This window comes from Papilio machaon, chromosome 6, assembly GCF_912999745.1.
Source record: "Papilio machaon chromosome 6, ilPapMach1.1, whole genome shotgun sequence".
NCBI lineage: Eukaryota > Metazoa > Arthropoda > Insecta > Lepidoptera > Papilionidae > Papilio > Papilio machaon.
Genome location: NC_059991.1, coordinates 2,645,218 through 2,789,396, shown reverse-complemented (window position 1 = coordinate 2,789,396; position 144,179 = coordinate 2,645,218). Strand labels below are relative to the sequence as shown.

At 35.4% G+C, this 144,179-nt stretch overlaps 4 protein-coding genes across 4 annotated transcripts; 2 read left to right on the top strand and 2 right to left on the bottom strand.

Annotated features, from left to right (window-relative positions):
* Positions 1-29,438: 29,438 nt before the first annotated feature.
* LOC106716697 (ubiquitin carboxyl-terminal hydrolase) lies at positions 29,439-30,154 on the bottom strand. Its single transcript, XM_014510263.2, has one exon. The coding sequence runs from the start codon at positions 30,152-30,154 to the stop codon at positions 29,468-29,470; it is 687 nt and encodes a 228-aa protein (XP_014365749.1). The 3' UTR covers positions 29,439-29,467.
* A 6,490-nt stretch (positions 30,155-36,644) lies between these two features.
* On the bottom strand, positions 36,645-81,801 carry LOC106716535 (dedicator of cytokinesis protein 3). The gene is made up of 36 exons (XM_045678465.1): positions 81,633-81,801; positions 80,517-80,600; positions 80,198-80,391; positions 77,741-77,889; positions 55,747-55,861; positions 53,833-54,111; positions 52,562-52,759; positions 52,389-52,488; positions 52,073-52,308; positions 51,447-51,606; positions 50,918-51,041; positions 50,274-50,428; positions 49,824-49,992; positions 49,440-49,574; positions 48,614-48,860; positions 47,887-48,073; positions 47,144-47,385; positions 46,816-46,977; positions 46,503-46,631; positions 46,163-46,307; positions 45,549-45,777; positions 45,138-45,155; positions 44,616-44,772; positions 43,975-44,088; positions 43,310-43,438; positions 42,572-42,763; positions 41,923-42,064; positions 41,208-41,365; positions 40,407-40,514; positions 39,645-39,958; positions 39,101-39,190; positions 38,924-39,023; positions 38,550-38,725; positions 38,363-38,457; positions 38,096-38,236; positions 36,645-37,310 (listed from the first exon to the last, which is right to left on the bottom strand). The coding sequence occupies exons 1-36, from the start codon at positions 81,667-81,669 to the stop codon at positions 37,141-37,143; spliced, it is 5,580 nt and encodes a 1,859-aa protein (XP_045534421.1). The 5' UTR covers positions 81,670-81,801; the 3' UTR covers positions 36,645-37,140.
* LOC106716756 (innexin inx3) lies at positions 61,449-76,483 on the top strand. The gene is made up of 9 exons (XM_014510341.2): positions 61,449-61,687; positions 66,518-66,703; positions 73,677-73,873; positions 74,210-74,332; positions 74,718-74,813; positions 74,890-75,000; positions 75,105-75,241; positions 75,490-75,637; positions 75,845-76,483. Exons 2-9 carry the CDS (start codon positions 66,541-66,543, stop codon positions 76,028-76,030), a joined length of 1,161 nt encoding a protein of 386 aa, XP_014365827.1. The 5' UTR covers positions 61,449-61,687; positions 66,518-66,540; the 3' UTR covers positions 76,031-76,483.
* Positions 81,802-94,575: 12,774 nt separating the features above from the next.
* Positions 94,576-123,283, top strand: LOC106716536 (rho GTPase-activating protein 100F). Its single transcript, XM_045678392.1, has 22 exons — positions 94,576-94,647; positions 110,372-110,491; positions 110,857-110,940; positions 111,466-111,564; positions 113,594-113,870; positions 114,235-114,364; positions 114,654-114,818; positions 115,002-115,142; positions 115,309-115,439; positions 115,532-116,000; positions 116,076-116,161; positions 116,327-116,478; positions 117,146-117,380; positions 117,603-117,865; positions 117,949-118,137; positions 118,309-118,531; positions 118,721-118,921; positions 119,158-119,268; positions 119,729-119,899; positions 120,684-120,764; positions 120,949-121,061; positions 121,140-123,283. Exons 1-22 carry the CDS (start codon positions 94,576-94,578, stop codon positions 121,773-121,775), a joined length of 4,149 nt encoding a protein of 1,382 aa, XP_045534348.1. The 3' UTR covers positions 121,776-123,283.
* Positions 123,284-144,179: the final 20,896 nt, after the last annotated feature.

The window sequence follows — 144,179 nt, the reverse complement described above, 5'->3', positions numbered from 1 at the left end:
ATAAATACACTTCGAGACCTTTAATTAATGTCTTCATTAATAAGTGATCCAGGTGTCAGCTAATTCTATGAAGTATTTTATCGCTTTATTGGCGAATAATCATTCGACCAGTATCAGTTGCAGCGTAAGTTAAAATATGTGTAATTTATTGTCATGAAAGACTAACACTTAAGTGACGTATTCATGTGATAAATGTCGTGCCAATAAATATTATAGAATTGAGTAGCGTCCTTCGTACGCAAAGTAACATACTACGAGAACTGACGATTTTAGTTGCTAAGCGACTTAAGCAATACGATGTTACAGGTTCGGACACAGAGCTCATCGACGACATTTCTATATGTCATCGACAAAGACTTGTTTGCAACCTCCTTTGTCAAGATCGTCGTGAAAGAAGTCGCTGCAATTTTCAAGAAAGCGAAACAAATCTATACAATTGACATATAGACGCTATGCCTGTACTAACCGAATAAACGACTCGCGTCGACGATTTAACGTTGTGTGTACGAAGCGCGCGTATCTCGATTCTCGCGACTCAACCATACGTGTACGAAGGGTCTAAGCTCTTGGCTCAGTATACACTTTGATGCGTATATCAATGGTGTATAATATAGAATTAAATTTATAAACGTTGCATATTTATACAAATAACATAAATGAATTGATAAACGATTAACATGTGTTGATAGCCAAATTGCTATAATTACATATTAAAACATTTGTACAGTAGGAATCGATTTAATTCTAGCAGCTAAATTACTGCGGCTGTCGACAACTTGATTGCTTAACCAATTGTCTCCGAACACAAAGAAAGTTCGCGTGACTAACACTTCTGCGGTTTTTAAAACGTACGTCCAACCTGCCTGATGTTTAAAGCAATTTATCATTCTGATAGGTGAATTTCTTTGCCTGTTATTAAACTTACGTCCACGAAGATCGCTCATTGTTTTACAATAGCTAATTTATAAATATATTAATTATATTTATAGAAATAATCACAGCGTTTACTCGTATCTTAACACTTAACTTTAAAAATGGACACTTGTCTGTCACCTTGTAGTACAAAAACATTTTACAAATTTAATTGTTCTTAGAATCAATGTTCCACCAGGTTATTAACACAGAATTTATTAAAAAGTTAGGCTTTATTTTTGTACAAAGACAGTAATTTATAGCTATCTAGTTAGACTCTGATAAACTCATGTCTATTAGAGTTAGATTTGTTAGAAAAACAATAAAAAATTTGAAGATAACAGAAGTGAAAATTAGTTAACAAGTTGTTAGTCAGTTTAATGGCCAGTAAACCGTATGATTTTATTACAGTTGTCATGTTGTAAGATAAGACGAGATAAGCTCGCTACATAGACTTTCAACTTTAATCATGATGTCCTGGTGCTGTGATGAATGATGAATAAGGAGAAAAGTTATCCAATGATAATGTCAACCTTTGTCTATTTATTATGCCCTGGTACATGACTTTAAATATATTCCTTATAAAAATATTGTATGTATGATTATTTAGTAATTTCTAGTAAATCCTAAAGAAAAATTTAGTCTAATTTTAGTCCTCTTTCCCTTTCCACCCTTTTCTTATAAGGAATGGATGAAAAGAGGAAGTAGATTTTTGGAGTAGGCGATGCATAGGAATGGGAATAATTCTCATTTCGTGCGTCCCTCCGTTGATTAGAGGTAGGCAACGCATCTGCAATTGCGGATGACTATGGCCGGCGGTCGCTTCGATATTCCAGCAAATTCAAGTGACCGTTTGCTATCTTATGATATAAAAAAGAAGGATTGAAAGCTACATGAATATCAAAAGTTTTTTCGCGGTAGCAAAGGAAAATTAAATAAATAAAAGGTAGACGTATGTTTAAGTTAAAATGTATTTGACACAGTGTAAGTTTTTTGGTGGAAAGGGCCGTAGTCTTTAATAACTAAACATGTAACAAAACAATTACGAAACACGTAGTTCATTCTTTCCCTCGTAAATAAACTGGAAGAGTATTTCGATAACAGTGTAAATTAAAATTTATGGTCGCGGAATGCATTTCAAGCGTGTGAAGGCAGGTTCGGAATAAAAAACACGCCGTACAGGCGCGCCTAATCTCACGTCATCTTTCTTGTTCTACCACCAAACATATGGTGCTGAAAGACTACTTATGAATAACAGGTGGCATTAGTCTCTTTAAAGACCATCTTATTCGTGGTTTTCCTCGCTCTTCTGCTGAAGCTGAAGAAGGTGACAAACGAGGAAGGGCCCACCTGGATTCCCCGAAATATCGAAGCGACTGCTGCTCATAGACATCGGCGATTGAAGATGCTTTACGTACCTTTAATCGACGGAGGAGGAGAAGCACACAAAGAGAATTAAGCTTATGCGTCACCTCCTTCGTTAAACCTATTTCCTCTTCCCATCCTATCCTTATAAGAAGGGAAAGAGGACTTGAATTAGGTCTCCGGCACGCAAATTTTCTACGATAGTTGTGATTTTAATGTAGAATTAAATAACGAAGGTGAATGAACTATATAATAATAGGTGTGCTCGTCTCTTGCTTCCAACTCTCCCAATTCATTATCATTGCGATTCAAATCGCTCCGCGCGGCGATGACGAACGTTGGACAAATATGATGCATTGGCCCGATGCGCGATAACCAGCCCCGACTACGAAAAGAAACTCTATTGCTGTCCAATAAAACAATGCTATTCGAAAATTAACCTTGTGACTAATGGCTTAAGGTTTCAAAATTATAAATCCAGTAGCAAATGCTTTTAGTCGCTAACTATTGCAATTAACAGAAGGGAAATCAATGAGGCCTCATTTTGTAGATTACTGAATACTCTCGTATAATGAAAGCTTTCATCTTTTACTGCGGATTGGTTGTATTTGATGACTGTCTCTTTACTGATTCATCGCTCTATCAATTACATGAATTAACCGTTTGGTTCATTTAACACGAAATAGATTCCAAAGTACTTATGGATACTTTTTATTTAAATTCATATTATCGGCAAAATTTAACTAGTTAAAATATTCAAATAATACAGAACCTTAATGGAACACAAAAAAGGCTTTGGATGCACCATATCCTGGACCGGTCTTAAGATTAATTAAAAAATAGACGTAGATCCGTGATGAAGCATTCGGAACACAGTTTGCATTGTAAAGTTGTGGCGATGGGCGATAAGGGTGCGTCACACGCGCAGCGACGTCCAGGGCCGCACACGGCGCCTGCGCGCTTTGCATAACAAAGGGCGCAATTTGGAGGAAAAATGGGCGCAATCTGGTAACATCTCGGACATTTCTCGCTCCTTATCGGACGCTGCGCCCGCGCCTACTAATGGACGGATTCCACGAGGCCATTGATCTTAATGCTTCCTAGAAGCTGTTTCCGTTTACGTTTGGTATAATTACAGACAAATTGTTACTGTCGTATTGTTTATCTGTTTGATATGACATTTAGAAAACTTTGCTTATTGCGTATTCACTGCAATACTTTTACTTTTATTTCTTACATTATATCATCATCATCAGCTCACTAAACGTCCCCACAGAGAGGCTCGGAGCCTACCCTGAGTTATGGGTGACCAAACCATAGTCAAACGCTGACCAAGTGCGGGTTGGTTGACTTCACACAAAATTTCTTCTCAGATATGTGCAAGTAGCATCTCAAATTTTCCTTCACGGTAAGAACGTCAGATAAATGTACATAATATGTATAATTGAAAACACATTAGTACATGGCGCGATTCGAACTCAGTACCTGCAGATTGCAAGTCAAGTGCTTAACCCCTGAGCCACATTATATCATGTGTCAAATTAAATATATTTAGTGCTAGTAACAGTTGCCCGCGACTTCGTCCGCGCGCAATTAAGAAACATCTAGTCTATCTAAAAAAGCTCTGTTATGAAGTGTGCCATTTATTACTATATTATAAAATTATGTTCTTTCTTTTGACACAAATAAAACCCTTTGAACAATTAGCCTAAGTGATAAACTAAACATCTTTAAAGTAATTTTCAAAAATCTAATGCAATGCACGTTTCCACTGCTACAGATTAAAAATGACGATTAACTTGAAATTTATTATTCACCTCGACAACTGCACGACTTGCATTTCATCTAACGAATATTTTAAGATCATAAATAAAACCAGATAAGTGATTTTTAGTGAACACGAAGTAAAGCTATCTTAAACTAATTTAGCCATTCGTAAGCTAACATTTAAATCAGTTTAGTTATGGTATTTAGCGATGAAAATTCAGCTGAAATATGTCGTTGACTTTAGCGTTTCAACCGGCGCGGCGTAGGTATGCCGAACTGACCCCCGGTTCTCCCTCTTTCGCCCAACACGACTAATTTATGTAAGCATTGTCATGCAATGCTCAAATTGCACATATTACTTAAGTTAATGTAAGCTGGTTGTGTGGAATTTTGTTGCTGTTTAAACTTTGTTTTTATTACATTTCTGTCAACTAGACTTTTAAATTTCATACTGAATATATTAAATGAAAAGTGGAGACTCCTTAAAAAGATAACTGATTTTTTTTCCCTGACGGGATCCTGTGGGAAAACACTGTGAAGTGATAGGCAGCAAAAAATTTATTTCTCATCGTCGATAATGGCTATTGTCAAACAGCATTGCCAAGTATGTTGTGTAAATTAACAATGAGTGAATTCGCCACAACCTCTCCTACAAGATTTGCAAGTCGACAACGCAGCACAGCGCGTGTTTTCACAACAATCGTTAGTTTTTAGCGTATTCGCATGCGCCGCGCTGCACCCGCCTCGCCCGCCGCGCCGGCGACAGAACAATACGTGGAAGAGTCCTTGTTAATATCGCTGGGAATTAACCGGGAGCGAATTGTCGCGCACTCGAATACAATAAACAATACAAAACGGAGCCGAGCAAAAACGGGCTATAGAAACATTGCGCCAACAAGAAGAATAGGAAAATTGCTTTTGTTTAAAAAAAATCTATTCGTGGCGTCTCCGAGATGAACGCGGTCGCCGCGCGCGCGGCCAATGGCGCGCCGCCGCTGCCCGCCCCCGGCGCGCTGGCCAATGGCAGACGACGCGCCGACGCAACGCCACTTTCCTTTTTTAAAAGTTTCGCCCTCGACTTCCATCCGATTTCCCGCCTTAACTTACGACCGTTGAAAAAATCTACCGATTTATTTATTAAGACACGACTTTTTGTGTTCTTAAATTATGATGTCGGCCGAAGGGCAAGCGAGAGTTCCCCGACGCGGTGGGCGCTTTTTTGACAGTCCGTCGTATTGCGAAAGGCGTCGGAGATATTATGATTTGATTGTATTTTAATTGAAAGCGACGTGATGGCACTGAGCAAGTGGTGAAGTGGCACGCCTCGGGTGTGACTTCGCCACTCGAGCCGCGTTCCCACGTCGCCGCTCTTCATCTGCAGTCAGCGCGCACGCCGAAACGTCGCACCGGACATTCATACCACTCTTTTAAGTAATATATAAATAAAATACGAAAATGCCAATACTTAATGCTGTACGAAACTTCGATCAAAATTAAATTTACTTTCACCTTTGCTCTGATTTTACTATAAAATACAAACATCTTCATTAAGTTGTCATTACAAAGAGAAAACTCTATGTCTAATTATGAATATGACAGGCAGGGAAAATATATCTTACTAACCGTCTCCTCACAAGCCACTGAATCCAAAACACATACAATTATGGTCAATCATCACAATAAAATATTTACTCTAATAAAAAGCAAACCATAAACAATAGGCATATAAATTTAACTCGACTAAAGTGTAATAGATGAGAAATAAGTTGATTGTATCTGAACTTAACCGGTTCTGAATAAAATTCCTTAATAGGCTATATAGAGCCTAGACTAGACTATAACTAGTGTGAGATTTGAGTACTAATTTACATGAACACGATCATTAGTATATAAGTACCTATAGCATTGCTATCAGATAAAATTCACTGAAATAAACGAGGCAATAAAAAGAATTTGGTGAGAAATCTATGCGTATAATTCTGAAAATAAAACAGTAAGTAAATGTAGAATTGAATACTAAGTACTAACGTATACTTACTACGATTAGACCACCACCATTCAACGATTCTTTTTTAATTTCAGCATTTATCCTAGATCGCTAAGGGACACACTAAAACAACTCTGAATTTGGCAGTAAGTGTGGAAGTAAATATTTAAAACAAAACGTCTAACCAGTTCAAAATAAGACAAACCAACACTTTTCATGTATACGATGGAATGATTACTAGAATTTTACTAATATTATAAATAGTAATGTTTGGATGTTTGGATAAATGTATCTCCAGAACGGCGAAACGGATCTTGATGAAATTTGGTAAAGATGTAGAATCCAGTCCAGAACACATTAGCTACCTATGGTTCCGGAAATGCATACGGTTTCCTTAGGATACATTTGATTAACATATTTACTCGATAACTCTGGAACGGTTCGACGTATTTTATTGGAATTTGGCACAAGTATAGAATTTAGACACATAATACATTGTACGATTTTTCATTCTGATTTTTTTATTCCTCGTAGCAGAAGTCGTAGGAATAAGCTAGTACTTTATAAAAGTAGTAGAAATACCGGAATATATTATCCTGAAAAATATTTATTTGCCTATGTCTTATTATTAAAAAGCTAGTGAGAAGTAATAAACGTGTTGGCTTTTTATTTCTATATTAATTCTGTTAAGCTAGTATCAATGACAATAAGTCAGTAGATAGAGGCATTTAATTATCTCTTTAATCTTGCAATACAAACATTAATCATTTTCACACTTTATAGTACGGCATACACGACTAAAATAAAACGAGTTAAAACTAATTAAAAATAACATAAATATCTATTTTACACGCTGTTCCCAACAAATTTTGCAATGTAGAAATATTGTCGAAAGTCTAAGTAATAAAAAAATGACAACAACATACCTTACGCCCCGTTCTTCTATAAAATAATACTAAAAAAATCATGTGTTTTATTTTTCATATCAACAACCTTCTGTGACGTGCTAAAATAGGTCGTACTCAATCAAAATCATCAAAAGTTGGTTTAGTGATAAAAAGATGGAGTTAAAAGTGCAAGCATACATTTTTATTTATTTTATAAAAACAATTAAAAATAATAAAATAAATAAAAAGGAATTGCAACGTAAAATCTTTGTTTTCTATATTAAGTAAAATAAATTACAAGTCCAGGCTTTGACATATTGTAAAAAGATTTAAATAAGGTTGAATGTATAAAATTATAATTCTGGCCTCATTCGTTAATTTTTTTTTTAATATTTGAAAACGTTGAATTAAAGGACTATAAACTTTGTTGGAGGTATAAAATTAATAAAGAAGTAATTAATAAGAACCTAGAATAATTCGTTTTTTTATTGAAAACTAAATAATACAACCCTGTAATATAATTGTATAGTGGTAAGTAAAAGAGACCTAATCTGATGAAAATCTTCCTGAAATTCAAAGAAATTCACTTAAGGCAATCCATTGGATATAGGATGTTCTGATTTTAATTAAATATCGTATATTTAAAATCTAAAAGAGTAATCTAAAGATGTAAAGGAAAATGTACCACTTATGTGATTAGTAAAAAAAAATAACATATGGATCAAAAGTATATAAATAAGGTATAAAATTAATCCATTGCTCACGTATGCAGTTAAAAATAGATAATGGATCAGTAACGCTCCATTAGAAATAAATCAATTAATAGAGCGAAACCAAGAAAAAATCCATCTTTGGCAGAAAACACATATCATTTGCCTAATTAGATTGGGCGTTAAATCGCCAAACAACCATTTATAATCTGTTCATTTAAAAATAATGCCGCATAAAAAACTCGTCAAAGATATTGTCAGGAGATACCGGCCGCAGTCTGTTCGCAGGCTTCGGTCGAAAAGTAAAAAAAAACCCACTCGAGGCGATCCGTGACTCCTATTTTTTTGTTTTATTATTTTTAATTCATATTATCGTACGGCTATCCCCTTTAATTTTGTTTTTAAGTATGGCCCATGGTATGCTGGCAGCTATGTTTATGGATATTCAGAATTCCGTGGCGTATCGTTCACGGGGCGATTTCGTTTTATGTAAATGCGCGGAGCACGACTGCAGGTGTGTTTTAATAATTGTGACAGATGTACCCGCTTTTTTCCTAACTACCAATTCCCGGTAACTACCCTTTGCGGATGTATCAGGAAATTCGAAGTTTTTACGATCGTTTCTTTGAGGTCGTTGACTTACGAAATTTTAACCGACGTGAATTTTTAATAATACGAATGAATACCGTGTTTTTTTTTTACAAGTTGTTAAATTACTTATTCCATTATACACAATTTATTTTCTGCATTCAATGAAATGGGGCTTTAATTATAAGAATTTTGGCGTTCATTTCACTTTGCGTTTTTGTAAAATTATACATAAAAGATTACATGTTTTACTTGTATGATGTATAGTAAATTTTTCTATAAATTCTCACGATCACGTATTGGTAATAATACCACTTTCGTTATATTGTTACATCATTTCATTGACAAGAACTAAATTCAAAAGTGAAGTGATCAACTATATATAACCTTCACTACCAACCAATAAGTAACAGTTGATACTAAAAAATGCAATTAGTATTATGCGACAATAATACCACACAAGAACTACGTATTAAAGTTTTTTTTTTAAAGTTGCGGCCAACATCTAATGATACATAGGAGGTACCAATTAAATACATCATGTTATTGCGGTTGGATAAAAAAACTAACAATTAGATATTGAACATAACATAAATAGATTCAATTAAATGAAACTAATAGAGTAACTAAGAAAGAAAAAGCTTGTTATGTTTGTTGTACGAGTTCTGTCGCAGCGGTCCAAGCTGAGAATCTTTTTGTACAATTATTGTAAGAAAATTTGAACGAGAAATTTATTAGGCGGATATTTTTTTTTTTAATTTGAAATCTTATATTATTTATAATCATTGAATATTTCACAAAACATGTAGATTCTGTAATATCATATTTAACAATCGCTAATCTCCTTATTGATATGTTTAAATAATTTTAAATCAAAGCGATCACATCCAGATTCATCACAAACGTACCTAGAGTTAGTAGAGTAGTCAACACGTGAACATGGCGCATGCAACTGTGCCGAAATATTGGGAGCTCAAACAGCCTAATCGTAGTAAAAATCCCGTTACTTACAAACAGTATACTACCTAGAGTTATTTAACATTCATAGTCAATAGATTTGCTTCACTTGGGCCATTGCCAGTACTTTGACTCCGCCATTGCTCAGTATATCGACTCCTGTCGGCCTGAAGCCTGCCAACATCCTTGTTGATAATAAAATACATCGTGCAAACATTTGTAAGTCAGAGTTCTGTTGGTTTGTATATTTCTAATTCAATTCAAACAACAGAACCAAATGTACACATCATCGACCTGCCCTTGTCCTTAAGGATGGTCGGCGCATTATTACTCTTAAATACATTTCTATCACCCGTCATATCTGAATATATATCACACAATTACCTATAAAAAAAGCTAATTCCAATACAAGATCCGTTAAGAAAAACGCAGGAGAAAGAGCATTTAAAAGCGGAATGATAAAAACAACAAAAGCAATAACCTTATAAAATATTGGTAATGCAATGTTAACGAGATCTGCTTATGTAAAGATGTAATATTTTGCATTTAATAAGGGGCTGTACATAGCGTGAGGCGCGTGGCCGTCGGCGGAGATGACGACCGATACGGCCCTTCCATCGGCCCAGGCTGAGCCGAGCCCACTATGAAATTATTGGAAAACTGGGCTTCGTGCCCGATACATCTGCCTGAGACGGCCCGATGTTGCTTGCAAACGACCCGAGAAATCCGAGTAGGTTTTAAGAGATAAATCTGAGAGATAGTGTGAGCATACTTTAACTTTGAGCCAGCTTTTGCGTACTGTTACAATTTGCGAGGAACTTGCGCTATCTGGAATGATAATGTGAGCCTTAATGTTCGAATTAGAGACTATTCTGAAGCCGTGTCGGACTTGTAATACAGTTTTTGTTTGTAAATGAATTTTGAATTAGTCCTCGTAAGTGTTTAGATGCTTTTAAGTAACCAGTTATTTACAAAAAAAAACATGAAAAATCCTTTAAGTAAGGAGGTATGGAATTGAGTATTAATTGTAAAAAAAGGTATGAAGTTGAGTAAAAATTTTATCAACTATTTAAATATGCCAAATTGAATGATACCAAAGGATTGCAGCTTAGTTCATAAGTAATAATAATATAATTTGATGGCAAATAACTAAAAAGTGTAAATTATACACAATAAAATGTCTAAAACAATTTCCTTAACATTTGAAACCCAGTTAACTTTACAAATAATATTTTTAATTCGGACTGTGTTCTGTACGTATCGAAAACATTCGTGCAAGTCCAGACGAGGGTTATAACTGACATTCGATTAATAATACATATTAAAGATAAATTTATGAGAGTGTATTGAACATTGCACTTTAGAAGTGTAGGGGCCCGAGGGCGGGGCGGGGCCCGCCACCTGTGCCGTACGCCGCCGTACGTTTGAATATTCTTCCAAATCGATATTTTATGCGATCGTGTGTGTAATTAAGTATCGATTGGACATCGCTTTTTACAATCGAATCCAATGTTCACGCCTAGGCGTTGCCATCGACACTTTTGTGTTTTCGGTTCATGCTTTTTCTTTTCTTTATTGTTTTGCAAATGCATTTAAACTCATCATATAGATTTGAGCACAGTTTCTCGTGATCTGAAGTAAAAAGAAGTTTCGATAGCCTTTCTATTCTCTAATTTCTTCCGCAGAGATAATTTAATTGTAATTGACTTCGACATCGTCACTCACTAGAAGATGTATCTAAAGATTACAATTCAACCATGATTTACTAAGTCGATGCATTGTAATGCATCATAAAATTTGCAATAGAATTAGGTATCATGGAACTTCTGAATGCAACATCTAGACAAAAGGTAACGTCCAATATGACTTAAGTCATTTCAAACTAAACAGCCTTTACCCTGGCTTAAACTTACATTTTAGAAAGAAAGCTAACTTCGAGGCATATTTTTTCTCAGAAAGTTATATATCGTTCTAAAAACCGCATGAGTCCGTAAATAAATAAGATCGAACTTAATAACAAGGTAGAGGTTAAGTAATGGGCGCCAGGAGGCAATGTTACATTTATTACGGGCGCTCAAACTTTACACGCATGCAGAGCATATTGAAAAAATTTTGAACACTATAATTTTTGAGAATCAAAGACTTTTTAAAAATATATCAATGTTCTCAAGTTGAATTCGATACATCGATCTTGAAACGAATATTTTTACTGAATAACCGTAAGTAATGTCATATATTAAAATACCACGAAACAAATTACATCACCGTAGCCAAACAGTCTGTATTTTGTGATTATTTTAGGAGTCACTAGAGTACCATATCTTTATCTTCTATTTCTTCTTTTCAATACTCGCTCACGTGCAAAAATATAATCCTGGAACTCATTTACTGAAACAGTTCGATAGTCGTGCAACATTGTAGCTAAACCTATCATTGCTGCATTAATTCTTTACTTCTTTCGTCATTTTCTTTTAAATTTTTAATCATCTAATAACTGCGTGAACTCATCAAAAGCGATTTTAAAACAAAAATGTATTAATTATCCGGCGTGAAGAGATTGTATCGGGCGCATTCACACGAGTATCGGTTGCACAAGAGACAGACGCGCATTAAGACCGTAATACGCATCGCGATAATTATTGTTGTGCCTCGCGAAAGACTAATGTGCGTTCGACCGAGTTAATTATTGCAGAAAAAGCAAAGAATCCGCATTATTGTTATGTAAGGTGGGCAGCGACGCCGCATGTGGCGAATCCGACGCCGCCGGTGACGAAACTCACGGCGCATAAAAACATCTTAATAGCATTCCGATAAAACAAATTGGCTTTATTTATTCTTTCGTCGTACACGTTGTGACAGATTTTCGACAGCCAATGGTCCGGCCGGCGATCGGATGCTTTGCTAGTTTTTGCGGTGCGCGCGGGAGGCGCTCGAAAAAGTATCGTCTTCGGGAATCTAATTAGGTAACCATTTTTCATCATTAAAGTCAATACGAATGTGACGAGCGAAAAACGCAACCTAATGAATCGAAGCACCCGCCATTCATTGTGGGAAAAGGGTACAGGTAAGCGTCGCATAGTAATGACCGTTTCAGTTTACAATTGCAAAAAAAAGGTGCGTCGCGGAGAGCGTAGATTTCTTGTTGCAGTTTCTAGGATGCCTTCACGAGTGTCGGCGCTCGCGGATAGAGTTTTTCAAAGGCATACCTCGTGCGGGTGCGCATGTCGCCGGCGAAGACTTTATCCATCGAGGGCATGTCTTTGGTGCGCGGCGCCGCGATCTAGATGGGGCGGGCGGCGCGATGCTATCGCAAGGCGCGGCCGCGCGACAATTGCTAACAGCGGCGCCGGACCGCGCAGAGAATTATTCAAAGCGCAACGAGGCATCCGACCCTTTTCCCCGCAATTTCACACCGATTTCTAGACTAGGTATTAAATTAACCTCGCCCTCTTCTCCGGACGTCGTCTGTCACGTAGCAGAGCGCGATTCTCGGTTAGGCAAAGGAAGCTGGAATCTAGGCAAGATAACCGAGCAGGGTATCTCCGAAACGACTCACGCGTGTCCCATTCGGAGCCGGCGTTGGCTGGCGTGCGGCCGACAGACGTGGAGACACGCGGCCCGCTTGAAGAGATGCTGTCCGTTTCTGGGAAGGTAGTGTGTGTTGAGGGGCGGGGGAGCGGCGCGGGGCGGGGCGGGATGCCGTCACGTGCGTCGCGGATCTGATAACGGCGACGCCGACGCCGCCGTCAGGGAATGCAGCGCTCGCCGACTCACTTCGACACGCAAACGAGCTGCTCACGTAAGAACTTAATGCTCGGAATAGCCGCTGGAGTCGTTCGCACATCGCGCGGTCTTCAACTGACAGACTGATAAATTTATTGATGTTGCTAGTACAGGATTGACTGGATCGTTTTAATTAATGTACGCAGTATAAAGACGGTTCCCAGTCAGGAACTTATTAACTAAACAACGGCAACTCGAAACTCAAAGTGTCCTTAATACAAATAATAAGAAATCCAAACTGAAAATACGAATACAAATAAATTTGCTTGCAGCTTTGCATTCGAGTACATTTTAACGAGTCAAAATATCGATATTAAATTATGTTTCGAATAAAGAAAAAGCGTCACGACACGAATACGCATGCGCGGCGGAGACCGCCGGGCGCGCCGAATCGCGCGCATTCCCGCCTTTTTGCCTGTCACCGGGACGTATTTATTGCGCGCTGACGTGATGGCCGCCGCCCGATGGCCGACGTCCACGACACAGATACCACAGACAAGATTTGACAATGATTCTCCGCCGATATCGATGCCCCTATTGTATCGGACCACCTTTTTAGGATTACATCTTTGATATTCGCTAGAGTGAGATTTTAATGCTTTGCTTAAAGGGGTGTTCTCGTTGGGCCGATCGACCTACCGAACACTCGGCCCGATGGGATTTTTTTCAGCCCAACGGGAAATAACCGCTTAGAAATTCACTGTCGATAACGAAAAGAGTTCAACTTTTGGATACATGCGTTTCACATACTCTGTTCTGTTAATTATACTTTTTGCTATTTTTACAATGTATGTTCACTTGATATTTACAGATTTCACCACTTCGGTTCTATGTGATTTTGTCAACAATATCGAAGTTAAACATTGTTAAATGAACAACAACTAACGCAAACTTACAAGTAATGTAATCGATGTGAATTGGATTAATACAATTTTCCTAGCCGTAGTACTTCGCAGATTTTTCGCCAAGGTAGCTGTGTTCTTCGTGCTGCAGCTAAGCTTTGTGCAAAGATATGAATAAATTGTATAAATATTTATCAGCACGCATAATGGCACCAACCACCGGCGTCTAGAGCGGACAAAGCCGACGCAAAGACAAGATTCTGGTCGACATAATTGTTTTTGCCGATACCCGGGAATGTTATCGGCCGGGGCACACCGCTAGTGCCAGTTATGAGAGGCACATCATTTATGCAGCCACAGATTTTGTCCACCCTTTTTATAACTATTAAACTCATTTTGATTTCAAATTAATGCGCAAACAAAAGCAGTTCTTGGAATATTTGTGATCTGTAGCTAACCTCTACTTGCAATCCTATTTTGCAATTAGAATATTGTACGGTTTTAATCGAAAATTCATCGTTCAAGTCCATCGAAAAGCATAACCATTGCAAAATGTTTCGATGTTGTTAGTTTAACTTAGATCGTTCGAAATATCCGCTATAACAATGCTAAAAAAATTAATGTGGTTTCATTCCGATGTATCAGTCGTTCAGGACTTTCTTAACACTGGTACCCGCTTTGTCCACGTCCAGGAACACGGCCGATCGACGAGAGCTCCGTCTCTGCAATTGATACCGAATGCAAATACGTGAGGCATTGTCATCGTTGGACGGCGATAAATCAAAGCAATACTCTATCCGTCGCCGTCCGCCGCGCCGCGGTGAGGGCGAGGGTATCCCGCTGTTAAACCGCACAAATTTACGACCGCCCCCGAACGTTCCCGAGCGCTCGCCAGATGCCGATCTTATTCCCGAGTTATTTTAAACAAAATATCGTGATTTATACAAAAGTTTCGCGGGCACTACGTACTCTGTACCTCTCGAGGCTAATATCTCTTAAAGCGAATGCAATAAATTATATAATGCCGTATTCACTTTGCATCGAGATAGAACGCGCTGTTACGACTACGGAGCGATCTTATTAGATTCGAAAGGCAAGGACCAGGCTTAACTATTGCTGAGGATATGTATAAACCAAAATGAATATTTTTTATTCCAGAAAAGAGAAACATATTTAATCCCGGCATATTACAGACTGTTGTCTTCATTTTATTTGGAGGTAATCATACTGCTGTAGAATTGCAGATCAGTTAGAAAGTAATCACAACATATGGGGCATCCACAGAGCGAGAACACAGCTTCATGCAGCACGCTGTTGCGCCATAACTGATACACCCCGAGCGGGCACTTCACGACCTCAACACGAATAAATATTCCTTTTATTCCAATTTGTCAGTTGAGCCACTCTCAGAGCGACCCATCTCTCGGAACGGTAAGCTCTCGCCAAAAACAATACGGCAGTATCGTTAAAAAACGTGCTCGGATGCGGCATTTATCATCGCTGATTAAATACCATTGTTTCGTATCGGCGGAGACTTGGCGGCGTCTTGCTCCTTTTGGCCGAGCCTCGCAGCGAGCTCGCATTATGGCCGCACGGAGACAATAAGTCTGTTAAATTGGCCTCCTCCGCCCGCCGCCGTACGACTGTTCGTGTTTGTTTGCGTGGACGCTTGTTCCTACGTCTGCTCACAGTCGCCTTGTAAATTCTTGGCGGGGACGAATGAAATTTGTTTTGCGATGTTCGCGAGTTATTGTCTACGGATGCGAGCATCGATTTTGTTATTTGGAATGCGCATTGGATATTTTGTTAGTTGTATGCTTAAATGTAGGCTTAACCTAACGCGCTCTACATAAAATTGATATGCAATATGAAAAACAATTTAATGAACATGTTAATTATGTAACCATATTTTGTCATAAAAAATCTACAGTCGTGACTCTAAATATTAAAACAATCTCTTAAAAATCCAAAAGCCGTATTTCCAGCTATTCAAACTTACAAAAAAATAACGGAATTTAATTTTATTCTAAATATGACTTAACTGGATTTTCAAAAGCTTAAAAAGTAGCAACACTCGGAAATTTAACCGCGCAAGATAAAAGATAACAGACGTAAAACGAGATCTTTAGGAAGACACGCGATTCCTATATCTAGATCTTGAGCTAAGTGGACACCGCGTTTTTAAATAAGTACTTTTTGGAAAGACACGCGTCCAAGTGCCTACGTGACGACATAAACTGCGCCGGCGCTGCTCCGCTGTCCATGAATACAAGTCTCTATCTTCGTTCCGTTGGAACCAAAAAAGATAACATCTATTATTAAATTCTTTCTATTTCTTAAAGTAGCTAAAAATCTAGATTTTAACTTGCTAGCGTGTGATTCCAATAATATCACCATAAGAACTGCGCTTTTTAATGTTTCTCACATTGTACGCAATTTAAGAGATCCTAACGGATTGTTTTTCAATTTAATGTCATTTATTGTACATATTATACTAGTCCTTGGACATTCTACTTCACTTTTGTTGAGAACCATACCAGTTACATGATGAAAGATTGTAGTGGTCACTAGTAAACGCTATCAACTTTAAAATTCACCGACTTATATATGTTCAATATTTATAAAATTTTATTAACAGTACTTTAACATCATCGCCATAAGGATTCTATTTCTGATCCAATCGCGAAAATCGTCAATGACTCAAATAACACCCGGCAATCTTTCCGAGCAAGAAGAGCGGTTAAAAATTATTATTTTCTTAGTTACATAACGATCATTATCGCATGCACTTGAAATCACTCATGAAACATACATAAATTTTCCGAAACTGATTGGATAATCTCTTACTCCAATAAGGAACGGCATCCTTGGAGCATAAGAAGCGGTCCTTGCATCGCTTATCGCAAACGCACCGAAAAAAACCTCATTCAAAACGTACCTTCCATTAATAAATTACAACGAAAATATGACAATAATAATAACCACTGTGATTCAATCTCTTCGACTTGAATGAGCGGCATAACGGAGTTATAATTATCGAGACAAGGCGTCCATCGAAGTTTGATTTTAGTCGCAAAATATGAAATGGTCCGTCGAACAAAACGGCATTCCCAGTTTACGAAACAAAAACTAACAATGCCGCTGTGATAAAAATGTAGTTCCGACATATACGTACGTGCCAAGAAAAACTGTAGCCGCCCAAGCGTAGTATTAACATGGTTAATTAATTTATTAATTAGCATCAATTAATCGTAATACACCACTCCGGTGGAACAACCCGGTGGATACGGACGGATAGTTTTTCCAACGTCGTCCCAAAGGCAACGTCTCACTTGACTATTACAAACTACAAGGACGCCGATAGATTCTAATGTAAATATATCAATGTTTGATGGAAATGAAGAGGAAAAAACGAGGATTGCGGAACGCAAAGAGCTACCGATGTTTAATTATACTAGCATAGATGCGTTTGTAAGTCGATAGAAAGCGGAAAATAAACACGATTTATTCTAAAGAAGTCAACTATAGTGAATATTCATTTGTTTTTTATGGATAGTTTTACACAAGCTCATTTCTTGAATGTGGTTTTTTGGATGGTATTTATCAATGCATTGTTTTAATATTAATTAAGTATATAATATTAGTTTAATTTAATATTTCTGTTTAGGTCTATTAAATAACAGTATCATTTATAATTTAATAAGATATGTGTATAATATAATACTATAGCTACCTACAACTTACGTCTAAAAATAGTAAAAATGTATTACTTACATGAACTGGATCCAGTTTGCTGTTTAACTACGGCGAATTGACAAAAATCATGCTCGATGTGTCATTGACCTAAAATTGACAGGAATTAATGGCGTTTCGTTTCACGTTCGATTTGGGTTCGAATTACGAATACAAATAACATTTCGAGGGTATAACATGATTTTCTTGTAATGTAACACATTTTAAAGATAACTTTCGTATTATTAAAATTGTAACAAACGATCAATATAAACATTTTAGAGGTATGCAATTAATTTTTATTATTTTTTTTGTAAGTTAAGGTGCAAGGAAGTGCGTTGTTTGTACGGATATCGCCAAGATCATTAAGGCCCGTTGCCGGCGTTTTGCGGATCTTTTATGGATCGTATTCTTGGTTTAGAGCTGTCGTTGTAGATAACGGTATATTGATGTGTTTTAGATTAGACTCAGCGCATCGTTTTAAGGCGTTTAAGCATTCGTAAAATTTACACTAGCCGACTAATTGAATGGAGAAATTATTGCAGTTAATTTTTATTTTATAGTCCTAAATAAAATAGAATGCTGTTTTATTATTTGTGAAAATATTTTTTTTTTTATCGTAATTTTGCTGGGAATATGTGTCTAACTCTTAAAGCTTAGTCAGATGTGAAAGGTTCCGCAGATCTCATTTTCCTTTATTCCTCTTCAGTGGTAGACGCCAGCATCTACATCTACAGCACATCTGATGCACGAATGGGTCGGCTCGACCGATGCAATATGATGACCACACAGGAGACAGGCAGTAACTCCGCGTTTCGTTTGACGAGTGGGCATTCCGGAGGCTTATTTTAGTCTTCCTCGTTTCTTTTAAGGAAAGTATAGGAGAAGTGGATTTGATGGAGGAGGGGACGCAAGGAAGGGAAAACATAGAAAATATTTCTGTGCGTCTCCTCCTCCGTCAATGAAAGGTAGGCAACGCTTTTCCATTTGCGGATGTCTATGGGCCGCACTTGCTCCGGTATTCCAGCGAATTCAGGTGGCCGCTTGCTAGCTTGCCACCTTATAATATAAAAAAAAAACTTGAGTCATCGAACTGTAATTAATTTAATTAACCTTAAACATACTACTTATTATGAACTAAAAAGGTACGAAATTAAAAATCGACTCCCGAAAACTTTTCGAATCAAACAGGAAATATCGAATGACATATAGGTACTGGGGGCTTATTACATTGGTATTCAGTAAACAGTCGGACTTATAGTGAAGTGTCGTTAGAGCGTCGACTATCAGATACAGTAGCGTTCTATGACGACCATTACTTTATCATATTTTATCGACTGAGCTGTCCCCGATACCTGTCGATACTTCAAAATAGATAGTTGAGATTTTTATGGCCCGACGCCAAAACTCGACTATCGTACGATCTGTTTGGCTGCTGTGTTTAGTATTCAAAATCTTTGAATAAAAAAGCATAACTGATCGTTTAAATGAGTACTATAGTTGTTTATGTTTGTTTAAAATGAGATAGTAACATGTCCAGAACAAGAATCAATAAATCGGGCTGACGCTATTTGTATATTAAAAAAAAACCTACATTGACTTTAGTAAATTATAAATACACAGTTACTATGTATTTCTAATTATTTTATTGTTCTTTGGTACTCGTAGTTATTTAAAAAAAAAAAAAAGGCTTCGATGTCTCAAACTTGAATATTGATATTTTTTAATGAAGTATTTAGATAGATGGAACGGAGATACTTTTGAGAAATTCAAAATGACATTTTTGTGTGTTTAATGTTAGAATATATTAATACTTGTGGGATTTATGGGTAGTGGGTAGGTAGGATCCCGGGGGCTGCGCCGCGGGGCTCGGGGCGGGGGGTCCCGGTAGCGACCGCCACCCGCAGGCCCCGTGTCACTTGCTATTATCCTATTAGAGGTCCCACTTATATAACTACCTAATTAACGAATGCTTTTCAATGTATTTAATTAAAACTAATATCTCAACCTCATTTGGAATATTATTATAGTCTATAAACGAAACTTTGTAGATTAAAAAATTATCAGTAGCGTTTTGATTTTTTTTTCATGTAGTAATCATCTTTTTTTGTTTTCCATAGCTATTGTATTAGGAAAAAACAGTTATGATTTTACATATGTATGATGAAATATATTTGAAATGAGATGTTGTAGTATATAGGTATAATAGTTAACGTAGGTATTCATAATATATACATATATTTGTATGTAAAACTAGTTCTATAGTATTTACTTATTATTATAAAATAGAAACATTGCTAGGCTTAGTCACTATAGGTTCTCTTTTTCCGTATCTGTGGCAAATTAAGACCTTATTATTGTGATTTGATTAATTCGCACCAAACATTTTGAATGGTTATTCTTTTACGATTACGTAAAATAGAAGAAGAAATCTAAAGATGTAATGCCTACAATCTTCAGCCTACGAATGGCTTCTGAGAAGCAGCTAATCCTTCTATCTGCTGCAGCCCAGCGCTGCATCATCACTCACATTATATTTATAATGATGTCACACGTTACCTAACATCGGTTCTTGTCCACCCATTGTACTGCTCAGTGCACCAACAAAAAAACATTCCCATTTAAAAAATGACTTCCAATTTATTTGAGCCACAAAGAGGTAACATTTCCCATGGCACAGTTCGGTTCGCTCGCGCCCGAGCGCCATCCTTCTTTATTATTTCTTGCTCGTTTTTTATTTGAATGGCTTTGACATTTTGGAAGTCAGGCCACTTATTAAATTAGCCTTTGTATTTAAATGTACAAATGTAATTATATCTACTGGTTAAGCTTTTTCTGTTGATATCTGCGTGAAAGATTTGACAACAGTAACAGTATAATATTACTAGAGATAGTTTGGCGTTAGGATCCCATTGTAAGGTGTACGTTTTTGACGAAAGTATAGTACTTACATTTGTAGTAATATCAAGAACATAGTTCAGTGTTTGCTTAATTAATTAAAATACAAATACAAATAGTCTGGGTTGAGTACAGGGAGATGATGAAATAGAGCTAATGTCACCTGAGAGCCTCTGAGCAGCATTGTACGCATAAAATTAACGTCAAGTGTCAACTCTTTGTTTATATATGATTATTAATCAAATGGTGATCAATGATTTAGTAATACCCGGTAGCATCGGATACCGCGCATCTCCACGACATCCATCAAACCGCGTATCTCCACAACGCATCTAATTAGGAATGTAACCAACAAGTAGCATGTGGAACTACCTTCAAAAATTGTCAATGGAATTTAAGATAATCTGGCATTTTAATTTTTTTTTGAAGGATAATTTTAAATGGTTGGTAAATTTGAAGTGTAGTGTGTAGACAAGTAGATAACATAGACGGACACCCTATATATGGTAAGTTCCATCTCCTATTAATAAATATATTAAAAGAAGGGACAAACGCGCTGTCTCCCCTAAGTACCTCAGTACTTTAGTAGAACGATATCAAACTAAACCACAAATGTTGTAGATAGACAAGTACAAATCAACAGAGGTAGCAGTACCATAATGATAGTATTCCGGTAGCATCGGATAGCGCTATGAGAGCGGCCGTCTATCACGCGAACGATATATCAATCGATCTCAGTCCCGGACGCGGCTGAACCGCATTCGGATCGTTGTCGGACCGCGGCCGGATTCCCGAAACGAGCCGATCAGTGGCATTCCGATAATATACAGTAATGAACTGAGTGATGAACGATTTCACTATCAAGAATGCACCTCGGCATCGTTTACCAGTATTGTTTCAACCATATCATTTAACAGTACCTGCGATATGTTGCGGGATTCTGAGACCAAAATCACTGAATAAAACATATTCTTATCTTGGATTTGTCAAATATAATGACTGGAATAAGGCCCTTTGTACACAAGGCAACGTCAAATCTTCAAAACTAATATTGTATGAGACGATGATATGATACTGATGAGATGTCTATTCGGACAGGCATAGCAAAAACATGAAAACTGTATTGCTCCGCCATCTTGAAAGTTACAGCGAATTTTCTTACGACGATTTTGGAAAATAGGTTGCGAGCGACTGTTGGCGATGACAGAAATAAATCTCGGCGAAACGCGCTGTGTAGGAACGTCTATGACATCGCATTGAGTAAGTCGCTCAGCTACTAAAATCACCAAGTTTCGAAAATTTACATTGCCTTGTGTACCAAGGGCCTAACGATATGTTTTATCCAGAGACTTTGTTTTATGTATTTTTGTTTTAGAAACCCACGTATAGAGAATCTCTCTCTTGTCCTTCCGAAGTTTATCTACAAACATTTGACTATCGCAGTCAAATACAATTAAAGGCAGGTCGTTCGTTCGACAAATTTTAAGTACAATGGCTAAGCTTAATATAAATATATGTGTGTGTTCTAGGTCTCGCAATTTTTTTTTCATTGACTTAAGTCACATTAAACGATACTTAACGCATTACTAAGAAACATTTTGTAAATAAATATAAAATTTAGTTACTATTGCTATTAATAATTTGTTCATTGTTACTATAAAAATAAAATATAACTTTTCCGTATACTGAGATACCACTGGTACCTTTATTAAAATAAATGATAACATGTATTAATTTAGTAAAACACACAATCATTGATACATATTTTATAAGATATCTAATACATAAAGCATCCTAATACGATCCCACAAAATATCAGATGTCGATTTAAGAATTCGACGCAACGACAGGTCGGAGGGGGCGGGGCGGGACACGCGGCTAAATGATGTCCAACATTAATCCTAATGTACCAGCCTACTGACTAAACGTCGTTTAATCTAAACACAAATATTTCAATGCGTCCAATAAAACTATGGAGCGGAGAAAAAAGCCCGGTCAAATGGTGCACGCCGCCCGTAAGGTATTCGATGAGTATGACTTCTGGGAAGCTGTGCCTTCCACTGTCATATCACGACTGATAGTGATGCCCCGCGCTATGTCAGGAATTTCCATATCGATATTTACAAATCAAAACGTTTACTTAGCAAATTACAATATGATCATGATGTTAATTCATCGCGTACTTACGCTCATTTTACAGTCACATAAACCTTGTACCATAACATACTTGTTATATGTGTAAAGGGCAATCCTACTAATTTATACGAACTTTGAAAAGACAGCAGATAAACTAATTAACTTAATAAAAATTCGTATTATTTTAGGTCATGTTAATAATGAACATAAAAATCAAATTTGTTAATTAACATTTCTATCGATAGCTTTTTGTATTTGCAGCTCTATAGCTAGCATGCGCAGGCGCAGGCGCACGACAGATGATCAGTCATGCGCCAGATGCAGCGCGATAAGCCCGCGGTAGCCGCTCATTAATCTGCCCACTCCCCTCTACCCGCTACCCGCTACCTACCACTTCAATAATTACGCGGACATAAAGATACATAGCCATGGATTCTATGAATATATACTGAAGTATTCAGAAATAATATAAACATAATCTACACCGTTAGAAATGTTTATATTTGTCACGAAGATAAACTGTTTTAACAAATAGAACCTGTAACACAAAATGATTTCGAAATAAGTAAAGAATTAAGCAAACATGTTTATTATATAATACGTGCCATTGATGATATAACAGTATGTGTGGTCAAGTCAATTATTCATTATAGTGAACAAGTATTAGAAAAAGTACCCCGTCCTCATTTCGATACCTATTTTCCACATTTGGAGATCGGCTTCTCGACCACTTAGTAGTTTTTAATCAAACACGAAAAGGTCTATGCACTTTTTTCTCTTAATAAACTTGTTCCAAGTTTGTCATTTGTTCAAATACGGACATTTTACAACTTGTTGGTTTGTTTAAATTTTTTCTCCTTTAAAATAAATTTAGATTAATTTAGATTTAGATTAAGATTATATATATATATATATATATATATATATATATATCATTATATTGAAGTCCTTTATTAATATTTTTTATAAAACTAATTTTGGCAAACTTATAACAAGGTGTACGCTTATGGAAGAAAATGGCGAAGTGAATGGTGGATTAGCTCGTGTCTTTTTATTTTTGTACTCTTAATATTATTGTGTTTATTGGTATAAATTATTAGACTCTTGTTGTTAAGTCGGAATTTTAAATTGTAATTAACGATTTAATTACTAACTACTTCAACGCCAATTAAATTTAAAAATGTGGCCAAACACGAAGAAGTGTTTTTTTTTTGTTATCTGAATGCTTCTCTTAGTGTGATGTCATTAAGAAAGATTGATTAAATAGGGATGATAAGAAAATTAAATCTCCGATGAAAACCTAAATCGAAAACACCCACATTAAAAATACAACTAGTTATTTGTGCAAACAAACAGTGTGACACCAAATACGTTCGTGAAAACTTATATAAAAAATTTTAGTTCAAAATCTTGTTTGAAGTCAACTATTTTTAACAGTGAACTTTTCAGATCTCTCTTTTTAAATAAAAAATGAAACACTGTAACTAAGATAAAATGAATTAAAAATTTAAACCACATTAAATACAATCTATACTATTATAACCGTCGCGTCGTTGGCTTACCAAAGAATTTCAAATATGTATGCAAATCAACAAAATAAAGTTGCATATTTTCTTTGTGGCGGAGCACTGTTGTTACTTACAACGTTAAAATGAGCTGACAACAATCGACAACAGGTTCCGTCCAACATAATATTCCCAACTTACTGATATTGCCAAACCTTAACTGTCTCACTTCGTAACTCCTGCATAAAATTACAAAAATTTGAGCTTTTAGATGCTTTCGGTAGCGAAATTAAATGTGTTTACCAAGCGTCGAAATTTTCTCGGGACTTCAAGTAACAAAAATAACTTATGCCTAATTTTAGTATTCTTTTTCTTCCCACAATTTGCTTATAAGGAAAGGACGGCAAGGGGAAGTGGATTTGGTGGCAGAGGAGAACCGTAGAAAGGAGAAATATTCTATTTTTCCGTCGAAAAAAGGTAGACACAACGCATGTGCAATTGTGGATGTCTATAGGCAGCGGTCGCTTCGCTATTTTGGCGAATCCAGGTAACCGCTTGCTGGTTAGCCACCTAATTTATTAGCATTTTAAACTGCTAGTTAACAAGAAATCAAACACTTGAAAAGTAATAATTATGAATCTTATTAAACAAAAAATATATCTACGCTACTTTACGATAGAAATTTAACAAGATTTTAGCAAAGATGGTAAGACTGTTTTTTCAAACAAGTCAGCAACCACTTTAATATGAACCAGCACTTCTTACACGTTGATGATCTGTAACGTAGCAATACCATTAATAAGCCTAAATTATTAAGATTATCTTTTAATCCCGTTACCAATACAAGAACCATGGTCATCATATTTATAAAGAGCGTCGTACCGGTCAGTAGCGGTAGTTGTGTTGCGGACACGGGTTTATCAATCAAAAGACGAGTTTATGAGTGCAATCAGGACACTGGCGGCATTATATTTCCTCTGTTAACTCACCATTTGTTTTAATGGCCGCCATCGTATGGCTAATTGAAGGAACACAAAGCTCCACGGGCGGCCGCTGCCGACTTCGATCGAGTTTTACGGTAATATTTGAATTATTAGCATACGCTTCTAAGCTTTATTTAGTATCGCAGTCGATCGAATTTCATCCGCGCAGAATTAAAAACATCTAGTAATAAATAAAGCAAATAGAGCCTGTCCATCGCTAGTGTAGCTTCCCAATAGTAAAAGAAATCAAATCGGTTCAGTAGTTTCGGAGCATATTCAATGCAAATAAGCAATCAAATCATTCCGCTTTAAAATGTTAGTATGGACTAACGATATCTTCCAGTAGTTATTACTTAATACCTAGAATCTGATAACACGTTTGGAGTTAAATTATAAGCTTCTTTCTTAGATTATTAGAAAAAACTTTACAATCGTTTTTTTAATAACTTTTTCGGTGATGTATGCGAGCTAATAAAATTTTAAATATTTAGTAGAAAGCTGGTTCTGTAATCGTAGCACTTCTATGAGAGCACCTCGGCCGTTACAGACGGAAAAAATTGTTTAACCTTCGACCTCCAGATCGCACGATAAACGACTTTAGATTAAAACGAGCTGCTCTTGATGAAAACGTGATTTTAAGAATGCAAGAAATATGCGCGTTGTGTATTTTTTTCTTTAAATTACGCAGAACGCTAAAAATGACCATCTCGCAAGTTTTACGACCTATAAAGATTTTAAAAACAAAATCTCCCCGATGACATCAATTCCGGGCCCGAGCGGTCACATCCACCTAATTTAATTTAGACAATTTACCGTTTTTAGAAGATCGCTGCATCGTGCCTTACCGTGGCTTTTCTCGGAAATCGTAAAGGACTCGCGGCCGAGCTGCGCGGGCGCATCGTTTGTCCACATCAGCCCACTTTCTACATTAGGACGTGAATATACGTTACGGCGTGTGTTATATGCATCTCTACAATTTACTCTCGTCACCAACACATTATTTTTAATACTTTTTTATCCTACCGCAATTTATGTAATTGCTTGACCAGAGTGAATTTTAACATTCCACAGATAAGTAATTTTTATAAATATCTCTTTTAGGATTAATTCGTTAATATTTGAATCTTTGTATTAGAATATAATTGTAACAGTTTAATCAAAGAAAAAGTTTCTGCTTACTGACTAATATCGTGATATCTAAGATTAAAAATGAAACTTGTAAAACTAGTTCGATCATAAAAGCTATTCCTAAACGAATTCAGAATACCGCCTAACTGCAATCGGTATCGAAAACAATGATGATGTTTTATTCATAAGCAACATCTATTCATTGACGTACTTACTTCTGATCTCATTTCACAATGTAGCGTACCTATTATTGGTAATAATAAAATTTAATTAAATAATAATAAAAAACATTATCTTATCTAATGATTAGAGTAAAATTTGAAAACTTCTTAAGATAAGTAATACCATTAAATTCATAAGCAGACATGACTCTCGTTTATGTAACACTAGCTGTCACCCGCGACTCCCTCCGCGCGGAATTTAAAAAAAAACTTGACAAAAGCCTATGTGTTCTTCCAGACTATGTTCCATGTATGTGCCAAATTTCATCGAAATCCATTCAGCCGTTCCGAAGATACCTTTAAACAAACATCCATCCATCCATCCATCTAAATTTTCGTATTTATAAATATTATTATGATAGTAATTTCAACCATTCAGATTCGAAGTTATCAAATAAATCAATTGTATCGCACAAAAAAAGGACATCAGTTTAAGATCATATGGTTTTATTGTCACTTTAAGAAACAGGACACGTTTTCAATCTACAAATAAACGGGGTCCATTGAGGTTCATAAATCAACTGGCGAGAGCGACGGCCGTTCAAGAGCAGCCTATTTCCATGTCATTAGGCGCGCGGTCCGCAGTGTTGAATGGACAGCTTATTAATATCGTGCAGCGGTCAAAAGTTAATCGGGTTTAAGTCGCTCGTATCGCCCACGAAGATTCATCACAATCGTCATTATTCACACACAAATTATGTAATTTCAATAAATGGAACTTATTGAATAGTGATGAGCGTCGGTAGGCCGGTGCGGAACCCCCGCCGGCAGCCGCGCGCACTCCAATATTATTAATGTTCTTTATTGTACTCGGTTCTACTTACAACACATAATACATTACTATTTCCAATACATAGTTACGGACTAGGTCGCTTTGCGAGCCAGCAATGTATTTCAAGTTTATGTAAAAAACAGAATTTTGCTCGTTACGCGGAAATTTTACCATTAACTTAAAGGGTTTACATTGTTTTTTAGACCAATACCATTACAAGGTCAGCCTCCGAACTTAGTAAAACAGTTTAACGTTGCTTTCCTACTGTGATGATTTCGAAACTTGTGAAGTGATAAAACTATATAAAAACTGAATGAATACGACTTTCCACATCGATGTCCCGCTCACCATTTGTAGATTCTTGGTCAATCCGTCAAGTGGCAATAATTTTTTATTATAATAAAAAAATCTTAACGTGTAATCAGTCAAAAGTTCGTTAAGGATGAGTTCAAAGTGTACGTCTTCTTACATATTGCATTATTTATCATCACCAATAAAGAAAGGAGGTGTATAATAGATCGAACGTAACATCCGACACGTTTGTAATTGATTTATAGGCAAATATTAAATCTGTTCTCGCCGGGACTCCGGCTGAGTAATGGCCGTGTAAAACGTTGTTTGTGCTTTTGTTAGAAACACTACGCCAATCAATACAATGATTGGATCTTTGTGCTTTTAAATGTATTGTTTTTTAAATATGAAGGTAGCAAAACACAATGTTTACATGATGCTTATAAACTACTAGATCCAATACAATTTACTAAGAAAAATAGAATACAAGAAGATGCTTTGTATAAATTTTCTGAGACATTAACTTGTACATAAAATTGACTCCAGGAAAAGTTCAGTAGCAAATTCTTCGGTTCACATAATATTGGGCAGTATTTGACAATTGACTTAAATATTGTTTATAGAAAAATATTTAGATTAAATTATAAGGACGTATGATGCAGTTTTGTCAATAAGTTTTACCGTTGTGACATTTCACTCTTTTTATGCAAAAGGTGGGAACGGCTTGTTCGGTGGCAATCACTCGGTCCAGGTGAACAGGGCTTATCAATCAAACGTGTAAGTTGTTGACAGGGCGCTCAGGTATGTACATCGAGTGGAGGGTTTGTTAAGCAGGACAGGAGGGGGAGGCGCAGGTTATCAAAACAATACAAAACGCGGTATGTTGTCGATAGTGATCGGGACCGCGACGAGTATCTAACTCCATTTTTTTGTCGCTTGACATCGCGCTAATAATACTTATGAGAAAAATGCGCGCCGGACCCCCGTCATCCTCCTTTTGTTTTTAATTTCTACCTCAGTGGCACCGATTTAATTGGGCTCGCCTCGCGCCGGCGCACCTTCGTATTTCACCCCGGCTCGCTTCATTTGAATATTTAAAGCGTTTCGGGTCCCCGTCGCATTATTTTGTTTATTTACACAAATACAATATTTATATATATTTATTTCAGGGTCGGTGTCATTTATTCGGTGACGTGACTTACTGATGTCGCGTCCTTCTCAGTATCGGCATAGTTAACGCGGTGAATTCTCTCGCGTTCCATTTTAAAAGTTTTAGGTGGTTCGTCGCTTTTGTCTTTTTGTCGCAGCCGCGTGTGGCGGCCGACGGCGGCGGCGGAGGCGGGCTGCGCTCTTCGTTGTTTTCTCACCGGCCCTTATCTCCGACAAGATTGCTCGTTTTTAAATGAAGTTATATCGTCCCGATTGAACACCGACCACGGAGGCGAGGCGAATTTTTAATTAGTTTCCGAAGATAGGGAATTTTAAGGAGGAATGCGGGGTCCCTGTTGCGAGTGTGAGCGGATTTCTTAATCGAGTCGCGTCGACGCGGGACGATTTGTTAAATGCGTACCGATTAATTATGAATTAAGCTGGAATCGAAGAGTTCGCGCGACGGCCGCCGGCTCGCTAACTGCTCGCTAACGAAGGCAGGTAATGAAGACAGGTCCGCGCAGCGCGCCGCAACCTGCAGCTCGCGTGATGCCGCGATACCGCGCAGCCACCTCGTCACACTGCTACTTCATTTATATAAAGGTGAATGTGCAAACATCTACAGGACTCTCCTAGATAAAACAATCGTATTAATTATAATGAAAAAGTAGACTATGTTATATTTATTTTAATTTCAGGTGGGACATATTTGGTAATATAGTTTTTATAATTTATGTAAATTAAGATAATTACCTAATCGTACTTTAAAAATATAAAATAAATTAACCCTTACCTAAAGGTGAAAAGAACATGTAATTTGTGCAATTCTAAGTATAGAAAAACTAATAATGAATTCACTGCTCCGGAACGAGTGCCATAACGTTGAAACAAATATTATCAGGTTCGCGCGCAATGAAGCTCCGCACTATCTTCGCTGCGTCCTCCAAAAATCGGTCTTCATTTGTGGATCCGTGCTCTATAGGGAAGGATTTTCTGCCATCCAGTTCATATAATGTACCGTCTTTATGAACGAAGGTAACAAAGTGATGGTTCACAGTGTCCGGCGCGGTGACCTCCTCGTTGCTGCTGGCCGCTACTATATCTTTATAGGCCTCCATCATGGCCGCGGAATTTTCCAGCAGCGCCCCTTTTGCCGCTGCGTCTAAACCTTTGGCGTTCTTTAAATAAGTCTTCAAAATACCTTCTTCTAGTTCAATTTGATTAGTGTTGTTCGCCACACTGTGAACTAAAGCAATAGTTCCGCAAACGTTGCTTAACACTTGTCTCAAATGGAACACATCTTTGGGAGCCTGGTGGCCTTTGCTGAGCAAATCCTCCTCTTGTTTATTCCTTAAATCTTCGTAAGTTTTAGACAGAGGGAAAAGGAGAGTCAAAGCGAGTACGGGTCGCGGTACCCAGTGCAGTGCATCCTCGTCTAAGCTGATGACATCAACCATCCGCCACTTATCAGAAACGCCCAGTCTCTTCAAATACTTGTTCATTGTCTCAGGATTTGATTCCATTGCTAGCGCTGCAGACATTTTTATTATTCAAAAGATTTTAGTAACAGTATCTAGAAAATTATTATAATGACAACTTTTAAGACTTTTTTGCTTTTAAATTTTAATGACAGAATTAACAAAGAGGTCCAAATTATCCTGCAAATGTTGCAATAACTTTTATTTTTGAAACTATAGACTGTATAGGTACAGTGGGTTACAGAGGTCAGTGGGAAACTATACACTTTGTTAATAATTTTTTTAAAGTGGTGTACAATCTTACTAATATTATAAACGCAAATACTTGGATTAATGAATGGATGGATGGATGGTTGTTTGTTAGAAGGTACGGCTATATGGATCTCGCTTAAATTTGGCGTAGATGTAGGACATAGTTTGGAAGGACACATAAGCTACTAATTAAGTTTTTTTTATTTTCGTACGGACGGAGTCGCATGCGACAGCTGGTACACAATAATTGCGGGTGGTAAATTCACTACAAAGTAATGAAAAATAAACATTGAAAGTGAACACTATAAGAACAATTATGACGTTTGTTGATACCCTAGTTCACGTGGTCAACAAGACAGGGTCGATCGTATCAACAAACAATTGCCGTGTAAAATTAAATTGATATTAATTGCGATGAGCAAGTGGCTAATACGAGCTTGTTATAAAAACCTTCAGCTGTATTTTTTATGGAAATTTCCATTTAACAAATAGTTTTATATTATTTGATATGTCGGACGAGGCTTCTACAATAATGTCAAATTGTTGTTTTGAGTATATCTGGGAATAAGTAAACAATTAAACAGAATATGAAATGAAGGATTAATGCCGGAATGGATAATAGCGAGGCCTCGTGCATCCTGATATAAATAAAAGTCATAGAATTCCTTGCCTTGTACATAAAAACGAGGGATTTACCTTTAGCAGTGATAGGAACAGTCAACTAACCCGCACTAGGCCAGCGTGGTTGATTATGACCTATTCCCCCTATCTTAGGGAAGGCTCCGAGCACCGAGGAACGTATAGTGAGCTGATGATTGTCAGGATCTTTGAATCCAACTCCAATGTTCTAATAACCTTAGTAAATCCATAACCGAAAACAGTCACTATTCAACCACTTTCAATTTCAGTTCTAATGTAAATTTTATTTTAATTCTTATAAGGAATTGTATTAAAGTTGAACATTGATTACTAAGAGTTGCCTTTCAAAGTAACACATCTTCAATTGGCCTTTAAATAACCAAGGCGCAGTGTTACCGTGTTTTGTGATGTAACACTCTCAAAGACCTCTTCCCTTTCATTAAGGTGTCAAATATTGTCAAACATTCTCGCCGTCCATTAAGTATAGCGGAGGCGGGGCCACTGTTAAGTTAGTGATCGATACACAAGAGATACGGATCAGACGATCGATTGCGCGATCTCCGGATCTTATGGATTAATCTTTAACTAGTTTAACTAATAAAGTTACATAAAGAATTAAACAAATTAAATCATTAAAAAAAAGTTTACTAAAGAGCACCAAATCAAATTTCAAATTAAAAAAAAATACCAATCTTACTAATATTAATAATATATCAATGCGGAAGGATGTTTTGAGGCGGTATCTCCAGAACGGTGTAAGGGATCTTGGTGAAATTTAACAAATAAACAATTATTATTTTTTTACTTCTATGCGAAAATATATATTAACTAACGAAATCTACTCGTGTTTTTAAACGAGTAGAGTTTTTACTCTTATTATAAAACAAATCAATATATATCTTCGGACATATCCTCAGATAGACGTGCATAGACTCGGGGAGTATTGCTGACTATCGATTGTCCGCTGATCTTCAATTACGACCTAAGAGCGCTCATTATTACGAAATTCGCTCTATAGAAAGAATCGGTTCGCATGAAAATACGTCGCCTCAAGCCCAACTAACTATTATAGCAACACGTCACACAAATAACATATTATTATTACATAAAAGTTGTAACCTTTTGTTTCTATTGAAAGCCATAAATTAAGTAAACTTACATTCATGACGGCCATATTGATATTTGACCTTTTTAGTCATGAAAATTACACGATAAAATGAAGTAGTAATATAAAATAAAGTTAGCTAATGTAATATAGTTACGTGAGAAAGTGTTTCAGAAGAAATCTTTTGGAATATACAAGTCGGAGTGTATTACAGTTAAGGATTTTGATTGAAATCCGGCATATGTTTCCGGTATATGTACAATTAATGTGAAACAAATTAAATCACATTAGCAAACTTAGTCTAGACCTAATTATTACAAAACCTATTTCAAATTACTACTTCAATTCTGTACTTTCAAAGTCGTGACGAATATATTTTTTTTTAATTTATAATTGCAGGAATACTAAATTACTTAGTAATATAATTCGTTTCAATTTTACGATATAAAATATAAATAAAACAAAAATGTTCATCTAAATATTTATTCCGCTCGTATGCGTACAAGTAATGATTAAAAACGATTACAAATTTGCGACAATTATTTCCCTACATCCCTACACTTTGTACTGGACAATTTCAAACGATGGCCTCTTTTTAAATCTAAAGAGATATGTCAATAAAATAATACATAAAACCCAAATATACACGTACATAGGTGTACATAAAAATAATACATAGGCTAAAATATGCCTTGTCATTGTTCCTAAATTATAAACTAAAATTTGTCGAGTCCAACTATATACTAGAAAACTCATGCCACATAACAATTACAAGTGGGAGGAGAGGGGGGAATACCTAACACCAGCTAGTAGTGATACTATACTTTCAACCTACAAAAGGTAACTGTATTTTAGGTGAACAAATTTAATAGGTCACATTTGACATTTCATCAAAATCCAACAATGTAACTTTGTAACAGCGAACATATTATCATTTTTTTTTTTAAATTAGAACTGTACAATTACATATTTTTTAAATTTCTGTTACATAATAACCTATGAACGTCGCGTCGTTTCAATGTTGCGTCAGTGAAACCTTTCCCTTATTAAATACTAAGGATGTTACAAAAAAATCAAATTATTCGTAACAACTGACTCCGATTCACATATTTTTGAAATCCGTATCGATTTATTCACTTTAATTGATGTTTTTAAGCAGGTCACCTTACTATGAAACTTTAAACTCATTTTGATGTGACCTATTAAATTGGTCCACCTATAGTTGTAAACATCTGACTCTACACAATAGCTAACAAAGAAATTAAATAAGCAAAACTACCAACCTTTTTTTAAAATATGTTCAGAAGTATGTAAAAATTGTTATAACACATTTTGGGTAAAAAAAAATTACTGCTTTTCCTTCTAAATGTCTTATAAGAAATCTACGACATTACAAAAAATAAACACATTTTCTTATTTAAGATTATTTGTTTATATAAAAATATTTATTACTACTTTTGGGAACATCGCAAAAGGAAGATTATTTTTTGTATAAAATTTAAATCTCAAATCGATTTTAATCAGAAGATGGTTTGACGGCATTTAGTTTTCATGGAAACAAGTCATTTAAGCCAAGTAACTTTAGTAAATAGTAAAATATCAAGATGGTCAAGAGAAAAACAACAATCAAGTTACTTTAGGTAACATTTAAACTTACCTGAGTAAACTTTAAGCTTGCCTTAGTTAAACTTTGAACTTGCCTTATGAAAACTTTGCAGTTGTTTAGAGTAAACTTTGTCATTAATTACCTTTGCATTACGTCAATAGAATATAAACTTTGGGATTATCCTATAATAGAACAAAATTGTTTACTAATCTACTTACTAAATAGTGTATCAAAAACAACTACCAACATACTAAAGTAACTACAACATACAAAAAATATTAACAGTAGAGTTTCACTGCTGTTACAAATGAAATGATACTTTCGTCTCTTTCACTCCCTTTGATAAAAAAGAGACTACAATATATATAATTACAATAGTAACGGCAATGGAATTCTACGGTTAGATTAATATAAACAAGCAGTATATTTATTCGCATACAGAGAAATATGAGATAACGCATCACTTACAAAATACCAAGTTTACATATATTTTATGAAATTGTTCGTTGGAAAATCGACTTAAACACTAAATACTTAAGAGCTACAATTATAAAAGCTACTGTATTGTATATTATTTGAAAATATCACTCGGTTATTGGAAAGACTTGAAACTGTCGACTGATCATTGTGCTTTTGTGCATTTAACGTATTTAAAACAGTCAAAATTAAAAAAAACCTTGAAAACACATGTCTTATGTTCACAATTACATAGTATATTGTGAGGCTCAAATCACGTAATAAATTATTTTTTTCTTAAAAGAAACTTCTTGTAGTCTTTCAAATATCTTGACGGTTTAAGGTCATCTGCGCTGCGCAGCTAAACATAAAATTGCGTTCTGCGCAGCAACTCGCCTGAACTTAAGAGCCATCAAGACAACTGAAAACTACTAACACTAAGACCAAACTCTAGTTTTTGCCAATTTATAAATAATAATGGGCTATTGGTTGAATTTTCCACCAAAAGAACCAAAAATTCATAATCAAAGAATTTTTTTCAAATAAAATTTCAATAAAGAACATAAAAAGTTACTTAAATTAAATATAAATTAATAATTTCATAATAAGAGATCTCAAAATATCAAAACTGTGATAGATTTAATCGTTGCTGATTTCTGTCGATTCTATTTCCGTATATTTTAAAAACAAACCTGTCTGTTAATATGTAAAATTACGTTAAGAAAAGCTTAAAATTTGTCAAAATGTATTTTATATAACTTAAGCTAAGATTGCACTGTCCATGGAAGATACTACACGCGTCATAACAACATCGCTTTCATACAGTTAGAATAAAAACTGTAATAAACGAAAAAAAAAATAGTTTTTAATTATTCAGAATTTGCATCGCAGTTAAATATTGGTTATAGATTTTTAGCCACGAATTATTGGCAAAATACTTGTATTAAAAAAATTTATTTGTCCAATAATATTATGAAATAATACTTTCAAAGTATTTGCAATAGTAAAATTTTTTTGGATATTTCTTTTAATATTAAATTAATAAAAGTATATATCAAGAAATTATATTGAGCAAGAAATTCGTAAAATTTTAATTAATACTAAATATCAAAATAAAAAGCTATAAAATATTTTGGATAAAATAAACTAATAAAATAACCTATAAAAATAAATTTCATTAGTAATTTAAAAAAAAAATTGGAATTTAAGAATTAATCTTATAAAAAGAAAATTGAAAATGCTAATACTTTAAAAAGGAATGATTGCATGATATTCAAATATATAAAATTTTAATGAATGTCGCTTTAAAAAAACTCATACAAAATATTAAAAACTATAGTCAATTTAGCAGCCAAATTAGTTTTGTTGGAAATAATTAAATAGCAATTTCTCATATGAATTATCACAATGTTTAAATCCAAAGTTGTAGTATAATACTGATACGATAGGGTTGTTTCCCGTTGGGCCGATCGCTCTACCTATCATCGGCCCAATCGCTCCACCGATCATCGGCCCAATCGATCCACCGATCATCGGCCCAATCGATCCACCGATCATCGGCCCAATCGATCCACCGATCATCGGCCCAATCGCTCCACCGATCATCGGCGCAATCACTCTACCAATCATCGGCCCAATCGCTCTACCAATCATCGGCCCAATGATCAAATAAATTACCATTGGACCGAATATTATGATTATTATAGTTACTCCAAATAATGTCAAACGTCATGCTTGTTTTAAAAAGTGTTACATCGACTTAAAATTGCGACCTCTGCTTAACTACATATTTGGTAATGACATTACGAGTACTTAGATAAAAAAAATAAAATTACGTTCATTACCTTTAATGACATAAACGAGACCTAAATATATCAGCGTACCAAAAAAAAAATCACAAATTATTACAAGCCTAAATAGGGCTGCCACTAAAATATAAAAATACATGTAATATTAAAAATAAATTCATTGTATTTTTATGGCATGAATATTATTTAAATGCAATTTCATTTTTTAAATTTTAAAAATAACGTAAAATAATATTTATTATACGCCTTTCAAAATGCAAAACGTAGGCAAAATTAATAAAGGATTTTTGTAAGCAGATATGAAAAAATTGGATCGTGTTTCTTAATTACTTATCAATTCACATATCTTTGGCATCCTCAAATGATATTAAAATTATTGCTTAAATGTTATTTAATATTATATTATCATTTATAAAAAAAAAGATATTTTGTGCGTGTATTTCAAAATAAATTCATTGTCAATATTTTTACTATAAAAATAATAGTTTTTATCGTCATAAGAGAAAAAAATAAGTTTTTTTTTAATATTTCTGGAAAAAAGCGAGTCCTTACTAAAATATAAAATATATATATATATATATTAGTTTAAATTAAGGAATTACTAAACGTCTAAGCTGAGATTTGGTTGAGTTTTATCGTAGCATATAATATTTTGTTATATTAATTTAAGTTACAATTTACCAATCTTTCTTTGAACCATTTACTACAAAAACACGTGAAACTAAATTTTACATTAACCTCTATTCTGATTTTATGTCTTTTGGAGCATAAAACCATAAAAGCATAGTGATATTATGTCTAGTTTACATTAAACCAGTACAATAAGCCAGTAGCGCTCAAAATCAACAATGGCATACAACTGGCATAATGTAAACTGGCACTGTTGAACCTATACAGTACATGCAAGGCCAGTACTACTGTCTTACTGTACTGGTATCATGTAAACTAAGTATTACTGACAGATTGACTGCTCTGTCAGTAATATCCGTGACGTGGACTAGTTTTGAAGTGTCCTGTGTATAAAAAGTGCGTGTGAACGCTGTGATCATATTTGAAAAAATCATAGAAACTTTTATATGGCGTTTGATATATTTTTGTTGCAACTTTATTATGGAGAAGATATTAATTCATTAATCTTGTAGTATTGAGTAGGTATAAGAAAGATTGTGTAACTGTGTGTTAGTTAGCAGTGTGACTCGCCGTTCTCGTGATGTCCGGAGTCGAAGCTGCTGAGATGGCCGAGCCCCTTTGGTGGTATGGGGGGCGGAGTCTCCTCCTCCTCCACGCGCAGCGGCTCCGACATCATTGAGATTATCTCCTCGTAACGTAACGATTCCACTGTTAAGTCCAGATCTGTAAAGTTATACACTGTCGTTAGTTACGTAATCTTACTAATATTATAAATACGAATGTTTAGATGGATGTTTGTTTGAAGGTATCTCCGGAACGACTCAACGGATCTTGATGAAATTTGGCACAGATTTAGAACATAGTTTGGAAGAACACATAAGCAACTTATTAGTTTTTTTAAAAACGCGCGGAAGTCGCAGGCGACAGCTAGTCACAAATAGATTTGAGAATCTCTTTTTATATTATAAGATTAGCACACTAGCCAGCGTCCAAATGAATTTGCCAAAATAGCGAACCGACCGCTGCCCATAGACATCCGTAATTGCAGATGCGTCGACCTTCACAAAAAGAGGATATTTCCCCTTCTTTCCTCCGTCAAAACCAATCCGCTTTCCTTTACTTATAAGAAAAATTAAGCTCCTAGCACGTATACACATCAGGTGAAATGTGGAATTGCTTCTATTTCACGTGTGTCTACAATGTACTTGTGTTATTTCACTGGTTAAGTCGCCCACATTACATTGTTGCTGTCGTCTGCTATGTTTAGATGCTTGTACTATACGTGTGCATGTGCATACAGGTGAACGTACGTGTTCGTGTACTTGTTGGAGTGCGTGCACGTGAGCTTGTTTTTTATCGAGGAGGAAATCATCAAAAAGATACCTTGCCTTTTCGGGGCAAAGATAAGGTTATGTGAGATTTCTACTCACTAAAACGCCCTTGGTGGCTATCCTCAAGTGTGAGGGACCCGGGATCTCCAATGGAACGTATCGTCCAGTTGTTCGTACCGTTATGGTGTGCGCGGTGGTCATCCGCGTTGGTATACGCGTGCGCGTCAATGCTGACTCCAGAGTCGCGCTCATCCCCCGCCTCACTGCGCGCCGCACGACGCGGCACCGCCGGCGCTTCACCCCACGACCGCTTATCACCTATACACGTAATATACAGTGTACGTAAATTACCAAATCAGAGGACATATTCCATTTGTCACATGACTGGGAAAAATTCCCTGAGTTTACATCAATAAGACACAGATTACTAGAATTAATACTAACCGGACACTCTGGGCGGCAACGGCGGCGCGTCACCGGGCTCGCTCCACGACGCTCGACTGTACCGTCGGGTTTCTACTTCTTCATCCATTGAATCCCTTCAACATTTATATAAATTTAAGTACCATAAATTCATATCAACAGCTTTCATACGAAAGAGCTGAAATATAAATATGAAATAAGTCCACACCGGTAGTTATCTAGTGGTGGTCTGGTAGGGCTCCTGGGGTCGCCGGACTTGGGGCGAGAGGGTAGCGGGGGTGCGGAGTGCGCCATGGCCCCGCTGTCCACACTCTCGCGGTTGTCTTGCGCCGGCAGACTGCTCGACATCACACCGCTCTGCTGCTCGCAGTCATCCAACGTGTACTGGAATTAATCAACATGGATATTACTGTATTGTTACTTTTAACTACTGTATAGGTAATCTTACTAATATTATAAATGCGAAAATTTAGAAGACTGGATGGATGTTTGTTAGATGTATGTATGATATGTATGTTTCGGGTATTTCTTTTAGTAAACATATACATATATATCACTATGTTTAAAAATAATAATACTTACAATTGGTTTATTATAGAGATGTCCATCCTCATAATAATTATCACTCTGTTGTATACTTTGAGATCGTTTATCCAGGGCAGGTACTGGTGGCAGGGGAGTGCTGTAATATACATGTATTTTTTAACTTATCTAATAAAATACATTTATACACGTATAATGTATAATTAAGCAACTTACTTGACAATACTTTCTGAAAGTTGTCGTCTAGCTCGCGCCAATCCAGGCCCCAAATTCTGTCTTAACTGATTAAATCTTTCCACCAATCGCCTGTAAGTAGAATTAATGTAAAATTTACAAAATACTAGGTTTTGTCCGCGACTTTTTGCGAGATCTGTTTATGTAGTAACAAGCATTCATTCAAACACTCGCATTTATTATATTAGTAAGAATAGAATAGTTCCAGGTGCCTAATTTTAGCCCTCTTTCCCTTCTCACCCATTTCTTATAAGTAAAGGATGGGAAGGGGATGGGGATTTAATGGAGAAAGGGTCACATAGGAAGGGAAAATATCCTCTTTCTGTGCGTTCCTCTGTTGATTAAATAGGTAACGAATCTATATTTACGGATGTCTATGGGCAGCGGTCGCTTCGCCATTTTGGCGAATTTGGTGGCCGTATACTCGTTTGCCAACAAACATATTAACTAATCCATTCTGTATGTATAGTACCAATTCTACCTCAAAGTGAATATTAAAGATTAGAAACGAGGAAAAATGACTCACCGATGCAAAGGTTTAACTTCCTCTGGTGCCAATCTTCCATGCAGCGTCAATCCAGCATCAACTACAGCTAACTGAGAAGCTATCAACCTCCTCAGTTTAGCTGCAGCAGCCAGTTCTCTGGGCGAGGCTGTTCTCGCGAACTCCGCGGTTAAGAACGCCTGTTCGTATTTACTGATGCCACCTTGTACGTTGGCATCTATGGTACCTTGTAATCTCATTGAAAATGGATTGATATTTTGTGTAGGATCTGCTGTGTATTGAGATATAAGACTACGTAATTCCCGTTCTGTCGCCTCCATTGTTTCGCATGCGTACTGAAAATTATAAATAAAATTTAGCATGTGATAAGTTTTATCACCATATTTCATGGCTTTAATATGAAAACATATTAAATACCACGACCACACAGAATACAGGCGTGAAGTGGAAGCAATTCCGCGTTTCGTCTGATGAGTGTGGTACCGGAGGTCTAATTTTAGTCCTCTTTCCCTTCCCACCCTTTTCTTATAAGGAAAGGATGGGAAGAGGATGGGGATTTGATGGAGGAGATGCATAGGACAGTTAAATATTCTCTTTTTGTGCGTCTCCTCCTTCGACGATTGAGTGTAGGTAACGGATATGGCAGTGGTCGCTTCGCCATTTCGGCGAATTCATGTGGACGCTTGGTCGTTTGCCACCTTGTGATATATATAAAAAAAAACTACATTAAAGGTTCCTTGTTACTTTATAATACTTAATTATCTATTAAAGAAGGATTTTTACCTCAACAGGTGGTATTTCTTCAACGGATCTAGATATAACTTCCGACCATCTTAATATTCCAGGCAATGTGTTTTCAGTCACCAACGTTGTTCGTTCAATCCAAAGGCTCTAAAATAATTTAACGTATTTAAAAAATACCTTCACAATTTTATCAAGATTATTGTTTCATTTGTAACAAGTATTCTTAAATTTTTTTCCCCCTTTCCAAATTATACTTTATTTTTTTCTCAAACTAATCAAAATCCATAATTAAACATTTTTTTAGAATCACTTTATTTCACTTGTACATGTATGAAAATTAACAATTATTTACAAGAAACAGTCGCACTGATGCAAAGGCTTTTGCAGAATATCAGCGATTATTTCTGATAAGTAATAAGCACAATGTTGCGTAAAGGCTTTCTCCATTCAACATTGAAAATCTAGTTGGAATTTTGATTTTTTATACTTGTTAATATGTATGTATGTATGTATGTGTTGTTGCTTTTTTATATTTTTTGTTTTTTTCCTTCCTTTCAGCACGTTTGTTTTTTACATTATTATTGTTTGCTTTGTGAATGGATTAAATTAGTTTATTATTATTATAAACTAGCTTTTACCCGCGACTCCGTCCGTGCGGAATGAAAAATAGAAAACGGGGTAAAAATTATCCTATGTCCTTTTCTTGGTTCTAAGCTACCTGCCCACCAATTTTCAGTCAAATCGATTCAGCCGTTCTTGAGTTATAAATAGTGTAACTAACACAACTTTCTTTTATATATATAGATGTTACAGTAGTGTAAACCTACGGTTATGATATACCTTAAACTCGTTATCCTTGTCGATGGGTGGTTTGTGAAGTGGTCTATCACAAAGGAAGGTGTCGACATCATTACAGGCGTAGTATCGACGTACCGCCTCTGCAGCACCTGCAGCTACCACCTTCCCACACACCGGCTTCACATTGCAGATCTGGATATCTGGATAATACATACATCATACATTCATAATTTATTAGCTGTCTCTCGAGACTCCGTTCGCGTGGAATTAAAAAAAAAACTTAATAGTCTATATGTTCTTCCAGACGATGTTCTACATTTGTACCAAAATTTCATCAAGATCAGTTCAGCCGTTCCCGAGATACTTTTAAATAAACATCCATCCATCTAAACATTCGCATTTATATTAGTAAGATAGATATCCCATCTAGAATACCTCTGGAGGCCTCTGGAGGCCTCTGGAGGCCCTTTGCTAGGGTAAATTTTAATAGTGTCATCTACAATACAAAATGACATTTATAAAATCTCACCATCTATATGTTTTCTATTTATGACATACGTATTTTTGACATAGTATACGTCTCTTTATGATATATATAAAGGGGGAGACCTTTAATGTGTTTTAGCATTACCAATCTGGTTCTACCACTCTAGGATCCACTGACTCAGAGGTTATACGATGATTTACAGAAGGGCGTGTGCGGTTCGACGCCGTATCCAATTTTTTTTGACTCCAAATCAATATTTTGTTCCCTTACACTGTCCATCAGCGGCTATAATGGAGTCATCAGGCGGCGTGTTCCTCATGAGGATATGAGCAGCAACGTACTCCGCCTGCAGCCGCTGTGTGAACGCGCCGATACGTTCGTAGTCCTGTCCGCGGTACACGAACTGTTTGTTCTGCAAATTTTAACATCCTACATTTTACAAATAAGACTTCGAAAGCGCGGAAAAAAAACTTAATAAGTAGCCTATGCGTTCTTAAAGACTATTTTCCATATATATGTCAAATTTCATCGAGAACTCTTAAGTCGTTCTTAAGTTACCTTCTAACAAACATCCATCCATCCATCCATCCATCCATCCGTCCGTCCGTCCATCCATCCATCCATCCATCCATCCATTCGTCTGTCCATCTATCCATCCATTCGCATTTATAATGTTAGTAAGATTTTTCAAACAGATATAGCAAAGTTGGACCTGATATTTAATTTTTAAGACTAGTTTTCTCGATTTTTCTTTCACAATAGCAGAGATATACTTTTTGAACGTCGAAATCCAAAGACTATTCAAATTAGGTGACCAACTTCGCAAAATTGGATAAATACAATGACGTATACGAATACAAGTTTGTCAGAATTCATTTGAAGTACTGCAAGTTATGAATACAAATAACGTATAACTCACTCTAACGAAGAGCGGACACCCCTTGCCGTAGAATCCAACACGGAAGTACTCCGGCTCTGGTCTGAGCTGCTGCAGCGCGGCGTCCAGGAATGCGGCGTGACGACGCAGCACATGCGCCAACCTCGCGTAGTCACACTGCGCATCGTGCAGTGCACCCAACTCACGCAGCAATGGCAGACCTTTCTCCCAACACTGCGGGACATAGTTTACAACTTTCACATTCAATTGAAAGGTAGAAAACGAACAAACGACCACCTGAATTCGCCGAAATAGCGAAGCGACCGTTGCCCATAGACATTCGCAAATGTAGATGCGTTGTCTACCTTTAATCAACGGAGAAGAGGACGCACAGGAAGAGGATGTTTCACCATTCTATGCCAAATCCACTTCCGCCTTCCTATCCTTTCCTAATAAGAAACGCGGAATTACTTCCACTTGAAGCCTGTCTTCTGTGTGGTATTTTTCTGGTCGAGGCCCATTCGTGCACCCAACAAATATTGTTGTTGCGAGATCCATTGTTAAACCTTGTTCTGTTCCTTTTTCTATTCATTAAAAGTATGCAACAAATCTATAATCTTTTAACGTGATCCAAATTACTAAAAGCATCAGTAACTTTGGTATTTTAGTGGAATCAGGTAGCCTTTTTTTTTAATAATGAAATTGTTAACTTAAACATTTAGATTAAAAGCAGCCTCAATAATTATTGACAGAAACTTACACCATTTTGATATACCTTACCTTTCCACGATCAAAGTATTCCAGCACTTGATTATATAACGCCTCTTTACGTTTCCATTCCGGTACTTCAGGATGTTCTGGATCTACGCCTATTTGATCACTGTCCCAGCTTAAAGTTTCCGCATACAACTGGAACAATAAATGTAATATGCTAAACACAATAATCTTGCTAATATTATAAATGCGAATGTTTAGATGGATGGATGGTTGAATGGATCCTGTTGAAATTTGACACAGATGTTTATAAGTTTATTTTTTAATTCCGCGCGGACGGAGTCGCGGACAAAAGCTAGTTAATCATATATTTAGACTTAAAAGTTCTGCTAAAACAAGTACAATTCTCAAAATATAACTAATCTTATGTAAGATAACCATTATTGAATGTAAAATTTTATTTAAATAGAGATCGCCCGCAACTTCGTTAGCTCAGAATTAAAAAAAAAACTTGCAGTCCATGTCACATCAAAATCGGTTCAGCCTTTCCAGAGATTATACGGAACAAACGCAACCTTGCGGACAAACATACATTTAGACAGACAAGATATTTAAAACTTAGTTTTTCGTTATCAGTTTCGCAAAAATATATATTTTTTTCAATACCACATACAGACACTCCAATTTTATTTATATGAATAAGATTTGAAATATAAAAAATGTAATATTACAAGCAGCGTGCATCCAGCCTCCACAAAGTTATCAGAGGCGATGTGCAGATCATGAAGTTTGTACACGTAGCGCAGGTACATCTCCTTGCGATCAATCTCGTTCTTGTAGAAGTTCTGAAATTACATATCAGTCATAATGAATTTCATATTTATCTCAAAATTCACATACAACTGTACAATTTTAATTTATTTTCACGTTAAATGTTTAATAAAAAAACGTATCTGTTAGAAAACTAGGGTGGTTATATTTCGTACAGACAATTCGACAGTGAAACGCAAGTTTGTGAGGTGGGAGTATCAGAGTGGGAATGACAGAGTGGGCGTGTCAGAGTGTGAATGACAGAGTGGGCGTGTCAGAGTGTGAATGACAGAGTGGGCGTGTCAGAGTGTGAATGACAGAGTGGGCGTGTCAGAGTGTGAATGACAGAGTGGGCGTGTCAGAGTGTGAATGACAGAGTGGGCGTGTCAGAGTGGGAATGACAGAGTGGGCGTGTCAGAGTGTGAATGACAGAGTGGGCGTGTCAGAGTGGGAATGACAGAGTGGGCGTGTCAGAGTGGGAATGACAGAGTGGGAATGACAGAGTGGGCGTGTCAGAGTGGGAATGACAGAGTGGGCGTGGCATGTATATGGGGGAGGTTACCAGTAGGTTGACGGTGGCAGACATGCGCTTGTCACGGTGTTCTGCTCCCTGCATGACAGCGCGGTAGTCCAGCAGCCGCTCCAGTAGCCGCGTGACGCAGCCCACGAACGCCGCGCCCGCCTCGCGCCATCCCTCAGTAGAAACGCGCTCCATTAGCCTGAGTATTGTACAATTCTGAACTATCATCTCATAAACACTAAATTATACAGTAATAAGTAAAATACAGTCAAAACCGTTTATAGCGACATCGTTTAGAACAACATACCGGTTAAATTGACCAAAATCAAAGGTCCTGGCTGAATGTTATTACATATCTTTCCTATTAATACCTGTCACCGGTTGTTACAACTATCGGTTTTTACGACTCAATATGAGTAGTCCCTTCGATGTCGTTATAACAGATTTTGACTGTATTATCTAGTGAAATATTCATAGACTAGCTGTCGCAAAGCTAACAAATATCCATCCATTCATTTCAAATTTCCCATTTATAATATTAGTAAGATGTCACAATATACTTACACTGAACTCAAATGCTCCCTGCAGATTTAGTATGCATAGTAAAAATGTAGTTTGGGTTAGTATCGGACATTGAAAATGTATTACATAAGTTAAATTGACAAACTAAAAAATCGAGTAATGGCTGTGTGTTTTTTGTTGTAAGCTTAAGGGACATTTCTACAAGTCAATCGTTAGACCTATCGTATTGTACGGATCTGAATGTTGGGCCACCAATGTTTCAGATGGTTGAATGGATGGTGGAAGGTAGAGGAAGACCAAAGAAAGTATGGATGGATTATGTGAAAGAGAACATGCGTAAGAAGGGGGCTGATAGAGATGTATGGAGGAGTAGTACATGCTCTACCGACCCTCCATAATGATAAGGGCAGGTTAATGATGTGACTGTGTGTTATTTTCAAGTTGTGTACTAACACTGTGTCAAAGAGTCGTCTATAATGATCATCAGCTTTGTTATCAGCGACGAGGGAGTCGAGCTTGTCAACGAGCGCGGCCTCAGTGCGTCGTGCGCCGCCAGTGGCCGCGCGCTCAGCCGCCATCAGCGCGACCAGTGCGCCCAGCGCCGCACGACGCAGCGCGCCCACCAGTGTCACCTCCAGTAGTGCGCCCACCGCCACGCCTATCAGGTGTAGCTGCGCCGGACCTGACACATTACCCGAAGTCAGAATTTATTTTTCAGTTGAATTAAATTTATTCCACACGTGGACTTTGCTAGAACTTTGCTAGAAAATTAAATAAATAATTTGTAGTAATACAAGTCACGGTAGTTGAATTCTATGGTTATCTTAAATCGACATGTTGGTATGTTAATTACAAAAAAATATGTTTGTTTTTTTTTCTTCCCAAGTAGGGTTGGCAACAGGCAGGCGGCCGACCGTAAAAACTTAAGCCAAAACTTTAAGGTTCTTAAAACCTTGTGTGCCGACCCCATGTGAGAGGGAAAAGGCCAGGGAGATGATGATGGTTATTTTTATATTCTTTCTTGTAATCCGGCAACTATTAACTTAAAACTCGGTTGTAACACTCACCTAGTCGGCTCCATACAGCGAGCACTTGTAGTCCGGCGGCGGCACGCATGCGCGGGCGGTCGGGGCCGCGGCCGGCGCAGCGTTCCCATTGCAACGCCCGGCACGTCACCAGCGCCACACCCAGCTCTAAATACCCCGACCATAGCTACACGCATACACAATAAATGCTTTAAAAATAACCACAAAACCTACGTAATATTTATCATCTTGCGCCTGCTAATTTTATAGCAGCAAATTCAACAGTATGAAAAATTGCTTATAAAAGAATATCAGGTTATCTCTTTACAGATGATTTAAGGATGTACATAAAATTAATTACTGTTGACAATTCAAAGTTTACCTGTGTATCAAATTGTGGAGGTTCATCACCCATAAATCTCTCAAGCAATGGTTTTGCCAAATCTTGTAACGCCGAAAGTAATACTTTACAGCTCTGCACTCGTAGCATCATCCAATCAGATGGAAAAACCTGTAGAAAAAACTTAAAATTTAAAAAAGTCTCCTCAAAAGTTCAGTAACTGAGAAGTATCTTTGACAATTGCCGTTAATTGTTGGTTTTCAGAATGTTTACAGCCCCGTTGTAACTTTCAAATAAACTAACTGAATTATTTTTCAAAAGATTACTTTTTAGTATACTCAAGTTGTGAACGTACGTCCTGTTCTATGAGATGTCTAAAGACGAGAAATGCTCGCATGAGGAAGTCCTTGAGGGGTTTGCGATCATGCGGATGCGGTGCCAAGTGGCTCCACAGGCGCTGATAGTGCGCCGGCCGCAGCAACTCCATCGTGCCCAATAGACCAGCCACCATTGAACCCTGCAACACATAACATACTTAATATTAGGTCTTTACTTATGCAATTGCCGTTTTGAGAAAATTTAAACCGCTTTTTTCATGAATTGATGTATGGATGGATGGATCTTAGATTAAAACCCTTTATAATTTCAATACATCTAAATAAAAATATAATTTTCATACACACCAACACAGGTGAATTTCCTCCAATCAAATGCAGCACAGTCTCCACCAACACATCGAGTGTGTTCAGACATAGAACATCAACATCTGGGTCCAGTTCATCCTCTACAATGTCAGGGTCCTCCTTCCGCCAGAGCAGTGTCACCAGCTCGCCCAGCATGTCCGCGCACTGGGACAGTTCATCACGTCGTGCAAGATGGACGCGCAAGTGATGACAAGCTGTTGTTAGCACTATGTTACGTGCCTCTATAATGAAATATAGAATTTTATATTGATTTTACATGTGTATATTACTGTCACAGCAATAACTGAGGCTTCAGGTATTTTAACAAACAATAAGGACAATTATTTTTCAAATTATAGATCTTTAAAAACAGTTTATAAATTAATAAAAAAAAAAAAATCATTAGTAAAGAATCCATCTTTCAGAACACGATCTTACTTAGTTCCTATAAAGGTATGATGTTTCTGAACGCGTTTAATGTCACTCGCTAAAAAATTATATGGTAGATCTGTCAGTTGGATAAAATAAAATATGGTGGATTGTGTTTTAATTCATTCCATAATTAAAAAACAAAGAAAAACTATAAACCGACGAGCACAGAAAAACAACAATGTTCAATAGGTCCGATATTAAGTCAGTGAAAAGTGTTTGTTTCATGAATTTCAACCATAAATATAAAACTCCATAGTTATAGATCTAAACACGAAATGAAAAAAAAGCTGAATTGTAATATATGTACTAACCAGGGTCCTGTCCCAGAGGCCCTTTAAGTATATCCTGTGCTGCAAGGAGGCGGGCCTTGGCGAGGGCGGGCGGGGCGTTGGCGGCCGCCGCGTCCAACATGGCCGCCGTGACCCGCGCCGCCTCCACTGGACCTAGCGCTGATGCCACCTCCTTGGCAACGCTCGCCCATGATGTCATCAGTGCTACCTAGAATACCAATGGACCCCATCGTTAAGTAGTCACCCTTAGTAGATTATGAAAAATCTATACTGAACGTTGATTAAAACTAAAATAGTGTCAGATTTCCTTAACCATACATTTCAAGGTCAAGACAAATATGAATTTCTTTTTAGAAGATTAAAACTTTATAACAAATTTTGGTAAAGTAATCAGTAAGCTTTGTGAAAGAGATTTACTTTAGCACTTTGGCTAACAAGCAAATTACAGCTAAAAATAAAAATAATGTCGACGGCAGAAAGCGGAAAAGTCGTATCTCGAAAATTGTCCCAAATAAGTTAACATCAATTGCTGTAACTAGTAAAAAATCAATGAAGTAGTAACTTTAGTACAATCTAATTAACGGTATCAAATAGGGTTTAGATTGATAGAAATATGTCCCAAAGTTCAATTTCCTATCTTTATTAATTTAGGAGTTACGATTTTTTGAAATAGTTTTTCTGGCTCTGGTGTAAAACTAGATATTTTGAGATATGACAAAATCGCTTTCTTCCATCGATGTAGTCTTACTTGCGCAGGTGCAAGATGTTCCCTATGCGGGTGTTGTGCGAGCGCTTTGAGCGCATGCAGCGCAGCGCGCACATCTCGCCGGAAGCTGTCCTCGTACTGTCCGCCAGTGGCGCGCGCGAACAGGCGACGCGAGCGCACCGCCAGACGGAACACTGCGCCCAGCGAGCGCAGACATTTGCGAATCGGCTCCTGACCCTCAGCACCTGCCGCCCACTCCGCGCAATGCTGCACCGATGATAGCAGACCCCTGGATAAATATAAATATTTAAGCTAAAATACTAGTATTTAGTTGACTATTAAATATAATAGTCAGCTTTCCTAACAACTGGATTTAATAATAACTTCTCTTTGTGATCATGTACAATCGAGGAAACTGGCGGTATTCTACTTAAAAATCGACAGTAGTTTGAAATTTTGGTATACATTGAAACTTGAACGCGGAACAATAAACTGTATGAAAAAAGGTCTGTCAGTGGTACACGATTAATTGCTTTTTACTATTATGATGTCGTTTACGCAACTCGTTGCTACCTTTTTGGCTATTTTATAAGGGGTGAAGTTTGTCTCGTTGCAAGAAACATTTTTTTGTAAGTGGAACATCACGAAATTCTCTGACTGTACATAAGTGTCATATATAAAAGAAAGTCGTGTTAGTTACACTATTTATAACTCAAGAACGGCTGAATCGATTTGACTGAATATTGGTGGGCAGGTAGCCTAGTACCAGGAAACGGACGTAGGATAATTTTTACCCCGTTTTCTATTTTTTATTCCGCGCGGACGGAGTCGCGGGAAAAAGCTAGTATAAAATAAAAAGTATACTTACTTATAGACCAAAGCAGCTGAGAAGTGCTCTTCGATGTATACGTCGAGCACGGGCCGGAAATGCTGAAAGCGGCTCTCGTCCAGCAGACTGCAGATTGACACCAGCACGAGGAACACCGTGCCAGAGTGTGGAGTGCTACAAATTGATTAAAAATTAAAATATTAATCCATACAAAATCATCTACAATTCCTCAAATCAATAATCCAATTCAAATTATGAAAGATTTCCATTTGGGTTTCCTTTTTGGTTATTACAAAATAATGATACCAACATTTGACAAGCTATTTGCTTACAGTCGCAAAATGCAATACGTACTTAGATGTCACGGATATAGTAAGCGTTAGTACAAAAAATGTATTGGTCTATCTTAACGTATCACTAAACCTGTTGCCGTCCTCAGTGGAGAAGAGCGCGAAGAGTGCATCCAGCACATCTCGTAAGAACTTGATGAGCTCCTCGCAGCTGAGACCATCACCCAGCCTCAGTACTCGCAGCAGCGTCTCCTGGACACGCTCGGGCCGCGCGCGCCACTGCAGCAGCGCCAGCAGGTCCTCTGATACATAAGTATACATGTGGGTTTTCACTGAAATATGTACAGAGTAGTAATATATACTGTTTCGACTCTCACTAAGAACAAGAAGATGTAACATACCATATCATACCGGTAACATATCACATCTTTGCAAGTTAAAGACTTTTAAATTGTAGAAAAATAATATCTATGGAATGTGTTATAAATATGTTTTTTTAAGAGAAGGGGCCAAACGAGCTGCTTGAACATCGACCCCTGGACATCCGCAATACCAGAGAAACTGCATATATCTTAATTTATACCATTTTGTGTGAGTTTTGTTGAACACAACAATGTGCTGATTGTGCAGATTTCCTTGGAGCTCCTCTGGAAGGTTGGTATGACGCCATTAGATGTCGCTGTGCGCGTCGTGTCGTTTGCACACGACGGCAGCGACAGGTAACTTGCATTCTGCAATCTGCAAACATATCACAACAAATATTTATGTAATTTATAAGAAAATGGTAATTGATAAATTCTATTTGGAATTTTTTAAACCATTCATATGTTCGCAATATACTTATGTGGCATTTAGTACAAACATTAACTGTCACGATTGTGTCAAAAAAATACTGCTGCTCTATGATTCATTTCGAAATAAAAAATACAGATTAACGAGAGAGAATATAGATATTACACAGAGTATAAAATTGACACATATAGCACAGATTAACACAAATAAAATGAGGCAAAGGGTATGCATGCAAAAACTAAACTGTCCCTGCGCTGGTTTTCAGCTGGCTCCTTTATATTTAGTGGTCTTCCTTATTGTAGATTAAATATTAAAGTACACTAAAGTCTTCTAAAGTGACCAACTATGAGAACGACGATATTATATATTCTTAGTATTTAACGTAAAATGGCTAAGAATGGCAGACATTAGGGTTGGAATGTGCAATGTACTGACTTGGTGGGATCATCACACTTGTATACGTAGAGATCGTGCGCTCCGTCTCTGAGTGTCGCGCCACTCGCCTCCATCAGCCGCGCGAACGAGAACCCGAACAATTTCCTTTCGTTCTTATCGCGAGCTGAAACATATCACGTTAGTCAGACTACACAGGAAGAGAGGAAGGAAAGAGAAAGAGTTTGATTTTGAGTCCAGGCGACAAAAGCCTAAAGTCCCTTTCAATTTCATTCTCTCAACACCTAAAATAAAGACTTTTTATAGTTCAAGAGCTAACCAATTAAGTCTGTAGCTAATGAAAAAAATATGTTCGGATTATTATAAATATTTTCAGTTATCGTTAAGTTCGAGCGAGTTGCTGCGTAAAATACAATTTTAGGTTTAGTTGGGCGTAGCTGGATGACCGCAGATGACCTTAAGCCGTCAGGATATTTACAAAGATTCTACTGGCGTATGAAAACATATTGTCTCTGTTTTTTTATAGAATGAGAGATATGACAAGAGAAATGAATATATAATGTGAACAAACTGGAGCAGTGTCGGAACTCGATGCGGACGTGCGCGTGCGTGAAGGTGTCGAGAGGCACTGTGAGGCGCAGCTGCTCGGCCCAGGCGGGGCTGTTGTTGTGGTACAGCACCAGAGACTCGTAACACGATGCGCCCGCGCCGCTCGCGCCCCACACACACTCCTGTCTTACCAATCACGACACATAATCGATATGAATATGTCTGGACTTCATAAAGCATACAAATTGTATATTTCTTTTAGATCTAGTTGTCACTTAACATTGATGGACTTAAAGAAAACTACACTGTTGTCCTATGACTTCTAATGTAAGGTCATAGATACTAGAATGGTTAGATCTGATGAAATTTCGTCATCGATATTTTTTCTGGAATACTGAGATGACCATCGACAATAAAGGGAACTGCAGACGCGTTGCCGTCGTGAATAGGTAAAGATACTCTCACTTCTTGAAGGATTAAGTCGTATTGGTTTGGAAATACTGCCAAGGACATACTGTTACACAACAAGGCTGTTTGTGGTAGAATATTCCGCGAGAATGGCACCATTGAAGTTAAACCCACCACACTACCTATGGTCCCAACAACCCTCAGGTTATTATCATCGAGGTTAAGTTGAAGTTAACTCACACTTATAAGCTGTCCCGTGTTGTCATGGACGTTGACAGTGGCGAGGACGTTTTTGGCGGTGCTCTTCCCTCCGCGTTCAAACTCCGCTCTCTCCAGCGTCAGATAGAGGTCGTTGCGGACGTCACCCGGCATTATAATGTCGGGGAATCCCCGCTTCGGTGTTACTGTTGCTCCCGACCCCACTGCCTCCGTTATACTTGCAGAGTTCGTTAGCAAGCGCAATGCTACTACAATACCTGGGAACAAAACAATGACTTGATGATATCAGTGTGAAATTATAAGAGATTACCAGGTATTATAAGAGCAAGTTATATACCGTAATTAGGCTGTCCGGGTAGAATATTGCACTTATTTGTTTGTTTACGTATCAACATGTCATGCAACTGATGAAAGTCCTTCTCTTCGCATTGATAAACCTGAAATAAAATGAAAAATTCTCAATATTTCGTTACTCTGGAATTCTTTCATTTCAATCTCTTCCAACAATACCTTAAACGTGTACTCTCTTTCAGCGGGATGGTGTCCTGGCTGGCGGAGGAAGTCTGCGAGAGGCAGCACTCCGGCGCCGAGCGGGCGACGTGCGACTGGGCCGCGCCGCTCCGTGCCCGCAGCGCCCGCCCACCGCCCCACGCGCACCACCCACGCCACCAGCCACAGCTCGCGAGACAAGTCCGTCATCGACAGGTCCTAACATTACATAAACTGAGTCACAGACGGAACACAATTCATCCCAGTACCGCTCACCCTGATGGTAGCGCTGACACCAGATTAAATTTACGTGAGTGTAGTTTTTGTTTAGTTTATGTTTCACGAACGTTTAAAAATAATACATAATAAAAAGTTTATAAGAATTGGTCTCCGATGAATGAAGGTATCTCCGGAACGGCTTATCAGATCTTTATAAAATTTGGCACAGATGTAGAACATAGTCTGTCAGAACACATAGATTACTTATTAAGATTTTTATAATATCGCGCGGACAGAGTGGCGAGCAAAAGCTAAGCTAGCAAACTAGAGTAGACATTGACGAGAACAATGTGGATCTTACATATTAATTTTGAGGTGAGTAACTAAGCCAAGTATTTCTGATAAACATGTCAGATTTAAAGTGTCAATCATATCTTACTAATATTATAAATACAAATGTTTGGATGTATGGATAGTTATATGGATGAATGGATGGATGTTTGTTAGAAGGTATCTCCAAAACGGCTGCATGGATCTCGCTGAAATTTAGTATAGATGTAGAACACAGTCTCGAAGAACACATAGGGTACTAATTAAGTTATTTTTTATTCAGCGCTGAGTCGCGGGCGACAGCTAGTTATAAATAATTTTGAAAGAATATTAGTTTATTGTGATTTTTTTACTCCGTTTAGTCACTACAGTGTTCCTCGTTAATGCATAATTTTGCGTAAGAGGAAATGCAAATGATAACATTAAGTAACATGTAAATGATATTCAATATTCGAATAAATTATGAGTCATTGGAAATTTTTATATCCATGTGAGTGTGATTTATAAATGAAATAAATTTGCCATAATTTGAAGTTTAACAGTTTTTGGTTTTAACAAAAGAAAAATCAACTGTTACCAAAACTTAATAAAGAACCTTCTCTTACGTTTCTTTGTTTATTTTACTTTTCTATTTGATGATCAATAGTTTATTAAATGTATAAAACTGCATTGGCTTTTTCCAACGTCTCTAATTCTCCTGTTATAAAACAAAAGTAACTCTATTCGATAGTTATAATACTCACGGAGAAAAGTGTACTATTAGCGTGTAATCTGTCCACGTAATTAGAGAATCCATCCCTCGCTATTCTAACGCGGAATCTCTCTGATAACGGCTGCGCTCTCCGGGCATCGTGTAACCATAGCAACAGCTCTGCCTCGTCCCCGCCCGCCGTGTGGCCGAAGTCTCTCATGCTGCACATGAGATGGTGAGACTGGGCGGGCGCGCTGGTCGCACCGCTGGTCAGCGTGCCAGAGTTGAAGCTGCTGCCTGAACCGCCCGCACGACGAAGGGTACCCCGCCACTGGAATTGTTTGTAGTATTTTTTAAATATATATACTTCACAACATCTGTTACAACCACACGTGGACATTAAATTAGGTTAGGTACTTATGTGATCTCTTAATATGTATTTTTGATACTCATACTTAATTTACATTAAAGATCACCTTTCATTGTAGACCTCAATAACTAGACTGAAGCTAGATTCAGATTTCTATAAGTAGAATATCAACCTAATTAGAACACTTGTAAGTTGTAAGATCAGAATTAGCATACCGTTAGTGGTTAACTACCATCAATGGTCTTGGATACGATCTAACAACGGTAAGACTCGCGCTAACGACAAATATCAATAAAATTTAGAAGATTGTTTTTTTTATATCTACATCACTTCCTTCATATTCTCAATTTTTTTTTTGAGGATTAGAAGGATAAGGCATATTTGAATATAAAGAACAAATTTGTTTTATATTAATTCTTTCAGGTATTTTTTTAATGTATCGTGGTGTCAATGGCCAACCACCAACCATATACAGCCTATGCTATATAATCTCCTCTCCTTTACCAGTAGATTACCTGAAAGACGCTGCTCTGAAAACGATGACCTTAAAATCTAAACCAATAATTGAGTAAACTGTTACTCTTTTAAAAGGAAAATGTTGGTTTTGAATACACTCATTTGGCTGTAGGGATTTTTACTGCGTAATATCAAAAACCACTAGAATACAGTATTGTATTTGAATAATACAATTCATCCATGACTTGCACAAACAACAGTATTAAACAGGGACAAAAGTGACTGACCGTTGGTTTCTGAGAACAAAATCTCAGTATAAAACATATCGCCATCCCTGTTTTTGTCTTTGACAAAATAGAGATGACAATATATTTTAAACGGATATTTTGGTCTCAGAAACCCACGGGTAGTCGAGTACAAGGTAACACAGCTAAGTTCCAAAACTTCTTAAAACATTTAATCGTTACGCAACCGTATCGTGGATTGTGCAAATAGCAATAAAATTGCTACATTTGACATAATTTTAATTTCTACGCCAGCCGTTTTTATTAATAGCTTCATTGCTTGTTTTTTGATTATGTCACCTTGGGTTTCGAGTTACATTAATTTAAAAATAGTAAATATAGATAAATTAACTAGCAGTTATCGATAATTTCCAGTTAAAACAATTTTACCTAACTCCAGTAATTTTATACACGCTATATAGTAGCTCGCAAATTGTCCCTAGATGTATATATGTTACATGCTATAAAACGCATGTGGCAAGGAGAAACCAGATACGCCGTATGTCAGCAACTTGCCCATAAACGGCACGACTGATATGACCGACTTACAGAAAACATTTCGCTGTAAGTAATATGATACTTGTATCAAAAGAATTGATAAAGCTAATAAAAAGCTTGTAGATTTTATATCCACAGACAATAAAAATGAATAATAATTATCGCCTTAAAATAATAGGTACTTAAATTTGAAAGTGATCAGGATCTTTTAAATCAGCAGGGTCGGAATTAATCAGGCTTGTTCTAGAGTCTGTTCAAACATAGGAAGTTGGCAGATGTTTCATTTCTGTCTTCTTTTTCTATATACTGTTCTATTTTGTTTTTTAAACCTGATATTATAAGAGGTTTATGAACTTACTGCTGCAGCTCTCTCCGCACTTTCGACGTGCACCCTGTACAGTTCCACGAGGCTGATATCCTCAGGCTCCACAGCCTCCGCCCCCCGACGCGGTACCAACTCCAACCCAAGTTTTCTGTTAACAATACACATGTCATAATCATTAGTCATACATCTGTTCATACAAGTCTGGAATTGTATCAGTAAAATTTGTTTTTATGCTGATTTACCTACCATGTTTTTATAAAGAATTGGGATAAATGCGAAAATAATTAAGAAAGAAGCCGATACAATGTCCTAACATCTATATGTATAACTAAAATCATTCGCATTCATTGGGATAATGGTGTGAAAATTTCTATCAATTTACTACTCCTTACTGACTCCGCTTGAGGCTTATTATGTGTAATGTGTATGTACTTTCCCGGTAAACATGTATCATTATGCAAAACCGCAAAATCCATTATGGTATGTCACGTATATAATTAAAATTCGTACTAATGGAACAGAACAAAATTAAAGTACATATATGTAACTTTAAACAAAAATTGGTGAACATACATGTAGTACACATAATATCAAACAAAACAATAAATCATAAATATGGTAGTATAACAAAAAATTGGAAATGAACCATAGACTCGCTACAATCCAACTCCAGTGGGCCTAAGTACGAATGTTTGTGATAATAGCCATCGTATCTGCATCGACAAAATTCATGCAGCGACATTGGACGTAAAGTACACCAAAAAGACTCGATACGAAGACGATTGTCACAAATATTCCTGATAGGTCCACATTATACATTCAAAAGTAAAAATAACGAATAGCGAGCCAACGATTTAACGACAATGTATTCTCTCGTGCAACAAGTACGCATTGTACATAATAATTTGACATGTCCTCAGTCGAGTCTCACGAATGCTTATATCAACCAAAAGTTATTTCTACGTAAAACTGTCCAACACTCAGTCCGTGCGAATGTTATGAATCGCTTAGTAGGCTTTCGCGGAATCGCACACATTACATCGACAAGATTCAATTACTTTTAATGTAATTTAAAACAATACTCTAACTTGAGTATCTTTTAATGAGCACTACTCAAATATCGTGATGTTTAGAGAGTTAGGACAAAGAAGGTCGTCCCCAAATTATTGGCAAAAATCATAGACTGATATATAGAATGATAATGAGCACTAGAATAAATTCCAATACTTTATTAAATTAACAAAACAAATAAGATACACTCATAAAAACACATCTCATTGATAGGCATTTACTTTGGAGTCGAAATTATTTTTTTCAAGTCATTCACTTATAGAAAAGGACTCTTCCATTCACTTGTTATATTGTTAAATGAATATTGGTAGTGATTTAAAACTAGTGCGGTAGTAGTAGTCAGGTATAATCTATAGTCCTGGTTGAGGTTGACCGACAAAAAAATGAAAGGCTTTGTTTTTAGCCTGTTTTTATTTCACGTTAAAGGCGATAAGCTGTAGGGATGCCCTTCTTAGAAAATAAAAATAAACATGAGTATCTGTTACGGAATTTACCAATAAAATATTGCAAATTATGCAATTATCTGTTCCATTACTTCAAATATATCAACAGCAATGTATATATACTTTACATTTACGATATCAAAAAAAACTTTTCACCATTCATTCACTTTACTTCATGTGAGTGAGCAAAGATGTTTCGACGTAATAAAGTATTAAAGTTTTAAACAAGAAAATTATACCAAACATGGTAAATAGGATTACATAAAAAGTGGTTGAACGTAGAGGTTGAAATCAAAAGAGTATATAATTAAGAAAAATACAGTATAAATATCGCTTTTAGCTATGATCATATCTTTCTTGTTAAACTGGAAATCTGAGACTGGCAACTAAACTTCGATAATAGCACAGACATGTTTGCAAAAAAAACACTTTAAAAGTCAAATTAGATAAAAGGATAATCGGTCACGTAACCGCCATTGTGGTGAGCTTTCAATCAACTCACGTACTTTATAAGTTTACATACTAATAAAGACAATCAAAATTTAACTTTAATCTCATAGCAGTAAGAATCCGAATTATAAAATTACAAATATCAGTTACAAATAAGAAATCACGAAACTGATACTTTGTTTTAAATAAAGCATGTATGTAAAGGTTTGTTGTCAAAAAATTTGCTCCCTCCTCATGTTGTATATGCGATTTATGCCTATGTAGCTGGGAATGACGAAATCAAGACAAAAAGGTTTTTATTTGCCCCACTTTGCGAGATCAAATCGATAAATGTTAATGACACATCAGCACTAATGTGGCACGACGCAATTTCGACACTTGTGATGCAACATTATCTGACAGAATAACGGAATCTGTATGTATGTACTTTTAAATCACTATAGCGGTAAATTCGTATTCCATATTATGAATATATTCTGTTATGAGTAGGACACAAGCACTATGTACATCACAATTAAGGCAGGTTCCCACTGACAAGATTCCAGTACAAAATTATTTCTGGAAAAGAAACACTTTAAAAAAGATAAGTATATATGTAAAATCAATTCGAGTTTGTTATGAATTTGATGTACAATATGACATGATTATACTGAAGGGATAAACTAATTGTTAAAGGAAGTAATAAAATTAGAACTATGAAATGTCTTCAGTAAATTTGTCTGTAAGGAGACTGTCAACTATCGAAATAATTAAGTAAATAGAACACGTATGATCTCGACGACAAAAAATCTTAGATATTGCTGTACTATAACGAGTTATATAACATACCATCAGGTTAACGACCTATCTCACATACAGTAAAAAAAACAAGAAATACAGGAAGTCCTACAGATAGATTATAAAGCAATAAAGAAAACGACAGACGATAGTTCGCGCTAAAAAAATCGTAAACTTTTACTTAATGGTAGCGATTCCATATCAAATAACGAGGTGGTTACAAAGTTTCGATCTATCAAAGCTATCACTGATATCGGTTTCTTTCGTTGTGCAGCAGAAAGGTCGCCAAACCAGTTTGTAAGCGCGACAATCTGACGTCTCGAGCGACTCCGAACGAGGCTTGCTCATGTCTTGAGAACTAAAGGTAGTATCTAAATGTTTGTATTTTAGTTAAAACCAGGAACATTACACGTTATATTCTGGTATACTCGCGCGTAGAGGGAAAATGTGTTTGGTAGAATTATGACTGAGACTTTGTTAGTACCAAATGCATTGTGAGAATTTACATTGATAAATTTGTCAACTTTCAAGTTAGTAGATAATTGAAGGTGAATTGGACTATCGATTGACAGTTCACAAAGACAAAAACATGGATGTTTTATGAACAGGTAAATTCAAGAAAAAAATTTCTTTTCCAAATATTTTGCTAGGCTATTAATGTTACAAAGAAAGGTTACGTAATTCTGAATATTTTTTTCCTCCATTTTAGATCTAACGAACTTTTAACAACTGATATAGTCAATCGAGTAATAAAATTACAGTCAGAGTTTACGTTTTTAATTATTATGTTTAATTTCAATCTTTCGTATTATATGCTTTTTTACAACTGAGTTGTCGTAGTTAAAGAATATCTTATAGTAGATTAGAATAAGTAACAAACACTTAAGTAAAATTGCACAATTCAGACGTCTAGACGGTTCCCACAAGAGTCGAATCTTGGCACCTAGTAAATCAAGTTTGACAAGTATGTTGGAGCATCGAACTTTATTTCACTCGTTAAATAGCTTGATTTTTAACGATTTTTTTTAAATAACATAGAACTTGTCTAAAAAGGTTTGATGCCAATAACTTTTTAGATAATGTTTAATATTTACACACACAAGTCGAAAATTAATTAAAAATCGATAGCATAACTTTCTCATATACCTTAACAAAAACACAATGAAATGAAAAGGTGTAAAATCACTTTGATTAAAGTGAATTTCAATATTATCAGAAAAAATATTCTATTCGTAAACATTTCACTGATATAACTTAAAAACAAGCAACAAGCCAGAGATTGACTAACAAGGAATATTACGAGCGCAGCTATATAAAGTTATCGATCGTTATTCTTTATCCTTGTGCCAAATTCAGTCTTAATACAAACACCCATAAAAGTTTAGTCATTATATACATAAACGTCTATTTCAGCTTATAGGGTGATGTATTAACTTTATTATGATCTAATTACTTTAATTTATTTACATTACAGCAAATTATAGGAAGAGTTGAGCGAAAGACTTTCAACGAAGAGAGTTTTTTCAAAAGTTGGTTAACGTAAAACTGCCATATTGCACAATTAACGACACCGAAAGAAAAGCGGGATTGGTACATTGTACAAGTTAATATTAACCATCTAATAATAAAAGGCATTAGGTACTTCTTAGCTTACTAGAAATTAAGTATGTACGTTTTTACTATACAGCATACATATTATGTTATGAAAGAAAATTAAATGTGCGGAAAATCATACAAAAAAACTAAGGTTCAACGACCTATTTGAGACCTATTTATAAAGACACCATCAATTTATAGTTTCTAATAGCGTGTATAATAAAATCGTAAGACACAAAAACCTGCATTGACTAGCGGCAAAATGATGTATTGATTGAAAAAAAAAAAGGGATGACTCTGCTTTTTATCTATAGATTGGAACAGGACGTAGTTATTGGATATAAAATAAAAATAATTGTGCTGAACGCGTAAACTGCTAATCTAAGTAACCTTAACATCCAACGTAGTGATAATTTGTACTATTAATTTATAACAAAAATGATAAAAATCTATGAATGTTTGCAATAAAAATTATAAAGTTAGTTACGTAACACAAAAAAAAATAACAAAAAGTACACAGTTAAGTAACAAGTTTTATCATTGATTCGGTAATACCATTTAAAATCTTATTTACATAATAGCTTCGTTACTCTGTATTCATTTAAGAAATTAAGAAGTATTAAAAATTGGCAAAGCTTAAAGTTAGGAAGATTAATACGTTCGCGGAACCGATAATGTGAAACCTGTCTATTTCTCGTAATTTATTCCTTTATTTGTAAGGATCGGGCGGGCAACAGGTAGATGGGCCGCATGCCTAGCCAATGACAGAGCTCCGGTCGCCTGCGTTGACCTCAGCCCAGACATTTAACTTAGCTTCTTTGTGTCCGATATGAATTATTATTAATCAGTGTAAATTGCGCCATGCGACATCAACGTTGTTGGAACCGCCTCGTAATAACAAACATTAGTGAGATACGACAGACTTGCTTAATCATATCAACTATGTTGGTTCCAAACAAACATTCATTCCTTAACATATAATAAAACAAATTCCTTAATTGGATATGTTGATAATACTTTCAACTGAAAGCCCTATACCGATTAATAAATCTATTCCCAATTATCATTAATATTAATACCGTCTGTTCCGATATTAACACATAAGGCGACGCGGTTTAAATGCAGGAAGCAATTCTCACTCGTATAAACCGGTAATTATAGGCGCATTAAAAAAAATTGCCATACGAAATTTAAGAGCGCCGCTAACGGAGAAAAGTGATCACGACAGACTCGAACTCGTTCGATAGATTCTCGGATCCGACTACTGTGCATTTGGGACGGTGGAAAGAGAAAGATGTCATACAAGTACCGGTTGCATTAGGAGAGGGAAAGGGACAAGCATAGCTGCGTACACGCTGCGCATCGGCCGGCAGCGCGCGACGAGCGGGCGTGCGGCGATGCGCGAGTGCGCTTTCCAGTCCGCGCTCCCGACTCGCAGGCGAATGGCGTGCCTGTGAGACTCCGCCACCGGTTTCAATACACTCATTATTATATCCATGACGTATCATTTAAACTATGACGTATAACTGAACGAGTACGCGCCACGAGCCCTCCGTTGTGTTGTGACGTTAGTAAGGACAATTAGTGAACGTAGTTTTGGGGAAGCGACGAGGGAAAAGTAACTGTTGATTTTAAAGGTAAGTTAAGTTGTGTCATAAAGACTCGGCTGGACGAATCGGAAACAAGTTTCGGCGACGCAAGGAATGCAGTTTGACGGCATGTGTATGGTATATGCAGGAACAAAAGCCTTGTGCACAGTCATCGTGGATCTCTTTTTACTCTGAGCGCTACCTCGTTAGTCCGCTAGGTAAACTGAGATTCCATTCAGATGGTTCAAATACTTTTTTTTTTGAAAAGCACAAGGTGTTAAGCTATCCCACAAGCCTACTACCTGTGAAATACTTTGTCACTACCTGTTTCTAATAAAAGACAAGGGTTATACCGGGAAACAGTTGAATATAAAAGACGAAGGAATAGCTGTATTAATGATAAATCTTGGTAATATTTCCATATTGTTGCGACACTAATTTAAAATTGAAACGAAGCAACGGCCGTATCGTAATGCCAGTGGTTAATGACCCTCAATGGTTTAGTAAAAAACGTAGAATAGCTTGTACTATTTAAATTGCCAATTATTACTTTTTATCTGTGGCACAATATTATTTTTCAGATCCGAAATAATATTAATAGAAAGTTAACGGCGACAACAGCAATGTTAGTATTTTGCGAGCTCTAGAACGAAATTGGACGTAGGTAGCACTACTTCCAATTTCGCATTATTGGAATTAGAGATTGAAAATGTTTAGTTAATCAGTCTGGTTTTACACCACACAAACAATTCAATCATTAGCATAACTTCCACTTAACATTATCATTCATAATTAATTACATTATTTGAATTAAAAGTAAAACAACTGTATCGTTAATATTATGAGAAAAAATATGTAGTCACCGGATTTATGTGGTATCAGAATTTACTAGTCAGAAATAAGAAAATAGCAGTTTCTGATATTTTCAACAAAAAAGTGTAACTTTACAGAACAATATAAAGAAGAAAAACCTAAGTCTACCTACATCTCTAAAAGATGAATTTTGTTTGTTCAATGTGAATATAGCCCAGTCTAGTTTATTCACGTCTTGATTTATTCACGTATTGCTTGTCTTCTTTTCCAACGTGTTAAGGCCGTATCAATGAAGTTCGATGGAACATCTGAATAACTTGTACAATGGGCGTATGATGTTACATAACACAATACGTCACAGACAACATGTGAGAAGTGAAGAAGAGTTTCCCACAGTAGTGTGCGGGAATTAATTTCATTGTACTCCGGTGGCATCCTTAACAGGTCTCACTTGTTGGATTCCAGTCACGCGGCGTGCGCGCAACCTGCATCGATCATCCCAGACTTTAGTATATTTAGAATACACGTTATATTTATAAACACAATCCTTATTTAAAATCATTGTGTTATATTTATAATCTATACAAATAACTAACTAAAATTACAAAACATCTTACTAGTATTTAAATGCGAAAGTTTTGATTGATGTTTTTTATCACGTATATCTCTAGCCATTCGCTGAAACCAGCCGTTCGCTGAACGGATCTGGATAACAATTGGAACATAGATAAAGTCTGGAATAGCGGATAGGCTACTAACTGATTTTTTTTATAGGAAGAAGTCGCGGGCGCCTGCTAGTTTACAATATATTCAATTACAGGTTTGAGTTATAATTGTCGGTTCTTCGTTCTATACGATACAATCTCGTTTGAAAACCAACGAATTGATATGCACCGCGCGTCTTAACAATTAGTACGGACTTGTTTTACATTATGCGACTCGCATATCAATCTTTGCGAACGCATCGGTCATTTTGACCTTTAATATAATCAAGTGAACTTATTAAATGTTTACAAATATTGATAACACCGTTAAACCCGTCTGACCAAAAAGGAGTAGGCATAGAGCACAAATCATTAATTTAACTTGAAATGTTTTGTTTATACCGAAATTAAAAATAACACATATGTAAACAATAATGTACGAAGTTTACCGACTTTGAGAGAAAAAAAACATGGATTAAAATATTTTAAATCTCAAGGTTTCTTACCGTTTTAGCTTAGCTTAATTTTTTCTAGACGACAAAAAATAGAATAAAGCAAAATTATGCTTAGTCGATAAATAATTAAAAGCTTGAAGTTATACATGAAACTTGGATTATCTGAAATGTGAGTACAACACAAGGGTAACCGCAACATAGATATGAGCTGTTTCCGTATTACTTGATATTGTTCCGATGACACACAGCGATACCACAGACAACCTAAAGATAACCGTCTACCTACCGCACTCTTTATAGGCGAATTAAAGTGGGTTTCTAAATTCAAAATTCCTATATCAAACATATTGTTGTCTCTGCTTTGACAAAGATGATGAGGGGGATATGTTTTATACAGAATCAGAGGTCTCAGAATCAAAGAACAGTTAAACACTTTCATAGTGTAGATATGAAAGGATCTTCCTTAGTAACCAATTAACAATTCTGTGTATACACGGTAACTATAATATTCTTTTGTAGGATAATCCAGTAATGACATAAGTTTATTCATTTAGCAATCCTCTTCCAAGAATCTTTTAAGGGCGTTTATTAGGAACTCAGTGAAACAGCCACTCGATAAGTATTTATGACACCCTCTGCTTAATATACCGCGTTAATTGTCACTTCAATCGCAAGTTTAAAATACAATAATGTAGACAGTGTGATTTAGAATCACTGTTTATTTTTTTGGTATTGGATCATAATGCTATAGCCATAGTACTATGGTTTTATTACAAGACAAGTAGACACGTTTACATGCGATCGAATTCATTTTAATTACTGGAGATTCTTCCTCGGTTACCGCTGTTAAATTTAAAACAGATCGAATTATGAGATCGAATATGAGAAGTTGTTGTTCATTTGTCGTCGTCACGTACAATTACGACAGACAATTCACCATTCACTTGCATCCGACCGCAGATTACCTAACAAATGCAGCGCGGATCGATGTCGCGTCATTAGATACGCTTTTACACGCCCATGTCGTTATTTGAGCTCGTCTTTAGTAAGAAATTTGACAAAAAAAAAAGTTTTCTTGAGTGTAGGGTTGAAGTATTACTTAAATGTGTTATATATCGGAGGTAATTAATAAATTTATATATTCGAATTGTTTTTTCTCAGCAAAAATTGTAACAATATCGATGCTACATAGTACTTTAGAAGAGACGTATTCGGATGCTTTTATTTGCCCACCTTGTATGCGACTGCACTTCCTATTGTTCGCGATCGGCTGAATAGACGCGGGATTGCTTTCCCACGGACTAGTCGCACTATGTGCGCCCGCCAGTGCGCCCGGTGGTACAGAGCACAGATGCGATCATCTCCCGCAATTAGTGTTCATTCAGGGAGCCGTCGCGTGCCGTCCGGCTCAACAAGCGATGCGCACAATCTCGGCTCGTCACATTCTTTGTTCAATTTAAATTATAATGACTCATTAAACATGATTAAGATTGCATAATTCGTAAATAAAACAACGAGAAAAACATCGTAAGAATATTATTCATTATTAAGACAACGTATCTGGTTCTGAGACGATACAAAGAAAAGAGCATGACGTATGCGTCTGCGACTGTCATAAAAAAAGAATGTTCCTTCGTGCCCTTTGCTCACGCCCTCGTTATTATCACTGAGCAAACAGCGCACAAATCAAACACTCGTTAAATGAATACTTTAACGATACGAGATGTTCGTTCGTAAGGACAGCGTCACAGGCATAATTATGATATTTACGGGTAGTAGACGATGAATGTTTGAACTGGCGTTGCAGAGAAATTTAACCGTCAACCGCCGTAAGTCCGCTAAACCGTTCAAGATTGTCGCTACGCAAACTACAAAACTGGTTTCCGCGTAAAATTGGCGTCGGCTCGCTGCAGGAGCAGTAGGCCGGGGCGCACGGAGCGAGGGGAGGTTTGAGCGCAGGCGGAGCACGGACTGAGCGCCGGTCGACGACCCGCCGCGGCCCTGCGCCCGCGCACCATTCGCCTTCGGCGCGGTCGACCTCATCCTACCGTGATTATGAGATTATGATAAAAGCTTTTCGAGTGTACTTAGCTCTTTTAGATTTACGTGCCAAAACATATAAACTTCTTACTTAACTTTTAAAACTAGTCGCATTAAAAAATAATAAATATACTCAGAGCATTTAAAACAGATTCATAACTATGATATTAATTTGTCGCTAGCATGTGACCTAAATAACAGCATGGACACTGCGTAGGAACGAGATCAAGAAGTCGCGAAGGTCAGATCCATTTGTGATGAATTACCCACTAAGATCGTATTCATTCAATTCTACATGAATATTTCATAGCGACAGACTGCGGTATATACTCAGTACGTTACAAATGCATAAAATAAAAATAGAAATAACGATGTGTTTATACCGACGCGTGTGACCGCTTGAACTGTGAAGTCGAATATTGGTTCATAAAAAACGCGGACCCGAGATCCTAATGCGGAACTTGGGCGAGAAGTAGCTACATCGTTAAATTATATGAGAGGTCATAGATTGAGACGCCACGTCTTCGGTACTCATTCAATTATAAGCGGTAATGTCTCATGAATTGTATGATTTCAACGTTGGACACTTATAAGTCCCGAAACCGGACCTTTATCAGAGCGACGAAAGCAAATATAGATATAAATTCGGGGCACTGTATAAATAGTGAGAACGTACAGATTATAAGAAGGAACGTAATAAAATGTACCGTTTGAGTTTCAATTTAGTATGTGCGCCGTATGGCAATTGTCGGCACGATGGACATGTCAATGTGACGGATTTATAAATAGATCCCTAACCCTAACCATTGTCTGGTTGTTTGAATCTAATCGTAAGCATATAAACGAAACAGGTTTGTTTGTTTCAGACAAGAGGAAGAAATAATCCAAGATGGCGCTGATTGGTATGGCATCAGCGGTGGCGGGCTTCGTCAAAGTCCGCTACCTGATTGACAAAGCTGTCATCGACAACATGGTGTTCAGAATGCACTACCGGATCACGTCCGCTATCCTGTTCCTGTGCTGCCTTCTCGTTACAGCCAATAATCTTATCGGTAAGTTCTTTATTAATACAACAACTTCCTCTTTTGTATAAATATTACAGGAAAAGAAAACAGTACACATTTTCTTTTTTCAGTTAAGTCTATCATAAAAATGCGTAGTTGTTACTTTTACAAACTTATTAAAAATGTAAGGCATAATACCTATATTTATTTCAAGCGAATATTAGGGTAAAGTGAAAGTTTATCAATCAAAACGTTATAATTAAGATCAACAATCACACCATTGGTACAGTAACCGTGAAAACCAATGACCTAGAAACTGGAGACCAAATAACCCATAAATATACTGGAAAATAACAGTACGTCTAGCCGGACTATGCGATTTTGTAACAACAGTAAATATGAGTCACTTTTAGTTCATTATTCGGAACGATCAGTGTATGTAACAGTTACCCAAATTGAGACATCATGTCAAATGAGTAGTATAAACAGGACAACGTGGTAGCATACGTGATAAGGTTAAGACCGAGCGTGCATGGGACATTGAACTTGTTGCAAGGTACGCTTCCCAACACAGTAAAAGGTACTTTGCTACATGCATTCACTCACGCCTTCATTTCTATTCTCGTTGTATTCTGTATTCAATTCCTTTTCAATAGAACCACAACTTATAGGTAGAGGAACGGTATTTCTCAAATCAAGACAAAATCTTAAATCTGTTGATTATTATTATTATTTCATTTAAATTAATATTGAAAAACGGTTTTATTTGTCTTCTACTTTTTCTGAAGATATTACCATGGCACGACCATCGACGCCAAATTATAAGCTTTGAAGTTATTTACAGTTTATGTATACTTTTAATCCGCAAAACGTTGATAAATTTGTAACACTGTCAGTGGCCAACAGCCTGCAGGAATTTGAACTTTGCCTTCTTAATTATGACATGTACATCATGTATATAAAAATAATTGACTATGTACAATAAAGTACCTTATTCCGCTATCAAAGTAGTAGTAGTGCAGACCACGAATGAAATAACAACGTCCATTATATTGATGATAGCAATCATCCTGAACCGGTTTCTTTATTATACATACGTGAGCATACACGATCAAATAGTGCAGAATATAATGTCTGGATTCGAATTATCAAAGCTGTAACGACTATTGCGATAAGAGGGTGAACAAAATTAAATGGAATCAAACCATTCATCTCTGATCTTGTGTCCGTTCATTTTTACAGAAGTAACTTTAAAAAAAAAACAGAAGCAAACGACCTATTTTTTTTTTTTACGAAAAATTTACACGTGCTTCCCACATTTGGAATGTTAACAAATAATTGGAAGGGCTTGTTTCTCTTAAAGTTGCTGTCAATGTGATGTGATGTATACTTCAAACGGTTTCTTAAATTGGGGGATAAAATTAAAAAAACACTGCCTAAGACACGTCTAACTAAACCGCAAATCGATATGAGCGTAATATTTGATACTTTTTAAATTCCACCTAAAGCGTGATTAGTGAACAGTTACTCAATTGTTATTCATAATATTGGCGCTATGTGATCAATCTACACACGATCCGCAAGGTAATCAAATGGTCTCAGGTTACAATTTCAACTGTATGACTGATGACGATTTAAAAAAAAACAATGGCTTATACAAGATACATAGTGGCCATCTTTTAACACAAACAAATCCCAATGAGGTAACCACATTGACACGAACAACATTTAGGTATATTTTGCCTTTTTAATTATAATTATGCAAATATTTAATAAATTCTCTGTTAAGAATATTTTTAAATCCTTTTGAATTCCGGCTAACAATGATAGAATAGACCCCCTAGTTGTAACACAAGTCCTTACTCACAATTGCTCTCGTTTCCCCTACAACCACAGGTGGGCACAGTTAATCGAAAAGTTAACTTCGTTAATCGTTAATTCGTTAATAAAAAAATTAACTTCGTTAATCGTTAAAGCGTTAAATTCTAGAAAATTTAACGCAAGTTAAAGTTAATCGTTAACAGTTAACCATACCAAAATTATACATACTAATTTAATACTTATTGTGGCGACACTTGTTTAAAATAGTAATGTGACTATACATTCAATAACACATTAGTATTAGAGACAAGTATGAATGCTTTATAGTATATTTCATTACGAGTGCAGAAAGCCTGTCATTGCAAAGAGTTCCGACAGATGTCTACCGGAGCCGAGGCGCAGCCGAAGCTGAGGGTTGACAGTTGGAATAAGTTGTAATGACAGTTCCGCACGTGTACTAAACAACTATTTTTAATACAGTTGCGAAAAAATGAAGCAATTTAATAGAATAATAAAAACACAATAAACTCAATTAACTTAAATGTTTGGAAAATGGCGCCAACCGTAAAAGAATACAAACAGAGATTTTTTTTCTGTTTTCTTCACCCATTCTGGGTAGGCAAAGGGAACTATGTCCAAACGGCCAAGTCTTCAGTAGATTATTTTTATTGATATGAAATGAAAATGAAATTTAATGAAACCTAACCTAATTCATTGAATAAAATTATTAATTCTGATATTGTAACAAATTAGGAGCTTCTTTTTAGAAATATTTGCATGAAGCATAAAAACTTCAAAGATTTTTTTTTGTATTAACTTCGTGGTTAGTTTTTTCTTAGACATTATTTTGACAGTTGGGAAAGAGAACGCACGAGTTTGGAAAAGCTAAAGAAAAATCACGAGTAAAAAAGTGTTTTAATACAGTTGCTCAAAAAGTGGCGTATTGCAGGGACGAAGAGCGTTCGGGATGTGGGCTATTACATACTCTTGCTTTTATATACTCGTAATGAAATACACTATTTAGAACCTTCTTTTGATTTTGTCCTGTTGGACACGTCTTTCCCGGACGCTCTGATGCATCACACTTGCACGCGAACTTCACATATATCAATTATCAAGTCGTTCGTTCACCATTCGAGTCGCCGACAGTCGCCCAACATAGCTGAACTTACGAGCGTGGCGTGGCACGTCATTTAAACAAAATGACAGCACGTCTACAAGTTTCTGATTTAACGATTAACGGACTTTTATTAACGGAAGTTGAGTTTAACGGAAGTTAACAAAAGCGTTAACACTTTTTGAAGTTAACTTAAAAGTTAATCCGTTAAGCAAAATGTTAACTTCGTTAATTAACGATTAACGGATTAACGAGTTAATGCCCAGCTCTGCCTACAACAAATTATTATTATTGTTCGTAGGCATAAAACTAAAATGAGCATGTGCGTGGCAAAAGGCGTGTACTCAAGCTGTGCGTATGCGCATTATTATTACCTGCACAAATTACTGGACCTAGATTCCATTAAATCACGTTCACTGTACCTAAATGTCATATATTAAACAACATTGTTATGAGCGCGTAATAAACGCTCTTATCCACGTTTATACATTCATAATTTCTAGATTCAGCGAAACTAATAACTGATTAAAATTGTTTTTACATACGATATAATTAGTAACATTAAAATATTAAGAAAAAAAGCAGTCTACTTTTACTTTTCTAGCAATAATTATGACATTTTTGGAAATAAGCATTACCAATCCAAACTAAAAAAAGCTTAGGCATGACCCATTATGGTGGAATAAAGAATATTTTTATCACGTCTCCGTAGGAACATGATACTATCTCATTATTGCCAAGGCGTATAAATATTGCTAGATAAGTTTAAAACGCAACGTAGTAGTTCGTGATCTACTGTCCTTTGCAAACGTCTGATCTGTCGCTTTTGCTTAAGGTGTTGCTAATCAAAACAACAGATTACGATTGTAATTAGATCCCAACTGTAAGAAAATTATAACGGACATAAAATCAACACACATTCAAAACTGCTGACGCAATGGAATTGCATTGTTTGTTCCATTTGTTATGTACACGTTAATGCAAATATCATATCGTTTCCTTTATTTTAGTCATCAGTCGAAGTTATGAAGGCTAAATTTTTTATAGAAATTTTATTACTCTACATTTGATATCTAGATTAGCTCATTAAAAAGTGTAGGTTTTAAAAAATTGTGTGATAGTAATAAGTTTTGGTCCTAGACAAAATTCTAGAAATGCATTTCCAAGTGATCGGTTCAACCTAACATGTTTTAGTGCATGTCGCAGTCATCTGTTCATAGCATCTCATAAAATTTGATATTGTAAGAAAAATAAGTAGGTATTGTTAAAGTAATATAAATGCACGTAATACTAATACTAATAACAGTTGCCATTGCATTCAAATCCATTGTTTAAAAAGATAATATAAAAATCCCAGGCGTAGGTACAATCACGAACTTCGACGACCGCATGACAGGGTGTTTAGAACATGACTACAAAATCGCTAGTCATACATGTATTCGAGGGGACAGATTTAACTTAATTCTAAGCAGCCTGCCACAAATTTATTTGGAGCCTTCTTGAACATGCATATGTATTGTCGAAAGTTGCATCGAAGTATAGCAATTTGAAATCGAAAGGTCCCAACTGCACTAGCAAGGCTAAAGTTTGCAAAGAGCCCAAGTTTGCCGTGACCCAATACTGAGCGCAGGCAAACCGTACCGATGCTAGTTATCGACGATCGTTAAACCTTATCATACGTGTCACCAATACACCAGCACACTAACGACATAACGGTACAATTAACATAACGAGAATACGCCCGCATGCGTTCTTACTCTAAGTTACTAAAATGCAAGAGCATGTTAGAACAAAACTGCTTTTATATTGAATCTGGTTGATAAAATCATGGCTCGAATGATATACAATTAAAAAAATATTTCTTCTCTTTAAGTACAATAATCAATGTCAATAGAAACATAATTTGCCTAAGGTCTCCGGTAAATAACCTATCTATACAAAGTAAATTTACGTCACTCGGACAAAAAATAGATTATTTATACGTACATTTACGTCGACACTTTTTCGTTCCGTGTTGCATAAAGACGCAGGCTAGAGACTAATTTGATGATTAACGCACTAACTATGACAAATGCTTGTTAAACGGTAATTAGAATCATATGACCGTAAGAGATATGTACGAGATATTTGTTCTCATTGCTATTTTTATCTAACATTATAAAACATTTTTAATAGGTTTTACTTAATATCTATATATATAAAAGAAAGTCGTGTTTAGTTACACTATTTATAACTCAAAAACGGCTGAATCGATTTGACTGAAAATTGGTGGGCAGGTAGCTTAGAACCAGGAAACGGACATAGGATAATTTTTACCCCGTTTTCTATTTTTTATTCCGCGCGGACGGAGTCGCGGGTAAAAGCTAGTATTTACATTAAAATCATATTCTACACTTACGATAAATGTTGAAAACACAAAATTGATTCAATCTCAATTCACAATTTCCAGATAATAAACACTTACATAAATCTTTCAACTTGAACTTAGTATCAATAGGACATTATAAGATTCTATAATCAGGAAGTATCGCTTCCTCTAATTATGTACTTAGATTTCAAATCGTATTTATTCTATAGTATCTCGGAGTCATCATGTTTTGCAACGTCACTAAGCATTGGATAATGATTCAATTCTGACTGGGAGTGTAAACGCCGTTTCCAAAACGAACAGAATGTACGTGACTATAGACAGCTTACGGTATTTCATCAGTCAACCACCTTAGTCATAAAAGTAAAACCTATATTTATACAAGTTAACATGAATTGGTATTCAAAGAATTGCGACTTGTGGTTAGTAATAAGGAAAATAAAATGCCCTAAAATTTTATTAAGGTTTTCCTTATTTAACATAATTATTAATTAATTTACTAAAATATCGCTTTGTTTCAATGTATTTGTTAACCTATTAACAACATATATACGAATTTAATACATGTTCAAAATTATCGCATAGGCAGGATAGATGAAAACATTGTAATAAGGGTAACGTAAGTTTAAAAGGGATTTCATTGCAATCAAAAAATGTATGTTGCAAAAGAGTCTATCCAGCTTTTATATAAGACAGTGAAAACGACATTATTCAACGTTTCTAAAGAAATTATATGTGAATTTCCGCAATCGGTCCTTCTACATTTCAAGCTTTAATGTAGGTATTTTATAATCTTACTACTAATGCATCCGCTTTAGTTCCGCACCTGTTAAACAGCACCCACGTGGACAAACAAGTTTACAAATAGTTATGCAAATTATACGTTGGGGTACTTATAACGGACAAGGTGATTGGAGTCACGGCCGATACAATTACTATAGGCAGGGGCACTGCATTTAGATACGTCCTCGACACTGACATCCGACAGGAAAGAAGGATATGCAATACTAGTCAATAAATACAATTTAGAAACGTTTCTTATCATTAAGAATTTTTTATAGTCTTTGATAACCTTAGTTTGTTCTATAAACCATGCTTTCCTTTGGTCTCGCTCTCTTTCTTCATATATAATTTAAAAAAAAAAAACTTAAATCACGACATGTTTTATAATTGCGATCCGACCATTTGAATACAATAAATATGTAAACGTTCAAAAACTTTGTGTAGAAATAACATTGGTTACTTCAGGTGGTTATAATTTTTCGTAGAGGAAGTAATACTTATAATTAATCTACAGTATAAATAAAAACAATGTAATATTAGGCACAACTTAAATTATTTAACCGTTTACTAATGACTATGCGTAATAATGTGTCAATGTTGATAACACTAAATAAACAATCTGAACTTGGAACGATGACAATGTTTTGAATCATAAGACTACATCTACACATTTGTATACAAATTAGTTAGTATAGATCTGACGAGAGCTTTAAATGGTATAGGATAAATTTTACAATGTCACATAACATTAAGCAAAACAGTGATAAAGAAAGTGAAAATAGCATTTTTTAATATGACACCAATTCAATTGATATAGCTAGTTTCTTTTTGTTATTTTATTTCTGCCGGATCAAATAACTAACTTATCGTATCGTTATTTGTCGGCAACTTCCCCTAGTGCTTGTATTCAACAATCTTTCATTTGTTTCCAGGCGATCCGATCTCGTGTATTAACGACGGTGCGATTTCCGCTCATATCCTGAACACGTACTGCTGGATTACCTATACGTTCACCCTGCCCTACACCAAGAACAAAGGCATCGCGCACCCCGGCCTCGGCAATGATTACGAAGAGGAGAAACGCATACATGCTTACTACCAATGGGTGCCCTTTATGCTGTTCTTCCAGGTAGGCAAATACATTGAACATTTATAACTCAAATAACCAAAAACTGCTAAGGAATCTAAATTCGCCTATGACAACATTACTCGTATCATCAAGATATTAGATTGGAAGACATGAGGTTGAATTAGTTGGACTCTTAATTCTGATAGACATTACCCAGGAATCCTTAGATTATTTCATGGATATGTGGACTTTTGGACTCTTTTCCTAGCATAATTAATGGTGACCACTGACTGATACTAAATATAGATCTGTAACGTCATTTCGAAATAAAATCGAAATAAAAGAGATAAAGACTTGGTATACATATTCTACAAGCTTGCTTTAATAACATTCCAGGGTCTGCTCTTCTACATTCCGCACTGGATCTGGAAGAACTGGGAGGAGGGCAAGGTGCGCATGATCTCTGACGGTATGCGGGGAACATCAGCCTGCATCGCAGACGACAAGAGCAAGAGACAGGTAACATATTTTCGATCTTGTCTAAATAATTATAACTGATTCAGTGTCCCGCTCCACCAATTGCTACAATTGAGATAAGGCACGGTGCTAATAAAACATGATATCCCTGGTAATTGACCCGGTGATCTTTGTACGAGTAGTATTACTTTAGCGCTATGAATATTATTCATTTGATAATAACCCATCAGATACATATTGCTTTGAAAACATACTCATTAGCTAGTAACGTGGTATTAATTTCTATTATTGCAGTTTACATTAGTATAGAATAAAGTTAAAAACCATACGCTCTAATGCAGAGAAATTAATGAAGGAGAGTGCCAAATTATGTAGGAATTGTTCCTAAAATAATTTTATTAAATCCATTTAATGATGTTAATTACAGAGTCGATTGGTACAGTATTTGTACGACACCCTTCACATGCACAACACCTATTCTTTCGGCTATTTCTTCTGTGAGGTTCTCAACTTTGTCAACGTTGTAAGTATATACTCTAAAAATAATATTATCAATTAATAGGCTCAAAGAAATGTTAATAAATTAAATACTATTTTAGGTTGGTAACATCTTTTTCCTCGACACATTCCTTGGAGGCGCTTTCTTGACTTACGGCACAGATGTCGTCAAATTCTCTAACATGAACCAGGAGCAACGTTTTGACCCTATGGTACGTTACATTTAATATTTTTAAACCCGTAAGAACTATAACAAAAATTACCAATTACTAACAATATCTTAAGCTTCCTAAAATAACATCGAATTTCTTTCCAGATTGAAGTGTTCCCGCGTGTTACAAAATGTACCTTCCACAAATTTGGTGCTTCTGGAACAATCCAGAAACACGACGCCCTCTGTGTTCTCGCCTTGAACATCCTTAACGAAAAGATATTCATCTTCTTATGGTTCTGGTAAGTACGATATGCTTATCTATTTTATAGCTACTTCGTGCTAAGTACCTGAACCGTACATTAAAGTGCACGACGCTAAACATAAAAAAATCCTTGATGGATAAGACTTCTTAATGTAAAATTAATTGTTTTCCAGTGTCGGTATTTGTAGGGCATTTCCTAGTTGTAGACAAAGAAAACTGTACTGAGTCATTCGTTACAGATATCGCGTTGCTATTGACGTGTACTATATTTTTTCATGGTTGTAGGTTCATCATTTTGTCAGTGTTGTCGGGTTTGGCACTCGTGTATTCGGCTGCTGTAATCCTCCTGCCGAGTACCCGCGAGACTATCCTCAAGAGACGTTTCCGCTTTGGGACCCCTAACGGCGTCGAGGCACTTGTTAGGAAGACTCAGGTAAGGATTAAAAATGTTTTATACACTGGTTAGACAGTCACTATTTACCTTTGTGCGAACTATTAACTTTGTAATAAAGTTTGGATACTGAATTAATATTGTAATAGTAAATGTAACTTAATTGTACTATTTAAAAGCCATTGATGGCTATAACTAACTTTATAATTCATTTTAACTTGTTTTTAAGATTCCTATTTCTTTTACCAGGTTGGCGATTTCCTCCTGTTGCACCTTCTCGGTCAGAATATGTCAATGCGTGTATTCGGTGAGGTGCTGGACGAGCTGTCGCGTCGCCTGCATCTCGGCTCCAACGCGCCCTCCGCGCCATCTACTCTCGAAATGGCACCTATCTATCCTAACATCGAAAAGTATTCGAAAGAAACCGAGACCTAAGCTATACGGTAAACTCAAGTATGTCTCATTTACATTATTTGAGGTACCTTTATTGGTTCTTAGGTAATTCATTTGTTAATCTCAAACGATGTATCAGAGACATTGCCATTTTTTGTTCCTTATATTTAAGTATTCAAAACATCCATACGCTCCTATAACGGTACCTAGTGTTACGATTTCTTCTATCGAAGACAATTCCATTTTATTACATTCAATACATTCCTTTATCTGTGTTTAGACAATACTACCTTTGTTAAGGTATCAGACACAGTTTACGTTGTTAGGCTTTTACATGGTCTCAATATGTTTGTTGCGAATGAAAGAATTGTTATAATTATAGCCCCTTTTTGGGGATCATATACAAAATTGACGAGCATGACATTAGTTTTTAAATATTTGTAGTGAACGCATTGTGAATTGACAATTAGGCAATAACGAGAAATGTATGAGAAATTTAGAAACAAAACAGTGTCTGTGATGTTACCTATGCAGGGTAAATGTAGTAAAAAAACACTAAGCCTAGAAAAAAATATACACTCTCTAAATTAGACAATAATTAAATAACTATAAAAATATAGTAAAAGACATATCGCTCAAAATATTACACTTCAACGAAAATTTTTACACATGAACAATGTGAAAATGAAAACTGTATACATAGTTTTAAGCTGAATGCTTTGATTTATATTACATCGTTGAAAGTATTATATTTTGTCTATTGATTTCACTTTACCTAGCATAAGATAGTAAATAAAAGACATAAGCGATATGAATTGAAACTTGTTACATTAAATAAGCTCATAGTGAATCATGTTTGAATTAGTTAAGTGAACATTGGTGCAAAAGAGGTGGTGTAATTTGTATAAAAAATATATTATACTCATTTACTTTACTCTGACCATTGTGCCATTAAAGAGATGAAGCCGTGTAGATGCACCAGGCTTGCATTTGTATGACGAAAAATTAATTCCACTTTTTTTTATATTGACATAATTAGTACATAAGTTTATTTTTTTCTGACAGTCATTTAAGCCATATACAATAAGTGCCTTACGCAGTATATAACTTCAATGAATCTCCAAAATTCTTCCATATTAATAATTAAGGCATAATAGCATACTATTTAGGATACGTAGAGTAATGAAATTTATTATTGCAACTCTAAAATAAGAATCGATTAATTTTAATTTAAGCATTCCTAGATTAGATTCGTTTTGTTGTATTCAACATTATTTTTAGGAAGACTGCCTTTGTAACGATTTCTATATCAATGTAATTTCTTCTTGATTTAGAATAAAATGAATTATAATAGATCAGTGTTTTATTTAATACTTTATTTAATCAGAAAAATCACGTTAAATTACTGAGTTTTACAGATAGGTTGACATAATATTTGTAAAACTAAAGAATATCTTGTCTCAGAGCTATTTGTTATTTATTAATTTCCATCAGCCGTAAGCGGACAACAGTTAGCATCACCAAAAACCAAGCAATATTGCTTCGTTTAACTATACTAAGTTTCAGAATCTCCACTAATATTTTTGTAACCACCTTTATGGGTACCTTTAAAACTGCCAAGATACTAGTGACTAACTAAGCAAGAGTGGATATTGCTAGATTTAGTTAACATCGGTAATCGTCTTCTTCCATGCCTATAATATCAGTAAAATCCTTAACGTCACATCAAGCTAAAAAAAAAACAAGACTCACCTATTGCCCCAGTCCAATTTAGCTACGAGCTTCAACCGCAGCGCACGAGTTTGGTCCTGCGTGAGAGTGCCGGCGAGGAGCGCGCGTCGGCCACTTAACAGCTCTCGCATCACCTTCGCTACCGCACTGAATCTGTACGTTTCTCGCTCCTGGAAGTTATACGTCTATTAACAAAAAGCAAATTGCCTTCGGAACGGATCAAAGGATCTTGATGAAATTTGGCACAGATGTAGAAACTAGTCTGGAAGAACATAGGCTTCTTATTAAGTTTTTTTTAAATAATGCGCGGACGGAGTCGCGGGCAACAACTAGTATTAGCATAGAGAAAAATGAATACTAAAATAAAATGTTTTCATAATAAGATTTTTTGTAGGAGATAGTAAAAACTTGGAAATTGGAAAAAAATATTCATTTCAAGGTTTAAAGCGGAGTTACCTGAAATTAGTATGAAGCTTACGTCATCTTTAGAAAAACTTGGACCAGACAAAGTGTATGTAATTATCTTATTTGTATAATGTAATGTAAATATATATATAAATGTATATAAATGTAATACTAGTAATGAGAAGAGTCATTCAAACAAACACTAACTTAAACATTAACCAATGACTAGTTTACAATTCTAACTTATCTATAACACATATTTGAGACAATGGAACTTGTTAGGAAGTGTTTACACTGATGTAATGTTTTAATTTCTTCACATATAAAAAATCTCTACACTAATATTAAATTGCAGAGGAGTTTGAATTGTATCACCAAATACTTATTGAATTTAAATAATTAAAGCTCTATATTCGTTGTTTAAGAACATAACTATAAGAAAACTATATTACCCATTTAATAGCAGATGAGATGAGAATACAAAAGTTCAGTTAATATTTTATCATATTTCAAAAACATAAATTCTTATAAAACAGTTGAAGACGTAAAAAATTTGCTTTACAAAAACTTAATTTTGTGTAAACGCAGCCTTATTCCCTCTCCAGCTGTATCATCTGAAGACCACAAATCACACAAAACGACGTAACTTGACGGTTTTCGCGGAAGATCAGCGCTGAGTGTTTCAGAGAGGAGCACCCAGCATTCAAAGCTGAGGGAGGACCCTATCCGGTCAGCATTGCAACATTAATTATAAATGTTTCTTTATTCTAGTGTAATTTTAATTTTATTCTGTTTTATGTATTTTTAATTATTTTGTAATATGTTAGTTTTTAATTGCGTTGTAATGGTGCGAAGGATTAAATGTTATTTTATTTTATTTATTTTATTTATAGGTATAAACATATTAACGTTGAACAAAATTATTTTAGAAGTTTTTTTTTTTTTTTTTTTTTATAAGAGAAGGGGGCAAACGAGCAGCGGGAACACCAAGGTGTTCATCGACGCCCATGGACATCTGCAATACCAGAGGAATCGCAAATGCGTTGCCGGCCTTTGAGATGGTGATACGCTCGCTTCTTGAAGGACCCTAAGTCGTACTGGTTTGGAAATACCGCCGAGGACAGACCATTCCACAACGCGGCCGTGCGCGGCAAGAAATTTCGCGAGAACCGCACTGTTGTGGAATGCCAGCCATCCAGATGGTATGGATGGTACCTGGCGGTCTGTCGGGTCGTCCGATGACGAAACTCGTAAGTTGATAAGTAACAAGTGATATCTATTAAATCCATATAAAAATCCAAAAGTGCACATGTTCCTTTGAGCATGTTATTAGATATCCATACAATGAGATCACAAAATACCAACATGATAGGACAACTAACAGATAAACAATAATAAGTAAATAACAAGACAATAGTTATCATGTTTGAAACAATTGCGTCAGTTAACAACTGCAATATACACACTAAGGTATGACCAACATTTCGAAATTGTATTATATTTATGAACTATCATTATTTTTAATTGAATAGCAACATTTTGAATGTTGCGGCGCTGGGAACCCAAAGCACAACACTCAATGTTCTCCATAACAATTTGATCATGGACGGCAACAAGAAGGGATCCATATGTATGCGCGTCCAATTGCGCAATATAATAAATATGATCCGCGCGTCCATCATTTCCGGTCTGCGGACTTTGACCATGTTCAATGACATGATAGCAATTCAACACAAATCATATTCGGTTCCGGCCCATAATATATAGCAAACATGCGCACGCGCAAATTATTACACATTTATTATTTGCAATTGCTTTCTTATAATGGTGGAGAGCAAAAAATTTCATCAATCACAGTTGTTTAACATATAAACAAAAGAAATAAAGACATACTTGTACAGACATTAAAACATCTATATGTGGACAGTAAATACTGTTTTAGGAAAGGTATTTTCATAGATTATGTATGGGCAGAGTTATAAGTTAATATACATTAAATCTTAAAAAGAATTAAATGAATGTTAGCTGCTTTTGTAATTGGAATAAGATTAAAAAAGTTTTTCTTTTACATACCACATAAAGCTTTTTCCAGAGACGTGCCCAATCCCTCAAGACGGACGCTATCTCCCGAACCAGGGGATCATCTTTCAACTCCGCAATCGCAGTGGCACCTGATCCTTTGACCGTACATGGTCTAATTGATACGACGCACGCCGGGAATATGCCCCATGCCGATCTGTTTGTTGTACTAAAGCCTCTATACCAGCCTGAAAGTATGAAACATAACAATTTAGCATTTTGAATCAAAATTATATGAAAACATATGAAATTGAGTAAGTTTATGAAAGGAGTTCATAAACATTCATAATCGCACACTTAATGAAAGCATTACCTCCATTTTCTTCTAATATTTGCACTGTCTCTCCAATTTCCAAAGGTAATCCGGAACGTACATCTCCTTTCCAGTTGTAGACAGCTAAAAAAACTTATTTTTATTGAAAATATCAAAACTACTATTTTAGTAGATTATTTCAATACAAATTGTGTTACAAAAATTATACTAATATTATAAATGCGAATGTTTAGATGGATGGATGTTTGTTTGAAGGTATCTCCAGAACGACTGTATGGATCTAGATGAGGTTCGAAACAAATGCAGAACATAGTCTGGCTACTTATTTAGTTTTTTTTTTAATTCTGGTTGGACGGAGTGGTGGGTGACAACTATTATAACATAATTTATTTAATCTAGGGAAAAATAATTTATTTAATCTAGGTAAAATTCAACTGTTTGCAAATTGTAATAGCAATACATGCTTTGTTAGTCACATGTTAGTGTGTTAGTCATTTTTAATCTCATTTTTAGAAAGTATTTAATTTTTTTTTCTTAAATTTTTTTTTGAATGATGCTATTATTTATTATTAGCAATGATATATTTTAATTTACAAAAGTTCAAGAGGAGTCTTTATACATTTGTATAATTAAGAACATAGAATGTTTACATACATTATTTTATTACCTATTCACATGATTACTAAACATAGTGTAAAAAGTTCAATTATTATTAATCAGTTAAATGTAGTTAATTAATAAAAACTCTTTTGTAATTAACTTATGTTGAGGTTCTGTGAAATATATTGTCTATATGAAAAAAAGATCATTAAAAACTTGAAACTAACATACTGAATTATAAGTTACATTATATGAACTGCTTTTGAAAGAATGCCACATAGTATATAAATCTTCACAAATATTTAATCAGAATGCGGATATTTTAATATATAAATATTTTCTTACAGATATGTAAGATCTTTTGTGTAACAAAAGCATATTCCTTTGTACTACTTTATAGCTTGAAACCCAGTATATCTCGACGATAGGCGGAAGATAAGCAGAAAGAACATTTTATAATATTATTTATTAAAAATTCAAGACATGTCTTAACATTTCCGCTGTAATAGTAATCAGGATACATTAATTTTGATTAAAACTATATGTCAAACTTACCGACACCTAATTTAGGTGTTTTTGACGCAATCCACATTATTACGATGATACGTTTAATATATAAAATCAACACCACTTAAAGACATTACTGATAATAGAAATAAATGCAAAATTTTATCCAAAAACAATAAAAACAAATTGTACCACAGCTCTCATTCAACCTCTCAAATCTGTTGTTTTGCAGATTGATATAGAATAAAGAAAAAAACTACAGCAACTATAGATTGAATACTACAGGATATGCACTGATAATTGTGGTTAAATATACGTAAAAATTAATGAAACTGACATTAAAATGGTAATCTAACAATAATCATCGAATTAAAATATTTTAAGAAATAACTGTACATTTTACTTAAATTACTGCTTGATCGCCACAATTTGACTTTTACAAAAACTTAAATATATGGACGTTTCTTAATAAAAATCCATACTCTTTGTTTGTGACACTGACAGCTGACAGATTACAGTTGGAAACCGACACTGTCAAACTAGCTGTCAAAATAACAATTTTATCAAATAACAGGAACGTTTGATATATTTATATTATTAATTATTTATAAATACTTTGATTAGCATAAGATTATTTATGTTCACTGAAAAATAACTGTAAATCAGACAGAAGTTATTACCAGACAGTACAAAAGTTTATTAGTATCCGCGCCAATAGATTTGCGTGTGTTATACTCCTTTAAAGTATAAACACTTATATATTGTTGACTTACTTATTTAAGTTGATCCGACTACAGTAAAGAGAATTTAAAATGTCTGACGACTTTATTCCTTTAAATCAAAGTACTCCTGTACAAGAACGATGGCAGGGAAGAAATCAAAACTCATTTCAAAACAATAGGCAACAAAATTTTCAAAGGCGACGTGGTCATTATAATAATCGTTGGGGCAACAACTCTTCAAGAAATAGTTATACGGTATAAAAACCATTCTATTTATAACATAAAATTTATTGGGCGCCTATTGTTTGTAAGCCCATTCTTTAAACCACTTTTTACATTCAACATATCTAAAAGCCATCACATACTAGTGATGGTGTTGTTTTTATACTGTAATCGCTTCATTATTATTAATTTGGTAGATCTTCTAAACTAGCTATTCTCAGCTTATATTAATATGTTTCCATGCAATCAGTTTTGACTTACATATTTTTTAGTTATTTAAAACTGGCCGATTACTTGCTATTCATATTTCTTTTTTTGTGTATAGAGTCTTCTTAATTATGTATCACATTCACAGAGTGACAGCAATAGCAGTTATGGAAGAGATAATAACAAGAGCAACATTGATGCATATCTACATCCTTCAATGCTACAGGATCCATGGGAGCAACTACGGCAAAATAAAGAATGATTTAATTCAGCATATTAAAACTTTAACTTTTAAAACCTAAATCACACAACATGTATGACTATTTATATGAAGTTAAGAATAATTTATTGAATAAGTGTAGTAATTTGTGGGATATTTATTTCAATTAATTAGAATAAAGTATTTTACCAAGTAAATTTAAATAACACATGCAAGATTTAGTTAATTGAATATTGTAATTGCTGTTGTTAAATAAATTATGAAATGTAAAGTATTATTTGTAATATCATTTTAACATTATTTTTTTATATAACATAATAAATGTCATGATAAAGTTGAAAGATTTTTTTAATTGCAATTCCAGTTGAATTTAATTGCAGTTTCTGTAAAATACGAGAAACTATATTTTTCGTATTCAAGATCTGCTGTACTTCATTATTGAGGGCTTTGAGAGAGTGACATAACTTTCATTCAAATATGTCGAAGTCAAAAAATTATAAAACTAATACAATCGATCAATTGAGGCATGGGATTTTTTCGTCATGGTTATTCCACTGCTTCGTTCTATAGCTTTACATTATAAAATAAAGAATATAAAAAATAAAAGTATCGTTCGTATCTAAAAACAAAAATAAAAATAATTGAGTAAATTGCCCTAATCAATTCGGCTGGTGGACACCACGCTATTTCGAAATTAGGGACTGACGACTTTGTTACATGCAGATATAAGTCTATTATTGTATACGTTAATAATAATTTAATACCCAATGAAAGTAAATCAAATAAAATGTCATAATTTTAAATATACTTTTCTTAATAGCATCAAGAATTTTCTGTGATTAGCAAGTAAGGGGGGCAACTATCGACTCCTTATTCTTAGTAGTATGCATTTAATATTTGAAAAGTGTAAGAAACCTTTTACCTGAGACCTATACATATATGTATTAAGAATTTAGAATAGCGATAGGATAATTAAAAAGCGCGCGTTATAGACATACTCTATAGCAGGGATCCCCAAACTATTTGGGACAAGTGACTCCTTTTCCAAAATGAACTGTTACCTCAGGCCATAATACCTACTTTTAAGGCCCCCATGGCCAAATCCCCTACTTTTAAGATCAACCCCCTTATTCAGAATGGTCCGCTAACTTAAAACAGCTGCTACATAGTGTTATTTTTCATTCTGACTTAGGTGAATAGGAGAAGACAGAGTGAGAATTAACAATGCTTTAAGTTAGCAGAGTATTATTAATATGGGTCGATTTTTAGACCTCATCGACCCCCAAAATCTGTTTTCATTCATGTCGACCCCTAGGAATCCCTGCTCTATACTCTATGAAAAATGTACAGTATGTCAAATTTAATTTCACGTTATGGATTTTTCATTGTTAAGGGTTCTTCGTTGTTTTCATTCAGCTTAGCTATTCCAGGTCACAGACAGGCCATACACATGCGAACACTTTTGTGACATTCACCTCCAAAGGTTTTTCAAATCTCGATTTGTATTACGCTGAGTGTGCGTGGAGCAATTTTCACAACAGTTAATGCTATCAGCACGCGATCCGCTTTTATGAAAACATTAGCGTTGCGTCAACATGTTTTACAAATTTTTGTTACTTTTCCAATTAGACATACTATTTTAGTACATTTAATACGTAAGCTGACATGTAGAAAGTGTTTAAATTTATCGCTTATGCTTTAAAAGTGCTTATGTTGCCCCTAAAATAAAAATAAATGTATAAGTTGTTACATAGGTATAGATGTGTGATTGAGTAGCAAACGTATGCGAGAAGCTGATTCTACATCTAACAGTGTTTAATAAGTAAATACTATCATTTAATCTTTGAAAATTCAAGAATTGATAGACTATGTAATTGAATAACGTCGGGATTATTTAATTGTTTATTGTGGACGGTGGCTCACGAGCTCCGATACATTTCTGTATGCTAAGTATGTAAGCTGGATGCCAGAAAGCTCATAGAAATTCCATTAATTTACGGCCGCGTTACAGTAACGCAGTCTTAAAGTAGGTAAGCAAAGTTTGCGACCCACCCTCGTGCGGTTTTGACGGGCCTTTGTGTGGTTAGAGGAAGTTAGGGAAACCGACCTACGGAAAAGCTTATTAGGAATATTTTTCAAATCAAAAGTAAAATTTTTGTGTAAGCCGATTTAATTTTGAGTTTGTTATTTAAAGTAAACTTTTTGTAAAAAAGAACGAAATTCAAAGGAAGACTATGTCAACCGAAATTTTTCATAATAATTTCGTATAACTCGGCATATTCTAAAACTTGGTCAATGAGCTAAAATAGCTTTAGAGAAAAATTACGCAAGCGGTAAGCCGGCGTTACTACAATAACAGTTTATTGTAACTGACCACCTGTTCAAGTTAGTTAAATGACCATTGATACAGGTTCGCTAAAGGGTTAGAATCGCGAATGCGAGTACGTCACTAAACATCGACCTTATCGATGTCGTGGGCCACTAATAGGCTGACTGCCGACTCGGTTGCACCTCGGAAGCGGCTCGCACAGAATAATCGCATCGATCGCCAAAAAACTAACCCACATACGCACTGCCAGCGTAGCCGGAATTATTAATCGCGAGGAGTAAGTGGGCAGGCGAGGCGCGTGGGGTGTGGGGTGTGAGATCGGGGGTCGTGTCGCGAGCGGGAGGGCGGGCCGGCGCAGGCGCGCGGGCGGCGGGCCGCGGGCGCGGGCACTCCGCGAGGAAGGCTCGCGCGCTCCGGCCGCGTATCAGGCCCGGCGGCGGCGCGATGCGCGAGCAGCCGGCCCCGCGGCCGCGTCCGCAGGCGCCGCGCTAACCTGTCCCCATGCAGTGGCGCAAGCTAGCCAGGTTGAAGACTTCGCCGGGCGGACAGTCGCGCGCTCGGAGGATGCTCTGCTGCGGCCGCAGGAAGGTATGCGATCCGATCGATAGCGCGCGCCGAAACCGGCGCCCCTCCCGGCCCGGACGCGACGCCGACGCCGTTCGACGACCCCGCGCGCTACCACCCTAACTCCTAGCCTCTTTAGTTGTCCTGGTAACTTAAATCTCAAAGAGAATCATCCACATTTTCCCTTAAAAGTATTGAAAAATCTGTAATTAGCAAGTTATTATAACTATCTTGGCTTGTGCTTATTTAAAGCTTCTAATTAAAGTTGTTTCAATACATATGTTTTATGTTATATGGGATAAATACAAACGGTTAATGTTCATATCATCACCAATATACAGAAAATCTCCTAGAAAATTACCAAGTAAGCATTGGCAAGTTACTCAAATTGTCTTTCAACATTAATTATTGAATACGTATTTGAGTATGCACATAATTTTAAGCATAACTTTTGATCGTAGTTTAAGTCATTAAAATGTATGTATGTTACAATAAGGAGCGCACGCAGCGCCTAGGTTAACTGTGCTCTTTATCGCTCCTGAAGCATCATTCGCCATCTTGCGGACGTTTTAACGTGCGCCGAGAGTGGACCGCCTTTAAAATGCATATTTTATGTTGTGAACGATCTTAAAGGACGCTTGGCGCCGTTGATAACAGAAAAAAACGATTAAATTTAAATGATGTAATAGGTTATAAGTTGACATACTTTTGCTTGTCAATTATTTAGGTCACTCGAGTCACAATGGCCGAGTGGGTGAGTGAACAGCTTTCGACAGCAAGGAGCGTGAATTAATTTTCAAAGTAAACTTTATCATTTACTAGCTGTCGTCCGCGACTCTGTCTGCGTGGAATTAAAAACAAACTTAATAAGTAGCCCATGTTATCCAGACTATGATCTACATCTGTGCCTAATTTCATCGAGATCCGTTGAGCTATTCTGGAGATACCTTCTAACAAACATCCATCCATCTATCTAAACATTTATAATATTAGTAAGAAGTTAGATTGGCATCTGTGACAAATGGTGACATCATTAATCTTCTATATATATAAAAGAAAGTTGTGTTAGTTACACCATTTATAAATCAAGAACGGCTGAATCGATTTGACTGAAAATTGGTGAGCAGGTAGCTTAGAACCAGGAAACGGACATAGGATAATTTTAACCACGTTTTCTATTTTTTATTCCGCGCGGACGGAGTCGCGGGTAAAAGCTAGTCAATAATACTTTTGATAATATTGAGACGGTACCTATCCTTCTAATGTGTATTTTGTTCAACTACCACGAAATGTATCTTAAATTTCGTTCGAGTTTCTAACAGTATTTATTATGTTGAAGAAAAAGAAATCCATTATTTTAGGTAGATGGCTGCAGTGATTAATATCTCGTAAAGTATTGATCATATAATTTTATATTCATATTCGTTATAAGCATAACAAAACATATAGATTTTATTTTTATTAAGTTGTGAGTTGCAGGTCGTTAAAAATGTACGTCATCAAAAAAAAATAGTTTCATTTTACGATATTTTTTGAACGTCAAAATATAAACCAGACGGCTGAGACTGTGAATGGTGTTAATGTGGTGCGAAACTTTGAATGGATGGATGAATGTTTGTTAAAAGGTGTGTCCAGAACGGTTCAACGGATCTCGATAAAGTTTGGCTCAGATGTAAAATGTCATCTGGAAGAACACATATGCTAGTTACTAAGTTTTTTATTTTAATTTTAATTATTGCTTTTTATAATAAAAAAAAATATGACAACATTAATGTAAAAATGGCGGAAGACTTTTCCCCCAACCTGTTTAAAGTCGGACATATAGTAATAGTACGGATTACTAATGAAATCCAGGTCACATAACCGAAGTAGAATAATTAACGTATTGCTTAAACTAAATCCATATCAGTCGTAATATCGTGGTACGATAGAACAAAATTGAAAGTCGCTCGTATATAAATAAACTGACCTTTTCAAATATTCCACTTTAACCTCATTTATAGTTCATCCTTATATATTTTTCATAAACGATGACATTTATTGTTGAAATATTTGAATAAAAATATATTATCATTCTTCTCTATTATCTTTGAATAAATAAAACAGAGATATAAATATGTTTTAAGATCTTTCAGCTGTGAACACCCACGGTAAAAATAATGTTTAAGTATAGATTTTACTAGAAGATTGCTAATTTATTTGACTACTAAGTCAAGCGTTTTCAAACCTATGATTGAACACTTCATTAATTTAATTTGCATAAATATGTACATTATTATCAGACTTGTACGAAACACTACGTCTGTTTTAATCCGTTGTACTAAGTAAGCGATGTGCAATTCAACGTTAACGAGATAAGCAAGCAGTATTTCGTGTAATTAGAAACGAAAATTAAGCCGTATACTTTGATATTTTCGTGTTGCAATTCGTCTCGCATCGCGTCTCAACTTGTAAATAGAAGGAAACGTATGCTAACTGTGGAATCTAATAAGAGACAGTCTAAGGCTGAATGTAAGAAAATGAGAAAATGTGACTAAGATTTGTAAGCAAGGTTCTCGACGCTTTTTTCTCAGCGGTAATTAACGACGGAAGACTCATTTCCTTACCTAAAACTTAATGTCCATATGACTTTTTAGAAAAGATCGTTCCATTTATGTTACTCGTAATTCTTGAAAACATATATCTTTTCAACTATTTTTTATAATGACAGGTTTATTTCTAACATAAAATATTAATAAAAGGTATTTAGAATTACCTTTTAAATTAAGTGGGTTAAAGTGAGTACGCTATGCATAAATGTATAGTGAAATTGGAACGATCAGGTTTTGATGGTCGGTTGTAAAGTACTATGAAATAAAATCTAGCAACGCTGGCCCCTGGCTACGGTGAACTTGAGGCCGCGGACTGGGCGGAGTTGAAATCTAAATAATCACAGCCGTCCACTACACGAGTTGCTTAGTACTTAACATTCATAAAGACCGACAACTTGACAAATGTAGCACTTGTATGAGGAACTTCCAGCAGCTAATATCTGGTTCAAGTTTGACTTATTTGTTGTGTTTGTTTGAGGACATGTAATAATAGAGTTTGAATTATGTTTTGTGTATTGACTCAGTCTGTTGGCTTGAACTGAATATAATGTAATACAACAGATCATATATATATGTGGGATCAGTTATTAAAATAAAGCGGTTTTCTTGAAGATTTTTATTTAAATTTTGCACAACAACAAATCGTAACTTCTTTTTAACAATCAACCGTCTGACATGACATTTTTGTTAGTGTTGCCAATACAAAAGATTAAAATACCTGCTACCAGAAAGTACACTAAAGCAAAAATCTTAAATAAAAAAACTAAATCTTTCCACACGGCCATTCCTGATCATTCATCTGACTCAGATGAAGTAATTTCTTCATTAGTAGTCCAGTGCTTCATGTAGTCCGCTGAACTACTCGTATTGATCGGGCCTTCTCCATTTCCAATTTTCTTCAGAGAGTATCTATCATTTCTATTTTTTTTAATTATTTCATAAGGGCCAAGAAATTTAGGATACAATTTGCTACCTTGGCTAAATTGTGTCTTCTTAATAGCCACCAAATCTCCAACATCGTAAGATTGGGCTTCTTTTCTCTTTCTGTTATAGTTTTTCATGTTCTCTTCTTGTATTCTTTTTATTGATTCTTTCGCCTTCTCTCTAAGTTCACACCTTTTCTCGTTAAAATTCTGTATATTTTCTTCTTCTAACATTTTAGTCAATTCTTCATTATTATCTCTCATCTTAACTCCGAAAGTCAATTCAAAGGGTGTCATGCCAATACTTCTTTGATAAGTTCCATTTATACAGCGTTGTACACTTGATACATGTCGATACCATTTCGTTGGATCATCGGCGCTTAATTTACTCAGCACACTGATTATTATTTGATGGATCCTTTCCACTTGCCCATTACCTCTCGGTTGACCAGTTGTAATAGTATAATGTGTAATATTCTCGTCTTCGCAATACTTCTTGAAATCGTTTGAGGTAAAAGCAGCGTTGCGATCAGTTATCACTCTTTCAGGAGATCCAAAAGCTTGTTGTTGATTCTTCAATTTGTCTAATGTTTCGTCAGTCGTCAAGGTTTTTAAAGGGTATATCCAGGTAAACTTCGTAAAGCCATCTACAACGGTAAGTATGTACTTGTAATTCTTCTGTGTAGACGTAAGAGGGCCAAGATGGTCTATGTGGTAAGTTAACAGAGGTTTATCACCCTTGTCAATAGGGTGGAGAAATCCTTCTTTTTTCCCTTTTTTGTGTGATATCAGAATGCACTCAACACAATTATCAATTACTTTTCTAATCTTGGCTTGTAGGTTTTCTATGTGATAATCTCTATTTATCAATTCTTCTGTCTTTACAATACCAAAATGTCCTTTCTCATGATTTTTCCTTATTATTTCATACTGCATTTTCTTTGGTACAACAATAACTTTAGTTCCATTTTTTAATTTGTATAGTATGTTATTGCTTAAAATGTAATCTTGGTAGGGTTCTTTTTCTAAAATTTTCTTCAACAGGTTTATACGATCATCATCGTCTTGTGCTTTCTTCAATCGTACAGTCGTCTCGGTAAGTATTAAACAGTTTACAGGGTAGCGGCTCAGCGCGTCTGCGTGTTTCATCCTAGATCCAGGTCGGTGTTCAATATCATAATCGTATTCCTCAAGAAGCAACGCCCACCGAGCAACTCGCGGAGGTAAATCTTTTTTCTTTAGTGTCATCGTAAGAGCGGTACAATCGGTAACAATTTTGAAACGTATGCCTTGTAAGTAGACACGGAATTTTTTTACTGCTTCTGCAATAGCCAAAATCTCTAGATAGTAACTATGGTATTTCTTCTCTGCAGGTGTAGTCTTTTTACTCATATAATGAATCGGATGTAGTTGATTGTCTATTGGACTTCGTTGCAGGAGAACAGCCCCGTATCCATCTGTACAGGCGTCTGTGTGGAGTTCTGTCGCCAATTCTGGATTATAAATTCGTAATACAGGTGAGCTGCACAGTATATTCTTCAGTTGTAAAAATGCTTTCTCGCATTCCTCATCGAAGTTAAATATGGCGTCTTTTTTGAGCAGATTTGTCAGTGGTTTAGCAATCAGTGAATAGTTCCTAATAAACTTTCGGAAATATCCTGTTAATCCCAGAAATGATTGTACAGCTTTGACATTAGAAGGTGTCTTAAATCGTGCTACTGCGTTTATCTTTTCTTTTGATGGTCGTACTTCATTTTCTCGAATTATGTAGCCTAAATACTCTACTTCTTTTTTCATAAAGTGGCATTTTTTCCAGTTAAATTGCAGACCGAATTCTTCAGCTCTTCGAAAGATTTTATCTAACTTCTTCAATCCTTCCTCTTCTGTCTTAGCCGGTAAAATCAAGTCATCGAGGTATGCGAGGACTGTACCATCGGCGATGTAGTCGTGAAAAATGTCGTTGATAAAACGCTGGAACACAGATGGTGCTGAACATAAGCCAAATGGCATCTTGAGAAACTCGAACTGACCTTGTGGCGTCACAAAAGAGGTATACTTTTGGCTATTCTCATTAACGTCAACATGTAAAAATCCATTCTTCAAATCCAAAGACGTAAACACTGTAGCTTCTTTCAGTTTGTCGATTTGATCCTCTATTAAGGGTAGTGGGAATCTTTCTTTGATTATTTTCTTATTGAGGCGTCTGTAATCAATGCAAAATCTACGTGATCCATCTTTCTTATTAGCTAACACAATAGGGGATGCAAAATCGGATTTACTAATCTTAATAATTTTCTGTTGTAGCCACTCTTCTATTTGTTTATTTACTATTTCTGTTTCTAATGGTGAAAGGCGTCTTGGACTATGAAATATTGGAATTTCGTCTGTTAGTACAATTCTCAATTCGACGTTACTTTTCTTGGTTTCCTTCTTTGGGTTATAGTCTTCAATCATCTTCTCAATTTGATTTCCAAATTCGGAGTCTTCAATGTCATATTTCTCATCAGCATCTGCTTCGATAGAAAGTGAAAGAACTGGATGTTTTTCCATGAAAATTCCTTCAGTAGTGAAATTTACTTTAAACTCTTTTAATATAGGATTACCTATTATTACATTTACTGGAATAGCGTCATCTTCTACGATATGTAACTTAATATCGGCATATCCATCATCAATCTGTATTTTAGCGAAAAAAGATCCTTTAGTGTAGACCTCTCTTCCTGCTATGCCGGTAAGACAAATGGATTTATCATCAATTATACCGTCTTTAATTCCGTTTCTGATCCTCATAAATTCTGATCTCGTGATAAGATTAACATCGCTTCCTGTGTCTATCAAACTTTCTATGTCAAATCCGAAAATCTTCACGTTCTTGTAAGGTACTAAAACCTTTTCTTGTTTCTTCTGTATGTTCAATGTTTTCTTAGGCGCTTTTGGGCATACGTTGCCTTTATGACCAAACTCATTACACTTAAAGCATTTTATTCCCTTTGTGCAAGTAGGAGCTTGATGATCAAGGTCTCCGCAATTAAAGCATCTTTTGACATCAGTAAATTTCTTTTTAGTATGATGGGAAGTACTACTCGCTGGACTTGGTCGAGCTGCAACCTTTTTCCTGAACTCGCTGTAAATGTCCAACTTCTTGCGAAATTCCCTTAAATCCGATGCGCCATACAAGATAACTTTGTTTGATTCAGTATCTCGAATACCATCTATTACGTATTCCATTAATGCAGCGTCTTCAATTTTACCATGCAATGCAATTTCTTTCATAGCAAGGAAATACTGCTGTAATGTCTCATCATTTCTCATCTTACGTGTTGTAAGCTTCTTATGAATCATTGCACTGTTAAGTTTTGGCCCAAATTCTTCTTTTAGAGCTTTTTTGAGCGATGGGTAGTCTTTAACTCTGCCCACAGATCTCAAAAACAACTTCGCTGTACCACCGAGAAGCCTTTTTGCATAGATTAACCGTTCAACCTTAGTCCACTTCATTAAATCAGCAGCATCTTCAAATTCATCCAAAAATTCCGAAATCGGGTAAGTGTCATCTCCGGTAAACATCGTCATAGACTTCTCTAAATCTTGAAATGAAATATGTACTTCAACTTCTTCATCTTCTTCTTTCTCTTTATTTTCTGAGTCTTTCTTTGGTGGCATCTTCGTTTTTGGAATTGATATTCTTCTTCGTTTTGTGCAAAAAGATAAACGTCGTGGAGTCATTAAATAGTATAGTCGTAGTCTTTTAAATCTTCAATGTTCAAAAATGTAAAATAATATCAACCACATATTTTCTTAAAAAGGTTTTCTTTTCTCGTCGCTCAAGCATTCGATGAATTATTTCTTCATCTTCCCGAAGCATTCGATAAATTATTTCGTCAACGTCCCGTAGCATTCGATAAATTATTTCGTCAACGTCCCGTAGCATTCGATACTGCCGGGTAACAATGGCGTCTTAGTATGCGAGCAAGCGGCGTGTTGTCTTCGTTGATATTTCTTACAAATCACTCTTGCAACCACTTGATTTTTAACTGAGCACGATCCCGGACGAGCCCCCAATAAAGTTGTGGGATCAGTTATTAAAATAAAGCGGTTTTCTTGAAGATTTTTATTTAAATTTTGCACAACAACAAATCGTAACTTCTTTTTAACAATCAACCGTCTGACATGACATTTTTGTTAGTGTTGCCAATACAAAAGATTAAAATACCTGCTACCAGAAAGTATACTAAAGCAAAAATCTTAAATAAAAAAACTAAATCTTTCCACATATATATATATATATATATATATATATCTAAATTTAGATAAGCTTTTGACTGATTTATTATAAGATATTCCAATGGAATTTAAGAACTACGAGTATTCCAGACAAAACTTGCTTTGTTAAACGATAGCTTAACCTATATAAAGTTTCATTAATTAAACTTAATAATTATTCGGCCCACAGATTAACCAGATCTTTAGTAAATGCTTTGAAATATGCCACTGTCACCATTCAAATAATCCCTTGCGCCGATTTGCCAACTTAACATTTTTCATACAGAAATCGAACACTTAATTAAGGATAAATTAAATTTGCAACACTTGATAAAACTTTTTAAACTAAGTTACATGTTATGAAGTTTTCTTAATTAATGCAGATTCCAAAATTTACCATGATATCGTCGTTCGTATTAAAATAGAGACAAGTATCTTATGACCCTTGTATGTTCCTCGAGAATAGCAGCACTTTTAGTGAAGCTTACTAAGTACTTTTTGGTCTCTTTGTAGCAAATATTCAATAAAATCTCATCTGCTCACATGTTTGTATTGATAAAAACTGTCGTTTAATAAGATTTAAACGATTACTAGTGCGTATTGTGACGGCAACATTTTTTCATTTGTTATCCCTTATTTAAATAAGTTAATCTCTCGCACCTACGTAATGCATTAATGCACTAAAAGGCTTCAATCACCATCCGCCCACTGCTGATGTCATAGCTATATGTGACGTCATTGCTGTAATCGCTTTTCTTTCCACTTTAGCGAATATGCGATAAAGTGGTATATGCGTTCATTGCATGCGGTTACATATACATTGAAATTTGTATGTTGTTTTTTAAATGTTTAAATAATAAAATAACCAAAAAGACGTCATAGTTTTTCAAAAAATTGTCTTGAATTTCGACTTGAAACGACATGATTATGTATCGCTCTACGCAGTTACTACGATGGTGCTACGAGGCTACGAAACACCAACAATAGAGAGTGCACTGCCAGGATACGATTCTATCATTATTCATGTAGAAAGCAGATTTGAATCAGACCAACTTTTTCTTCGTAAAACTTATTTTATTTAATTATTTGCTATTTCGTTACATTATCGTTATACGAGTACATCATCGTTCATCTTCCATCATAGAGTCTATCTAATTTACTTAAAAAGTCAAAGAATAATAATGAAATATAATCCTACAACTCAGCCGCTCTGCTGATCAGTCCGGCTGTATTTTATATTAAGTTTAAAATACAAGTAAAAATCATGTGGAAGTGGATACTTAGTCGAACCTTATATCATGTCATCCAGTAAATTTTGGTAGAGAATCCATTATGAAAAACAGTTTCCTAAAGTTGCCGCCATAATTGCGTTTCTCTAACATCGTAAATGAATTGTAAAAGAATTTTCTTTGCCGTCTTCTGATTTTGCCATAGCTCATGTAAGTTTGGACGAGAAATTTGTAGAAGGCAGGTTTGAATGTAAACACCTTCTTTTTTTCGTTTAACTTTTTTTTAACTGAAATCTTACATTCAGGACGTTACATTTGGTAATTTAAGTTAATTCTAAATTACGACCATGCGTCGTGTATAATTATTTAACTAGTTAATTATGGGGTAGTTATTAAACAAACCTCAGTCTAATTACGGAATAAGAATAAAAGCTACAATTGTACATCGAATTTTCTTGTCAAACATTTGACAAACTAACTCCAATTTTTAGTTTATAAGTTTTTTTTTAACCAAAATTAACGTACCGAAAAATATACAGGTCGTTTTAACACAAAACATTTTCACATTCAACAACTAATGGAGTTATAATTGCAAAGACTTCCGCAGTGTTGTTACAACAAATAACTGATCTTGAAATCAGATATCGACATTGATTATTGAGTTCTACTGAATACTTTATTGTAACCTGAATGATGATACCAGTCCTAGAAAAATATGAAGCATTAAAAAGTAATTAGCTGTTATATAAATATTTGGGTAGTTATAATATACTTACACGTATATCAATACATGCTACGCCGTAGAACATGCTACGAATAATTTATGTATGACAGTTTGAGTTCTTTAGTTCATACCTATAGTTTTACATCAAAGCATAGATTTGTAAGTACGATGTAGTGGATTATTATCAGGTCTAACGAAACGTCGTCACAAGAGATCATTATTTTTGTATAGAATGGTACTTATTCCATAAAATAATACCGGCTCTTCCTTTGATCTATTTTCTTTTAAAATTGCAAAATTCAGGTTACAATCGACTTCAAAAGCACTTTGCAACGAGGAATCGCAAAAATTCTATCAACAACACCATTTGGCGCTTTAGAGTGAACAGTTTGCAATCGTTCTTATGCCGTTCGCTTTCTTATTGCTTCAACGATACGGTTGATATTTGTTTGATTCTATCAATAATGTTTTAACGTTCCAGTTTTAAGATCCGGCGTTCCTCATACACTCTAGAGCTCTGTAGACTTCGAGTTGGCACCAAATTTTTAGATCTCAACGCTCCTCATTAGAGTTGGAGAATGAGACGCGCAAGGAAATTTGTGCTAAAACGGAACATTTTATTCCTTTTCAAGATTTATGACGCTATGAGGTTTCACTTGAAAACATTAAGGTTCTTAAGTATTTTTTCAATAACTCACGAATTAATTTATATAGCGTTTAATATAAAAAGTAGTCTCAATGAAATGTTGCTAATTTATTAGTATTATTATAAGGAAAGCTGTTGCATCCCAAAAATTGAAAATAAATTCTACACTTCATTTTTTATTTTACAGTAATTTCTTCTAGAGTATGTTTTTAAATTATTACGTATTTATTTAGGTTAAAAAGTAGATATTTCTTTCTAATTTGTTATGTACATTTAAAAATAAAAAATGTATGAGTTAATATACAAGAAGCGGAGAGATAGAGTCCCTTTCCTGTAAAATGGTAGAGTGGGTAATAAATAACATCACTATTCGAACTTCTAATGATTAGATGTCTGCCGACTCTTAATTACACAACGGAGCCTTGTGATATATCAATTGTGGTCTCCCATTAATTGCCAGAATTAAATCAGTTAGAAGTAAATCAACGATTTTCGTATCATTAAATCTATTGAGCCAGGAGAGACCTTAAGTGGGCGTGGCTGTCTGGAGCCGACGCTTGTAGGCGGCCTAATGAGTCTCCCTGAGAAAAGATGAAAATCAACTCTATTTACTGAGCAGTAAAGTCGATTTCACGTCATTACGCGCGACGTCAAAGGATTTTCCGGTAGAATGTTGGAGATTGGCGAAAACGTAATACTCAAAGCGGTGCTTAAAAGTAGATACATATTCAGGTTTTTTACGTTTTTATGTTACGTTTTATCTTGTGGTACAATGAGTATTTAAACAAACAATCTTGTTTATTCCTTTTCAGTTCAATAGCATAAATAAACGCCTTCTAAGTTCTTTTTGTAAGCTCAAAAAAGTAAATGAAAATATAGGATGTTGTTAACAAAAACACCCTATAATTTCTTTCACAAATGTATTCTCGAATATGTTTAAGACATAAAATTACGTTTGTTGGATTTCGTTCTCATCATTTTTCGCTATCGCATTTTAAATGACGCAACATTTTACATGTCAATTGTAACTCAATGTAATATTATTACTTTAGTTAGAATTACATTTATTACAAAATACAGTGAGCAGTGGCCTAAATAAAAATGTTGTAGAAAATAGCGGACTCGAGATTGGACAATGGTAGGCCTACGCTTCAGTCTGACGTAGAATCATTGAACTGACCCAGTTATTAATTCACTCCAGTAGTTTTTAATAAAACGTCTATTTGTAGGCAATGGTTGAGTTGTAGATGTGCTAATTGACCTAAATTTATTGAAATTTTAATCGGCATTCAACTTCTCAATCAAATGTACAAGTTGAGAACGTTAATTTTGGTGAAATGTTATTTTGATGTTTACAATGCAATTATAGTCAAATAAGGATATCTTGCCCGATAAGAAAGTTAGCTATCGCGGTTAGTTTTGTCTGAAAATATGTGAAACCTACATGGGCATAGGAAATGGCATATTACAACAGATTAAAGCGACATGACAGCTACAGTACGAAACGGACCTTGTGACACTTTTTTGACATTAACAGGATGCCATCCTGAGTCATGTAAACTAATAAGCTATCATAATTTATTTTGACTTATGCCCACAGGGTCACATATCCTTCTTGGTTTATAGAATGAATACATTTCATAGCAAATAAAACATACACACGTGACTAAAACGTGACAATTTCCTGTATGACATTCGATCCTTCAAGTGGGAAGGGAATTTAATTCTTTAACTGTATTCTCGTTATACAGGTGACGTCAAACTTTTACAAGATTTAAAAGCTTCATAAGAACATTTTGGGTCGTGTAAAGCGAAATATGAATGTGCAAAGTTGTAAGTGCGAGGACGTGACAAGTGAGCAAAGAGGTTTATGTTCTCTTTCGTTACATACATTTAAGTCACAGAAGTGTGTGTGTTATTTTATGTGTATATGATTTTAATACTTCATAAAATTATTTTTTTTTTGTTATTTTTCTTTAAAATTAAATAAGAAACTTCTGAAGTCATTCAGCAATAATAATAATAAAAATAATAATTGGATTTTATGCAAAAGGATAATTTGAAAAATTTTACACGAATGTATCAAATGAAATTGGTTTTGTAATAAGATTTTCCGAGATATCTTTTTAAATAATTTGATAGCAAGTCTTTAACAAGAATCAAATGTTCATGAATAAAATGTGTTGCTTGCGTATTACATAGAAATTGCAGTTTTTTACTATATCTACATCCTTTTTCTTTATAAAAGCAGTAGCTAAGTCCAAGTACAAATTTAGATATTATGGTATTGTCGAGGCAAATGTAAAATTTGTTAGAAATACATTCGCAAAGATAGAAAAAGGCATTTTCATACATAACTTGGTTATAATACGTGTTTTATTTCAATAAATAAAAAACAATGAACGAGCTATTAATTAAGTTAGGAAGATATTAAAGGTTATAAATTGTTTGAGGCAGTCTAATCCCGTACCATTCGGTGCCGACTTAGTTTATTGAAAGAGAAATATGATCGTTTTTATTTCTTGCAAATGTTACTCGGACTGTGTCTGAACATAATACGACATATTGTTTCTGCCTACTGAATTCTGATTAACAACATAATTTATTTTACACAATAATCATATTAATATTGTAAATGCGAATGTTTAGATGGATGGATAGATGTATGTTTGTTTGAAGGTATCTTCGGAACGGCCCAACGGATCTTTATGAAATTTGACAGAGTTGTAGAACATAGTCTGGAAGAATACATAGGCTACGTATTAAGTTTTTTTTTTAATTCCACGCAGACGGAGTCGCGGGCGGCAGCTAGTAAACTTGTACTGCGTGTTAGCTTGTTCTCAGCTATTTGGAAGAGCTTTCTATTACTGAAATAAAGAGTCAGTTCTCATGTTTTTGAATAATTCCGAAACAAACAATAACTTTTATTATAATATCGGCTAGTAATTGATGTTTTAATTTACATGTTAAGAGTTTATTAACATTTAAGATGTGAACTGAATCGTTTTATAATTAGAGCAGAAGGTTAATTTTGGTTGTAAGATTAATGATTTTTTTTGAAATCCTAATTCTTTTTTTTTATTAGCCGTCGACAGAGGTTCGACTGATCCTTTATGCAGAAACAATGAAACGGCTCGCTGACTCACTGCGCCTTTGTTAACGTGTAAATACTGACTGGGATTTCCAGAATGAAAAATGTTAAATTATATAATCTGTTTCACCAATTCTGTAAGCTTTAAGAAATTTTAAGCAAAAAATTTTTTCTTTTTTCAGTACCTGTACCTTGGTATTCGTACAATATCTAACATTAGCTGTCACCTGCGACTTCGTCTGCACGGAATTAAAAAAAAAAACTTAATTAGTAGCCTATCCGTTCGTGATATCCAGATCCATTGGGCCATTTTAGAGATAAAAACAAACATCCATCCATCCAAACATTTATAATATTAGTAAGATGTACTATGATTGTGAACGTAGTTCTGCTGTTATACTGAGATATAATCAGTTTAAAATTAACAAATGAGCGCTGTATTGCAAATAAACTCAACTTTCAAAAAAGCATTACGTCACAAACTGGACATTCTCTAGTATTCCTCACCAAATGTCTCGTTGAATTTAGAACGTTTTATGTAACATACATAGTTATTGCTAAGTTATTCGTGAGCCTTGATCGCTACCCCGTCTTGTCAGTATCTAGGAATCCAAGGCCTTTTCGTCTAGACTGGCGCCTGACCGACTTAATTCTATTGACGAATGACAGTGGTGACGTAAATTGGACAACCCTTCTAATAGGTTATAATAGCTTTGAAAATCGAAAACGCTTTTATTTATAAGAAGCTTTCATGTTACACCAATTAATGTCTGGTTAAATTGTCACTGTGATAATAAACATTTTGTAACGTATTTTAAGGAAACCACAAAAGTATGAAAATAATTCAAAAATGAATTATTTTTTTTATTTAATGAAAGTTTTCAATACCAAAAAAAATTACTTAATAATTTATTATACTCGTATTATAATTAATTGACTTTGTGTCCAATTTTTAAACTTTTTACTTAGAATTACAACTAATTTTTAAACCTCAAAAATGTGCTTACTATGTGTGAAAATATTCTTTTTTTTCCTTTGAATAGATTCTTGGGATAATAGAAATTAGTACCAAATTAAATTTTACATCAATCAGTATAACCTCGTTAAAAATGTCTCATTAAAATTGACCTAAAAACCTACGTTTTAAAATATTTGATGTTTTTTTTTTATAATATAAAGGATTATAAAGGCCTGGTTCGAATAAGAAAGGCGTGGTGTCTATCTTTAACATTTTATTTACTGCAGCTAATTGCAAATTGGATGGGTATGCAATTAATTTTCGAGCCGCTCGTCGTCGCAGGCGTGTCGACGTCCCGTGCTAACATTGTTACATCTAATTCAATAACTGGAATAATTGAGATGTATTGCCCTACGATACTATTATAATTAAATAATTCTACGATACTCTGGTAACTTTAATATATTACGATGAATTGGTTTTGTAATTTTACACTGCACTGTCTTTGAAACTATCCAATGCACTTGAATAAAATGTTATCAATGGTACTTGTATGGATGGAGGAAAAATTTGATTGTTAGCTTGTTTCTTTACAGGCTCTGTAACTACTGAAATGATTTTATAATTCTTCCACTGATGGGAAGTTACACTATCCCCGGGTATCATAGGCTTATAACATTGTTCTTTTTACTATATTTTTTTATTATACACAAACGCAGTCGCGGGAAACTGCTATTATTATTATTTACACCATTAATTACCATTTGTCCCATTCGGTGTCGAGACCCTTGGTCAGTGGGATCCTAGCGCTAGAAGGGTTTTTAAGGAATGACAAATTTTAACATAAGACGAAATTATAATATACACTATTTAAAAAAAAAAACTCTAAATGAAAGTGTCTTGAATTTTGAATGTATTTTAACCTACTTTTTAATTGACAGAAAACTGTACTTTAAAAAGCTATAAATAAAGATACAACTTATTATTCTAACGAATGATCACCCTTAGTGCCCACTATTGCGACTCTGGGTGCGTCTGTATATTTTTTGTTAAACTCTGTCGATAAAGTAGATTAAAGTTGCATTAGTGCGGCTAGTCAGTGTCAGTCAGTGGCGGTGACAAGTTAGGTCGCGGCTAATCTTCCTAGGTCCCAGCTCAAATGCCGCGTGTCTAGACACCCCCCTCCGGTCTTGACGTGGCTTCACCCTCACCCCCTCTGTATGATAAAACATACATACATATTGAGAGCCATATTTTCTTTATTATTGTGTTTCCGTGTGGCTTGTTTGGTATTTTATGAAATTGATTTTTCAAGTAAAAAATATATATCTTTTCAGTAACTTTTAGAAATAATTAATTATTTGCCATTAAATCATTCAAAGGTGATTACCATTTTAATGTATACGCCTTACATTTATATTTAATTGCCACCACGATTTTACGAAGATTTATCAATAATTACTTTATATTTTTAAACATTTTAGGATAACATTGATCGTGACAAAGTAAAAGGCGGTTCAGAGGGCCTAGCACGAAAATTTGCGACACGCGCTTTCGTAACGGCATCGACAAAATATGTCAAAATTTGTATGAGGTTTGTGGTTATTTGTTGGACAAATTTTAAAACAAATTTTGTCGATGACGTTACGAAAACATTCTCACGAATATTCTTGCTAGACGCTCTGTTATATTTAGGTAATTAGTTAACCCCAAAAAGATGTTCAATTCAGTCAATTTGTAACGTGGCGTGGCTAGAAGTGATCTTATTACTCAAATAGGATTGAGAGATACTTGATAAACGAACCGCGTTAAATTACATTCCCCCGCCATTTCTAAGAAGTCAAGTTTCGTTTAACTTTAACTCATTTCTCGCTTTGGGTCCGTAGGAAAGTTTTATTGGGCGTTACAACTTTGACGTTTAGAAGCCAAACATTTTTGCTTGCTCGATGTTCTACGTTGTTGCTAAGCGTGCATAAAATCTATTTATGGCTGACTTTTTGTTTTTCTAAGAGTAGTTGGTGTAGTAAAGAAATGTATTAAAACAAATTTTGTGAAATAAATTTCTAAAATAATTCCACTTAAACCATATCATAAAGAGCGTGTGTGTATTAAATTTAAAATTGCATTCTGTATATGTTTAAAACCGCTTGCGGTAAAAACACATTACGTTATGTTTCGGAAGCTTTTAAGCCTTAATAGCGCAGGTTAAAAATATAATTTACGCTAGCCCCTAGCTAGTACTTTATACATAGAGATAGAATAATCAGACATATCAATGCAAGCCAGACTTTTGTAGACAATTTATACAATTAGTTAATTACATTGAGTATTGTTTAATCAATTCGGATAATTAGTCAAGCGTGACTGGGGTTAAGTTTTAAGCAATGTAAGCATTTGTACCAGTGCTCGTCAATTCCGTGCTCAAAACAATAAGTGGTTCGGTGTTCAGGCGACCAATAACTCTAACGAAGATCATTATCATCCCTTCTACACACCACTGGCCCCTACTATGCACCCTTGAGTGCAGCGTCGAAGGTTGCCTCGGTGCAATGACACCGGCTACCCGACCGAAACGTATGGGCGTGTCGTTCTGTTAGGTCGGAAGAATCTCGGCGGGCTTTTCTATATTGTCGAGTTATATCTGGGAGGTAGTATCAGCAACAGGTGTCGGCGCTGCGCGTTACGTAAGCCGGGCTGCGCGCGCACTCCATTGAGGCGGTAGTACGAGAGTATCGATCGGGCGTACGCCGCCCATCGATCCCGCGGCCCCGAGCGTCTTTTTAAGTGCTTCGTCTTGGGCCGTCTCTTGTTTTTTTAATCTGTGGAGGCCGTTAACGAGACTCTCTCTGATTTAACTGTTCAACACTGAGAAGCTCAAAGTGTTCATACAATACACGAGTACTCATATGTCCAAACTTTCTATTCTCAAGTTTTCTGCTCTTTTCAGATAACATAGGGTCTATCACGAATATTTGCGATATGGGTTTTCAGAACTTCATCGATAAAATATGTCAAAATTCATATAACATTTTTTGTTGCATATTACGCCTTACATGGGTGTTGTACAAATCTAATACAAATTTTGTCGATGACGTTTCGAACACTTTCACGCAAATTTTCTGTTAGGCCCTCAGGTATTTCCAATAGCTGCAGATTTACAAAGGGTGGAGGCTGATCTTTGCGCTAATACTTGAAGGATAAAAAGTTATGCGATCAGATATTTGATCAAAGGTGTGCAAAATTTAATCGTAAATGGATATATAAAAGAAAACGAAGATATTTGTAAAAACTATTTTAATTTAATAGGTAATTAAACACACTTTCAAATTGTATCCTAGTAAATAATATCCACAGTGATACAGTGGCTGTGGTCAGGACACATTGTACATCTGCACTATAATACTTAAATGGGAAGCTGTTGGTTAGCTTTAAGTTTAATTCTTGCCTCTGTCACCTCGAAAGTTAGTGATGGGTGAATCTGGGATCCATTAACAACCATGTGGTTTATATCATCAGGGTAATATATTTTATTAATTAGTTATCGATTATAAAACAGTATTTCCGGAAATGTTTTCGCGCATTTTTTCTTTTAATTTAGAAAAAAAGTCCTCTTCGTAGTACAGATATTTCATAGTCGTAAATAATTCAATTTTATATAAACCATTATTTTTTCTTTTTATTTACACTTCAGAACTAATATTAAGCTTAAATTTGTTGTATTTACTTAATTTATTTATTATGGTATACATAATTATCTAATTTAATGGAACAAACTGTCCTTTTAAAAGCTATAGTCAAGAATTTTGTACACTTCACTTGTTTGCGTATCCAGAAAATGTTACTGAGTACGAGAGAAATTTACTATTCAATACGTGTGGCAATGTCGCTGAAGGATATACGATATCTTTGCCAAATATACCTCAAAATGACATAATATAATCCATTATATCTATATTGATGTATTTTTTTTTTGTTTAATATTTGAATAGCAATGAGAAATTTTCGTATGTGTTAAGGATAAGGTGTACGATTTGTCAGTTTTTAATTTCTCTAAATAAAAAAAAATCTATTTAGTTTCTATGTATGTATGTATGTACTGTGAGCACTTAAATACTTTATACGTTTAGTAAGCTCTTATAATCCATGGAGTTGCAAAGGTTTCTAATACTATCAGGCCGGCTAAATTGTAACGGGTAAACAGCAGTCTATTATTTCACCAGCACTTTACTATGAAATATATTGTATTGTATTGTATTGTATTGTACACGTGGAGTTAAAATATATTTAGTTTCATTTTGTTACCATTATTAAATATTAGACAAATAAATCTAGTTTGGAAAACCCCAAAAACTTTTAAACACTTATAATCTCACTGAAACTGAAACATTTAGTTTCAAAGTTAAAAAAAATTGTTTCTAACATTTTCCATAACATAATCCTAGTTCCCTTTAGCTCCAATCTAGACAAAATGAAGCTTACGTCAGTGCAACTGTATTTAATCTGTCCTGAGGCGGGCGAATGTGACGTTTGGAAATTGAAAATCTAACAGATTGTCTGAAATAAAGTAGGCCTCGGTTTTTATCTTGAACGTTATTGCTATTTGAATAGTATCGATAGACTCAGCTGGAATTCCAAATGTAAATACTTTTTGAGGTATCCGAAACAAATGTCCATGATCTCGTGGCATTTTATGACATCATTGCTATCACATCACAAAAATAGGTAGTCACTAAAATTATCTATAATTTTTAATATAATCTTTTTTGACTGAATTAATTTTTTTTTTCGGTTTTGTATCGACTTGTTAAGTTCTTTAACTCTTAAAAGTTGTGAATTAATTAACCAAACACCTAATGATATATTATAAGTGGAATTCAGTGACTACTTGAAGCAATCATTTAAACTTAACTGAAATGTGATTTTTCATCTCGACTTTTTTAAGTTTTCTAATTAAATTCTTGGAAGAACTTGCCAAGAATCGCGGACTGCAAACTGGCGGCCTTTTTCGTGAGGTATATGCAATTAAAATGATAGGTACACCATAAAATATGTGATTCAACATTAGTCCAAATAATAACTTTCGCACTGTCCTTTTATTTATATCGTGATATGCAACCACCGAAACATGTTAATATTTAATTATTAAATTAAATCTTTTAATAATTATTTCATTTATTAGGTCCTTACATATGAAATTGGCGTTTTTCGTACTGGCTACTTTAATCACGAATTTCTCCTCTTTGGTAAGGAATTCCAAATTCAAATTTGTACAGCTATAGACTCATGTATTTGTGGTTCGATGACCGTCATTCATTTGTTTTTTTTCTTCTGTTTTTTTCTGTTTGCGTCACTCATTTTACAAAATGGAAAACTTAAAATATCGTATTATTTACGAGTACGAGTTCCGCCGTGGCACTAGTGCTGCGGAAACGACTCGAAGGGTGAATGATGTGTATGGCGGTCGTGTTGCAAAAGAAAACATAGTTCGTTTTTGGTTCCAACGTTTTCGTTCTGGAAATTTCGATCTGCAGAACAAGCCCCGTGGACGGCCTGAGACTCAAGTTGATAATGAAGAGTTGAAGGCTATTGTGGAAGCGGATCCATCGCAAACCACGTCTGAGTTAGCTGCAGGCTGCGATGTTAGTGATAAAACTGTTTTAATTCACTTGAAGCAAATTGGGAAGATTAAAAAGCTCGAAAGGTGGGTACACACGAATTGACTGAAGCAAACCGGCAAACGCGCGTCGACTGTTGCGTTACATTACTAAACCGGCACAATAATGAAGGTATTTTAAACCGAATCATTACCTGTGATGAAAAATGGGTTCTTTACGATAATCGGAAGCGCTCAGCGCAATGGTTGGATCCTGGCCAGCCAGCCAAATCCTGCCCCAAGCGAAAATTAACCCCAAAAAAGTTACTTGTAAGCGTTTGGTGGACTAGTGCCGGTATTGTTCATTACAGTTTTCTCAAATCTGGCCAGACTATTACGGCTGATGTCTATTGTCAGCAATTGCAAACCATGATGGAAAAACTAGCGGCTAAACAACCTAGGCTGGTCAATCGCTCCACGCCACTGCTGCTTCACGACAACGCTAGACCACACACTGCGCAACAGACGGCTACTAAATTAGAAGAGCTTCAATTGGAAAGTCTAAGACATCCTCCGTACTCCCCGGACCTTGCTCCAACAGATTACCATTTTTTTCGAAATTTGGATAACTTCTTGCAAGGGAAAAAATTCAACTCCGATGGGGCAGTCCAAATCGCCTTCAAAGATTTTATTGATTCCCGTCCGACTGTTTTTTTTAGTAAAGGGATCAATGAACTACCTATGAGATGGCAAAAGTGCATAGAAAATAATGGTTCATACTTTGATTAATTAAATATATTATATTAAAAAATATTCGACTTTTTGTTCCTCCCATACAAAACGCCAATTTCATATGTAAGGACCTAATATTTACATGTTGTTGATTCTTTATTTCAAAGAGAATCAGAGTACTGATAATTTGAATGAAATTTTTATGTTTATGAGATACATATAGGTATGTCACAAGTATGAAAAAAGTATTGTAACTTTCCTTCAACAAATTATATCTCACTAAACATTTTTATTCGTTGCTTCGCGTTTTTTTTTAATATCTTAAACAACAGTATCATTTTCGTAGTCACACATAACTGTTTATTGTATTCAATACAACAAAGCCACTGCTGTGAGAAGGTTGGGCCTGTAATTCATAGCTGACCTATTTTTTTACGTTAGTATATTTTTTCAAATCTTTGAGTGATTACATTTGTTTTACTTCATTTTCTATTAATATGTTTTATTAGTAAAATATATATGTTAGCAAAACTCCACGATAACAATTAAGTGGAAATTGTATGATGTCTGAGAGTACTAAAGAAAAAGTCAAATATATCTAGACGTAACCAAAAGTACCTAAGATTGAATGAGTGTTAACTAACAGCTATACACAAGTTATGCCAAAATCGGATTTTGACCTTTTCTAAGGGGTAGCAAGTGTGATTTTTTATCATCTAAGTTCCGGGGGAAGTCATTGGCGTAGATGCGAGACAATTTCGTATTCACAGCTCAAGTCCACTCACCTCTGCCGCATTCGGAGGCTTGCAGCTGCAGTACAGTGACCTCGTGCGTACGCGAGGGGGCGCGGGGGCGGGGCAAGAGTAACTAGGTCAGGGCCCCCGACCCCCGAACGACCCCTCGCCGTCTCCGCACTCGATCGACCGCCAAATTTCCCACGCATTCGCATGGAACGGAAACAAAACTGTTCATTTGTCGAATTTGTCTACAGTCTAGACTGACGGGAGTACTATCTTAACAGTACTATGCTACATTATTATGGTTGAGCTTTTTCAGGGTTGTGTAAATGTTAATGTTAAAAATCTTTTCGAATCTTTTGGTTGCGATACTTATCTGAAAGCCTTAAAAAGTCCTGAACAATCCTTATTATCTTCGCTTTTGAATATTGGAATAAAAAAATATATATTTTCGACATATTTATGAAATTGGTTCGAGTTCAGAAGCTTCCGAAAGTGACGGAATATCGAATTTCAGTGTGTACTAACATCTTTTGCTCCGACTTTTATTAAAGTTAGAGTCTTCTCACGTACTGAGAAAAAAGTAAAACATCTGGCATATTGCAAGGCGGCTTTTAAGCAAGGCAAGGCTTATATTGCAAGGCGGAAATAAAAAATAATATTAGTAGCTTATCCCTTTTTCAAACAAAAACTAGCTCAAATCTTGGTTGGTCTGGTCTTAGAAGATACGAAAGTGCACGATGATTTTTTTCACCTCAATACATTTATTTCAGTTAATAATCGGCGCTTAATCGTTGGTTTCTAAGACCAAAACCCCCGTATAAAACATATATGATCAAAGATAACGAGAGGGATAACGATATGTTTTATGTTGTGATTTTGGTCTCAGAAATCAACAATTAGTCGACCATCGTTCATTAAGAAGTCTACATTTACAAAGAAACTATTACAAGTATTATTATTACATTATTAGTATGAAATCTAATCTATTTTCAAGTTATATTTAATGTTATTTTTTCCTACTTTTGTGTAACTGAATAAAAACAACAAAGGCCCAACAATCTGCTTTGTTGTGCTCACGCTTTTTATGTTCACAGCGGTATCCTATATTGTCTCTGTGATGTAGCATTTTAAAACAGGCGCCCATTTTTATAACAAATGACTTCCTGTTAATGCTTCCGCGTTCCCTTTGATAGAAAAAAAAAAACACTTTCATATACATTGGTAATTTCTTTATCTAATGTAGAATGTATTTAATTTATAAATAGCTTGATTTTTGTTTTGTTGTATTATTATTTTTTATTCATATGGTTATGATCTGATTGAAGCAAACATTGTAAAGTCGCGTTAGAAAGTCATCTATGTCACCGTATCGTTTGCCTTTTCATAAATTAAAATCGAATTCTCTGTTCACTACTCTAAATCTTACTAATATTATAAATGCGAATGTTTGGATGGATGGATGAATGTTTGTTAGAAGGTTGTTCAGAACGACTCAAGAGAGCTCGATTAAATTGGGTATAGATGCGGATCATAGTCTGGAGGAACACATAGGCTACTTATTAATTTTTTTTATTCCGAGCGGACGGAATAGCGGGCGACAGCTAGTTGCAGTAAAATGGCAGTAGGTGAACCTTTGTTTCGTATTTCTACTTCAGATATTCACGATTTCATCGACCTACATTTTAATAACAAACGTTACTGCAAATACAGTTTCATGATTTATTATCCGCCAAAGTGTGCCGCATACATTGATTCCAGACCGGAAAGAAAATAGGATGCGGGAATTTGTCCCCGTCGATGGCTGAGCGGAACGGAAATAAGCCGACGGAGTTACGTTTGTTGAGTAATAACTCCTGAATGAAAAGGGTTGGCCGGCGGTATTCCAATTGCCTTTTTTTTTCTTTATGTTAACGAAAGGACTATAATATATTTCGCAAAGCAAATGAAATGTCACGGAAAGATTTAATCCAACTGTAACAAATGAAAGACGATATTTATGATGATTGTTAACTTTGTAGTTATAAGAGTTTGGTTTTTTAGGAACATACCATTTTTTATAAAAAGGTCAAGGAGAATTAGCGAATCGAGGATTGTACATTGTTCATTAACTAGCTGTCGCCAGCAACTCAGTCGGCGCGGAATTAAAAAAAACTTAATACCCTATGTGTTTTTCCAGACTGTTCTATATCCATGCCAAATTTCATCCAGATCCTTTAACACGCTCTGGAGATAGCTTCAAACAAACATTCATCCATTCATAGATAGAAACGCAGGGTCGTAATAATACCAATTATGTATGTAAACCTGTATTTTAAAATGGATTCCAAATCCCAATCAGCAAATCTTTAAAATTGTATTTCATAGATGTAAAAATTATTAAAAACAGTTTAAAAATAATATCATCGCCTTTTATATTTTACAATGCTCTTTACTCTGTGGCTATTAGCTATTTACTCTGTGGTATATTCGAAGGTTGACATGCCAATTACTAAATACAATATAGGACGCATCCCATATCGATATTGTGGTGGAGATGCAATCTCCCGCCCCCGACCTACTTTTAACAATAGAACGAATGAGCGGTACACAGGGAGGTTAGATGCATAGCGTTTGAATTGTATTTACAACTGACATGCAATACACTAACATAGAAATATGTATGACCCTATGACATTTTATTAATTTAACTTTAAAAACAACTGAAATGATTTAAGTAATCGTTGTTCGATCGTGTTTCTAACTAATACTATTTAAAACGTAACACTTTATACTAACAAGAGTTTAAAAATTTCATCCGCATTTTTCTTTCTATTAAAAGTGTTCAACGACGAGCTCAATCCTAATTCATTTCATTAAAGAAAAAGACGCGCAATTAAGACGATAAGCGATCAAGAGGTACTAGCAACCGCAAACGAGTCGAAACAATTTATTAGCTGTTCGAGTTAAAATTATTTTACGTTATTATTCAGGTACTGATTTCCCAATTTTATGATGAGTTTCTTTGTGGAGGTATTAATGAGGTGTGGTTATGTTTAGGAGAACGGGCGCGCGGCGCCGGACCTGACGGCGTCGCCGGGCCGCGCGCCGCCCGGGCCGCCGCAGCCGGCGCGCGCCAATCACGCCCCGCCCTGCGTGCTGCAGCCGGACTTCCGAAAGGTACCTCTGCCGTTTGACGCTTATTGCTTCCAAATCCCCTGCAAGTAAAACAAAATTCACTGTCTCTTACACCTTATGTAAATCACATACTATAGGTTTTCGTAATTTGCAAGCAAACGATCGGTTATATTTGCAAGGTTCATTCAAAACTAATGTGTGTGGCCTACATTGTACTCAACTGTAACCTTATACTGAAACGTAGTAAACAAGCGAGTATCTTCGTATCTTTAAATGATAAGAAGGTATCTTTAAATAATATAAATTATTGAAGCCTAAAATATACTCAAAGTCTACAGAACAGATCGGATCGAAAGCCTTCAAATAAACTCAGACTGTCTAGGATATAAGTTTGGATCGTATTTCAGGTATCGGGTGTGAGCAATGAAATATTCAGGCAGATTGAGATGGTCGAGAACGACCACGACGCTACCACGGCCGCGGCGCTCGAGGTAAATAACATTTGTTACTGCTTCTGGCCTCTACATTAATAACACGTCTAAGATTTGAACAGAGAATATCGTTTTTAAATGATTACATTAAAGGAACTTTAATGTAATCATTTAAAAACGTATCATTGTATTTAGAAGAACGTGTGAACACTTTTATAAATACTAGCTAAAAAAAAAGGATTTTGTAATTAATAGACGTTTAAAACTAGATCTTTTCCAGTCATCTTTTTTAACCTTTTCTTGTTCGTCTTTCTTGTTACATTTCTTGTATGATACTTATCTATTTATATTGACATGTAATAATATATCAAAAAAATTAAGACTAAAGAGTAAACAACCTTGAGTTATCGGCATTTATTTTCAAAAGAATTTTTATGTTATGGATGCTTCGCTAACGAGTATAAAAGAAAATGGAAATTGAATTTGAAAGTCATATTACTGCGTAGCCATTATTCTGTTGAATTGAAAAGAAGTCTTAGAATAATGAAGTGGAATAAGAAGATGGTTCAATTGTTTATTTCACAGGCGGTGGAGCGTCGTGGCGAGATGATAGTGAGGATACTTGAGTTGAGACAAGTCGGACGAAACAACATTGAAGCCGCCAAAAAATTCTTCTCCCTTCAGGTTTGTAAGCTTACTGGGGTGTCCCAGAAGTAAAGAGACAATTGAATGAAAATTTTTTTGTGTGAAAAATTGTATGTCAACTGTTCAGTGTGTCATTATAAATTATGCATAATAATAATAAAAATACAATCCATATCAAATTTGCTCCTGCGATGCCTTTATAGCCGATTTTTCTCAAATTAATGCATGCATGTGTCATAACTGCTTTTCAAGAAGTTTTTTGGCCAATATAGTCCATCTTTGTTTGAAAGATGTCAACGTTTTTGATTTTTCTGAATACTCTATATATTCCTTTTTACACAGAGTCCAAAACATTTCGATACTTCGAGCTTGAGAAACATTTGGAGTATTGTTTTGCGTCGATATGAATTCGACGCCCATAGATTGCAAATATCGAGTGACTTCAGACTCGTAATAACACGAAGCCATATCCGGCCAGAATACAACGTCTTCCCTCCGATAATACTTGTCTATAAACGGTATTAATCGCTTCATAATACAGTCTCGAAAATAAATTTGTGAGTTCATAGACCGTGTACAGATAAATGGTTCGGAAACATTGCCGTTTTCGTCCATAGCTTGCCAAACCTTTTTTGAAAACATTTTACTCGGCCGATATGAACACTCAGTTTTGTCTCTTTACTTATGGGACATCCTTTATTTAACTTTTGTATTTAATATTATATATTGACTATGGCCTAGTCACTCCTAAGTTGGGTAGGCTCCGGGCCCCTCGGTGGGGACGTATAGTGAGCTAATGGTGATGATTTAATATCAATAAAACAGATGAAATCCTTAAAATTGCATACTTTTATCAGTATATAACTTTACCGTTTACCGTTTGCCTTTTTGACATGATAATGATGTATCGATGAAATGAAAAAGCATGACTTCATGTCACGTTTTGCCTGAGCCGAGCGGGCAAGCAAGAGTTCGATGCTCGAAATCTTGATGTTTTTTTACATGTTAATTTAATCCGTGTCCGACACATGGGATTCCTTTACGAAGAAGTATCAATCGATATCATGAGAAGCAAAACGAGATGTCTTATCTAAGCTATTATTGGGTTAGTTTATAAAAGTTTTATTGATTTGTCACAAGCAATCGTCTCGGTCGTTTATTTAAGGAAACTGCGAGATTACTTTTCTGGAATAAAACATGGTCGCGACGCTATTGCATTTTATTATGATTCTCCATCTTGGCAACGAATTGAATAATATTTTTACATTAGGTTCTTTTTCATTCCAAAAGTAGCATAATCTTAGTTCATATTTTGTTTCTTAATTAAAATGTACAATGTAATTTTAAATAACTTCTAAATTCACAGAAATGATGTTAAGTTCAGATAATATTTTAAACATTTGCAAATGAATGTTATCCATACGATAACTAATCTGGTGACACATACCCAAGCTCAAAACAAATCAAGATAGTGGTTCTATCACTAAAATGTGTTAAGCTTTAATAAATTTGAAAGAGTGAATTTGTTGTTTACTTTTCCTTTACTATCTTTCCCTTTGTAAAAAACTAATATAACAATAATAACTTTCTATTTCATCTTTTGTTCATTAAGTAAAATACTCAAAATTTAACATTGTCAAATTAACATTAAAACGAGTAATGTCCAATGCTCTATTGACCCGAATTTTCGACGTAACCTAGGTGAGATCGGTTAAAAGAGCGCGGCGCTTCAGACCTATTGTTCGGGGCTGGCCTAGATCGCGTGGAATGTACGCAATCTAGACCAGCATTGTTGGTATGCTAGCAGTTTGTTCCCGCGTCTAGCTATGCAACGCCGGGATCCTTCGGTCGATTGGACCGCATACGTCTACATATCGTAGCACTTTGCGGTTGGCAATTGCGCTCTTTTGTAGCTGTTGTCGAAAGGACCGCTTTTATATTCTTGTACAGTTGTATTACAAAAGGAGGTTGTATAGAAAAAAAATGGAAGCTTTTGAGTGTTTGTAATGTGAAGCTTTTTAATAAATTTATTAACATCTTTGCTAAACTTTTTTTATTCATTTTACAGGACACCCGGCATATAGTCCAACTGGTGGAGATAGTGAAGCGTCCTGGTCAGACCCTAGGCTTGTACATCAGGGAAGGGGATGGCGGAGGGAGGACAGACGGAGTATTTATTTCCCGGATAGCTCTCGAGTCAGCAGTGTACAACAGTGGATGTCTGAAAGTCGGTGATGAGATCTTAGCCGTGAACTTGGTGGACGTCAGGCGAATGTCTTTAGACGATGTAGTCATAATTATGTCGATACCAAGAAGATTGTTGTTGTGTACAAGACAGAGGAAAGGTAAACTTGTAAAGTTAACTACGATGTTTATTAGGATTGAATTGATTCATTCTTTATTTTGAAAGTAAAAAACTAAAACAACACAAAATAAAATATTAATACGAGAATTTAGGAACGTGTTTGCGAAAACACCGGTTTTTAACTGTCTTGTCTAAATTCTAGACTTTAACTCTGTATTCTGTAAGGTCTTGATCCACAATCAATTGAAATTAAAAAATTGTGTACAGTAACAACAGTATAATTTATAGTTGTTCGTTTTATTTAAATTTATTCTTATCTTTGCTTTTACTTATTTCATTTTCACTTCATTTTTTCTTTTCTGTCTCTGAATTCTTTTCGTTATGAGTGTACACTAATACTGCAGGTAAATCAGGGCCGGGTTCGCCGTCGCTGCCACGCACCGAGCACAAGCCACCGCCTGTTGTGGTGCTGAAGAGAGACTGCCGTGACGATGACGAACGAGACAGAGACCGCGTTGATGGCCTATATTCACAGTAAGTTATTTTACCAAGCATTTCTAACTTCGCTTTGTTTTTAAACTGCCATTAGGTATGTTACTATTGATTACTGTTTTCAAGACTGAAAAGTGGGTTACCAGTAAAAACTTGTCCATTAATTTGAAGTAACGTTTCAATTATTTTCATTGTCTTTACCACGGAATTTAGAACTTGTACAATATTAATAAAACTAATAGATTAGTTTCTGCTTATACTTAGGGCAGTTGTGATTAAGTTGATTGATTTTTAATTAAAGTTTAGTTCAGAATATATTTTGATATCACAGACACGGAACCCTCCGTTCGACGGGTGGGCCTGGCGGTGGCGTGCGTCCGGTTGGAGACGGCCGAGAGGAGAGGAACAGATTGCAGCTCGGGACTCTTTCACCTGATGCCACGCCCCTCGATCTATACTATAATTCAAGGCCACCGTCTGATCATTCCACTTGGAGGTAATTAAATATGTCTAAAATAAACGTATTAGTTGAAATAATCTTGAAAGCTGACTGGATGATATTTCTATGGATGAAAACATTTCTTTACTGAATCAGTTTTGAAGAATCTCCAAAATTTAGCCTCAGAATATTATTGAAATGAGATTTAGTAACAAAAACGATTTTTTAATCAATTTTCAGTTATCGTCCACCGCCACCCGTTATAACCGAACAGCCAAAGTCCACGGCAACACACTTCGTGCCCTACGAGCGCTCTTACCCCAACACGTTAGAGAGTCTTGCGGAGAAGGTGCACTCATTCTACCCCCAGGACAGTGGAAGGTAAGAGGTCCAATAAAAGAAAAAGTATTGTGTCTGCAATTTTTATTAATTCGGAAATGTCAGTAAACATAAAAGTAATCATCAATTGAAAATCATTTTAATTGTAAATGTATATAACTTTTGTAAGAAACAAATTTGTTGTGTGTATGGATATCTATTTACCCAGCACTCGGTTCGGCGGGCGAGTCCCACGCTCGGGCTCGGAGCAGCAGCTACCACGCGCCGAAACTCACTCCGATTTCGGCCGGCACTCGCTGCTCAGGTCCAGCTTGAAGGCTTCCGCTGCTACTGGAGGAGGTAAACCAAAAGTTTTGCCAATTAAATCCAATATTGGGTTTCGAAGCACTTAAAAGGTTTTAAATATTATTTACCTTCTCATATGATTGCAGCAGCAAGTTTGTCAAGATACAACCATAGATATGGTGGAGTTGGAATGACGGGTCCACCTCTTCCAAGCAGTGGATTAACGGGAACTGGTTTATCCGGTTCCGGCCTCGGTGGATCAGGCTTACCTTCCGGTCTCTCAACAACTGGCCTTAGCGGCTTAACTGGATCCAGTTTAGTGGGATCTGGATTGTCGAGCACAGGACTCGGAGCTGGACTCACCGGTTCCGGTTTGGGTTCAACTCTAGGAGGTGGATATGGTACAACTGGTTTGGGATTGCCTTCGTACAGCAGTAAATTCGGTACGACGCGCAGGAATCGAAGCTTGGATTATTCTTCGGATACGGAAGCAACAGCTCCTACTAGAACTCCATACTATTCGGGTCTTAGTGGCTACAGGAGCAGTACCTTGGGAAGAGATATCGGATCGAAATTCAACTCGTTACCAAGAGATGTTAGGGGAACAGGCCAAAGGTGACTTTTGTTTTATCGGTTTATGATTCTTCATTTAAACTACCATTGAAATTTTGTTTTATATTTATCTATCAGATTGGGCTTATCCAGACGTGCTGGTAGCGTTCTCCAAGATGAGCCCGAACCACTTTCATCGCGTTTAGACCTTCGTTCTTCCAGAGGTATTCATGATTGTTAAATAAAAATGTCTTTATATTTCCGCTATTTAATTTCACCATTTACTTTTTTTCGAATCACAAAATGTGTGATATTATTAATGCCAAAAATATATACGCCTTGGAGGTAAGTGTGGATGTTTGTGAATGATTTTGCCTCATCGATGACAGGTCGTCTGCCTTCTTCGCCTTCAGTGTTCACATCCGATGAGTACCGTGCATGGCTGTCACGAGCGCCCTCAACTAGTGCACTTTACGAAACACTACGCCCTCGCCTTCCTACACACTATTCCGCTGAAAATATACACGACGCGCTCAAAAACGTAAGTATTATTTTTGTTTTATTTTTAAAGTACTTGTATATATTTATGTGTTTTATGTGCTTATAGGATTATACGCTATATAATAAATATCTCCAATAAAATTTATATGGATAAAAAAAATTTCTTCTAGTTATGATACAGCATTAAAAATCACCTACTTCGTCTGATGTTTTTTTTAATATTCTTTTTTCATTAAACCAATAAAAGTTTAACTTTGTGGCATTATTTCTTATTTGTTGTATTCATTTGCGTACAGGATATTCTAAAGCAAAACTTTAGTTGCAATTAATATTTTGTCATCACTTTTGCTTGCTTTAAAGGCGTATAAAATTTTGCTTAAGTTACAATATAACTTATATAATGTGAATGTATGTATCGTATATCTAGATTAAAAACGATAATTCAATATGATCATTAAATTAGATCTTCTTAGAATTAAAGTGTGAAAAAATAATTTATATTAAAGGCTCCAAATTACTCAAAGGACTTTTAACAGTAGCTCTCCCTATCGAGATAGAGTCTCTCACGCTGTACTTCATTTTATTGTTCAGTAGGGTTATGGATAGGGAGCCTTCCTTCTCGACCTTCGTCATTGACCAATTAACCAATCTGAGTGTGGTAGTAAGACACAAGCATGTAAATAAGTGTCTCTTTTGTATGTATATAGATGGAGAGCGGTAGTCGGTTCGGTTCGTCGCTGGGTTTGGCGCGGCGCATGGAGCGGCCGCGGCACCTGCCGGCGCGCTCACTTTCTTCGCAGCAGCTGGGGCCCAGCGGTTCACCATCGACACGCCGCGTGCGACAGCTGCTCGAGCTGGGGTCCCGCTTTAACTGTCCCAACCCCAGCCCCGTGCCTACGCCCAGCTCAAGACACCAGCGAGTTTTGGATTTTAATATTAATGGTGCGTAATAGTTGCTTTTGAACTTATTGTTTTCTATTTTTTTACACTTTGCGAATTATCGGTTTTTCTGGCCAAAGACAGTTTTAATAGCTAGGAAACTTAAAATGAATGGGTGTCAAATTCGTCCACGTGTTAAAACTGCACCTATGTTAAATATATTTAAAAAGTCAGTAGTGGTATTAGTAACAATACCTTTCCAAATTAATCTTTTTTTTTTTTCAGATTTTGTTAAATACAAAGTCGACAAGCCTGGCACGGGTGGGCTGTCTTCTTCGATGACAGGACTCTCCCGGTTGTCGGGCGGGGGTTTATCGGGCATGCTCTGGATACACCTGGTGGCGGGGCGGGAGTTGCGGACGCACCCTACGGGACACTCACCTGACTCCCCGCCCTCGGGCCCGCTGGCGCCGATACAACCGCCAGTCACTCCCAGAGACCTCTACTGTGTGCTGGAATGTGACAGAGTCCATAAAGCTAGGACTGTGGTAAATAATCTTTTCGTTATTTTTAGTGACTACAATTTCATAGTTTTCTTCCTCAGTTGTTTTAAAAGTATTGATGTCGTAAGGTGCGCACGGGAGAGCTAAGCTTCGAGTGGGATGAGTCGTTCGAGCTGGAGCTGGTAGACAACCGGCAGCTGGACGTGCTGGTGTACTCGTGGGACCCGCAACACCGTCACAAGTTGTGCTACCGTGGGTTGGCGCTGCTGCCCGACGTCCTCAACGTCTCGCCGCCATTGCATCAGGTTGCTATAAAGGTGAAGACAAAGAATAAATATAACCTATAAATTACAATGACTTATGTGTAGACTTTATTTTTTTAAGGATGTTAATGAAAATTTCCAAAGAATATTACGTGGTTGAGATATGTCTACCATTGAGGTTTGTCCAGGATGGATAAAAGGAGAATGTTATAATTTGACAAACAGTTGGAACCTCGAGGCACGCTGTACGTGCGACTACGGCACACGGAGCCGAACGAGCTGTTCCGGCGGCGTCCTGCTACGGCGCGCCTCGCTCCGCCGCCGCTCTTCGGCGCCGAGCTGGAGTCGGTCGTAGCGCGGGAGGTGCGCCCTTCGCACGCCCCGCCCGTGCCGCTTATTGTGAGACGTTGTGTCGAGGAGATTGAACGTCGCGGCCTGGATATCATAGGTACGTTGTTATTTACACTTTTATTAACAGAATAACAATGGCTCTAAACTTGACTCAATTGTGGAAAAATGTGGAGGACTACAGCACATTGATGAATGACTGTGATGAAGAAAAATATGACAATGAAATGATAATTTAGGACATCGAGTCAATCCATATTGATGCATTCTTTGTGGAATTTATTCACAGGTCTATACAGATTGTGCGGTGCGGCGAGTAAAAAGCGAATTTTGCGGGAAGCGTTCGAGCGCAATGCTCGAGGAGTCGAGCTGACTCCGGATTCTGTTCCTGATATAAACGTAATCACTGGCCTCCTCAAGGATTACCTCAGGGAGCTGCCGCAACCACTCTTCAGTCGGTGCTTGTATCAAATGACATTAGATGCTCTCGGTAATGTTATTTGTAATTTGTATTATATTTAATCTAATATTTTAATTTATTGTATACTAGAAAGACATTATTTATTAAACTTCTTGTATTGTACAACAGTGCAAGTAACGGCTCGATATTTGTATTTCTAACTCAATGTAATTTCACCTTTTACTTCATCAAATATAATTAATCTTTTACATGTCATAATCATGTTTTCCTTGTCTTGAATTTGACTTTATTTCTTCGTGTTCTAGGGGTATGTCTCCCAGACGACCGGGAAGGTAACGCTCGCCTGATGGCATCTATTGTGGAATGTCTGCCTCGAGCTGCGCGCGCTACTCTGGTCTTCTTGCTTGATCATTTAGGTATATCCTTTGATTATAAAACTTGTTTTCCGAAACATGAAACATCAATGTTATACAACAATATATTCAGCTTTTTCATGAACACATAACTAGAAAATGAGGTAAATATGAACTTACCTCTCGAACTTATTGCAAGATATTAAAAAATAAATTGGGAATTTCAGTGAGAGTTCAACAAAACTGAATTAGAGGTTTGCTAATTTCAGCATTTTTTGTTAATAGCTATATTTCAGTGGGTGGAGAAGCAAGAGTAAAAGAAGACTTCATAGTGATCCTGGTACTGATCGCGATAGAGTTATTGTATCGTTGTTAAGTAGTTGTTATTCATGTTAAATTACGGAGGTCATAACGGTAATTGATATGAAGTAGGTACAAAAAACAAGATAAAAATAAACTGAGGAGAAAAAACGTAATAGCTGATAATGATAATTTATGATTCATTGTTGTATTTCTGCTTTAGCTCTGGTGGTGGCCGCACAGGACCGCAATAAGATGTCGCCACAACACCTCGCCGTGGCCCTTGCGCCGCCTCTCATGCTACACTCACAACCCCCTAACGAACTAGACTATAAAAGACCCATACACGTACTACAGTGTTTACTACAAATATGGCCCCCGCCCAAACGTTCAGGTAATGTCATCTCCAATGCCACAGAGCACCGAATGTAGACCCGCCGAGACCCGCAACGAACGATCATAGCACGACCGGTAGACATCTGCTTCTACCATCATACCCATACAATATCATCCCATACCCATACAACATACATCCATACACTAAATATAATTATTTAGTTAGCACGTCTATAGAAGACTTCATTATCCCCTGCCCCTGTTTTATGCTAGTCTTAGATAATTAGAATCGTTCGAAAGGTTTAATTTTTTAATTGAGTGTAATCCATTTTGGTTCTTTTTGTATGCTCGACCTACCAACTGATTTCTATCATTATCTTATTTTATTTTGTACTGATATACTTTTCTGCATGTATTTTGCTACTTACCTGTAAAGCTTTGTATGATTGATTTATTTTGCATGTTGACGTTTGTTTTTAATCAGTGTTAATTTTTTATTACTATATTTTTCGAACTAAATTATACAAATTATTATCAATTCAGTCATTTATTGGCAATAAGCATCACTAGAAACATTTTAAACGTTTACAGTATAAACCTTTCAAAAATATTCAACTTTTTTAGGAATACTCAAAACACGAAATGAATTTATGCTCTCTACGAAACTTTGAATCTCTGAAGATGATTTATAAAAAAATGCGAAACCTTGCAAAAGGCATCCTTAACAACTTATCACAAAGTTTACTTGATAACTTCAGAGAAGCAAAGTTGTAGTATGTACCAAATGTATTCAACAGACTAATGGCTAAGCGGTACCTTAACGCATGTATGTTTGTAGACAGTTCGGCGCGGCGAGCCAGCAACCGGGCCGCGTGGAAACAGAGCCAGTGCATCGCAAGCGGGCTCAGCCACCCTACCCCAAGGTCTCTATTCTTGTACTAGTTGATATTTTTAGTACTTACTTTAATACGAATCAAAGTCTCATGCTTTCCCAACAGAAAGTCACCGCTTTCAATGAAGCCTTACATGATTTGATAGATGGTAGATTATATTTGGTAAGTTTAATTCAACAGAAACAAACTTTAATAATTGTCAACGTGTGCGCAGGCCGAGTTCTGCCCTCAGCCAGTCCATATCGGCCTCCAGCGGCAGCATCAGCAGCATCTCCGCCGCCAGCTCTCTTGGCTCGGCACGGAGCCGACCGATCGCCGCCCGCACATGTATGTACATTGTTTTTCCCAGTCAACCAAACCTTTAAACTAAGAATTATATTTAATATTTTGTATAATTTATTGCAGGTTCTCTCATCAGTCAGGGGCGGCCAATATCGTCCGCAGTCGCCACTGCGCGGCCCTCTGCCCGCTCCTCCTCGCTCCCGGCAGGTGACAGTCTCATCTCCCGGTTCTCCCAGTAGCAGCTCCGGGAGTCACAGCCCGGCGGACACCATCAAGCATGGCGGCTCCGTTTCGTCCATCCTGAGGCAACCGGAGCGCGCCGCCTCCCCGCGCTCCTCACCCAGGAACTCTCCTCGTGCCTCCCCTCGCGCCTCCCCGCGTGACTCTCCGCGGACACCGCGCGAAACTACACCGCGAGACTTAACGCCGAGAGACCTGACGCCACGAGACCTGACACCGCGAGACATGACGCCGCGAGACATGACGCCGCGAGACCTGACCCCGCGCGACTTGACACCTCGAGACTTAACGCCACGAGAGATGACACCACGGGAGACAACGCCGCGCGAGTCTCCGCGTTCCGCCATCCCTGGCACCTCAGCCGGCCTTGCGGTAACGCTCAATTCAAGCGCTGCAAGTGGCGGATTGAGCCCGCGCTACAGCTCCACCAACCCGTTCCTGCAGCAGTACGACGCGGAGGAGGAGGCGGAAGCGTGGCGTGCCGCCGACATATTCTCCTCGCCCTCCACGCACACATAGTGCTCATAGCGAATTGAAATTTTCTAGTCAATTTTTTTATTGAATCGAAAGAGTGCTACGATTCTGCTGTATATTATGTTTTTAACGAGCGTGGTGCGCGTTCGTCTAATGTTTATTATATATAGAGCGACTTATGATGTACATTATTGTGAGAATGTTTACCTTCTGACGCGTGAGGCAGGAGCCTCGCCGCCGCCGGCGTCCCGCCCCGTAGCATCTGTAGCTATAGCGTTATCATATTGTATTGTACATTGTATATAATATACGTATATGTATGTGCGCTCCAGTTTTGTACCAGTCGGGCGGGGCGGCGACGGACGGCCCGAAGCGCTACACACACATCATCCCACATATCAGAGGCTTGCGTACACATTCGACACTGTAAACTTTGCACGTTCAACTGTTGCAGATCACCAGTACCTTCCCACAATGCACCGACATATTTACCTTAAGCCAAAATGATTGACAGGTATCGTTTGGGAAGTAATATGTAGTAGTGTCGACAGTGGACTCAAGTCAGTAGGTCGAGTAGGGAGGTCGTATCATAGATCAGACGTATGGACTGTCTTGAGACTGAGACCATATCAGAAGTAGCTCGTACAGCGGTAGCGATGGACATCCGTCGTAGAACGAGCGATTGCGTGATCGGTTGGCGACGTCTGGCAGGTGAAGCAAAAGCAAAACAGTTTTGATTGAACGTTAAATATTCAAAATAATCCTTGTTCATTATTCAATTAATGTCTATAATTGTATAACGGTATATTAAACTAAAATAGATTTAGTGAAGCATTTTTACGAGTCGCTAATTCTATGAAGGAATGGTATAATTTCCTTTGAGGTCACAATCTCAAGGTCTATTTGCTATTTTCGAATGTCGAACATTCGATTTGTTATTTTAGGACTAACTATGCAACTAAATGTCGTTTCTATGATCCTTCGAGATTCCGAAATAGCATCTCAGTTCTTATGAAGTGCGTCTGTTAGACATATAAGAGTGGTAGAAATTGACCAATGACAGCACTGATTTAACTGTCACTGCCATGATTGGTCCATTTTAAATAGAGAATGTAACGTATTTATTACACTTGTTTATATGTCTGCCGGAGGCTGTTTGGTTACAAACAACTTTTGAGCTACACTTCAAGGCGAAATTTTGTTATTACTGTTTATTATAATAGCATTGCACAAATAACACGACTGATATGGGACACAATGTTTTTGATACTTTACTGTTTTACCTATTTCTCGTTTGTGATACTGAATACTTAAGATAGGGTTATATGGAGAGCTTTGTATGTATGTTGAGCGTATCACTGTTTCATAACTCATCGATTTCTAAGCACACGTTTATTTAAACTCATTTGTAACTATGTCCAGGCATCATATGTTCAAAGTCTTCCATATAATCCGGCACTAGTATTTGTTTTGACCTCGCCTTATGTGTAACTGAGTAACGATCGTTCACGAATTCCTTCGGCCAGATGATTTCTTTTCTTAATCTCGTCTAATGCACCATTGTAATTTGTTTATCATGCTATTCATTAGATTATACTATAATATCTGAAAATAAATAACATTGTTAATTATTATTCAATCTATAAAATAAATTTATAAACTATTTAAAAAATAACTTTTTGCAAGAGGATTATGTAGTATTAGTATGTTGATTATATACTTAGGGTGTATTTCCTATGCTAAATATGAAAGTCGAATATTGCTGAGCAGAAAAAACTATAATATATACTAAATAACTAAACTTAAAATATAATGATTTAAAGAAATTTAAACTCTATTCCCGTCGTGTGTAAATTCAATGAAAAATAACTTTTTATGTTTTTTAATGGCCTGTCTTAACGTTTTAATTCGTTTAAATATGAGAGCATACCTTTTGTTTCTTTAAATATAGTAAGCAAACCTATTTATAGTAACAAGATTTTTATTTTATTAATCTAATAAGATCACCAAATGTAAAACACATTGAAAATATTGGAATATGCTGTAAAATAGAGTAGATAAAATTTTTTTTATTTTTTATTATAGTAAATGTTTTAATAATTTATGGGTGTTTTGTGATAATGTTAAAATATAAAAAAAATATATTAATTAAAATATGTACTTCTTTTTTTATGCACGACGGGATTTAATTAGAATTAATACTTTTATATCAGGTAACAATGTAATCGAAAAAAAATAGTTGAAAATAAAACTTCATTGATCGCTTATAACAAGGAATTCATGCACGAAATACATTAAAACATCTATAAAGCCTGCTAAACACATTTAGTTTTAACTGAACAGTCAGACCGTTCAGTTTAAAAGAGCGTAGGCAATGTTCTCAGATAAATTACACAGTTTTCAGTACACACGTTATACTGAAAAGTTCGAGTGTTCAGTAAAAATTGAAGGTGTTTAGCGTAAATCTGAAGGTTGACAATCAATGACAATATAATTTTAGCTATAAATTAAAAAATGTGTAATGAATGTTTAGTGTTAAAGATAACGCCTACTAAAATTCGTAATACATAGCTCGGTTTGTATTGTTGGATAGTTGTAGTTTAATTTAAAATAACCATTGGTTTCCATTGACGAAACAGCTGCATAGAAACATATTGTTATCTCGTTCGTTTCAAAGGGAATTTAAGGGATGCCAATAAGTTTTTATACAGGTGCTTTGACATGGGAATACATAAAACTATATACATTTCATCTCATCAATATTGAATACGATAATTGTTTATTTTCTTTTTAATAAATAGCTTTTTGTGCTGTCAGATTCGCTTCTTGATATCGGTCAACCTTTCCTTAAATATTAGGTAATTTCTTTGAATTAAAATAAATATCTATGCAGTTACAAATTGGATCCTACTTGGAAATTTTCTATTTACAGAGAGAGGAAACTGGTTTTTAAGTATAAAAAGGTTGATAACCCCTGACTTAGGAGGCAAGTGCAGCGCATCATTGTCAACATTTTTTTTTGTTCCTAAATTATTGTTAATTGTTGGAAAATTAAGAAAATTTGTGTTTTGAGTTTACGTTTGCTGTATTTTTTATTTAATTGAAATATTTGTTCTGTTAGATTTCCGATCTTAAATAACTTAATTTATGTTAAAAAATGTGTACTTAATACTAACATTTGTATATGTCATGGCACGAAATAAAACGATCCTAATTTTTATAAACTCATTGAAATTAAAACAGGGTTTGTTGTGGAAAAACGTTTTATAAGAATTATTGTTAAATCCAACAATACGAGCCGATATTATAGTTCTAAATGAGATGTCACATGGCCGGCTAATAATTGCTACAAATTGACTCAAAACCCTACGTTGTCAAATTCGATAATTGTCACAAATCTTGGAGTATCAACATGTCTTGCCAGTTTCACACGGGAGAATTTGAAACAGAACAGTAGGCAAGAACAATATTTATATTGTTTTAACGTACATGCCGAAAAAGACAGTGCTTTATAACAGTAAGTGTGGGTGCTAACAAAAGCAGTAACTATTCTGCCCTCGTGTGAAACTTGTATCATGGCTGAAGACCTACTGTTTTCATTATGGGTCACTCTTATGTCGCTCATGTGGCATCTCCCACATAGATATAATACGTGAGACTTGAAGTGTCGCTCGACAGTGCGTGACCGGTAGTGTAGTGACGACGGCGCACGGCTTGCGTTGGCTTTCCCGCGGCGGCACCCCCACACCACGCCCTACACTCTCATATATATGTAGATAGATTTGTTACGTGTTGTGCAAATTAAATCCATTAATAAATTATAACTGTTGGTCTCAAAGATCCCAAAAGTTTTATATTAAATTCATCGAGTCTGTTTCTTCCATTTTGGTGTAGAAAATTTGTAGACTTAACCAACGAATTCTTCAAAACGCTGGCCCGTTTAAATGTTGCAAATGTTTAATTTTCTGTACAAATGATGTATTTCTTTGTACACTTATGTAGAGAATAGAATATAGTTTGTTGTGAGATATTTTGTAAATAAACTCATTTAACTATTCTTGGTGTTCAATTATCGATTGTTGTAAAGCGGAGTTGATTGTTGATAAAGTTTTAACTAGGCAATGCTTCTATTTAAATGTGAGTCGAGATCGATATTCGTGTTTATCTTATAAATTTAATTTAGTCGTGTGAGAAATTATTTTCATTGTCTGGAAGTACCGGAGAGGAAAATAGTTATAAACCCCAAAGCCCTTCAATGCGATTGGAGGGTCCACTGATAGCACCAGAGGTAGAGCAATAATGAAATATTTTCTAATTGTTAATCAGATATTTGCATGTAAATAGTGTTTTAAGTTTGCGTTTCGTATCCTGTATGTACGTGTACCTTAGGTGTTCATAGAGTAGGTGTGCAAGGGCCCGCCAGGGGGCGCCGCCGCCGTTCGTTTGCGTTGCGAGGCCCTCGGCCTCACAGATAATATCAGTATTTCGAAAAATTTGGTAATGTAGCGTTATTACGTGTACTAAACGTAACCAACGCCGCTCGTATATGTACCGGGCGGCTGGAACACAGATGAAAATAAATAATACGACGTTAAACTACGCATTTCATTTTCTTCCTCAAACATATCTTAGCATTTTGTATTCAATAAGGCGAAGCAGTATACAGCGACAAAAGTTGGGCCCAAGACTTTTCTAGGCTTTTCCATATTATTTTACTAATAAATTTAGCTGAATATTGGGCATAGTTTCCTCTGACCAATTGATACATCTAAGAGCCGATTGGTATGCAAGGATATCAAATGCGGGTGGCATCCTTAAATGATTAGATGCAAAAAAGAAAATGGTAGTATCAAGACAGTGTAAAATCTTGATTTAACGCGCTCGGTAAGTCCATCTATTTGCAATAAACTCTTAATAGATCAATTCAGAGATCTTTCCTAGGTAGACATACAATGAGATAGGTAATAACAATATATTTATTAAAAATTGCTTTCTGGACAAAATGATCATGTATAAAAAGGATACCTTCTGGTATACCTAACTGAATAATAATAGAGGTTGTGGAGATAACAAGCAAAATATAGCCTACAAAAGCTATGGAATAGAAAGCTGTATCGATTGTAGGCTAGGATTAAACGCGCAGAAGCGGAAACCTGCTGATTGCGAGGATTTGTTATTCTAATGACTTGAATGACGCGGCGATCTGTTTTGACAGCGGACAGCGGTATTACTAAATACATTATAACATTAATTATGAATTGGGCTTTATGATACGAGTAAACTGTAATGAATTCTCTATAGCAATCTATTTGTTATTAATATGTAACCAATGTTATAATGATTCCACGAATATATCGCTTATTAAATAAGGTACACAAATAAATAATTAAAGTAAGTGAAATATTTTATAGTCTTTTTTTTTCGAAACAAAATTAAATGGTAATTTTGGGTTATAATGTCTTGTGATTTTGCTTTGATGGTTTGATGGTTGCTTTGAAATGACATTAATGTTTCTGATTGTTTGAAGAAAATGAATTACAGTTTAATGTTATAAATGCGAAAGTTTAGATTGATGGATGGATAGATTATTATTATTTATTTATTTATTTATAATACAATTATAACCTAAAATACAACTCGTAGGTATCTCCAGAACAACTCAATGGATCTTGCTGAAATTTGGAATAGATGTAGAATGTAGTTGAGACTACTTAGTTTTTTTTAATTCCGCGCGGACGTAACACAAAAGATAATAATAAAAAAAGACGCAATAAATTTTCAATCGTTTAATATATGAAAAGGTTAAGATAAAATGACGTATACTATAGTAAAGTCTGTTGGAATGTATTTCTTGGAGTAAATTTCCACATTTCTCTCGTCTTTGAGTTACCGAAGACCCAGAATAATATTGAAATTGTACAATGATACATTGATAAAATATTAAAAGTTATAACAACATATTGAGTTGTATTATCTATTTTATGTACTAACCTGTAAATATCCACAAATAACTGATTTATACAAAAACTAAATATTAGAATACTTATAACAACAATTATTCTTACGTTGCTTTCAGTGTTACTTAAATTAAATTTAAGTATTGATCTTAAAATTAAAATTAAAAAAATAAAAATAGTAAAAATAACTGGCCACTTTATTATAAAGAGGCATATTAAAATATTTCTATGATAATGTTCATTTTTAATGCAAAAAGATAAATAAAATAATATTGTTATTATGCCAGGTAATAGCCAAGTGCACAAACTTACCAAAAATAAGTTAGGATTTTTACTTTTAAATAATTTAACAAAACATTTATACATATGTTGACTAAATACAAACATCCAAAAGACGAGAGCCAATTCTGTGTAAAACATTGTTAAAGATTCTATTCTGTGAATTGTAACTAGTTCTATAAAATGTACCCTGCTGCTGACGTAACCACGAAGAGCGTAGAGAAATCTGGAGAACATAAATTGTACTAAAAGTTGATTCTTGTAATTTTGTCTCCATTCTTTGAAAAGACAGGCAGTTAGTATTAACAAAATTAGAGTACACGCCAATAACACAATGCCGATTGAACGAGTGACGTAAATAAAATCCATCAAAATTGTCGAATTATTGTCTAACTCGAAATATGTTTTAATCTTTTCCATATCCAATACACCTGTCCTCCTTTAAATTTTAGAAAAACAAAAGTTTTTGGTGGCTTTTCCAAAAAAAAAATCACTTCACTTTTTAAGTTCTTTTGTAAAACTGATTAAACTTCCGTGATTTTTGAAACTATTATCATATCGCTGAAATTTATTAAAAACATATTGCTTTTGAAATATTTATAGTTTTTTTCTTATAAATCGACATCTCACATATCGCGGTATATCACAGATTACTCTGTAAATGGTTTGAACCGACGTCCTCTCAACGTATTAATATTAACACGAATACTTAAAGATAACATCATATATTATCTAACGATAAAATGTGATATTCCAATCATTATCCAACAAACATTTTTTTTATATTGGACCTTCGTGATTGCTTTTATTGACATCTTATCTTGTTTCCACTTTATCAACAGGTAATTAGGAATATTAAACTAGTTTCAAATAAATACTAACTCAAAACTAAAAATAACTAAAACGCTATACTTATCTAATTTAAAGGGAAATAACTAGTTATTATGTTGCATTTTAATTCTCAGCAGTAAAAATGTAACATATTTTTTTTTTTCGGTAAAATAATCATCATTATTTTACGTACATTTTGAACCAGCAAATCGATCTGTTACTCCCTTCTTAGTCACGTCACTCAATCTACAAAAATAAATGATCTAAATAATATTAAAAATAAAGAAGCCCCATATGATATGGGTTTGAGTGAGTAAGGAAAGGCATTGTAAGACCGTCTATTGTTATCCGATATCCAATCCGCCTCACAGCCTTACGATGCGTCGTTTCCATTCCGGAGCCGAGCTTGCCTCGTATTCTTTACGACCTAATGACAAAATCTGTTTCAACAACAAAAACTTTAATAACGCGTTAACATACAACCAACATTACTATTATTAAATATCGTTTTAGTGCTTTGGGTATTACTTTATTGTGATATAAAAAATCTAATCACTATCAAAGTTACTAGGTAATGATAAAACACTTCTAATGGCAAAAATAACTTGTCTTTTTAAATATTATATTAAAGTATCCATTCAGCCTCGTTACGCCCACTGCTGGGCATAGGCCTCCCCCAAAGATCGCCACGATGATCGGTCGTCCGGATCAGGATACTCCCGCAACCTTGACCAGATCATCGGTCCATCTTGCGGGAGTCCTGCCCACGCTGCGTCGACCTGTACGTGGCCGCCATTCCAGTACTTTGCGGCCCCATCGGCCGTCCGTTCTGCGGGCAATATGGCCGGCCCATCACCACTTAAGGTCATCACATAGTCTCACTCAATAGTCAAAGTAACTTAAATGTAACTAAGAAATTAAATTTACAGTGACACAGTTAAAGAACTAAGTTTATACATAAATGGCTCAGTGCCACTTCGATTTAATTAAATTTACTCGACAACATTACAATATCAAACTTTGTTAAATTCTAAGTCACTCTGCATGTTAACAAACTCCTACATACGGTTTATAATAATATTACGAAAGTACATTATCTCATAAAAAGCCGTAACTAACATAGAAAGCCGTCTTTTAGAAATCATTTTCCCTGACAGTTTATTTTTATAAGAAAAGACGGTAAACGATTTGCTGGAATTCCGCGGTGATCATCGACGTTCATGGACATCCACAATACTAGATGAACTGCAAATGTTTTGCCGACCTTTAAGAAGATAGTATGCTCGCTTATTGAAGGACCCTAAGTCGTACTTGTTTAGAAAAACCGTCGAGGACAGACCATTCGATAATGCGGCTGTGCATAACCACAATTTTATTTTTAACAAGACAGGATTAAAGATCTCATATTTCTTATTGGACAGAATTAAAGAGTTCTGTCTGAATTAAAATACACTTCAAAATCATTAGTATTTTTTCATCATCATCAGCTCACTATACATCCCCACCAAGGGGGTCGGAGCCTTTTCTAACTTAGGGGTGACTAGACCATAGTAAACCACGCCGACCCAGTGCGGGTTGGTTGACTTCACACATATCTTTGAATTTCTTTTCAGACATGTCACCGTAAGAACGTACGATAAATGTACATATGTAAATCGAAACTCGAAAAACACATTGGTATATGGCGAACCCAGAACATGCAGATTGCAAGTCAAGTGCTTAACCCCTGAGCCACCGACGCTGTTTAGTATTTTTTAAATGAAACTATTTAAAAACTTTTCTCTTCACCCTGCCTACCTTTAGATTGTTTGAACAATCTCTAGTACATTATGTACTAAGATATACGGCCAGTATACATGGGTAACAAAGCCTTTCACTAATCGCAGCGAACAATATGCTTCATCATCTAAGCTTAATTAATGCCTGTCGTAGCTTAACGCCCTGTCAAGTCCACGCAACATATATTAGTTCCATCTTTAGTAATTTAATATTACATAATATTAAGAGAAAAATGCATAACTTGACATTAATTACTGCTTTCTTTAAGTCATTTCTTTGAAATCACAGAAGGAGTATTTTATTTGACAATTTAATTAAAAAAAGTTAAAACTATAACTTTAAAGCTGTCACTCAAGATTCCGTCCGCGCGGAATTAAAAAAAACCTTAATCATTAGCCTATTAGTCTATTTCTGGTTTATTTTTATACTTATTAGGGCTTTAAGAGTTCTCAATTATAAATTTAATTTGTATACTTAGAAATCCACCATAAGTATCTGAGTCTCGTGTAATTTGATTATTAGCCTGTGAATTTCGGGGTCTACGACATTTGCATAGCTCACTCTGCACCCAAACATAGTCTATATTGAAATTATACTAATCAAACACAGTACATAATACTTTAGGAGTTTTATTAAAGTTAGTCTTCTTTGGTATTTTTTTCGTACATCTTTATTTTCTTTAGACGCGGGAGAATTGTTCAATTGTTTGGAAACTCAACAAACTGGAAGATATTTTATGTAAGACCAGATCCCTTACATGTCACTAGAACATTACTACTTGTACATAATATATCTCACCAACAGATATATCTAACTTTATAGATACTATACCTCTGATGTTGCTTACTAGGAATTAAGAATCACGCTGGGGGCTATTACCTGATCAGGTTACCTTGTTATTGACGGCTCTTTAACTGATCCCTTTTCGATTAGACCCCTAACTTGATTACAAATCGACCCCTTTTCACCCACAAAAAGGCGGCGTTAGGTCGTGTAAAAACTTGCTATTAAACTGTAGGATAAACAAATTACTGGATTTTTTTAAATTAAATCAATATTTTTAATAATACGGACGGCAAATGTGTTTACTTTTCGGGTCAACGTAAATTTGTTAATAATCGTTATATGACTGTTTTCACAAAATCTCAATTCAACTGTTCCACGAACTATTCATTCGAACTATTTAAAAAACCAATTATTCCTATAACTGCTCGAATTATACTAGCAAAAGAAAAAAAACGCTATAATCAACGTTTTCAATAATTAAATTTCGTTCAGACTGCCAGTTCTTTGAAATAATTTCCACGACTTGTTTTTCTTATTTTTGTCCGTTGAGATTTGGAACATACGAGATATTACATTTCCAATGAGTCGCTATTTAGATACGATCTCTAAGGAATATATACTTTTCAATCGTCGAAATAAGAATCGGGAATCCTTTTTGATACGCAAAAAAGTTAATATTGTGCCCCTTTGGCCTTTTTTTTGCAATTCCTTTGGCATTTAAATAGGTCAGCCGCTCTTTGATTCGGAAATTGATTTTCTAAGAAATGTCTGTAATGATGTCAGTTCATTTACCATTGAAATAAGTATTTCCAATTTGTGTAAAGCTCAGATGAAGAATTATATAGATATGGCATGCGCGTTCACCCGTAAGGGACAGATAGAGAGTACTATAGACTATACCTATATATAAGTAAAAGGATTGGGGTTACCAGTTATTTGTTTTGTCCCGAAAATGAATAATTACGATATAATTTAATATAGACCAATTTATATATTCCCAATTAAATTGTAATTAATAAACGTAATAAATATAAAAAACAATGCGTAATTTTTGTTTATGTGACTAAGATTACGTAAACAGATTTTTTTAGTAATACTTAGTCAGGTCATAAATTCTGTTACATGTTTAATATAAAATAATTGAAACAAGTTTATTCATTATGTGACCATTTATATACCAAAATGAACTTAACAAAACATAGATTCTTATGACACTAAAGTTTACTCAAAATGACATCCGTGATTTTGAATACAGGCCTTCAATCTGCTCGGCCAGTCGTCTATCACAGCACGAACGAGGTCCATGTCAATATCGGCGGCTGCCTTAATCAAGGATGTCTTGAGTGACTCCAAAAAAAGAATTTCCCGATATTTTTTTCCCGCGTACTGCTTCAACAAAGCGCGGCATCTCTTCAGTCTTAGGTCCATTAGACGAGCATTCAAACGATGTCCTATTTTTCTTCGATATGCACGAAGCCCTAAGTCTTCATAAAAAGCTACAAAAAACATACCAATATTATAGTCATATAATTTTAAATTACTCTGTATATCATTACAGTGAACACTACATGTAAAACTACTTAATATTAAACTATTTTGATTGTAATTTCTAAGAAACAAAATTTACATGGGACAAATTAAAAAGCATACTCTTTAAAATCAACGGGATAAGAAAGTATCAAATATTTAAAAACACAGCGTAAAATGTGAATTGTTTCATTTATATACATTATACATACTATAATTTATTTCCCCTAAATTCAGGGTAATTTTTACAACAAGATGGTGGTATTATTTTTACGGGTAATAACCAACCAATTTGAAAAGAAGTTTAATATGGCCGCTTGTTTCCCAGATCTACAGTATATTATTTGACACAAATGACATCTGCGTTTGGGCGCATAATGTTCGAAAAATACTATTTTATTTTAGCTGATTTTACCCGTATTTTAACATATTAGTTATTACAAAGACTGTAAAGAACAACTAGTTTGTATTTTCTTCCTTATTTTGTATGAATACATGTGAATAAGTGCGTAGTTTCAGTACTTACGATTGAAAGGTTATGTTTTTCTCTTTTCGCTGACTACGGCTTTTACAACCAACAATACAGCAGTATACCATGTTTTATACACTTGATCTCACTAAAACTGTAATATCAAAATATTTTTGCACAATTACAGCCACTAAGTACTCACAATTTTCGAAAAATAGCACGAATGTCAAACTTTGTTAGGGACAACCTAGGTTGTTTGTAGGGGACAACCTTTGTTCCAAACAAACCCCAAAGCCTGGTACGCAGAAAGGGACAGAAGATAGTTATCCCTGTCTTTGTCACGTCACAGGAATTGGGTATAACTGTATCTCTCTCACTCACGGTATTATTATTACCGTGTCATAGACTTGGTGTAAAGTTAAACTCTTGGTCAAGTTATAACTGATATGATATAATTTTTAAAAACGAATCAAATTGAATTTGACAAAAATTTGCTGCTATATTAATTTATTAAATCCGTAATATGCATTGTTTTCTAATAACAAGTTAGCTTATATTTTTATTTCAAAAAGAAACGTAACATTATTAAGATACGGAATGTTTTATTTAGTTGAAGGCAGTGTGCCGTGACAGAGACACGGCATGACATTACACTGAATCTCGTTTGCCGGCTAAAACACAGTCAAATTGAATTTCCTTTTTTCATGTAACAATCTCTGACGGCAGAGATTGCCTTAAAGTTAAAGTGATTTTGAAAATTTGCTTCTGAAATTTGCTGTCTACAAAAGGAAAATGAAATTGACGCTTATTTGTAGACAAAGATAAGTTATACGCGTTTCAAATGAAAAAAATGTGTTCTTCAAAATTTTTACAGTAAAAAACTACGTACCCGACGCTTACATTTTAACACGCATAGCGATAAAAATAATAAAGTATTTAGGCTTGGATATTTTATTAATGTTATAAATACGAATGTTTAGATGGATGGATGGATTGTTTGAAGGTATCTTCGGCTCAATGGATCTTGATGAAATTTTGCGCAGCAGAACACAGTCTGGAAGAACATATAGGCTACTTGTTAAGTTTTTTTTAAAGTCCGCGCGGGCGAAGTCGCAGGCGATAGCTAGTTTTACAATATATTTGGTTGAACAAGTAATGGAAAATCGTTACAAATGTACCGTATAAAACTGCGGTATGTTACACAGGGGCGGGCTGGATCAATCTACATAATGTATTATTTTACCTTCGAATGTAACATGTGACGTTACACACAAAATATCACCTTGAACTTTGCCTTTCTCTTAGAAATTGCTTCTTTATTCATAGAATATGAATAAATTATATTTCTATCCATTTTGAGGCTATTGAAATATTTAGTATACAGCAGTGACTTCACTGGAATAGCAATAATTCATGTGAAAATTTTTATACACTTTCCAAGTATTCCGAAATGTTAAAATGTACGACCGAAACCAATACTAGATTAAAGATTTTACTTGTTGGAGAAATCATAATGAAAATTTGCTAATGTTCCCGTTGGAAAGATTGATCGGTAGGCTATAGGGATTTTTTTTTCTCATTGGACGGATAAAAGACCGATAGTATTAGGATCGCAAAAGCTATTTAAAAAGATAATCTACCACGAACATTTTAAGGGAACATGTGCTCGCGACATTCCGGAAAATTAATTAAAAACAGAGTGATCCAATCTCACCCACATGTCTGTCAAACGACATATCGATTAATTTTAAATGTCATCTTGTCTAACACACATAAAGTAGGCTTCCACTGAAACACCTATATGAAAAATTTGTTGCTCCTTTTTTAAAATTCGAATTACAATATTTTTTATTTAAATGACTTAACGCGATTTATGACCTGATATATTGTATGAAGTATACTCTGGACAAAAATTATTAAATATTCATTAAGTATGGTTGAAATTGAAATGTATTATTGTAATACTAGCTTTTACCCGCGACTCCGTCCGCGGAATAAAAAATATAAAACAAGGTAAAAATTATCCTATGTCCGTTTCCTGGTTCTAAGCTACCTGCCCACCAATTTTCAGTCAAATCAATTCAGCTGTTCTTGAGTTATAAATAGTGTAACTAACACGACTTTCTTTTATATAGGTACTAGTTTTTACCCGCGACTCCGTCGGCGCGGAATAAAAAAAATAGAAAACGGGGTAAAAATTATCCTATGTCCTTTTCCTGGTTCTAAGCTACCTGCCCACCAATTTTCAGTCAAATCGATTCAGCCGTTCTTGAGTTATAAATAGTGTAACTAACACGACTTTCTTTTATATATATAGATATAGATATATAGATTTCAAAAAGTAAATAATAATAAAAATCTACACAGTAACTGACAGTTCATTTATGTCTATAGGCCACTGCGATCGATTCTTACTACGTTGGGCGTGTTCAAACAATACTTTACGATAGTTTATGATACTCATTGTCAGTAATTATGGCCCTACGTTTACTGTTTTATTGGTTCCCATGTAGTTATTTTACCATCGTGGAAAATGATGATTTTGTGTTTATATTTTTTGTGAAAAATAGATTAAAGTATTTTAATTTTTTAATCTTCATTTGAAATATTTATTAATGCGACATATATAAATTAATCTATGGTATGTATGACATTGTATGTATAATATAATTATGACAAAGAGAACGTTGTTAGGGTACACTCATGCCTGAGATTAAAATTATGCAAAGATATGTAAATGTCGGCGTCAACCCGTAGGGGCTTTTCATCCGTCATCCGCACGCAACGAGTGTATACAAAGATTTTATAAAACCGACAATTAATATTACTATACATTTTAATATATAAAAAAAAATAATCAGTGGGCCTAGTAAGAATATTTGTGATAATTCCCTTCGTATCGTTATCCTCAATTATGTCAAAATTAGTCTATGATTATTAGTTACATTACTACCGATAGGGGCGCTCCACAATTTTCAATACAAATTTTGTCGATGACGATACGATGGCCATTGTCACGAATATTCGTGCTAGGCCCACTGTTTTGAAGGCATAGAGGTTTGTTTTTTTATTTATATCCAACAATAAATTATTATTAGATTAACTTTGAATATAAATAAGTCATTACTATGTTGTTAAAAGTTTTTATTCGTTAGAAAAATGTACAATTTAATATTTAGTCATCGAGTAGATTATCTTTTTAAATAAGAACAAATGAAGCTTCCGAACTTATTATAATGAAATAAAAACTTTTTTGTGTTATTTTTATCGCAAAAGCTATTTAACAAAAAAAAAACAACAAAACTACGTGCAAAATCAATACTGAAACAGTTTCTGTTTTCCTTTGTAATCTAAATAAACTACGTTTGATCCTATAAAGCTTTAGTATGTGTAAATCCGAGCCCGGGTCGAAAAACGAGTTCAATGGAAAAAGGCAAATTTCGTTTTTATTCCAAAGCAAGCTGCGCTTTTTCGGTATTAGTTTATTTATTCCATTTTCATTTTAAATTGTTCTGTAAGCGTTTGTTGTTTTAAGTTTTAGTTTTTTATAAATACAGTAACACTGAAATATATCATTTAAAATAATAGTGTTATTATAATATGCAAAATCATCATCGACATAAATATATGTGTTAGTGCTGATGGCTTTCTCCAATCTCTTCCGCAATCAACAGAATTTATACACTAGTATGTATTTTCACTCATTATAAAACACCTCAACGTAATTTATAATTTATCATTCCAAATGAATACGTGCCCTTCATCTGATTGGAGTCGCTTTCAATTAAATTGAAAACCCTTCCAAGAGTGGAATCGATGGATTCGTCTATAAGTACCTGTGCGTTGTGATGTTTGACGGAAATACGATGTGTTATATCAATTAATTGCATAAGTTTTTTTTCGTGTATATAAAATTATCCTTGTAAATCCTTTTCTAATTTTAAATAGATTGTTAATGGAAAGTTTATCTGACAGTCATTGATTAACCTAATTTTAGTCGTTCCTTTTCTTACAAAGCCGGGAACACATCTTCGGTTCCTCTGGTATTGCAGATATCCGTGGGCGTCGATGAACACCTTGGTGTTCTCGCTTATAATTAGAAAAAAAAAACAAGGAAAGGATAGTTAGGAGCAGTGGATTTGACGGATTACGGCAACAAATTTGCAATTGCCGGAGTCTTTGTGCAGCGATCGCTTCGTTTTTTCGGCAATTTATGTGCCCGCTTGCTTATTTGCTACCTTAGATATATTAAAAAAAATCAGTAAAGAATGACCTTTGTAAAGATTTTGTATGAGATCTTTATTTTAGTTTTATTAAAATTACACTAAAATAGAACACTTAAAAACTCCGAGTGCTATAATATGTGTTTGGATGCTCTTACAACAGTAATTTGAACGTTGTATAAAATTAACTTTCCGATTATTTAAATAGAATGAACATAATAATCTGTTGAGATTATTTCTTCACTTACATTGATGTACGATAATATTCTTACTAATTATAAATGCAAATATTTAGATGGATGGCTGAATGGATGTTTGTTTGAAGGTATCTACGGCTCAACGGCTAACGGCTGAACGGATCTTGATAAAATTTGGTATAGATGTAGACCATAGTCTGTAAGAACACATAGGCTATTCTGTTTTTTTTTTTTTAATTCCGCGCGGACGGAATAGCGGGCGACAGCTAGTATAGTTAATAAATTAATTTCTAAGTAGTACAATTTACGTCGTGGAAAACTATTTCCGACATGTTCGTAAGTTTTGCACTATCTTGCCAGAGCACAACTTTTACAAGTAGAGTTCAACAAAGTTAGAGACGGGCGGGCGTCCAATCGATCAACTATTATATTTAATTACTTATCCATCCAGTTATAATTTATCGGTGTTAGTTGCTGTTATATAATGTGTAGAATAAATCAGTATTAGTTATTGCAAAGTTTCCAGATTTTTCTTACGTACTTGTATATTTATATTAAGCTTTATTTTTAAATGCAATGTCAAAGAGCCGACCATACTTTGATTTCATCTAATATATAAAATTCTCGTGTCACAGTTTTCGTTGCCATACTCCTCCGAAACGGCTTGACCGATTCTCATGAAATTTTGTGACCATATTCAGTAGGTCTGAGAATCGGCCAACATCTTTTTTTTTTTTTTAACGCGCGGACGGAGTCGCGGGCGACAGCTAGTTATGTATAAAATACATAAGAGGAAAACTTCTCGTATTGAGCATATAGAACTTTAGAAGAGGAACAAAGTTAATATTACTTCGTGCTTCAGCATATTTTACTTGGAGTATTTAAGACATTGTTTATATTTATACTTACACATATAAGTATAATAGCTATCAACCGGGACTCCGGCCTCACGGGATTAAAAAAAAACTTAATGAGTAGCCTATGTTTTCTTCCAGACTATGTTCTACAACTCTGCCAAATTTCATTGTGATTCGTTGAGCCGTTCTGGAGATGCCTTCTATAAAACATCCATCAATTTCATCTAAACTTTCGCATTTATAATTTTACTAAAATGATTTAAAACAGTGTTTGTTATTTAATTAAAAAAAAAAGACTGTAAAATTGTTTGAAAAAGAAACATTAAGACCATACAGTTAAGTTCCCAGTATTATATGTATTCAAAGCACATTTTTCTCTTGAGATTGATCAGATGCATGCATTCATCTTTAACCATAGTCCGTTTTAACTAAAATTGTATCAGTATGAAGGAAAAGACCAAAAAAAATCCTATAACATTTTCTCATGGCCTTTCTCATTTCATCAAAATGGGAACCGTCTGAACGGAAACAGCTTGAAAATGAAATTCTTAAGAAGTATCATGTTGCAGAAAATATTCCATTTAATTTGAAATGAGGTTATTATAAAATGTATTTCTCGATTAAATTCAAGGAAGGAAAATTTCCTAACACCTGTAATTTTTATGAAAAAAAAACTATAATTATTCTTTATCGTATAAACACAGAAAGAAGTATGTTCTCATAAATGTCCAAAAAGAAATTGGGACATCAAAAATTTGTTTGAAAAAAAAAGAGCGATTGTTTAAGTTTTCAATTAGTTCATAAAACGCTTTCAATAAATTAGTTTAGTTTAAGACTTTTAACTTTATAACACTCGGTGAGCCACAGCTTAATTCCCAGCGTCGGTACAAATGAATTTTTAAACTTTAACTTACTATGAAGAAGACTTTGAGTTTTTAAGAGGTAGTTCACGCCCGTAGGCAATGTTTAAAATTTTATTAGTGCCCACGATTGCTGGCGTAAAATACTTATTAGCCATTTGAGTTAATGTTGTTAATTGGACAAATTTAACACCGTAAAGCTTTGCTATTAGCTTATTAATAGTTGAGATAGGTTGTGTGTGTGATAGCATCACATAAACTATGTAAGTCTGCAATCTTTCTGAAAATATAATATTACTAGCTGTCGTCAGAAACTCCAACCGCGCGGAAATAAAAAAATAGTTAGTAGCCTATGTGTTCTTCCAGAATATTATCTACATCTATGCCAAATTTCATCGAGATCTGTTGAGCCGTTATGAAGATACCTTCAAAAAAATATCCATCCATCAAAACATTCGCATTTATTAATATTAGTAAGATTTAAATTGGGCTTTTAACATTAGCACTGCTCTTGGTTCAAATAATTAAGAAAATTTGGACATCATAGCAATTTTTTTTAATCCACTTTAGTGTTTCGCATTTACATGATTGGGTTTCGTTATTGAAATTAGGTCAAGAAATTGACTATTTCCAATTAACGTGCAAACCTCGTCTGCTCGGAAATTAATCAATTACTGAAAGTTTGCTTTCGAAAGTGTTTTAATCCATACTTTCTTTGCTCTTAAAATTAGTATTCTAAGTGCTCAGTTTTTTTCTTTTTAGTTTATTCTCTGGTAGTTAAGTATTTCTATGCTGACGCTTAAATGGTTGGTTTATCTAAGTGGCCTTTTCAATCGAGTTGAATTTTTTTTTTGAATAGTTATGAATATACTCTAGTGTTAGCGAGGCATGTAGTCAAAGTGAATTTTTTTAAATCCATTTAGTATACAAGTACTATTTGTATTATTATTATTTTATCTCCATTTGTATAAAAAATGGTAATTCGGTGGTACTATAAAGTGATGGAGTAAACTCATTTTAAATTCAAAGATTTATTGGATTTCAACGCGGATTTCTCAACGAAAACTTATTTCGAAAACTTGAACGTGACTGGTTTAAGCGAGTGGCAATCTATAACGCCTGCGAGTAGAAGTAGGATACTTTGTTACAAACGTAATAATGCAAACGTTTTCTTACCTTTGAATAGAGCGCAATATTCTTCCTTATATTGAGCATGTAAGCACTAAGTTAATAAGCACAAAAAAATTAAATTGCTTTAATTAAACATTAAAAGAATTTAATGCCTACTAAATATAAGATCGATTCCACGGATGCCCTGCCTCCAATTTAAAGTTCTCTGATTACACTATTAAATCAACATGACTTAAATAAAATGCATAATTTAACAGCTAGTTAAACAATACATGCAGCAGACCTATTTTATAGTTAAAATAAATTGCAAAATATAGTCCATAAAAAACGTCCAAGACATCTTTCGTACCTTCGTACGTCTACAACTTATTAGGGCGCAGTTTCATTAGTCGAGAAATCGGTCGTAATACAGCATGCGTGGTGCGAGAGATTTCTTCTTCACGCATGCAAAAACCGTTTTTGGAACGAAGTTCCTTATCGCGCGTTGTGAAAGGGGGCTAGACGGAAAAAATTCTTACGAAAAGTTGTCACGACACTTTTTGCTATAGTAAGTATGTTAACGACGAATGAGCGCTACTTCACCATGGCAACGACGTGACAATATATAACGAAAATTCATAGAAATAAAATGTACTTCTTGTGAAGACTTAAGTTTTTTATTCATAGAATAAACATTGGTTCCTTCACTAATTAATAGAAAGGAACTTCGTTCCATCCGGGTGTCCCTTGACACCTCTCAATTTTTTATTAATCTTTAGCGCCCGCATGCGTTGGACTGTAGTACTTATTATATCTTACCGCGCATTGTACTCGTCAACTGAGTTTGACGTTTGCTTTACATCGACAGATAATTTTCATGAGTTATTAGGTCGTATGCGGAGACTCCCTGCATGCTGTATAACGACCGTGTTATCGACTAATGAAATTCTGCCCTTGTTATGTGAACCGATCGATGTAGTTTCTTAACGAAAAATCCTTTGAATAAAATTACAATAGCACATGAAATAATATTATTTAAAACAGACGAGGGTTCGGGTTAAATACGTTTAGTCGAGAAAACTTTATTTATGACGTGTAATACGTGGGAAGGAAACTAAAAGTCTGATTGATGGCTATGAATTTGTTCAAAAGCGCTTTCTAAAAGGCTTTTTTGAAAGCGCGCCTAAATACAGGAAAAGTGATAATTATATATAATATATGTAATATTTGAATTAATATTGATTTTTATAAACACATATATCTTGAAAAATATATGATTTTAAAGGTCTTAATATCATTCTAGTATTAATATAAAAAAATATATATCAAATTATTTTTTTATGTGTTTTCGTTATACATACATTTTTTTAATAATATGTTTAAATGATTAAATTTTGCTAAATAACTTTTAAAAATAACAACTCTCACAGATATGTCTAAAAAAACTACCATTTTCATTCGTATCAATTTGGAAAATACAACCGTGAAAATATACCTACAGTCGAGCTGTAGGTATACCTTTGTAATAGTCTGTGCAATCATGTGCACGCGGGACATGTCAAAGCTTTTTGAATTAATTGATCCAGTGGTATTGGATTCCGTTTATTTTACACTGTGAAATATATTTAAATTGAGTTTATTTATTAAAGTAATCAATAAAAAAAATTAAATCTTATCATTGATTTGGATTAGTTAGTATTGATTTTACAAATCTCTTTTATGTCAGGTTTCTGATGTTTCCATTAAATTTTTCACTATCAGTCGCTTCCAATTTCTTTAGCGCAGAAAAAAATAGACTATAACATTCCTGCGTGTATTACCTACCTTCCAGTCAAAATTCAGTCGAAATCGGTCTAGATGACTGTAATGAAAATACAATTAAAATAGATTTTTGCCGAAAACATAAAAAATAAAAGTAAAAACGTTGTAGTAGAATAAAAAAATTGTTAATATTATTTTTATTTCTTAAATGGCCTTTTTTGTAACATTAATAATAGACCAATTACACAACAGAATGAATATAAACGTAACGAGCGAAATTCTACTTTACCTATTTTACCATGCAATAATCTGATAAAACGATATAAAATTCACTCCTGTCTGTTATTCACATAAATTATGTCTTCCGGTATTTTACATCCAGGCATTTTCATTTCCTAGTTTCATAACAAAAAGGTATTTTCGCAATGGAATATAAAAATAACTCAGTGGACTATTACCTGAATCTATGCAACTCTTGCTCCGGCGAAATAGGAAACTGCTTATTAAAATTTAACAATCAACGTCTTTTTATATCAATAAAAAAAATCCAGGATATTAAGAATAAAACAATTTTTTCCAACTTATTATTAGTTACAATTAAATAATGGAATAGAAATATACTATAAAAATATTTTATTAATTGCAGAACACAATTGTAAGAATACCTAAACAGTAATATTAAACTGTACCTATTATATTAGTACCTATCGTAGCTGTTTTGTATTTGGGCACAACCGTTACGTAATATTGATCCAGCAAGCAGACAGAAACCAGGCAATGCTTTTAAGCTCTCCCGCACGACATGCGTACATTTTGTACGTATGTATATGTACGTAACTAATACATTGATACCAGAATCGATATCGGGAAACATGCTTAAGACATGATAAAATGGAACACGTTTTTGTTAAGGTTGAGGTTGAGGTAAACATATAATTTTACATTTTGAATATGTATATAATGTTACACTTACGTCATAACTCCCTTCTGTATAAAGTATTTTTGGATTTTTTTGGATTAAATGCTTACGTTCCATTTACAATGACAGCTGAAATGAATAAGAATTAATAAGTCTCTGAATATACTATCCTAAGTAGCGGTCGCTCTCGATCTCGTCAGCGCAGAACAAAAAAGTAGCCTGCGACATGCCTGCGTGCATCAGTTACCCTCCCATCAAGTCCCGTCAAAATTGGTCTAGCCGTTTCGGAGACTACCCAGAACAAAGCGGTGTTTCGGACAAACATATAGATGTACAGACAAAAATGTTAAAAATTGATTTTTCATATACATCATATGTTCCAATTTTATTAATATGTAAAGATTTTCATTGTTAACTTTAACGAACTACAAACTCTTACAATATATTTCAGAAAGACTTTATCAAAGCTAAAACGTTAGACAATATTAAACGAGAACAATGGAGTGAACATTAAGCCTTTGTGTTTGAAAACTTCAAACGATTTAATAAAACATTAAAGTTTAAGGTAGGTTTTCAATCATCATTTTAGGCTTCAACTTCACTCAGAGTCATCGAATAGTAACTAAGGGATTGGCTTAGCTGATATCATCGTCATCAGCTCACTATACGTCCCTACTGAGGGGCTCGGAGCCTACCCCAAGTTAGGGGTGACTAGGCCATAGTCAACCACGCTGGCCAAGTGCGGGTTGGTTGACTTCACACATATCATTGAATTTCTTCTCAGATATGTGTAGGTTGCATCACGATGTTTTCCTTCACCGTAAGAACGTCGGATAAATGTACATTTGTAAATCGAAAATCTAAAAACACATTGGTACATGGCGGGATTCGAAC

Excerpts from the sequence above, each read along its gene's own strand:
- LOC106716536 (XM_045678392.1), top strand. The coding sequence starts at position 94,576 with ATGGTGCTACGAGGCTACGAAACACCAACAATAGAGAGTGCACTGCCA. Across the intron at positions 110,941-111,465 it reads CCACGGCCGCGGCGCTCGAG|GCGGTGGAGCGTCGTGGCGA; the intron begins GTAAATAACATT and ends TTTATTTCACAG. Across the intron at positions 115,143-115,308 it reads TACCCCCAGGACAGTGGAAG|CACTCGGTTCGGCGGGCGAG; the intron begins GTAAGAGGTCCA and ends CTATTTACCCAG.
- LOC106716535 (XM_045678465.1), bottom strand. The coding sequence starts at position 81,669 with ATGTGGATTGCGTCAAAAACACCTAAATTAGGTGTCG. Across the intron at positions 80,392-80,516 it reads AATATTAGAAGAAAATGGAG|GCTGGTATAGAGGCTTTAGT; the intron begins GTAATGCTTTCA and ends TCATACTTTCAG. Across the intron at positions 42,065-42,571 it reads GGTGTCCGCTCTTCGTTAGA|AACAAACAGTTCGTGTACCG; the intron begins GTGAGTTATACG and ends TAAAATTTGCAG.
- LOC106716697 (XM_014510263.2), bottom strand. The coding sequence starts at position 30,154 with ATGTCTGCAGCGCTAGCAATGGAATCAAATCCTGAGACAATGAACAAG.
- LOC106716756 (XM_014510341.2), top strand. The coding sequence starts at position 66,541 with ATGGCGCTGATTGGTATGGCATCAGCGGTGGCGGGCTTCGTCAAAGTC. Across the intron at positions 75,001-75,104 it reads AGCAACGTTTTGACCCTATG|ATTGAAGTGTTCCCGCGTGT; the intron begins GTACGTTACATT and ends ATTTCTTTCCAG. Across the intron at positions 75,242-75,489 it reads TTCATCTTCTTATGGTTCTG|GTTCATCATTTTGTCAGTGT; the intron begins GTAAGTACGATA and ends TCATGGTTGTAG.